The following is a 129,287-nucleotide window of genomic DNA, read 5'->3' as shown; positions in this document are numbered from 1 at the left end:
AAATTAAATCTGAATGTTGTTCTTCACCCCTTCTTCTTAAGCCGCATTTATGCACCTGCCGCGGCTATTACAAACCCCAACCTCCGTCAGCAGGTACCCATAGTGATCCCCCATGTCTGGACATCTCTAGGGGGGTGCCAGGAACAATTCCCGAAAATTCCCCAATTTTTTCCATACTTACCTTTCCGCCGACTTTTCGCATGCCGGACTTTTCACTCCACATCGGAGGTTTGGCTGGGGATAAAGTATCGGGCGCGTGCCCGCTTATCCCCATATTCAATTTCAGTAGCTGCGGAATCGGGACCCGGCGGAAAGGTAAGTATGTAAAAAATTGGGGACTTTTTGGTCTCCAATTGAATACTGCCCATAGTTTAGAGAGAGCACTACTTGTGAGATCTTACAATCTGGAGGGAGAGGATAATGCTCACTGTCACCATGAAAGAGGCAGGTGCAGTGAAACTGGACCTCCTGCTGGGTGGCTCTGACTAGGTGGCACAGATAATGTGCTCAGTGGAGAGTGACTGCACAAAGCAACAGCATTTTATTTTTCTGTCAGGTAAACACACTACACATGTAGCAACTACTTTTACCGAATCTGCCTACACATACTGTATTAGGAGATGGAGCACCATTGGATAATCTATAGTGAAGTGGTTGGTTTTTGGGAGAGTATGGTCAGTGAGGTACAGAATTCCATAAGAGGGGAGACACCCATGAGGTCCTGGAAGCAGTAGTGATAAAGCTAGGAGGCAAGGGTCAAGTCAATGGCAGATCTAAGAGTATGAGAGGGTGAATGCAACTCCTCCAGGAGTGGAGGTGGAGGAGGAGGTGTTGGTGAGGCTCTGGAGGTGAGAGTGAGTTGCTTGAAGTGGATTCTCAAGGTTATGGGGAGCCTGTGTAGGGATACTTAGAACGAAGCAGCAGATGTTAAACTGTTAGAGAGAAAGATCCATCACGGCACAGCATTCAGGATGGTTTTGAGCCAGGATAGTCAGGTAAGAGGAAGGGAAAATTCAACAAGTTTTTAGTTGTGAGAATGACTAAAGGATTTGGTAACATCCTGAGTAAGAAAAGGGTGAATTCAGACAATGTTTTAAAGAAGGAAGCAGCATGCAGGGGACTGGATGAATGGAGTTTAGAGCAGAGTTAAGGATGACACCATAGCATAGCAACTGCTTAAACGAAAGAGGACGAAGCTAAGGGAATGGGGGCTTGGGGGTTGTACATAGAAAATATCTATTAAAAGTATTTCCATACAAAAACAATTACAACATATATTAGAACAATAATATACTTTATAGTGCAAATTTTGTTAACATGTTATTTATTCCAGATGAATGTTCTTGTATCTGACTGCACATTTCCATGTATTAGAATCCCCAGCAATTAAGCAATCATCATTGCTTAGAGTAATTCCATTGCTCACCTAACTGAAACACCCAGTGACTTCCATCAAAAGAAACAGGTGGATTTATGTAGTGTTATGTGTAACTGCTCTTTATATATTGTTTCTGAAGTTTTCAAATATGTTTATATATTGTTTCTGAAAATGTAAAATGCATGTTTATGTTACATTTATGAAAAAAATACTAAATAGCATGTTGTTTCCTTACTACTGGATTGGTCATTGGAGAAAGTAAACTTGTGCAGGTAAACAGCAACCTGTTCTGATTTATTAAAATGTAAAGAAAAAAAAAAAAGTAAAATATGGTTTTATAAAAGCACACAAAATAGTCTGACCCTTTACTATAAATTCATCCTCTCAAAAATGTTGCAGCAAAGGGCTTTGTGTCAAGTTGAGCGTATGTCCGTCTGCTTAGTGCAGGGGTTCCCAACCACGGCCCTCAAGGCACACTAAAGCTGCATACACACACACAACGATTTTATTAATGATTTTCTGTCACATTTTTTAAAGTGTAATGAACTATTTTTTTGAACTGCAAACGATTTTTGCATATTCCCTTAATGAAAATCGTTCAGTTGGTCAGTCTGAATGAACTACAAATTACAAACTACAAACGTGAACACGCATGAACGATAATCGTTCAACGTTTTAACTCAGAAAGTGAACGATTTTTTTTCAACGATTGAATATCGTTATCGATAATCGTTCAAAAAATCATATTGTGTGTATGCACCTTAACAGTTCAGTTTTTAAGGTTAGCCATACTTGAACACAGGTGTCTTAATTAGTACCTTAGCTATTTTGATTTAACCATCTGTGCTCAAGCATGGATATCACTAAAACCTGGACTGTTAGTGTGCCTTGAGGACCGTGGTTGGGAAACACTGGCTTAGTGTAAAATATGTTAATTTGTATCGCTTACCCCCCTAAAAAGGGTACATCTTTGTCCTGATGCAGTTTAGCCTCTTTACACTTGGAGACTGGAGACGTAAAATGATAGAGCAATGAGATTTGCAAATATAGACAGAGTACTGTTAGGTTATGTTTGTGTAGTTATAAATGGGTCAAATCCACATAGAGTATCTATCACATGTGGGTGGCAAGTTGGGTATACGATCCTGACAATGCAGGCAGTGGAATCCCGAAGGTTGGAAATCCCAACACATGAAGGCAAGTTATCTCACCCATCCCCTAACCCACCTTTCCTGCAGTCTAACGCCCCCTCCTGCAGCCCAACTCTCCCCACTTGCAGCCTACCATCAGAGCCGGGAGCCTCACCACCTGGGAGAGAGTTAATATCAATTTTGACTTCTTCTAAGGTAAAAGGCAAATCTAAAAAAAGACCTCTCCTCTGGAGCCAAATGTGGGAGACCAATTGCCGCTACATAGGACATCAATTCAGCAAGTCAGTCTAGAGCTATAAATATTTTTATAAAAATTGAGAAAGGTGTCAGCAATGCCAGGGGTATCAGAAACTAGTAAACCTTCTGTAGTAAAAAATTCAGAAACAGCTGTGGAGGAACGGTCAGCGTGGACTAAGTGAGCCAAATAGCTACCAGTTTTATCGGCATACATATATTGGGAATGAGACTGGAACAACAGCCGACGGGTAGTCCTATCAGTAAGATGTGAAGTCCAAGCAGACTGAGTCTCTTCTAGCCTATTTTGTAAATAATCAGATTCCAGTGAACGGCATGCAGTTTCAAGCTCAACCTCCTTCTCCCTATAATATCTTTTAAGTTCAGCAACCCGTTTTATCAAAGACCCTCGCATAAAGGCTTTAAATGCGTCCCAAATAAACATTGATCGAAGCAGACTCAGCATTATCAGAAAATAAATTCTGCCAAGCAGCTTCTACTTCCGAACCATCTGTAGAAGCCAGGAGGGATGTAATTTCCATAAAGACTGCCCTCTTGGATCATTCAGACCCACACTCAGTATAAGGGGAGAATGATCTGATCTACCCCTCGTCTTATATTCAGCGCCAGATATTTTGGGAACCAAGCAAGGGGAGACTAGTGCTAAATCAATTCTGGAGAACAAGTAAAAAAGTGGGAGGAAAAACAGGTATATTGCTGTATCCCCAGATTCTTCACTCTCCAGGCCTGCATGACCAAATTTAATAGCCAAAGCTTAACTTAAATGTGGCTTGTCTAATATAAGAGCTACCGTTCCATCTAATGAAAATTAAGACTGATGAATCAACTGGCCCAGATGGCAACTTCCAGAAGGAACATGAAGGGACTAGCTCATAATCAGGTCATTGCCACAAGACTCGCAGGAAGCAGGTGTGATTCCAGGAAATTATACACCTACAGTATGTTCCTGATTTCTGTCATGGGTTTATTATCTGAAGGCATTATGAGGGATGCTATCTGTTATATACTGTAGAAACTGAATTGGTAACACAATATCTCAAATGTTTAATGAACAGTTATGCCTCACAAATCTGATTAACTTTTGTGATGTAAGTTTCAAACTGGATTTTGGTTATACAATTCCATCTACATCTCCACTTTGTTCTTCTCCCGTGACCTTCTCCACCCTCCAGTTCACCTTCCAACTGTTCACCACTTATGTTAGCCCTTACGAGCAGGGTCCTCCTTCCTCATATTGGACATCTAGCACTACATGTCACCAATGCTCTTTGTCAAAAAGTTCCATTCAGTGACTCTAAAACGGAATAAAGAATAAAAAAATTATAACCAGTGATAAAAAAAATCTGCCTTTTGCTTTTAAAAATGGTTATAATCAACCTACATGCATAGTTTATAATCACCAAGGAACACGGTTACAAATGGTGCAAATAGGTATTTGTGCTGCTCTTATATGATCACTGTAAGAAGCATACAGAGAATAATCGTACATCAATTCAGCTGAGATTTAGAGGGTGATCGGAATTAGCAATAATTCAAAGAAACAGCGGAGAAGCAAGCCTTTTATAATCCTCTGTCAATTTCTTGTTTGGCTACTTCTAATCAATCAGAGAGGCTTTTCCCACACTCTGACCAATCAAAATGAAGCCATTCTGGTTAGACCTACAGGCTTAAAGCCTGTTATTCGCTACATGGCCCATTGTTTCATGTGTTTTTTTGGGCTAAGTAGACTGGAAGCCTTGAAGAAAAAAAAAAAAAACAGGACCCCTCCTTAAGCTAGGTGACCAATAAAGTGACAGAGGGATTGTGACGGAGAGACATTATTTGATGTTTTTTTTTTCTCCATCATCTTCTCCTTGGTGCACTACGGGTTACTGTGGACCCTGTGGTTCCTCAAGGGATATTATACCATGACAGCCATGGATATGCTGGAGTTTGTAGTACCTTGTAGTATTACAAGTGCCAGCATGAAAAAAACATTTAAAGTCGGTCTAGGAGCTCTGGAATCTGTAATTTTCCAAGGACTAATTATATTTTTTCTATTTTTTTTTTTAGCATTATCCTAACATCCACTGCTCAGAGGTGTTTGGAATAGCCCTAGTGATATCACCACAGGGTTTTCCTAAGGTGGGTGATTTTCCTAAAGTCCCTTGCAAACTAGCCTACTGACGCCAACATTGACTGACATTGTACTGATAAGGTTGTGTTTGCAGGGTCTAGCTAATGCAAGAAGAATCATGAGCACATATTGCAAATACTACACCTCATTTGCGTCTGTTTGGTACTATAACTATGCCGCATCAACTCACCCCATCCCACATCCTTCATCTAAGACGTCATAACAGCCAAATACCACTCGGATTGACTGTGTACATGATTTGTTTTGTATGCACAAAGCAAAAGGTGCATTTTATAGTTAAAAAAGGGATAAAATACGTTTATGTCCAACTATGCATGAGTCCCTGTATGTTCTGCCTATCACTCTAAATTGTTGACATTTCTTAATTTTCTAACTGCTTTGTTGCTGACTTATTTGTCTCTCTAAACTCAAATAGGAATGTAACTATAACTTGATTTTGGATGGTTATGGGATGCCGGCGTTCAGCATCCTGACAGGGTTAGAACACCAACACTTTGTCAGACCGTATCCTAACCATCCCCCTATCCCTTACCCTAACTCTCCCTTCCTGGTGCCTAACCCTAACCTCCCCCCCTTTAGTGCCTAACCCCACTACTTACCTTCGGGATTCACGTGACAGGATTTTGACAGGCGTCGGGATTCTGGTGCCGGCATTCTGACCGCCAGAATCCTATTCATCTGTATTTTAACCACATCCCATTGATTTATATAGGTAGGTGCATAAACCTGACAGTTGCTGTTAACTATAAAAGTGTCCCAGTACTGTGTATAGAGCCATCGTATTTCCGTAAACCTATTTATAGATTATTATAATATACTCATGTCCTTATAATAGCACAGTTCTGCCCGATTTATTTATAAATGGTGATTGCCTAGAGATTGGAAGTGAAATGAATTCTAACCTTGCTGTGATAACTCTAGTGCAGCTCCCTCGATGGTTTGCTTATAACTCAGATGTTTGAAGATCTGCACTACTCATGTGCAGAAGCTCGCTCGCAGTGCCTGGACACCGCAGCTGCAGCCATTTAGGGTGGAGTGGGGTATGGCATCAAGCAGCATCCCAGAAAATATGTGCGTGTTGGCCCTGTTTTCTAGGCATTTTGAAGCCAGCTGCGTGAAAATACTGGTTACTCAACTAACTAATGTCCTGTAGAGCGATCCTATGCTGCTTCCGCGGTGGCACCAACGGATCACAGAGGCTGGCGGAGGCGTTTAGTTAAACAAGACGCCTCCTGCGGAATTAGCATATTTAGCATCACTGCTGCACTTCAAATACCTCAGCGCTTAGTATGTGTTGCCTCGGATTGTGGCCCTGATTCAGAGCCGGACGCTCTGACAGAGCGCTCGCTCTGAATCAGGGCCATCCCTCCTCCTTTTTGGAGCGGCCTCCTGGCCGCTCGCATAGCTGTGGGTGACCACCCACAGCTCTAGCGAACGGCCAAAATGGTCGCGATGGTCAAGACCATCGTGCTTGCGACAAGGTAGAGTCTCGCTGCCGCAAGCCCTGGAGTGCTTTTGGCTCGATCAGAGCCAAAAGCACTCCCACTGACATCACTAGTGATGTCAGTGGACATCACTAGTGATGTCAGTGGGGCCGGCCTCAGACGGTAGGTGCTCCCATGGGAACGCCTCCGTCTGGGCAGCCACGCCCCCGGCATGCCCAGCAAAGGGGGCGTGCTGTCAATCACCATCGACAGCACGCCCCCTTTGTTGCGAGACCCATAGCGACGGCTTGGCCGTCGTTATTTGGGTCTTGCGCATGCGCACGACAGAGCCGCCTCTGTCGTGCGCATGCGCACTTGGGCAACATCGACCCACTTGCGAGCGGGTCTGAATCAGGCCCAGTGTTCCACGGTAGAATGCACAATCTGCTCTGATTCTCACTGTGTAACAAGTGTTCTGATGGAGCGATGTATTGCGCAGACACCTGCATGCGATTCAAGTGGGAAGGTGTCCGGCTTCTCCAGCATCCCCAAAACACTGCTACTATTTTCTGCTACAGCGCTGAAAATACACGGTTTCATTACCCCTTTAGGAATTTTTCTATATGATTATTGCTTTTATTAGTACTTTTAAATTTAGCTTTGGTATTAATGTTAGCACTTCCTGGTGCAGTTTCTGATTCCTTGGAAGGTAATTTGATTAATTGAGGGGGGGGGAGGGAGGGTTTCAAACTTATTGATGTGGATATATATGGGTTAAGGTTACACTTTATTGTATCTTGACAACGGTCCATGTTAGGACCGAATTGTTGATGACCTGTATCATGGAATCTGTGGAATAAAAAACCTACTGAAATCTGGTGAGTGCACCCATTTTAATTTTTTGCATTTGTGATCATTTGGATAGCTGCCTGGGCAAACTCTCTAGAATGATGAACCTTAAATGAAACAATGTTAAAAATAGTTAAAAATGTATATTTTTTTAATTCTGATTATATTTGATTCATAAAATGTTATAAAAAGACACAGAATAATGACATACAGTACATAAGTATTAGGAAGCTATGAGAACCGTTTTTTGTGGGATTTTCTTTTGTATTCTTGTTGCTGTCAGTCCCTCTGCAAACTCCAACAGTAATCGGCCATCATGTGACGATCCCACCTTCCTTGATATCTTTCTTCCATTGCCTGAATATCCTGGTGGAACCATTCACCCTGTTCTTCGCTTAAATCTCGTAGATTGGACAGGAAGTGATCTAAATTGCTGTACAAAAAAATTTACTTTAAATACTCATGTTGGCACTTACTTTCTCGAAGCATTTTAGCATGTTGTGGACCAATTCATGATATTTGTCTGCCTTGTGATTGCCTAAAAATTTTTGAATGACAGACACATAACTCAGCCATGCTTCCGATTCGGTTTCAGTCATAGATGTGGTAAAAATTTGGATCCTTCACCACTTTCCGTATCTGTGGGCCGTCAAAAAATCCTGCCTTTAATTTTTCAATACTAAAGCTGCATACACATACACATACACACAATGATTTTGTTAACAACGATTTTCTGTCAGATTATCTGTCAGATTTTTTAAAGTGTAATGAACGATTTTTTTGAACTACATACAATTTTTGCATATTCCCTTAATGAAAATCGTTGAGTTGACAAGTCTGACTGCACTACAAACGTGAACGCGCATGAACAATAATCGTTCGTTCAACTCAGAAAGTGAACGATTTTTTCAAATGATATCGTTTAACGATAATCGTTCAAAAAATCTGTGCGTGTATGCAGCTTAAGAGATGGAAATGTTCGACAAATATACGTGAAACAATCGCCTGACTTGTCCTATGCTTTTACAAATTGTTTCATTAAACTCAGTTTGATAAGGTGGCGGCAGTATGAATTTTTTTTCTTGTCAATTAAGGGCTCATGAATGATGTTGGCTTCTCCTACAATTATAACTTCTCTTGGAGGCCATACAGTTTGCTGCCAGTGCTTTTGTTTTGCACGACTATCCCATAAGCATATGTGACAAGGATACTTGGTAAACTTTCTTGGGCAGCAAAGTGGATATACTATTTTTAAATCGACACAAACAGACCACTGATGCTTAGAATAACCAATTTTTTCTAAGACTAACTTGATATTTTCATACTGTGCTTTAAGTTTTGTTGAATGACCGATAGGAATCGACGCAAATTTATTCCCATTGTGCAGTAATACGCATTTTAAGCTTCTTTTAGAACTATCCAAAAAGAGCCACCAGTCTTCTGCTCAATATTCTGGTAAGCCCATCATCTGGAGAACTTCCGGAATATTGTTGCAATACACAAGATTGTTATCTTGGCTAAAGAATGTCAGTATGGCTTGCTCTCTATTTCGTTACGATGTTATAGTAACATCCGGCTAAAGGCAGTGCTTTTCTTGAAGTCTGGATGTTAAAAGCTCAGCTTCTTTTTTTGATAAATTCAAGTCACAAATTAAATAATTTAGTTCCTTTGAGAAAATTTGTTTGGAGTAGAGGACCTTTCTTCAAGCTCACTTGAACTGAATGATGGTAAAGGTAAATCTTTACTATGTGGTATTGGTTGTTTTGCAGAATTCAACTTGGGTATTCCCATTTGAGTTTCTTAAATCGATTTATACCCTTCACATTTACAGCACAAAAATAGCAGTCACTCAAATGATCACATCATAGGTATGCCGAAATTAAGTCCTTTTCAATAACCTTTAGTCGAATTGCGGAGTGATTCCACGCAGGTTTTACAAACTTTGGGCCTGATTCAGACCCACTCGCGAGCGGCTGTCCGCTCGCAAGTGGGTCGATGTTATGGACTGAGCATGCGCACGACAGAGGGAGCTCCGTCGTGCGCATGCGCCAGACGCGACGAGCGAAGGAAAGTCCTTCGCTCGTTGTGTCCGATCAAAGGGGGCGTGCTGTCAATGTTGATTGACAGCACGCCCCCTTTGGTGGGCGTGCCGGGGGCATGCCTCCCTGACGGGGGCGTTCCCACGGGAACGCCTCCCGTCAGAAGCCGGCCCACTGACATCACTAGTGATGTCAGTGGGAGTGATTTTGGCTCTGATAGAGCCAAAATCACTCCGGAGCTTGCGGTTGAAAACCTCAACCGCAGGCTCCGGCTCGCAAATTCGATGGTCGCGATGGTCTCGACCATCGCGACCATCACAATGCACGCTCGTATAGCCTGTGGGTGGTGACCCACAGCTATACGAGCGTCCAGGAGGACGCTCCATGAAAATGGAGCCCGGCCCTCATTCAGAGCGTGCGCTCTGCTCAGAGCGTACGGCTCTGAATGAGGGCCTTTGTGAGGCACCCAAATCTTGTCTTGCCGACTTATGTGACGTCCAAAATAAGCCTGATATGCTTGTTTTACAAATAGTTATATTTTGTATTTCTTTTGCAACACTATATTTGCCACAAATATAACAAAAAACACCAGGGTTATTAGTACACAGTCTCCGAGAAGAACTAATTTTTAGAGCGAAACGTTTTGTTTCATACATTCAGTGCTAACTCCCAACAATAGCAGAGGACGTACTGAACAAAACAAGCCCAAACGGCGGGAAATTGGTTATGGTGGGACTGAGAGAGGGCCGAACAAAGGAACAGGAGGTGTGCTAACTGCGTCACTGTCCTCTCCATTGCTCCTCGCTGTATACTGGGAGGAGACGTGGCTGTGATCTGAGGATGTCCCAGCAGGCTCAGCAGTGCACTGCCACGCCTCCTCCCAGCATTAGTGTGGAGATATGAATGTGTTATGTGTCTCAAATGTGATTACCACCTACGTTATCACAAATAAAACAAATTCTTGTTATTGTTGAAAGAGGGTAGTTGTTAAAAAAACTAGTCGATTTTGTTAAGTAAAGCAGGCCTAGACTAGTAAGATACTTCAAATGGAGAAAATAATAGAATTTTATAATTTTTCATTCATTTGAAAACTGGAGCCAATTCAGCTATTCAAAGATCTAATGCGAAAATAGGAACTGCAAGTACTCAAACCGATCTTAACTCCTTGGCAAGAAAAAAAAAAAAATATTTTTTTTTTTTTGTTCCTTTTTAAGTTTTTAATAATCAGTCTGACAGACAAAATATTCTTAATTAGTATATATTTAGTAGGTATAGCACACCTAATGTTTTTCTTTTCCATACTCCCTACTTTTTGTTTGTAAAATATTTTGCTGAATATATTAATTTGTTTTATATAGAATTACCATTACAAGAGAAAAACTGCCCTCCACTGTCCTTTTTATAAATTGGTTGATTTAAGCCTGGCATCTCCATTAACGTATACTATAAAATATATCAAATATTTATGATATTGAATTTTTTCTCTGGTGAGATTATGTGGATTAAATTACATTTTCTGGTGCGATTTCTACCTCTTCTTTTCTCTGCAAGCACTCCTAACAGATACGCCTACTGACATGTGTATCACTGCAGATATGCTTCTGACCACATTTGCATGAGCATGGCATTGATGTACTTGGGCTGCGTTTGCATGCTCCTTTCCTCCCGTCCTGCGTCTAAAGGCATAAGGAGGTGAGAGCGTCAGATGCAAACTGTTTTTGTTTCTAATCAGCTAAAATTGCTGATTTGTTTATACATTTTCATATTAATGTACATATACACCATAGTAAAATAGCCAGTCTTAATATTGGGACCTGATTCAGAGATGTACAAAGCTCACACAGCGAAAATATGTAAAAGCAGCAGGAGGAGTCTATAGTAGAAAGACACCCACTGCATGCTTTTGTGATCCACTGCTGCGTCCAATGATGCAGTATTGGACCATCTGTGTGAACATTGGTCATCTGGGTAACCCTCAGGTTATTCAGGATGGCTGGTATTACACTGTGCCATGGCCAGTGAAGCTGTGTGGGAAGACGCAGACCCTGGCCTCAGCATGCCTACAAAGCGGGGCTCACACCTTCCCCGTTTTGTAGAACGTTCCCCATCTCAACCCCCAAACGGCTGCAGACTTTCAGTCAATTGACGTCTGCAGCCGCACTACGTCTGACTAAGCAGGACCCAATCTACATATGTGCATAAAGGGGTCTGCACATGCGCAGTTAAACATGAACCATCAGGTTTGAGTACATCTCTGAACTAAGCCTATTAATTGGCCTGCCCCAAAACCTTTTTTTGTTGGTTGTAGCAGTTATTCAAGAAATGAACTGTAACAATAGGGAATGTTTAATTATAATTATTATCTTCACATTTTATTGTATTTATAGAAGAATAAAAATTTACAAGCTTGTCCAATTTCTCCATTAAGCAGTGGAACGATGCTATAGATACAGGACCAGCATGACAGTGGGATGATGAGCAGTGAAACTTCACATATAAAAAATGGATGTGGTATATTTTGATGTTCACAATGCCAAGATTCATGTCGACACTGATGAATTGTCAACAATGTGCTTTTACTCTAATTGTATGCCTAATACTAGCCCTCAAGGAAATGTCGACATTAGATGTTGATATTTTCGATGTTGACGTTGTCAGTGTTGACATTTTGCAAGTGTCAATGACTAATGATGTTGACATTTTAGTCATATTGACATAATCAATGTTGACCTTCTGCTTTCGACATTGTAACCGGAGACATTTATATATGTCAAGGCAGATCGTGAGAAATCCTTTTTAATATGACATTTTTCCCCATCCTACTGCTGCAAGAGCAGCTGCCTGCCAGCACGACATACCAGGCACTCAGCTGTCCGACAACACCACTCACCACCAAGTAGTGGTACCTGGCCTGGAACTTTTTTGAGACCATCTAGTGCCCATCTTTGCTGAGGAGGTTCTACACAACTACAACATCCCTTCAAGTACAGTAATTGAACCTGCACCTTCTAGATAGCATGAGAAGACCACTAGGAGGGTAGAAACAAGATCTACAGTAGCAATAGTGTCTGATAAGTACAGTTATTGTTGCTAGTGAAGAACAGCAGTTTTCTGTTACACTTACACCTTGCAGAACTCCAAAGGAAAATAAGCTTCATATTCCTCAATAGACAGAAAAGACCTAGGCTATGAAGAAAAACAAATGTAAATGGTTTCTGACGAAGCCACAAGACGAGTTATATATGAATTTTCTTTTTTATTCAAAGACCACTGCTAAGAAAAATAAATGTTTACAGTAGTGGCATACTAGTCCTGAATGATTACAACATCATCATCTTCCTCCCCCTCCTCCTCAAGACAAACCTCCACCTCAGCAGGTATATTAGATTTGTAACTAAACCAGTCCAGTACCTGCTGTTTGCTTAAGCCAGACTCTGTTACTAGCATTTGCAAGTCCCCCTTCTGCAAGTCATAATGAGTACACCAGTACTTTTCTAGTACGTCATACTTTTTTTGAACTACAGTGCATTGATTGGGGCTCTTGGGAGAAGTCTCAGGTTTTGAAGAGTTTATTAAGAGAGGTTTTGCATTTGAAATGTTAGTTGCAGTATTTGATGTTCCAGAAGCATTTGCATATTTATTATGCATTTCTGGGTTTTTTCCCATATTTTGTCCTGTATATGAGGCTGTCATTTTTATCGTTGGCCTTTGCACCACAAAAGAGTTCAGTGCTTCTGTTGCTGAAGTTGTTAGTGGTGTAACTGTAGTTCTGGACTCCGAATCTGTGGCTCCTAACTCTGGAGCCAATGCTCGGACTCCAGCATTTTCTCCAGATGATGGCTCACCTTGTTTTCCATTCTGCGTAACAAGATGTTGTGGTTCATCTAACCAGCTAGGGCGTTCTTGGGCATTATCGCGGAACCACTTAAGCTGGCCATGTTTAAGAGCATAGCGTGTATCTCCAAACCACTGGATAATCTCTGATCTTGGAAGTCCAGTGATATCTTCCAGCTTCTTGTAGTCTTCACGGCCTGCCCATTGGCACTGCAAAAAAAAAGATTTCAGAATGGACAACTGTTCTTTGGTTTTTCGCTGGCGTCTCATGACTGGCATGTAGAGGTCATCCATTTTGAGGTTATGATATACATCACTTTGATTGTTATACCCATCACCAAGAAATCCTTTGCAGTCATCTATATTCCAGGATGTAGGCCAGACTATTTTCTGGCGTTCCTCCTCAGAGGAAAAACATGACACAGCTGAGGTTCTTTCCATCCCATCAGCTCCCAACACCTGGCTTGCAACTGGATGCTTAGCGGAATTCCGAAGTAACTGTTCTGGCTCAGTGTTTAGGTTTAAAGCTGTTGAACAAGGTCTGTTAGTACCTGGCATTTCCCACCTGGGGATTTGCACTCTGTTTTCGTTGGTGAGCTTGGTAGCCATTTGTGGTTCTTTGTCTGACGACATACAGTCTATTCTTAACTTCTTGGGTTCTGGTTCAGCATCACCTGAGGGTGCACAAGGGGAATGAGGTAAAATTTCTTGCCCTGAACCACTCTTCGGGGAAGGTATGGGAGGTTTTTCCAAGTTCTTAAACGCATTAGACTTCTTAGCCAGAGCCACCAAAGGCTTAAAATGTAGCTGGTCCTGATTATAAAGGAGACGTGAGCGTGTCTCCTCTATTTCCTCTGAAGACCAGCTTATACCACAGCGAATGCGCTGTACCATGAACCAGGTTTTCACTTTTTCCATTTGAAGTCCATACCGTAGGCAGAGTAAGGCAATCTCTGGCATGCTGGGATATGGAAAGTAGCTGAATGTCTGGATGAGCTGAGGGTTATCATCTAACTCATAAGTCTGCTCTGCCTGAGTCCAAATCAGCTCAAGATCATCAGAAATAGGAGGCAGACATACAAATCCTGGAGTGACTTCTGTGTACGTACCAGGCGCCTTAGTTTCGGTGGTTGGAGACATTATTCAGCTAGTAGGGTAGTAGCATAAGATAGGTTGTGATTTTCCTCTGTGTCCACCAAAATTCTCTCTTGAGAAGTTTACGGAATATTCTGCAGAAACAAAGATGATTGTGTTAAGGTGTAAATAAAACAAATTTTATCAACTGGTTTTAATTAAACAAAGTATTCAAAGTTACTATAAGTGCATGTAGTAAACTTTGTGTATATGCCTTTAAGGATCATGGTTCTATAATAGTTATTTAATATAAATAACACCACAGATGCGATATGTTCATACTTGCCAACATACAGGGATCTGGATGTAAAGTATAGAAATGGGAAGAGCCTAAATCGGGGGACATGGTGAGTGAATTTACTGAAGTGAACCTTTTCATAGCCGCTGACTGTTAGCAGTTTACCCGCAAAAATTAAAACGGCAATAATATTAAATGCAAAACACGCCTGGTTATTTACTTATTACTGCCATTTTAAATCTTGTGTGAAAAACCACAGGCAATCGACAGCTTTAAAAAGCTACAGTTTAGTAAATATGCCTCCTAGTGTTAGAATATATTGTAATAGTGATACATTGGAGGTGATTCAATTCAACGCGGTGTGAATAGTTCCGGGAAGGTGTTCCTGGAGCTTCAATTGTTAAGTCTGACAAGTCGGATTTCTACTCGCACCTCAGGATCCTCTAAAGTGCCGGCCGCAATGCTGTTTTCTGGCTTAGCGCGGCACTAACAGCATCAAGGCCAGCACTTTCATTGTAAAAGGATGGTTACCGCGACTAAACAGATGAGGTAACCGGCATCTCCCGACTAAGAGCAGGGAGCAATGGGTAAAATTTAATAGATCCGGGAAGTTCCTCCCGGCGCTATTCACATCGTCCTGATTTGAATTTCTCCCTTAAATTTAGATGTAGTCAGAATGTCGACGACCATAATGGCGACATGGCCTGTCAACTAACATAATGTTGACATGTATCAATGTCGACAATATATTTGTATACAGAGAATGTCAAAAAGAAATAAGGGGTAGGCAGCAATTAGGGTTAGGCTAAAATAATTTTTGACATTCTAAAAAAAAGTCGACATGTGACATGTCAACAATCTGAACATGTTCAGATCACGTCGTCATTATGATGACATTTCATAACACACCCCTTAATTTTATTTACTGTAAACATTTGATTTCACATGAAATTCAGATCAAAGAAGAAAATACTTTGAGACATTTTAACATTCTAGGTGTAGAGCTGCTAAACTGCTTCAAACGTCCTGGGAAGACCAGATTCTGAAGATGTGTTTCTGGAAATTATTGACTTTTATTATAATTGTCATTTTTAATATTGTTCAACTGCATAGTAAAGTTCATATACATCAATGATGTCAATATATGTACAGGGTATATTACCCAGACATGGGGGGTTTGCATGATTTGGAAGCACATGTTCCCAACACTGCTTCTGGCATTACCGTCCTTCTCATTACACTGTTTAGCAGAGATCAGTTCATATCAATATGTAAAAACAAATAATAAAATATGTACTTTGCAGCTTTTGATATTTAGATATTTTTTCTCTTTTTAGGCATTCGATTTTTCAATAAGTGATCCCATAATTGTATAAATAGCTGTAATAAAAAATATGTCTGACATTTTGTCATAGATAATCGCACCCCTGCGGTAAAACAAGATTAATATATTACTTTTATTATACTTTAAATTACAAGATTAAACTATTCCTCATACTAAAAAAGTTTCAGTTTCAAACAAGGCAGGTTGCCTGTATGAGGTGATTATTATATCCAGGCGTTTTAGATTCTCTGACCCTTCAATCATATACAAATTATAAGGACATATTTGCATCATATCAGATGTCACAATGACCACAGAGGACCTGGGATCAGCCCTGCAACAAGCACGGTCCGCCATGTACAAGAGATGTGTCACAAAATGCTGACAACAAAGCTGTAAGGTGTTCATTATTCCATATATAATAATAATAACCCAGTGACATTAATAAATGTGTAAATAATATCTGTATAATGACATCACTTTGGGATTCATTAGGAAAACATGAATTAATGACATAACATGGGATGTAATCACAATCCTAGCACATGGGATGCTGAAGCTTAGAATACCGGCAGCAGAGTCCCGACAACTGTCAGAATCCAGAGGTGCTGGTGTCACGAAGGTAAGTAGTGGGAGGACAGGGAGGGTTAGGCACTAGGGGTGGGAGGTTAGGCACTATTGGGGAAGGTTAGGTTTAGGGTGCGGGGGGAGGGTTAGGATACCTACCGACAGGTGTCGGTATCCTAACCCTGTTGGGATGCCGGCGTTGGGATTTTGACCACCGGGATCCGATACCCAACCCCATAACACACCCCTACAGCATTTTAGTATGGAGAAATTACTTTTAAGACAAGTGACGTGTACGCTGTAAGACAAGGCTTAACAAATACCGGTCGCCATGGCGACTAAGATTTTAGAACCGTCGACAAAGTTTTTCAAGGGTCAGGTACTAATAAAGCTAGTTTATAAAGGGGGAAAAAATGGTCTTCTGGAGGGGATTACAGCCTTGAATGGGGGGGGGGCGTCCAACGTTGCATGTCTGTCAAATGAGGACAGAGGAGTGTGTGCCTGCCACATTCAGTGTGGCTGCACCTCCTCCGTTCTGCAAGAAAAATGCCATGAAGTGTGAGTGTCTGGGGTCCGGATCTTCTCGCTGCAGCACTGCCACCACAATGAAGGAGGAGCGTGATCCCCGGGGGAACTGGATGTTGCCATGCAAAAACAGCTTCTTGATCTAATTCCGCTGAGAAGGGTCATCATAACGTTGTGGTGCACAGTAATAATGTTTATCTGTTGAAATTGATATTGCAAGCTTCTCACATTGAGCTTGTTAGAGAACTCAACACGCACTGAGTCTTGCTGCCTTCACTGTTTTGTCTGCACCCAGCTGCTTCATTTTCTTCGTGTTGTGGGAAGCTGTACTGTGTGGCTAATATGTATTTGGTCCCTACTGTGTGGCATAGTATGTATTTGGTCCCTACTGTGTGGCATAGTATGTATTTGGTCACTACTGTGTGGCATAATGTGAATGTGGGCACTAGTGTGTAGTGTAATATGAATGTGTGCTCTATTGTGTGGCATATTATGAATTGGGGGCTGGTATGGGCATGTTGCAGAGTTTGATGACCATTAAAGAGGCACGTGAGGAGGCATGTGTAGTGGTCTATACAAACTTTCATATATTTTGGTAATGGACGATGGTCTGGCTCCTAAACTTTGTCATCAAGCCCTGCTGTAAGAGCATCCTGCCTGACGTCCTGGGGTTTTGTAAAATGCCACTAGTGCACAGAATGTATTTTGCAATTACTGTAGATTGAATATCCCAGAATATTCATTACTAAACTTATAATAAATGTGTCAGATGATAGCATGTATTCTTCACTTGAACCTTGGCGATGCTACAAACTACAAATTCAATCATATACTAAATGATGTTGGATGTATCTATAGGATAGAGTGTAACTCAAAGTAATGCCTCAGAAACATTTAGGAGTGTATGCAAAGCTCACAATTTTACATATAACTCAGCCTCTCGGAGTTCAGGGAACTCTCTATATAAGGGAACTTTAAGAGTGCACGTGGAAGGTGGTTACATAGAAAGCAGAAAATAGAAGAATAACCATGGCAAAATAAGAAAAAAATAAATTTGAGAGAGTTTTAAAATGAGGGGGGCGGGGGGTATCATTTATTGGGCATGGATCGGCATATTCTAAATGATCTAATCTGCTTTGAGGGATCCCATTTGTGAGTCACCCTAAAGTAATTGTAGCTAGTCAGTTTCTTATTTTCAATGGGCATAGGGTTTAGTTAGCCCATGTCGGTTTCTCAGACACCCAATAAAGGGAGCCTCCTGTATGGCTAGGACATTTTCACTGCTGGCACTTGTTACAAATAGTTAAGGGGTGCTATTATCTTCTGTTTAACTGTCTAAGAGCTTGCCATTGTGATTGAGGGACCCCATAACAAATGCAGATTAGCTTGCTCAAGGGATGCTGTGTAATGTACATGGGTTATTGTGGACATATTACAAAGGGCCACTTGTACATGGTTGCCCCCTCTGGGGTGTTCCACTTGCTTCCCTATCACCACAAAGATAAGGATGAGCACTCACACTTTGCAGTGCTAAGGTTCATAGTAATTTGCACAGGAACTAACCTCTTGTACTTGACCTTCATTAAAAGCATTTGATTTAGAACCGAATAAGCAACCGGCTGGCAAATGTGAAGGATGTAAACCAATGTTGTGGGTTGCCTTAAATACTTAAACAGCCCAGAATGGTTAGCAAATAAGCCACCAAGTATTGGTCTTGTGGACCTTTAGTCTGTGAAACATGGTTCCTGAAAAGGTGGATTAGTTGTCACTACCTAGAGTTGATCCATTTTGTTTTATTACCCAAAATATGGCTATAATAACAGTTTTCAGTGCTGAAGATCCCATACAGTTTTCGGTGTTGAAGCCTGCTGTCTTTAGAAGGAAAGTACAAAACAGAAAAATAATTTAGATAGATTCTGAGCAAAAACAGATGACTCCTGTTCACACCAGATATTTACCAAGAAAATATCAAGTGAAAAATATTACCAATCATACAAACGAGGAATAAACAAATAGTGCACTCTAAAGCTTGATACACGACTGTACAATCATTTGGTCGATCACCCAAATATCGGCTGATAAACCCAATAATTGTATAGGTGTGTATGCAGGAGTGTTAACCGCTAAATGGCTAAAAATGCTCCTGCAAACGTTTGGATCAGGAGGTCGCATCTTATGTGCAGTTTAATATTTAAAGATGCCTTACCTCCTGATCCACTGAAGAATGTACACACTGAGCTACAAATAGCTCAGTGTTTACGGGGGTCACACTGATCGGATAAATGATCACTATGGCCCTTAAATTCATATAATACTGATTAAGTGTATGTAGTATCTCCTGGTATTTCAAACACATGTAAATAAACATGAAAATGAAAACGTAACACTGCATTAACCAATTGACACTCTGGACCGGACTCCGCTGCAATTGCGATTTCTTGCAGAGCTGCTGCAGCTGTAATATACAAATGCTAGTTTCAGCCTTACCCTTGTGTACTAACGAGCGCCGGTCAGTGCAAACCCTGAGCCACCCATTTTCAATGCCAATGGACAGGGCAAATCTGCCGGTGGTTCCAAACACTCCACCATTAACACTTGAACAGCCTTGTGCTGGCACAGTGTCTCCATCTCAACTCTGGCTAAACAGGACATCTGTGGCTGACCCATCCGTGACACTCCATAACATGCCCATGAGACACTTTTTTCTGCCCACACTTCAGGCCACGTCCCAGACACCACCTAGGAACGTCCATGGTTAGTCCTGCCGGTTCTAACAACAGCGCCTCTGTACATAATAGAAACTCCGTGTGCATTCAAGGCAACGCATGCCCCCTTGGTTTTTTTGGGGACTATTCGCACATATGCAGTAACAGTAATCGCTCAACTGCGCAAACATCAGCATTGTGTCCACCTCTGAATTAGGCTCTTTGGGAGTGACTCTGACGTGGAGGCAGGTAAAGAATCTTTACCTCTGCACATGCATGCAACAGTTTTCCGCAGAGAGATGCAGATCGAAATTGCAATAGATATCCATTCACTTTCGATGTACATTTCTGGGTAGGGCCATGGTCATTCGGACATTCTGCGCCTCCTATAGGCAGGTACAATGCCCAACGATGCGGCCAATAGTGCATCTTTCTATGCACACGGGCGGATTTGCACCACACCTGGAGGGCGTCTCAATAGGACATCCATCGGCCACAGCATTAGCATAAAGACGCAGTGACAGCTGCAACCATTGCGTCTACTTCTGAATCACATCCTCTTTGTTAGTATGATCATCATGTAGACCACAAAATAGGTGATGGATAGGAAATGGTATAATCTTTTTTTTCAAGAACAAAGAGAAAGACTAGATGATCGGAGAACGTAAAATAAATAGAAAGTCCAATACACCTTACTACTGGGGAATCCAGTAAGATTGTCAACAGTCAGAATGTGGAGTTAGAATGCTGACATGGACTTTATGCTGACGCACCTATTTGCAACCTTGGATACAGATACCTACCCACCAAAGCTTTTGGAGATATGATAGCTCTTAATTAAATTCAGCCATAATTTAAATGCCTAACATTGTTTAATGAAGTACACTGGTCAGCCGCTGGACTTACTGCTGTCTTTTAGCTCCCGGGTTAAGTGCCTGGAGCTATACAATTATATCCTGGAGCTATACAATTATATCCTGCAGTAAGCCCCATATCCAACAGAAAGCCCTGCAGCTAACGCACGGGTTAAGAGCTATACAATCACCACGTGTACTAAGCATGTAACTAGCTCTGAGGGTGCACTTAACGCAAACCGTGGGTGATTGTCACTGGAGACATTCTGGGTGGAATTCAATGTCGACATTCACAATTTCAACAGAAGAATGTCGACATTGATGATAGTGACAGGATTAAAATGTTAACATCATTAATGTCGACACTTGGGAATATTTATAATGTCGACATTTCCATTAGGGTTAGCGGTAGGGATAGAATTAGACTAAATGCACATTGTTGACATTTCAACAATGTTAACATTACATCAGTGTCAACATGATGAATGCTGACATGGTTAAAGTCAACATTTTCAATGTCGACATTACAGCCATGTTGACATTAAGAACATCAACAAAATATACCACATCCAATCAGGAGTCTCTGTATTTTACAAAATAGTGTTAAAACATATGAAATTATGTTTGTTTCCCCACCTCTTCCATGTCACAAACACATAGAATAGAAACTATGATAAGCATTATAGTATTCAGTAATCTGTGTCGATCAGACCTATATAACTAACTAAGCCACTATAGCTTCAGCATTGGAGACAAATATGATTGTGACAACTGATCACCAAGTGGTGCGTTAGATGAGGAAAAAATGTGTCAGTATACCCATCATATATTAACAAAAAGACAGTTGACAGCATTTGTCCTTACTACTACAAATATGAATACATCTTGCAAAATGAAAGTATGAGGTATTCATATTTTGCTCAAAACATTAAGGCCCATAGTAACCATAGTAGCCTTGGATGAAGATAAAGTGAACAGAGATAAAGTACCAGCCAATCAGCTCCTAACTACAATGTCACGGGCTGTGTTTGAAAAATTACTGTACAGTTAGGAGCTGATTGGTTGGTACTTTATCTCCATCCAAGGCTTTTAAATAGTTGGACCCCTCAATCCCACGTCATTCGTCCTCATTTCCTACATACACCAAAATGAGCATTCAGTGAATAAAGCGTTCAAATAGTCAGGGTCATCCATACCTGGCAAATACCTTGTGTCAAAGCACAACCATTTATCCTCCACCTTCTGTCTCTGTATACAGTCCAAACTGAATTGAAGGTAAATCGTCTTGTCCGCTCATATTGTCCAATTCTGTTTTGAACTTACTGATCTAAACTACATTTCCCTGCATTGTCTCTTGTAAAGCGCTGTATAAATAGTGGCTCAATATTATATATGCGTGTGTGTCTGTGTGTGCACATTTATGTGTTAGTTCTTCTACTGATTACCAATGACCATTACTTAATACAGAGGCCAGGGCTGCTGTTCTCTGGTTACTCAGTGCTTAATGTACTCATAATCATCTTATTGGCCACAGTTTATGTTTGGTTAGCAGGGTACAGAGTTCAGTACTGCCAGACATGTGACTGCTATAGAACAACATTTATGTTTGATCACAGAACTTACCGGCACAAGTACAACTAGGTGTCTGGGTGCCCAAAACTGGAAGATTTTGCGATCTTACATAATTCATAAGCAAGGTAGAAAAAGAGACAAATGTCCATTGAGGTCAATATTTCATAAATTCTATTTGCATTGTTCTTAGATTCATGGGAGGGCAAGATAGAAAACCAAGTGTGGCAGCTGCCAAGTTAGTATCATACAGGGGTGGGGGTTGGGAGAGGGGGGGGGGGGGAGGTATTCTTTTTGACCTTAAGGACAGCAATCGGATGAATTCCTTGAATCAAGCATGATAGGTTTATATGTATGTATATAAGCTACTTACCTGCTCTTGATGATCCTACTGCCAGTAATGTAACTTCCCAAGGATGCACATATTCTGTGAGTGCATTAAATAGAGGTGTGTGTAATTGTGTATCGCTGTTGAGGGATAGGGAAGAACTACAGAAACAGTCAGCATTCATAAAAGAGATGCATGAAGCACACATCACATATGGGAGACTAGAGTATACGCTTCCACCCCCAGCCCTTTAATGGGAGAACAAAAGGTTAACTCCACCTCTGGTGTCCACCCAGTTAGTCTGTCAGGATCCTTTGTTTCCTGACCTCTTCCCTCAGATGAATGGGATTAACTGCTGTTATGTTCAAAAACCCCAACACCCACTCTGTCCATCTCCTTTCTTACTATGATTGTCTATTTGTAGTGTTCTACATTGTTAGCCATTGGTATAGGAAAAAGCTCAAGTTTTTGAAGTGATACCTTTTATTTGCTGATGCAAAGATAGAAACGGCAAGCTTTAATGACTACGTATGACTCTTTTAGCCAACATAGGGCATCACTTGAAATCCACTGTTACCTATAATTGTCCAAAATTTATCATGCGGTATGATAAACAAAAGGTAAAAGAAAGCATATACAGATGCAACTATGTACACCTTTGCCCTTAGGTGCAAAGTTCGTGGCGCACCAAACAGGGCCACAGACTTTGCTCCAGGAAATTTTCTTAAAATATGCATTTTATTTAAATTACTAATGCAACAAAAGTACAATGCCATGGTACACCGACTACTGGCACTTGCATTTCATGTACGTCTGTGTGTGAATAAGTCTCTAATCCGGGTTAAAAAAAAAAGGAAGCAAAAGACTGAGTTCCGATACCAATGGCCGTGCCATTCATCGCACCACGTGTCCTTATGGTTAATGCGAGACTTTATACCAATTCCTTTGCGACAAAAGAATTAATCTAGTGTGCCTGGTATACTGTGAATGCCGCTGTGTGCGGCTATGATGTGATAGAGACACACATTTAGGAAGAAGTACAAATCGCTACCTGAGGCAGAGCGTCCAAGTCACACAAGCATCTTACACCGTATGGCACAGCAATGCTAGGTGAATGAGGACACATCTGGAGGGGCTGATAAAGAGTTGGCTGCAAAATTAGACTAATTTACAACTGAAAAAGTCCCACACAAAAGTTGCATCTTTCCAACCATATGCAGAGCTCAAAATGTGTTCCTGTCTGCTAGTGTAACCAATACGACTGCTTTACACCAGGAACACATCACGAACACTTATCACCATTAAACCATTTTATGTAGAAAAACACCTATTAGGCATCAGCTACCTACAGAATACATCTCTAAAGCTGCATACACTCACACAACGATTTAGTTAATGAACGATTTTAGTAAACGATTTTCTCCCTTGAAAAAATGAACTAAAATCGTTTACTAAAGTTGTTCATTTACTATGTTCATTTAAATGTAATGAACGATTTTTTTTAACTACAAACGATTTTTGCATATTCCCTTGAGTTGACAAGTCTGACTGAACTACAAACTACAAACGTGAACGCGCATGATCGAAAATTGTTCATCGTTTGACTCAGAAAGTGAACGATTTTTACAAACGATTATCATTAAACGATATCGTTTAACGATAATCGTTCAAAAAATCGTTGTGTGTGTATGCACCTTAACACAGCAATTACATTTTGCCTAAACAGGCTCACAAAAGCACAACGACACGTTTCTTAACTCACCGCCACCCAAAGAGAACACATGGAGGAGAGAAAAAAAAAAAAAAAAAAAAAGGAAATAAAACCGTGATTACCAACAGGCAACACTGTATAGGACAAAGACAATCATAGGAGCTGGGCAGTCACATGTTACCCAATTGTGATTTATACAACACTTCTTAAGCTGTTCAGGCTTGGGCTTATTATAAGATTGTGGCCCTGATTCAGAACCGGACACTCTGAAAGAGCACTCGCTCTGAATCAGGGCGTTTTTTGTTTTGTTTTTGTGCGGCATCCTGGCCGCTCGCATAGCTGTGGGTGACCACCCACAGCTATAGCGAGTGGCCAGGTTGATGGTTGCGATGGTCAAGACCATCGCGACCATCGGGCTTGCAACGAGACCATTGTGGTAGGATCTTGTTGCCGCAAGCCCCAGAGAGATTTCGGCTCTAACAGAGCCGGAATCTTTCCACTGACCTCACTCGTGAGGTCAGTGGGGCCGCCCCCAAATGGCAGGCAGACATTCTCATGGGAACGCCTCCGTTTGGGCAGCCACCCCCCCAGCCCGCCCACCAAAGGGTCGAGCTGTCACTCAACATTGACAGCTCGCCTCCTTTGGTGCGAGACCCGGAGCGACGGATTGCCCGTCGCTAGCCGGGTCTCGTACATGCGCACGACAGAGCCGGCTCCGTCGTGCGCATGCGCTGTGGGCCACCATCGACCCGGTTGCAAGCGCTCAGCGCTTGAGACCGGGTCTGAATCAGGCCTTGTGTTCCCATCACCTGGGGAGCAATTCCCAATTTGGCCACATATATAATGGACACGATCAGACATAACTGTGGCCTGATCTATGGTAAAATCAGAGAACAAATTGACTGATCGCGGTGATCTGCTGTCATTTTCAGACCACATTTATCAACATGCCGGATAGTGATCTGATTATTCCCAATGAGGAGGAATAATGTTTTGGCCTGGTCCACTTAGTTTCACACCAAAAAGGATTATTCTTTACATTTAAAAACAATTCCAAGTTGACTGGACAGGATGAAAACTCAAATCAAATTATAGGTAATAGTGTATGTTAAGTCACCAACCACCCAGGAAGTACTGCTATAATGCAATCTGAGGGGTAGATTCACTAAAGCTTCTAAAACAGACAAGTGGTGATGTTGCCAATAGCAACCAATCATTCTATTATTTTCTAGGATGCAATAGAGAAATGATAGAGAGAATATGATTGGTTTCTATGGGCAACACCACCACATTTCATTTTTCGAAGCTGTAGTAAATCTACCCCCTGATCTTTCAACATTATAGAAATAGTCACAGACAAATCATTTGGTGATAAAGTCAAAATAAACAAATTAGCACGTGTGTAGTTGTTATAAACAAGTCAGTAAATTGAAAATTATAAAATCTACTTAGTTTATAATAAATTAGCAATAAATATATAGTAATGCAAAGCATGTGGGTTTATAAATGATAAGGGATTAAACATCCACATATAAAAGCTGCACATGGACGGACTTACAATGGCCTAACTAATACAGGGCCTGATTCATCACAGATCGCTAATGCGATTGCGGCTGTTTAATCGCACGCAGTTCTGCTGCGAAAATATGGTAATGTCTGCAACCATTCAGCCAGCATAGACGCCCACTACCGCTTTCTCACATCCGTAATACCTCGCAGTCCTTGGTATACATCAGTAATATCGGCCCCTCACGCAGAATTACAGCAGCTCTGACCTGTCTTAGAGTACTGAAGCTGCGTATGCCGTTGCAGTGGCTAATTTATGCACTCCCATGCAACAGCGTTCAAACGTACAGGCACGCTTGTGTTTTTCTGACCACTCCCAGTCACCACCTCCAAACGCTGATCTCCTGTCACTCACTCCGCAATGGCTATCTACTTGCATAATCACAATGCTGTCGCTGCGCATTCGCACTGCATGCACAGTTGCAATTGCGATCCATGCTGAATCAGGCCCACAGTTCACCAATAGCAGCCTATAATTTTTTTTTTATATTAAATAGTAATTAAGTAATTTTATTTTCCATTCGTTATCCGTTGGCAAGAACAGTGAAGATTTCAATTGTCTGGTCTACTCCCAACTACCCACCCCTGATCTGAAATAAATATAATTTCCTATTTACTGTAATAAGAGTCAACAGAGTGTTAATATATAAATAAATAGAATATTCGAACATTAAATAAACCGCCACAGACTGGAAATGCCGACCAAGGATTAACAGCCAGCTCTATACACAGGGGCGACGTGTGTACTCTGGGAACCTGCATCGCCAAGGACAGACTAATGTTTTTTGTTTTTTTCCCTGTAGTCTTCCAGGACTATCCCCCGATCCATGGTGGAAAGGTGCAGAAATGATAGGGGAGACATTAGGAGCGCCCCATTCAAAATGCACTGGCCATATTCTGCCTATTGCTGCATAGAGGCAGCACGCAGTCACTGTCACCATATTGGGTGCAGTTCTACACATGCTGCACCCCTATAACCTCTGCTCCTCCTCCTAGATGCTTACTTCCTGACCCCAGATCCTCCCCATTCCCTCAAGGTTTTCATTCCTAAAACCCCTTCCCCCTACTGCAGTGGTTCTCAAACTCAGGGGTCGATTCAGACCCGGACATTAAGCTGCACTCTCACGCAGCCAAAAGGGGGACGGGTATGTAAATGTCACGATCGCACTGTCTGGTGGAAGGATGCCCTCTATGCCTTAGAGAGCGACGGCAGAGCGAACGCACGCCAGTATAAAGACGCCCACCTTTCTTTCTTAGCACACGTCATCTCCAGGAAGTGTGATTACTCGGTTACAGAGAGAGCCATTGTAGCAGCACGCAGCGCTTGAGGTAGACCCTACCCCACCGCAAGCACTGCGATAAGTGCTGTCTTAAAATACAACCAAGTGACGTGTACAATGACGTTTCTTTGCCAATTATGCACACCCATAAAACACTGTTTAGATGCCCAGACACGCCTGCGTTCGCACATCCACTCCCCCATTCTCGAGCACCTTCCCGTTACCACCCACAAACGGCACTGTCACTCAAATTAGCGTCCAGTCTGTGTACTACGAGCGGACAATTCCGGAGCGCAGTGAGTGACTCATGCATGCGCATATTCCTGCAAAAAGCATACGCAAATGGGCGATTATCGGCCATAGCGTGTGTCCGTGGCTTAGCGTGATTCAGAGACGGACGCTACCGCAACTGCAACTGTGTTTCTGTAAGCAACGCAGTTGCAAAAATATGCTAATGCTATCAAAGAACACCCGAGCATAAAGACGGCCACTACTGCCTTCTCACCTGCGTGCGACTACGCATACCTACATAAACATCGGTACCATCGAAGTTCATTGGTGGCCATTTTACCCTTGCAGAAGGTCTGACCTGCCGCAGGCCAGGGAGCTCTTCTGCCACGCAGAGCTGCGTATGCAATTGTAGAGGTTAATTTATGCACGCCCACGTAACGGCGTTCAAACAGCCAGGAACGCCTGCGTTTCGCTAACCACCCTGTCAACACCCCCAAACGGTCAGTTCCTGTCAATCTGCAATGGGCCTCCGTGGTCTGTGTGAACGCAGGGCGATCGCAAGCGCACTGCATACGCAATGGCAAACAATCGCTCGATCTGCGTGCGATTTGCAGTTGCATTCATCTCTGAATCAGGCCCACCGTTTCCGATTTCCAAGTCACCCAGCAGGTGCACAGGTGTATTCATACTCACTGACACATTTTAAAAGATCCACAGGTGGAACTAATTATTTAACTTGCGATTCTGTGAGAAGACCTGGAAAACATACACTGTTTGGGGTCCTGAGGACAGAGCTTGAGAACCTGTGCCCTAGTGTGTATGTCTTTATCACCTCACCTCCCTGCGTTGCTCTGTCTCTTTAAGTGGGTCTGTCCATTACTATCTACCCCTTTGGTGTCTGTCTTCTTTTCCCCTCCTATTATATATATCCACCCCTCTTGTTCTATCATTTACTCCTACCAGCTACTTTTCCCCAATGCTCATTGTTCTTCTTGCCCCCTGGTACCTTCTCCCGTCAGCACTTCTGCCCTATTCACCCCCCCTTTTGTTGCTGAAATCAAGCTGGCTATCAATTAGAAGCTAAATTAGACAACCTGTGGATGGCAGGTAAGCGCTATATACTTACTTTAATATAACACACAGGTTCTCAAACTTGGTCCTCAGGACCCCAAACAGTGCATGTTTTCCAGGTCTCCTCACAGAATCACAAATTAAATAATTAGCTCCACCTGTGGATCTTTTAAAATGTGTCAGTGAGTAATGAGGACACCTGTGCACCTGCTGGGTGACCTGGACAACGTGACCTGTGTGGGGTCCTGAGGACAGAGTTTGAGAACCACTGATATAACCTATATCCCTAGTGGCAGTAAGATTCCTCAACTTTTGTAAGCAAAGGTTTTCTAAGTGACTTCCAGTAGTATTATGGTGGTGCTTGAACCCCTGCAACATCTACTCTGTTAACAAATGAAATTCTTTAAGCATTTTAGAAAGTCTTTATTCTTTTGATAAAACATTTTGACAAATTGAAAATCTTTTTTTAAACTTTTTTATTTTCCCCCCATTTAGTGGAAACAAAAGCCTGATTCCTGCAACCCATCTCAAAGACTAAAAGTGATCAATTAAGTCTTAAGGTGCATACACACACACAACGATTTAGTTAATGAACGATTTTAGTAAACGATTTTTTCCCTTGAAAAAATTAACTAAAATCGTTTACTAAAGTTGTTCATTTACTAAATGTAATGAACGATTTTTTAGAACTACAAACAATTTTTGCATATTAACTTACTGAAAATCGTTCAGTTGACAAGTCTGACTGAACTACAAATTACAAACTAAACTACAAACGTGAACACGCATGAACGATAATCATTCATCGTTTGACTCAGAAAGTGAACAATTTTTTTAAACGATATCATTTAACTATAATCGTTCAAAAAATCGTTGTGCGTGTATGCACCTTTACAGTTTTAGGGGTCCATTTGTCATCCTATAAATAACATTTTTATGTATTTAACATAAAAATGTAATTTTATAGGGACAGCCCCATTCATCAATTTCTGAAAAACATTTTTTTTTCAGAAATTGACTGTAGATCCCAAGAAGGAGTGCAGCCCCAATAGTATACACGGCAGCATGTGCAGCAGAAGGATCTTTTCAGATCTCTCCCCGCTGTGTTCTGGCTGCCTGCGACTGCCACCTCCCCCGTCCCTCCTCCCGGCTCCACCGCACTCACCGCTGCATGAATGGAGTTTTCATGGCGACGGTGGGTGTCAGTGCTCGGCCAATCCCGGTCACTTTTCTCCTGCTCCTCCGGTCTTCCGAGAATCTTTGCAGCCTACCTTCATGCTGTGCATGCGCAACTTGAAGGCAGGCTGTGAAAACTAAAGGAAGACCAGAGGAACAGGAGAAAAGTCTCTCACTTCCAAAAAACTGACTCCGCAGAAACAGCAGTTTTCTGGAAGCGATAGTTTATGGCACAAGGCATGATGAAAGCCTCCTAAACGTTGGGCCCCATTAAACAACGATGCATAACCCCTTTAGCACTCACTATAGGGGATATGTCATCCTTTCTGTATTTATCAAACAGCGGTAATCTAAGATTAGCGCTGTTTGTCACTGCATCACTCTTACCATCTTTAGATAGCGAGAGCGATGTGGTCCCCATTGCCGACAATAGGGACCTGGCCGCAGTCCTTCTGGGTTCAGTGAACCCTTCCAGGCACTTGTGGGTCCCCGTCGGGTCAATTAGTCATGCGCAGACTGACTGTCACGCATGCGTATGACAGAGTAGCCAGTCAGTGGCAGCGATAGGCTGCCAGCAGGTGAGCGGAGAGCCCTGCCGACAAGGACGTAGTCGCTGGACTTTGCCATAGGGGAAAGTAATGATGAATACCGGTGGCATATTCCTTTGTATAACGGCAATACAAAACAAAATGTCGCTGGTATTAAGGTTTGTAAATAAATGGGCCCTGTGTTTGAATTTGCAGTAAGTTTAAACCATAATCATCACTAGTGATAATTATGTTATGATGAATGGCATGAAATGTCAACATGTGAAAAATGTTGACATGGACAAAATGTAGACATATTGGAAATGTCAAAGGGGGGTGGTCCTGTCTGTAGCATGCACTTGCTCCGGGCACTATGGCTCCAGGATATGCATTGCACACACCACACTTGGCTCAGGCTGTGCTTGGCGACAGTAGGCAGCTCAGGATGTCGATCACGACAAAACCATTTTCTGTGCAAGAAATGTGACAGCACAATAAAGGATGGGAGCAGGAGGGCGCTGGGGATGACGCTGCTCATAGGGAACAGAACAGGACAGTGAAGTAAAATGAGCACAATAACTGGCTGTCAGACTGGTAACAGAACAGGCACACGTGGAATAGGAGGAAACAAAGTGTAATGTATGTACATATACAGTATATATGTTTATGTATAGACACAGCAGCAGCACAGCCTGATCTGCCGGGGCCGCGGCACAGCGCCAGGTCACCCCCCCTCCCCAGCACTGAGTCCTCCCTCCTCGCCCTCCTACACTGACTGCGCCGGCTGACTCGCTCCGTCTCGGAGAGAACATGACAGATACTTCAACTTACATCGCAACGTTACATCGGCTCCGGGTCTCCTGCTCAGCGCCGTGACATCGGGCTGGCCGCTGTACATATATGCGGTCCGGCTGTGGCCGTGCTGCTGCTCCGAGCCGGGGTGTTGTTGTGGTTCTTCTGCCCGATGATGATTAGACGCCCCCGGGTCGGGTCGTGACTCGTTGCCAGGTTTTCTCTACAGCGAAAGCTGATCGTAGATTGGAGCAGGCACAGGAAGGGAGGGAGCTGGTGGCTGGGAGCGATTGGCGCTGGGACGGGGCGGAGCCGGCTGCTGCTGTGACAGCGCTGTGCTGGTTGCGTAGGGCGGCGGTTGTTGATGTGTATATATAGTGTGGCAGCACTGAGTCAGATTCCCGGGGTACTACACTTTGGGCCCGGTGAGGGCTGTGTGTGCTGGTGGGAGGGGGCTGCTGTGTAGGGGACTCATATGTATTACTTGGTCTATTTACTAAGCAGTGTTAGGAGACTAAAGTGATAAGGTGCCATCCAATCAGCTCCTAACTGCCATCTCACAGGCTGTGTTTGAAAAATGACAGTTGGGAGCTGATTGGCTGGGACCTTATCCCTTTTAACTCTGTCTTCTAACACTGCTTAGTAAATAGACCCAGCCGGATCCATAGCTGTATCCTGACGTCATCAGTTACTGTTCAACGTCATTCCTTACATCCACATGGACATAGAGGGGGAATATAAACCTGTGGCGAGCGAAGCAAGGCATCGGTCCTGAAGCGTGACGAGTGAACAAATGTCTTCTTTTGGTGGACATTATGGGCATGGAACTGCACTTCCACCCTCACTCCACATCACTTCCAGGTACATCTATTGAAGGGTATCTATACACAACCGCAGCAGCCCTCTTGCTGCCCCCAGCACTGCCACCGAGCGGCTCACATGACAGGAATGCAGCGGAGATAGAGGTGGCTCAGAGACCAGGGCAGGTGATATATGTAGCCAAAATGTCAACATTTACTAGGTTGACACACACCAGTGACGTGCGGTGAGGTCAATGGCTGGGGAGGCACACATACAGTATATAAAAACACAGTTTTTATATCAGAACTCTGCAGCATGACAGAGAGTATATTAGGGTGGGGGAGTATGACTCTGCTTACCCTGACCACACGTCCTGAAACACACAATATCAACACCAGAATCTTGACATGGTTAAATGTTGATATCATAAATGTCAACATTTTGGACAATGTCAACATGGACAAATGTCAGCCTATGACATGTTGACACAAGGAAACCTCAAAATAGCATTGTAGACTTTATGACTATGTTGATATGATCTCTGTCGACCTAATACACGAACTGGGCAGGTTCTCCAATGGGGAAGAGGGAAAACCCCTACCCATGCAGCTCTATCATAGAGGTGGCACAGAACAAGCTCCCCAACATTAAGGCATATATCATGCAACTAAAGCAGCTTTTTCTTTACCACTTCACAAGGTGAAGCAGAAAGCAATAACACCAAGATGTAATCACATCGTGGCTGCTTGAGTGGGTGACAGGAAACATCCCCTTTGTGACGATCTCTGCAAGGCTTGTACCGCATGTTGTGTGCTATACGGCATGTATCGCATGCCTCATGGTCAGCCCCCAACTAGAACTAGCACATTTGATACTTAACTGATGATACATCTCCCCCCATGGGGTCTATTCATGTAGCAGTGAAAAGCCCTTTATCAGTGATAACTGCTTTTCACTGCTTCCTCTTATTCATAGAAGGGGTTACCTTGGAGAAATCTGAGATTTCTCCACCGGTGCCCCTGCTAAGTATACACTTTGCTTCCCCATACAGTAGTATGGGGAGAGTGATTCATAGAAGCACAGCTTTCCGTTTCACTTCTAAATATGTTTTCTCAGGATGGAGTAATGTGCCTCCTGAGGGGAGAAGAACAGGGAAAATAGCTGTCTCCCTGCTCTCTCCGCCCCTTCACCGGCAGCAGCCATTAAGAGGGTCCCAGGGCATATATGCATATGCCGGGTCACCTCCTACTGACTGCTGCTGTCTCGGTGCCCCCTTCCTCTGCCCTACTGCTGTCGCCTGCTGCTACCCATGCTACTGCGTTGGTGACCTCTTTCTGATTCTCCACTGCCCCAGCTCCGCCCCCCTTTCCCCCCGCTCTGTTCCTAGCCATGCTGCCGCTATGGCGACCCGGCGTATGCATAGGTCGGGTCATCTCCAGATTGCCCGCTGTACCAGTCAGTGCCCTTCTGCATGGGAAAGCAAGGGGCTCGCATGAGACAGAGGTGCTGCTGCCGGAGGAACATCAGTACAGGCTGGAGCTTCACTAGCGCAGCGCAATATTCGGGTCCTAGGTTTCAGATGCTTCGCTGAGGAGGCTGAACATCGTTGGACATCGCAAGATGGGTAAGTATTAGTGAAGGTAACTTCAAGATATATCGCATCAATATGATGCGATCTGTCTCGAAAGTTGCCGTGACCTATTGCTCCATCTTTATGAATAGACCCCCGTGTCTGTCACTTGCAATCTTGTGCACAGTTATATATTTTTTAATGTATATTTTATTGTTATTAAATGCTTTCCATTTTATATATGTCTTGATTGACTTTTTTTTTGGCCTCGGTAAGATCATTAGTTTTTCATTAGCACAACGCCATTTATTGGTGTTACTTTTTAGTGAGCGTCCACTAGCTTACATCATGCTGCTGCTTATTTAACATATTGATGGTATAATTATACTATTGGGTACTATGTTATATTTCTTATAGACATTCTACAAATTCATATTAACACCTAAACAAATATTTTTAATAAAACATTTTTTGGTAATGGGGGTAGCTAGCCAGATGCGGACGTGTTATGGTCAGCTCCTGTGTCTTAAGACTCAGTTGCACTGCCACAGGTGGCCATGTTGAGATGGATAATATGCGCCTCCATAGGATTGCTCCAGTATTCGATGGTGCCGTTGGAGTCACTAGGGGAGTGCGGGCCGCATCAGGTGACATCATTCGAGGGGATAACACCAAAGTAGCAGAGCAGCTCTGCTATTTTGATGTCACCCCGTCGTATGGTGTCACCGAACAGCAGCTGCCAGGGCGTAAGGTAAGGAAAGCCCACTGTGTGCCGAGAACGGGGGGTGTGACATCCGGACACGCCCCCAAGATTGGAACACAAGGGGGTGTGGCTTTGCCGAGCGAGGCCACGCCACTGGCTCGCAAGAAGATTCCAGCCGCACCAGGTGTCACCAAGGTAAGTGATGCTGCTGGATGGTGTGACAGCAATAGATTAGCGCCACAGCTGATTGGCTTCTCTGAATCCCATGGACTGTGGCATTAGTATAATGACAGGTTCACGGCTGTAATAGTGTGCACCTCTGAATCAGGCCCTGTGTGTCTTGCTTTTACTGTTGGAAAAAGGAGTACAGCTCTAGAAATCGGTAGATTGGTGCCACAAATGCATTTTTCCATCAAAAGCATGATGACTGGTTCATCTGACGGGATGCAGTTTATAGACCGGCGGACTACATGCTGCCGGTCTATATACCGACACAAGAAGGCAGGCGGTTGACTTCAGATAGGCGTCAAAATACCGACGCCTATCTGAATCCCAACGCCGAAGGACTGCAGCCCAAACGAGATAAGTCCGGGGCGTCCCTAGCGTTAGCCGCACGGGGGGTGGGTTAGGTTTAGGGAGTGTAGCGGGGTTAGATTTTGGGGGGGAGGGTTAGGCACTCCTGGGGGTAGGTTAGGGTTAGGCACACTCCGTGGGAGGTTTAGGGTGCGGAAAGGGGGGGTTAGGTTTAGGCACCCCCAAGGGGGACTTAGGGTTAGGCACCACCCCAGGAGTTTTAGGGTTAGGCACCCCTAAGGGGGGGAGAGAGGAGGGTTAGGGTACTTACCAGCCGGCGTCAGGAAATCCTGCTGTCTGGCTTCTCGTATCGGGATTTGAACCTAAACAGCCGCCGGTATTATATACTGATTCCCATCTGACCATATCACCTTCCTTTACTAATCAGCAGTCCAGCACCTGTGCTCTTTGCTCCACTGAACTTGCAAAGTGTATTGCCAGCTCCAAAGAGTGGTTAATGTACTACAATCCAACATTGTTGTCTATGAAGTTTTCCTTTTATTGTTTTTGATGAAAATGGCTGCTAGCTTCAGTTTAAAATTTGCGTTTACTTGATCTGTGGTGTAACAGTTTTGCCTCTTGCTCTTCAGCTCACGCCCTTTGCTGATATTTTTAATTACATGGACCTCGCGACCAATTTTGGATTACCGCAGGTATGCGCACTCCTGCTACGCGGTATCCAATTAAAAAAAAAATTGTTGCAGGTTTTTTTGCGGGCAAAAGTCCACGGAAGGGTAATTTAGTTTTTTTTTACGTAGCCTGCAGACGGCTGCTGTCTGCAGGGTTCATTGCTATTATACATGACCAAGAGCAACACTTGTTTGGAAGTCTTTGCTGTGAATATGTTTGGTGTCCCTGTTTTTTTTTTTTCAAAAATGTGTTTATTGAAGTTATCAGATAGACCATAGCATACATACAAATGCAACGCGAGAATGTATCCTGAATACAACGCAAGTACACGTCATTTGTACATTATAAAAATAATAACTTCACCATTTTCTCTTTTTACCATTCCATGAAAAAAGAATGTTTCAAGAAATTGTTATTGTAACTATCAACCACATTTAAATAATAATTAAAAATTAAAGAAGAGAGAAAAGAAAAACATCAAAAAAGGGATATAATTAGAAGGAAAAAAAAAAAAAAAAAGGGGGGAGGGGGGGGGGTTGTGTGAGCCATGCATTCCCGACTCCGGTATTGCCACACTCTACCTTCTTTGATCATTTTTCAAGCATCATTCACTGGACAGTCTTGTAAAAGCATTCTAGTTTCATACCATTGTGTTGATTTGAAGCATTGTTGTATTTGTCTTTTGATGTTAGGACTTAACGTATCAATAAAGCTTTCCCAAATTAAAAAGAATTGTTCAGTTTTTTTGTCTTTATCAAGGGAGGAATCAACCCAATCCATTTTGAAAATATAAAATAATTTTTCTTTGAACATATTTAATGAAGGAGGGATAGGAGCAATCCATTGCTGCAGGATGCATTTCTTAGCTACAGCCGAAATGATTAATAACAATTTTCTACATCCTTTAGAGATTCTAGTAATTGAAGGAATATATCCCAACACTGCCCACTCTGGCTTTAATGGCAAATAGTTAATCAAATCTGTGACTACATATTGTTTCACTGCAATCCAAAAATTTTTGATAGTCCTACAATCCCATAAGCAATGATATAAAGATGCTTCTACTTGAGTACATTTTGGACATGTAGAAGAGGTCGTAATACCAATCAGGTGACAATGTGTAGGAGAAAGTATCCCCTATAAAATAGTCTATAAAACATTTCTCTATAAGTCGTAGCTGTCAGTGTATGAAGAGAATATTGCAAGATACTCAAAATATTAGTTTCAGTAAGATTCGGAAAGCAGGTCTGCCATTTAGTGATACCCGTGGAAAATGTACCTGTAAAATAAGGAGCTCTTAATAGGCTATAAAAAAGTGATATTGATTTGTATGGCTCCCCAGTGGATAAGAAGGCAGCATCTAATTTATTGCCCCAATCCAAGGGAGACAAAAAAGATAAGATTTTACTAGTATAGTCTAGTGTTGTGCCTGTAAAAAGGCTAAGTTGTTAGATTGGAGGAAATCATATTGTGTGCGTGCTTGTTCATATGTTAAGTGAGGAATTAGTGAATTGTCTAACTGTTCGAAGACCTAGAGAGTCCCATCTTCGGAATGGTTGTGTTGCTGACCCATTCTGAAAATCTTTGTTTCCCAACAGGGGGAGATGCATAGAGTAAGAAACATGGAGTTTAGATTTATTACATATTGAATGCCATGTTGACCAGGTTGACATCAGGAGAGGATTATCGAGCAAAGATAATGGTATATCATGTTTGGGCATATGCAAAAAATATACTAAGTCCAAGCCAGACAGAAACTGTCTCTCTAGATGATAATGAGCAAAGTGGTTTCTGCGTAAACTCCAGTCTTGTATGTATCTACAAATTGCAGCTTGATTATAAAGAGAAATATGGGGAAAATTAATGCCACCTTCTTCCCTAGTGAAGTATTTTCAGACTGAGCTTTGTTTTTTTAATATGCCATATAAATTTCCGAAATTCGGCATTATCTTTTTACTGTCATTTAAGGTTAGAAGTAACGGGAGGACTTGTAGAGGGTACAGCAGCTTAGGAAAAATTATCATTTTAATTAAATTGGCTCTCCCTAAGTATGAAAGTTGAAAATGTTGCCAATCTCCCATTTCTGCAAAAATTTTGGTGATATTCATGGTGTATAATTCATGAATATTTTTGGATAATTGTATACCCAAATAAGGTATACTAGATGACGCCCATCTCAAGCCACCCATATTGTCTTTAGGTTTAAAAGGTTATTTTTGGTGTCCCTGTTTAACCCAAGTATTGCCATTTTTGATCATCACCAATGTAGAACGCCTACACTTTTCTGGAGACCACTGTACAATGCAGACCCAAATTCTCTTTTTGCTTTACATTGCACATCTCACAAATATCTGGTGCTTTCACTCTGGACACAAATAAATTAGTTACCAATTCTGCATTTGGACCATTCCATGTCACGTACGGGACATAAAGGAAACTTCTACTGGATAACTCAGCTCAACTCTTTGTACTAAGAGCCTTTTGTTATTTATTTCTATTTTTTTAAACCTATAAGAGAGAGCTATAATTTAACTTGTCAACCGATGTTGAAAAATAAAAAAAAACACAGCTACAGATTTTTTTTGTAAAGCTTCAAGTATGGGACATTTCATGGAATGGCCCATTTGTGTGCTTTATCCTATTGCACAAGAGTGGAAGTTTGACTGTGCAGGAAACCTGTTGTATTCTGTAGACAGATCCCAGCTCTCAGATTACTAGGTAATGTCAGACATTTACCATAGTGCTGGGAGCCGTGTATTGAGTATGACTAAAACTGTCACACCCAGTACCTGACTCACTCAAAATAATACTTTGCTGGGCCAGCCCAACCTGACAAGGAGAGACCAGCTTGGAGGAAAACTACTTTTGTCTTCTCAACTCTAGTCACATTTGTACATTTCAATGTTCTATTTATCATGGTGTGCTCATATAAATGAGTTTTCTTGTATAAAGAGTGCCTGGATGGCACAAAAGGCCAGCCTACGGATTGTATTGGCTGGTGCAAGTGTGCGCTGACAATGACGACAGCTATCTGAAAAAATGGATAGGTGGGGTCATATAGATACAACTCATATTGGAGGATACCCGCATTTAAGGCCTGATTCAGAGTTCTATGCTATGCCGTCGTTTTTGCAGTTGATCGATTATCGGCAATATGCACATGCGTGTAAGTAGCACTGGGCATGTGTCAAGGTACTTTACTGTAGTCACTCACAGTGACTATTTATTTGCAGTGTGATTGGAAGGCGGGGAGTGGCGAGAGCGAGTGCAGGCGTGTTGCGAGCACATGCAAATTTGTTTCCAGCTTCTCAGTTCCCACTACCATTCTGCGAGACCATAGCCTTACTCGGGACTGCAAAAATTGAATGATCTGCAACAGATGCTGCGTCTTTGTACACATATGCTTAAATTTGCAAAGCTGCAAGTAGGACTCTCAATACATTTCCTAGCGGCTGCAACATTTGCATATTATCGCATTGCAGCTGCGTACACATTCACAGCAGCAGCAGCATTGGTGTACAACTGAATCAGGCCCTTAGTTCATGTAGTGTGAGTGCAACTGCAATGACTTGCATGCAACTCTGAATCAGCTTCTATAACCTATGCTGGGTACACACTAGACGATGTGTACCCAGCCCGAAATCGGCAGCAACGGGACCTTGGGGGAGACGGCATTGGCAAGTGCGTACACATTTGTTGATGCTGGCAGCGACATCGGGGGCCATGCTGCATTTGGCAGCATGACCCTCGCTAACGACGGAGGATGTCACTGACGACCCACGGGAGCGCACATAGTCAGCGAGATAGTGGGTACACACTAGACGATGTGCCCGATATGTCAGTCCGATCCGCCGGATCGACATCGTCTAGTGTGTACCCACCATTACTCTGTAAGGTAGATAATGTCAATAAATGTTGCAATCACAATAATAATAATGAGGATGATTGCAATGAGGTGGGTAATAGTCCCAGCACTTACAGCGATTTAATAAGAAGGCAGTGATGAAGGTAGTAACACTGAACCTGTATAAACACAGAAGAGTGCAAAAAAAGGGCAGTAGTAGTCTCAGCAGTGTAAGGCAGTTCAAGGCTAACCTCTGGACCAAATCTGGAGTCTGTGTGCCCCTCTTTGACACTGGCAGAGTCCCCTCTGAAAATGGCAGCTATAGCTAATAAACTTGCAAATCTCTCTGTAAGACAGGAATGGCAGGTCTTTCTGAAGGATTGGCATCCCTAAACATTGCATTCAGCCTCTTTATACTGGAATTGCCTTTTCCTTCTCTGGTCGCACTTTTCTCTCTCTACAGACTCCCCGTCCAGCTTTTGGCAGGGTCTGACATTATTCCTGGTATAGCTGCTTCTTTGGCTTGTTGGTATATTTGGTTCTATGTGCACTGAAAAACACAAAACACTGGACTGCATTCATTGCCGACACAAGACATACGGTAGAGAGGACCTTGCTGATGAGGGCATATGGCGTCCACGAGTATCATCATTAACAATTAGAAAATATAATTTTAATGTCTACAAACACATGTTTGGGAAGGCAAGAACACAACTATTGGCCTGCGTGATTAATAGAGCAAACTGTTCAGTGCTGTGCTAGCATTCCGCAACCAATCATATTCTACCCTCTACAGCACTAATCACCACCTCACTTCTAAACCACTCATTCCATGTCACAACCAGTGATCACCGCAATTGATGTGTACACCATACTTACCAACTCTCTCTGATTGTCAGGGAGACTCCCTGAAATAATAGCAATCTCCCTGATTGCACCTTACCCCCATTATGAAGCTGTTGTATTAAAAATAAAAAAAACATATACCTTCAAATGGGATCATTAGTATTGTTTCCCTGCATTGGTATAAGGCACAATGATCCCTATGGCTACATGCATTTTCTGAAAAGTATAAGTGTGTTTTCATTAACAAATAGATCTTACTAACTGCTTTGGGGCTCATTTACATTTGTATTTAAGTCAGTATTATGACACACCTCTCAGATATAGCAGTACACGTCCATAGGTGTTGCTTTCACAATCTCCCTGAAAATGCTTTTTCAAAAGTAGGCAAGTATGGTGATCACCCCTTTAATTAACAAAACTACCAATTCTATCTGAATTAAATTTTTAATCTCCATTCTGTAAATGTCTTAATATATGTTTTAAATAGCTAAAACAAATTGTATAAATTGTTGTTTTTCCCTGTGTGATTTATATACTGCCATGTGTTACTGTATGTACCATAATGAATAAAATAAAACTATATAATAAAATAATAATTTTGCATGAATACACAGAAGTGACAATAAATTACCAGGCAACATAACAACGTTTTGAAGCCAAGACACTTTTTTGCTTCTAACACATCACTCAGATCATGAATTTTTGTTCTTTTTCTAAATATAAGTGCAACTATTCTGTGCAAATTCTATTATTGTGTGTAATGACTAGTGTTTCCAATACCTGTAGATTCTCGGTGTTAATGAATAAAGGCATATATTCAGTGTTGCTCCTCCCTCCCCCCTTCTCCCTCCTGTTTAATAACATCCTTCCTGTAACCTTTATTAAAACATAATCTTACACCCACACTATAATATCTTTAATATGTTTGTCTCCCTTGTCTTTTATTATAATAAAACATTACTCCATCGCCAAGTTAAAATATAAAAGCTTCTGCATCTTTCCTCTAGTTCCCCATTCCATAATAAGTACAGTACAGTACAATAAGATATGAGCGCCTCCTGCCTAAATATTGTCTCCACACGTAATATTTCCCGTACACATATATATTAAGTAACCTACCCTTATAGCTAATATTATAAACTTGCTCTCTTCCACTCTGTAATTAAAGAACGTAAATGCTGCTTTTGGTATGCAGTCAGGATGTCGACGTTCATAATGTCACCATCAGATTTCCGAATGTTATGATGTCAACATGGTTGAAATGTTGACATCTACAAAATGGTGACATGGACAAAATGTGGACATGCCAACAGTGAAAATGTCAACATTAGGGTTAGTGTTAGGGGTATTTGAAAAAATGGTTTGTCGATATTTCACTAGTGTTGACATGCTGAACATGTCTGTTGACATTTTCACCATGATGATGATATGGCGAAATTCTGAATGTCGATTTAATATGCCAAACCCCTCCTTTTTTCTATGCAGTGTTGCATCATTTTTCTTTTACTGACAGGTGATCTCCCAAATAGTCAATTTCCAATTGACCACATGGTAATGAATTCAGGAAGCTTGATGCTTGTTATCTAGGAGAACAAAGGCCATGTGGCTAGGGGGAAATAGGCAGATCAGAAGTACATCACATGGTGGTCATCATTATTTCATGTAGCCATCATACCATGCTCCCTACATCAATGGTCCTATAGCAGCTGCTGCTATGGCTATGAGCTTCTCTCAGTCTGAAATAACCGTGGCAACTGTTCAAGTACCTACAATGCCATGCCATGCCCAAAGTCTACTTCCAAACTTGCATAGTATCCTTCAAAGCAGTTGGATGTAACATTAGCATATCTGAAAATGGTGGGCACTTTGGTGTGGGACTCATTTTATTTTTCTTATTAACAGATCGTTCTATAACGCAAACATTTTACACAGTACGAATATTCAGTCAGTCATTCACATTAATGCCTGCCTCAGTGGAACTTACAATCTATGTCCCTACTACATGGGGATAATTATTGTCAGGAACCAGTTAACTTACCAGTATGTTTTTGGATTATGGGAGCAAAGTGGAGCACCCTGGAGGAAAGCCATGCAAGCACGGGGAGAACATACAAACTCCATGGATAGGTCCCGGGTTGGAATCAAACCCATGACCTCAGTGCTGTGAGGCAGCAAATCTAACCATTGTGGAATTCTTTGCCAAATACGTTGCTCATTAATATTGTAACCTGTAGAAGATTGTTGCTTACTCTATAACATTATCCCCTTCAGCTACAGTTGTTAGTAATTGCTCACACATAAAATCCTGCAGGCATTGGAATTTATAGACTTCCACTAAGACAGTAAATATGATGAATGAAAAGGCAATTTATAGTGTTATATTGATCCAAAATGGCCTTAAAATATATACAAAACCATCATACAAGTGTTTATTAGACATTGACATATAAAATTAACATTTGGTTAAATATGACTTTCAGCTGTTGTGGTTCGTAGTAAATCCACCTGTCCTCTATTTATATCAACAAATGTTTATTGACATTTTATATATGTAGATTAAGTGCATGACAGAATAAACAGTGTATCAGGAAGATATTAATACATAAGAGTTTACTGTACAATTTTATGAACACCAACGTGAAATAAGCGTGTACTTCTCTAAACAACAATATAAACAAGAGAGGAGTAAAGATTGGAAGTAGGAGTGACTGGCATTGCCCTAGTTCTATGGCACAAAATCTGGATGGTCACCAATGCAGATTGCAGGTGGGAACTATAGGGAACCAAGCTGTCCTGAACACTCCTTTCTTGTCCAGAAGAATTTCCAATCATTTTGTGGTGATCGCAAATTTGCAATCCATTGTATTGTTTGTTTAACTAGGGACATATTTACAGTTACGAATTAATCAATTAATTTAAACATTAGAAAAATAAATATATTTGCAAGTGCAGTGTTCCTGGAGTAGTCTTGTAAATCAATTGGATCAAAGGCTTAAATATTAGCATTCTGTATAAAAGCACTTTTCTTGTACACTATAATGACTTAAGGTATGTTGTAGCTATGTCTTCTTGGCCGTTTGACATGTGAGGTATGGCATTTACATAAGCATTTACATTGTATGGGGATGGGGTTAATATACTGCTCTACATTACAAAATGAATCCATGTGTTTGTGTGTAGTTAATAATTAGACTAGCTTAACTGAGGCAAGACCTGATGTAAATTAGTAAACAAGGGTTGAGTATTATATTGGCACTATATATTATACTACTACTAATGGTAATAACTAATAAAATGACCCGGCATATGTCGGGTCACCTCAGTTTGCTCCCCACTCAGCCATGCTCCCCCTTCTGTCCCACTCCGCCTCCCGTTCTGCTGCTCTGTACCCTGTTCTGTCCCGCCCCCCACTTCATCCCATCCCCATATATTAACACCTATAATACTGAAGGTAGCCATTGTACACAGAGTCCATCTTTTGAAAGAGGTCATGTAAGGTGTGATGAGGGTGGCAGTATAATTAAAGGCCATCTCTGCTTTTGCTGTGCTTATCCATTTTCTAACTGTCTCTGTCTTCTAACTATGGGGTAAATTTACTTAGCAGCAGTGTTTAATGTGGGGCTTACAAACCACTACACATTGGATACAGTTTTCAGCTCCAAACTGTTTTATATACTTTTCTGCAGTTTGGAGGCTGACAATTTAAACCACCTTCGATTGGTGGCGGCATTTAATGACCAAAGAGCGTGTAATTTAGAAAAGACTGTATTGTTGGGATGTTACACATAACCACAGATATCTCTCGCGGGATCAAGTGCTTGTGAGGCACAGGCCCTGGCCACGCTCACCCATAATACCATTGATTTTGAATATAGTGAGCGATGTTGTAAAGAGGTGTGATGGCCCGACAGGTGTTCTTACTCTGCCAACATGGCTTTCTTTGGTACCCACTAGGTCCCCCAGACATACCAGGCCTGAGTACTTAGTTCCTACCCCCCTTGGACCCCCTCATGTTACATATCCTGTTGATCACTACTGGTCAGCCAACACTGCTTACAGAACACATGAAGGCACCAGGTACTTTAATTTTTCTCATTAGAATTGTCTATCAATGATTTTGAACTGAGAAATTCTAACAATGTACATCAGTTCTGTCCTTGAGAACATCTATCCCCAGTGCACTATGTGGGTGACAATGCCAGTTCCTATCCTTAAAGACTATGAAGATAAAATAGGCCTTTGTAATCTACCTGTGATACCAAGAATCAGGGGCATTTTAAGAGAGGAGGGGGTGCGTGTGCAGCCTCCGTTTGCACCCCTTCCTCTCTGACGGCAGCTCAGCGGCACTGAGCGCTGTAGATTCTGGCTTCATGCCAGAATCTACAGCGCATGAGCGGGTCTCTGGGAAAATTGCGTCCGCGGCTACTTTCCCGGGGACATCTTTTCTGCGCATGCACAGATCACTGGGAAAATGGCCGCCGCCATTTTTCCAGTGAGTGCTTGCTGCTCTACAGCGCCGCTCCGGCACTGCGGAGCAGCACTTCGGGAATCGGCGGAGAGGTAAGTATAACTGACTATGGGTGCAGGGTGTGCGGTGTGGGCCTCCCTGGACCCCGCACCCATTATAGATACGCCCCTGCCAAGAATCCAGAGGGGTTGCCAACAGTTACTATGATTAACATGTATCTGAGCCCCTAGCTTTCTTTATTATTATTTATTATTTCAGTAGAGCAAATATGTTTCATTTACAGTTAAAGAACCAGTTTCTACTCCTCTATGCACTGAACTTTTTGGGGTATATTTACTACATTGAGAGCTTTTAGAAGTGGAGATATTGCCCATAGCAGCCAATCTGATTCTACTTAACATTTAACTGCACCTTCTAGAATATATATAAACTCTCACCTTAGTAAATATATCCCTTTGAGCAGTGAAAGTGTACCCTGACACCAGAAATGGAAGTTTTCGCAAATACCTGCTATGGAAAGTCTATAGCCACAGACTGAGTGCGCCTGAGAGATCTTAGCTTTGCACTAATATCTTAACTCAAGTAAGCATCAAATGTATTATTGTAATTATATCAGCTGTAGTATACAGAATAACTCTGGATAATACAGATCCTCAGAAGCAGAGACAGTTATTTTTATTCACATCATACTGCAATGGCATGCAATTTTTGGAATCTTGTCTGTCAGAGCCATATCTAAAATAACTGCTTTCTTTCTGGCTATTTTACAGCTTATTATGAGGGGTGTGCAATGAGTTTTCTGAATGTGCAGTGAATAGGTAGAGTAGACGCAATCTGACTGGTTATGAACTGTATCTCTGACTAAAGTTCCGTATATAAGCAGCACTGTACACTAAAGAATTCAGCTTAGAAAAATAAAAGTCTATTGAGCTTGTTTTTAGCAAGTCAAATAATGGGGGTCAATGATAAAAATGTTAGTATTGAGCGCTGTGATAAAAAGAATAGCAATAACATATAGGCATAATAATCACATATAGATAAATAATATTTATAGTCTTTTCAGACTAAATAGAGGAGTTGGTTGTATTAAGCAGCAATGTCAGGGTAGTGGAACATATACAGTATATAATATTAAAAGAGGCCTCACTACCCACAGCCTCTCAGCCCACTTCCTGAGCCATCATAACCAAAACCCAAGACGTCTCAAATTTCTTGGGATTCAAAAAGTTATTCCAAGTTGGAGGGGAGAAGATTTGATAAATCTGCTAAAAAAGAATAAAACTAAATGGATATTTTTATTACAAACATTAGAACCACATGGAGTAAACATTGAAATAGAGTTGAAAGCTTTTTTATAAAATCTTTTATATATTCAGTTTTTTCTATGTATGTTTTCATACATCCAATTTTATACTCCTTATATATAAAATCTTTTATATATTTATTCAGATTTATATATATATATATATATATATATATATATATATATATATTTTTTTCATACATCTAACTTCATTCTCCTTATACAATTTAGAAGGCATAATAATTACTTAAAATGGAATCCTTGAGAACATGTGCTTGACGCCAAAACCCCAATCCATTTCCGGAATAGGATATCCGGTTTTTAACTAATTTCTTAATAAAGTTTGATTATAAATAAGAGCAATTACTAGACCACTCCCATCCTGGAGAAAGGACCAACGGGTCTGAAACGCGTAAGAGATTGAAGGAGAGCAGAGTGAGATCAATCAGCAAGTCCACTGCCAAGTCCGAAGGAGCCGCCCGGCGTCTGACGTCACTATCCAGCATCGCGGCTTTCAAACACTGCCGGGACTCTGTCGAGAGGAGGAATACATCATCGGTAGGAAGGTAGGAACAGTTAGAGAAGGTGCTCGCACCGCAGCCTGTTACTAGGTGTGGGTAACCATCGGGACATTGCTGCTTAAAACCACCAACTCCTCTATTTAGTCTGAAAAGACTATAAACATTATTTATCTATATGTGATTATTATGCCTATATGTTATTGCTATTCTATTTATCGCAGCGCTCAATACTAAAATTTTTATTAAAGAATTCAGCTTGTTCACTTCCTTCACAAACTTGTAATGGAGCTCAACAGAGGTCACTGGAGAGCCATTATCTTCTACGACTACCCGAGTGGTCTGCAACAGCAGGAGAGTTTTGACTGACTTCCAGCTGCTTTTGGGGAGGAAGGCCCCGCCCAGAACCACAGTGTTTGAGTGGTTTCCAGAATTTCAGCATGGGAGATGGTCTCTGGAAGATGAGGAGCACTGCGGCTGACCTGTGCTGTGTCCCCGCCATCACCGAGGATAATGTTGCTGCCAAGCGGGCCATAGTTGAGGTGGACGCCAGGGTGACTCTGGGAAAGTTAGAGAAGGAGATAGGCATCTCGGGATCTATCCACTCGATACTTCACGAAAAGCTTGGTCTGAGCAATGTTTCTGCACACCGGGTGACCCATAAGCTGTCTCGCGAGCAGAAGGAGGCTCGGGTGACTTGGTGCCGCAACATGTTGGCCAGGTTTGATGGTGGTCGCTCAAACTGAGAGATGAGTGGTGATGAATTCTGGTTCTACAGTTCCGACCTCAAAACTAAACAACAGTTGGCCTAGTGGACCCCAGTTGGAGGTGCACCACCACAGAAGTTCTGTCATAAACACAGCGTGGCCCAGCAGATGGTGGATGGTTTTGTGGCCAAGACTAGTCATGTAGCTACCGTACCTCTCGCGCAGCAGCGCACTGGGGACTGGTGCGCCAACCAATGCCTGCCACAAGTGCTGGAAGAGATTTTCATGTGCCGTCCAAGAATTCACACTCGTGGTGCCCTTCTCCTTTAAAACAATGCACCTACCCACAAGTCAAGGAGAGTGGTGGATTTTCTGGCCCATGAACACATCCAAGAGCTTGGTCATCCGCCGTACAGTCAGTGGCGTCACAAGGGAGGTGCGGTCCGCACCCAGGTGTCACCCGCCATGTGGTGACACCAAGGTGCAGACTCCCCCTCACTGACAGGAGCCGGGTGCTGCACTGTAGCATTAAGTGCAGCACTCGGCTCCTGTCACTGAGGAAGCCGGCAGGCACCCCCTTCGACCCGAAGGAATAGCCACAGGGTTCGGGCCGTGTGGCCATGCCCCCATATCACAAGACCACGTCCCCTTTTGGCACGCACATCGTCCCCCCCCCCCCCCCCGCACCAGGTGACACAGCTGGGAGGGACGCCACTGTGTACATTTAAGACCTGGCCCCCTTCTACTTCTTCGTGTTCCCACAACTCAAGCGCTAGATGCGTGGGATTTGTTTTGAGTCACTGGAAGCTGCAGTGGAGACCTTCATACAGCAACATACCTGCTTCGGACTGGTCCAGCTGCTTCACCAAGTGGTTTGAGCGCAGGCAACTTTGCAGAGACTCTTCTGACGAATACTTGAAAAAATGTTATGTTCACTTTGTTTGTAAATATAACACTTTTTGGGCATCTGGAAACTTATTGCACACCACTTGTACAATGCCCAATTTGTATGTTTCCCATTTGTAAAAATCAGAATGTCGATTTGAAATAATGCTGTTCGGTTGCCAAGAACCGTGCAGTTTAATAAATCAGCCGTTATGTCTGCTTTTAACATTAGTGAGCACAGAGCAGAGATCACATTAATCCTTCCCTTACATGTAAGGTAATTTGCATACATATGGAAATCCTAGAGTGCATCACTTTCAGACACGATCGTAAGGCAGCGCAAAAATGACTGTGTGAGGGTATTGCATTTATGTAATGGAGGGAGGCAATTCTGTATATAGAAAGAGATGGAGGATTAATTAATAATATAAGTGTGTTAAGGTTGTTGTTAGCCTATCCTTTTCTTTTTAGTTCTCTGCCAAGGTGGATTTTAAGATAATCTGCATCCAGTATGACCTCTTAAAATGTTTGCATAAAATGTTTGCCCGCTATTCATTCATTCTGTATCCAAGTCAACTTATTTGGTCCTTATACTCCTCCATTCAATATGCTAAGAGGCTAATTGTGCAGATACATTGTAACACTATGCTAAACCCACTAGCTGTGTCTTGGAGATCGCCTCACTACTGGTGTTTCATTATTCCCTACAACATGCAATTACATGTTTAACAATTTAGGATTGACTCACAAAAGAGCAAGTACTGCCGACTTTATTTTGCACCTGGTTCTATACATTAGAGCACATGGACTTGCAGGACATGATAGCAAAGTTTGCAAGCTGCAAAAGTAGTATTAGGATCTTGAATGCACTCACTTTTACACCCATGTGAAAAACATAGATGTGACTAGTAGTAAAGACGTGACTAGTAGTAAAAACTGGATGATTAACTTAAGAAATAAAGGAGGATATTTATCAAACCTAGTAGACAAATGGAGAAGTTGCCCGTAGCAACCAATTAGCTTCAAGCTAGCATTATTAAGCATATTCTATAAAGTGATAGGTAAAACCTGATTGGTTGCTATGAACACCTTCTACACCTGCCCTCTTTTTCACTGGTTATAAGGGTTGATAAATTTCCCCCAAACAGCTAATCCAAGTAGTCTAGTAAGATAAGAAATATGTTTAAAATGAATAAAATGGTGATAAATTGTTGGTAAGTTGTACTTTGAAGTGACAGTTCACTTTTTCCACCATATGCGTTTTCAGGTGAATCCTCAAGCAGCTTGTTCCAGGCTGATGTTTTGGGGACAGTTCCAAACACTTTAAAGTGGGTCTGCACTTTATAATGCATGAAGCAACTAGGCTCACTTGTGCACATACTAAAGCAGTGTGGGATTGAATTTTTTGCGGGTCCACAAATGAGCCTTGCTATGTTCAAAGCTTGAAATTAAATTTGCTTGTGGAATAATGCACCTATAGCATAGCAATAGCTCACCTCATCTCACATTATCTGTTATCACGCACCCTGTTGTTGTCCTTTCCAGTACTAAGCTGCATCGGCTTCCCCAGCTGACAGCATCCCCTTAGGGTGGCATTGTTGGCATAGTTGATCCTTGCTGCCATATCCATAGCAGTCTGGTCCCACACACTGACAGCAGCCATTGTGGAACCAGCGATACCTAGAGGATCCAGTAACTTCACAGGTTTCATGACAGCGTCTCATGGGCATGCAAGACTTAAAATACATCACTGTGCAAAGACTGGACAAGTTCACTGAAGATGGAGCAGGGAGAGCTGAGATAGAGAAAAAGAAAAACATCTTGTAAATGATGCTAAATCCTGTACATATGTCACTTAATGTATGTAAACATGGATGGCCGACATCTTCAGCAACCGGCATCGACAAGTGCATACACACTTGCCGATGGCGGCAGCGACGGTGGGGGCCATGTATTCGGCAGCATGGTCCTCGCTTATGACATCCCCCGTCGGACCTGTATGTAATCATGTGTCAGAAATAGGTTCACACTGCACACTGACATGGAATTATGTGTCTGCAATAGGTTCTGGGTAACTGCCACAGTATAGTGATGGATCAACAGATGAATACCCATAGAAAGCCCTAATAAATGTGAGCATTAAAATGTGCATCGGCAGTTTATAATGAAATATGGTATAATGATATATAGTCAGGAAAGCAACCCTCAAACAAAACAAGACCTTATATTCAGACAAAACACATCCCAAGAAGGCATCTTCTGTCCTATCAAGGCAGGATTTCTGGCACAGTCATTACTGAGGCTGCCATCAAAAAATATAGGGCCTGATTCAGAAGTGGGCGCAAATAGTGTTGGTGCTGAGTCTTTGGTAGCAGTGGAACCGAGAAGGTATGCAAAAGCTAGAGGTGCCGTTTTTAGTAATGATACCCCCGCCACCAGCTTGTCAGATCCGTTGCATGCATGCAAAGACGCCATCAGATCACCATCGGCAACATCACGCGGACTATTGGACATCTGAATAACCCTAAGGTTACTCAGAATGTACACCGCTTACATAGCTGCCAAGCCCAGCGAATCTGCACTGGATCAGGGCGGGGTTCTAGACCAAGTGGAGCCCAGGGTTAAAATTTCCTTTGGCTACATACAAAAAATTAACATATCTCAGTTTAAGCATAACAATATGTGATGCAAGGCATTTCGTGGGTTGCTGGTATCGGACCCCTTGCCTTTTTTAACCAGGTTGCATAAATTATTATGCATTTTGCGGTTTAATTCAATAATAGAGTACTAAACAGTACTTGGAATTAGTATTTTACCGACCCATCTATACCCTACACTACATCACTGACCACTTTATACCATACACTACATCACTGATCCCTATATACCATACACTTCATCTCTGACCCCTATATACCCTTCACTACATTACTGACCCCTCCACACCCTACACTATATCACTGATCCCTCTATACCCTACATTACATCACTAACCTCTCCATACCCTACCCAACATTACTAATCCCTCTATACCCTACACAATAGATCACTGACCTCTCCATACCCTACACTACATCACTGACCCCTCTGTACCCTACAACACATTACTGACTTCTCTACACCTAACACTACATTACTGACCCCTCTATACCCTACAATACATCACTGACCCCTCTATACCCTACACTACATCACTGAACCCTCTATACCCTACAATACATTACTGACCCCTCTATACCCTACACTACATCACTGAACCCTCTATACCCTACAATACATCACTGACCCCTCTATACCCTACACTACATCACTGAACCCTCTATACCCTACAATACATTACTGACCCCTCTATACCCTACACTACATCACTGAACCCTCTATACCCTACACTACATCACTGAACCCTCTATACCCTACAATACATTACTGACCTCTCCATACCCTACACTACATTACTAATCCCTCTATACGCTACACTACATTACTGACCTCTCTACTCCTAACACTACATCACTGACCCCTCTATACCCTACACTACATTACTGACCCCTCTATACCCTACACTACATCACTGACCTCTCCATACCCTACACTACATCACTGACCCCTCTATACCCTACACTACATCACTGACCCCTCTATATCCTACACTACATCACTGACCCCTCTATACCCTACAATACATTACTGACCCCTCTATACCCTACAATACATTATTGACCCCTCTATAACCTACACTACATCACTGACCCCTCTATACCCTACAATGTATTACTGACCCCTCTACACCCTACACTACATCACTGACCCCTCTATACCCTATATTACATCACTGACCCCTCTATACCCTACACTACATCACTGACCCCTCTATACCCTACAGTACATTACTGACCTCTCTGCACCTAACACTACACCACTGGCCCCTCTATACCCTACAATATATTACTGACCCCTCTACACCTAACACTGCATCACTGACCCCTCTATACCCTACACTACATCACTGAACCCTTTATACCCTACAATACATTACTGACCTCTCCATACCCTACAGTACATTACTAATCCCTCTATAACCTACACTAGATCACTGACCTCTCCATACCCTATACTACATCACTGACCCCTATATACCGTACACTACATAACTGACCCCTCTATACCCTACACTACATCACTGACCCCTATATACCGTACACTACATAACTGACCCCTCTATACCCTACACTATTTCACTGACCCCTCTATACCCTTCACTACATCACTGACCCCTATATACTGTACACTACATCACTGACCCCTCTATACCCTACACTACATCACTGACCCCTCTATACCCTACAATACATTACTGACCCCTCTATACCCTACAATACATTATTGACCCCTCTATAACCTACACTACATCACTGACCCCTCTATACCCTACAATGTATTACTGACCCCTCTACACCCTACACTACATCACTGACCCCTCTATACCCTATATTACATCACTGACCCCTCTATACCCTACACTACATCACTGACCCCTCTATACCCTACAGTACATTATTGACCTCTCTACACCTAACACTACACCACTGGCCCCTCTATACCCTACAATATATTACTGACCCCTCTACACCTAACACTGCATCACTGACCCCTCTATACCCTACACTACATCACTGAACCCTTTATACCCTACAATACATTACTGACCTCTCCATACCCTACAGTACATTACTAATCCCTCTATACCCTACACTAGATCACTGACCTCTCCATACCCTATACTACATCACTGACCCCTATATACCGTACGCTACATAACTGACCCCTCTATACCCTACACTACATCACTGACCCCTATATACCGTACACTACATAACTGACCCCTCTATACCCTACACTATTTCACTGACCCCTCTATACCCTACACTACATCACTGACCCCTATATACCGTACACTACATAACTGACCCCTCTATACCCTACACTACTTCACTGACCCCTCTATACCCTACCCTACATCACTGACCCCTCTACACCTAACACTACTTCACTGACCCCTCTACACCTAACACTACTTCACTGACCCCTCTATACCCTACAATACATTACTGACCTCTCTACACCCTACACTACTTCACTGACCCCTCTATACCCTACACTACATCACTGACCCCTCTACAGCTAACACTACTTCACTGACCCCTCTATACCCTACAATACATTACTGACCTCTCTACACCCTACACTGCTTCACTGACCCCTCTATACCCTACACTACATCACTGACCCCTCTATACCTTACACTACATCACTGACCTCTCTATACCCTAACACTACATTACTGATCCCTATATACCGTACACTACATTACTGACCCTTCTATACTCTATACCCTACACTTTATCACGGACTGTTCTATACACTACACTACATTACTGACCCCTCTATAAGGTACACTACACTATAAAACATCACTATACTACCTCTCCGCACTACATCAGAAAGAAACCCTTGAAAAAAATAAGACAAAGGGTCTAAAATATCCACAGCATCTGCCCCCTCAGCAGTGTGTTTTCCACATGCCCACCTGTATGCCAAAAATGGCCCCAGCATCTTTGTGACCCCCAGAAACGTGTTCCTCCCATGCCACAAATACCCCCAGAATCTGTGACATGCGCCTCCACATCAGCATGTTCCTCGCATGCCCCTATGTGCTGCAAATGCCCCAGCATCTCCCTAATATGCCCCACTGTGTGCCCCAAATGCCCCCAGTGTCTGCCCCCTAGCACCTTGTTCCCCAAATGCCTCCAGCTACTCCATGACCTGACCCCTTCACATCAGTGTGTTCCCCTGCCCTGCAGGAGCCGGAAGCTCAGTGTGTGTATTGTAATTTGAGCAGTCATATGGTCTGATCAGTACAGTTACTGAAGGGGATCTATCTATCCACTGCCCTGCACCGACCTGAGTGGAGCGGAGCAGAGCCAAAGCAGCAGCTAAACGACCAAGAGGGGAAGAAAAAACGATGTGAAGACTGAGGGCCCGGGCTAACTGCGGCTGCCCCCTTCCAGACTACAGCGCTCAGGGTGACTGCCCTGTCATCCCGCCCCTTGAGCTGCCCCTGCATCGGACGATGACTCAATAACGTGGGGCTGTCAACATTTGCAGCTGCACTGCGTCCGACGTCATTGGACCAGATCTGCACATGCGCAGTGTGGTGCATGCGCAGATGTAAAAACATTGGTCAGTTGCGACTAAATATATTTAGCGTCCAGCTTTAAATATGCCCCTAAATATAGGGACTGATTTAGAGTTAGATCAACATTTTGCGGATTCTGCAGCCGAGCTAACCATGTTGCATCACAAGGGTCATACCTCCTAGCATAGGCCCAGAGTTATCAAGACTAATTTAGTGGCGTGTATGAAAAAGAAGCCAGGTCACCCTAGATAAGCTGCATTCCAATCTCTCCCGGGTGGATGCCGCCTTCATGAGCAAGGTCAAACCTGCCAACTTCCTGCAAGTTGGGACAAAAGTTCTTACTAGCAGGACACTAGCACAGTTCAGTGAAATAGGTATTGTCTCATCTAATGAAGGGGGGCATATATAAACATTGTTACATGAAGGGTTAAGTAGTGTTTGCACTTACAAGCAATACACACACAAACTGTTATTTTACACATACACACCCATCTCAGAATCCTAATCAGGTTGTGCATTTTACATACCCCATACCATACTAAATTTGTGTACCCATTAGCTGAATTTGCTCCAAAGTCTAAATCAGTCCCAAAATGCCCATTATGCCCAGTACGAGCATGCTGCAATGAAAATATATCTATGTAACTCTCTCTGTATTGTAGGCTCTCCATAATCCTAGGTTCACTTTGTCATATGATGAGAAGACCTTACTGTGCATAATAATGTTGCATATATGGGTTACATACTTATTTCCCCTAAATAGCAGAGAAAGGTAATTACTTAATTATTAATAAGAACACTGGTCAGCAACATTTTTGTCCCAAGGGCTTTGATGTGTGTGTATATGGTTTTTATGCTGAATCTAAATAAGCAATTAGATTTTCCTATCAGGCCTTGTTTTCGCCATGTTTATGTTCCTCATTTAGAATAATCACAGTATTAAAAATGAATATATTATTTTTTAAATATTAGGTAGAATTTGCAAACTTGATAAAACTTCTCCCAAGAAGATGTATTTGCATTTTGTAAACATTTTATTTAGTAAAGGGGGCTCTTGGACGTGTGGCACGAGACAAGAGTAATTGACTCCTCAAAAGTCAGCATAACAGTGATCCTCCATAACGGAAACCCATTTCCATCTCTACCTAATGCATATGCTGCTGTTAGAAAAGGCTCAGTATCAGAAATAGAAGTGAAATATCTGTGGAGATCTAAAGGTCATTGCACTTTTGCGCTAAGGTTTCAGCTATGTAACTTTTTGTGAGTGGGACAGTAGGGACGGGAAACAGTCGGGAAGCTGATGGACGGAATCCCGACCATCGGCATCCCGACTGTCTAATCCCGACAAGGGTTAAATGACAGGCTTCGAAACCCCGACGCCTGTCACTTTCCCTACACCGGGAGCCCGACACCCGGCTTACCGATCGACAGTAAGCCAGGCGACGGGCGTGGACAGCCGCACGGGGGGAGAGTTAGGTTTAGGGCTCCGGGGGGGCACTTAGGGAAGGGCACCCCCCAGGAGGTTAGTTTTAGGCTAGGGGAAGGGGGGGTTAGGGTTAGGCACCCCCGGGGGGGAGGTTAGTGTTAGGCACCCCCCCGTGGGACTTAGGTGTAGGCATCGGGGAAGGGGGGGTTAGGTTTAGGCACTTAGAGAGGGGATTAGGGTTAGGCACTTAGGGGGGAGGTTAGGGTTAGGCACCCCTAAGGGAGGGATAGGGGGGGGGGATTAGGTTAGTTTATACGTACCTGAGGACGATCTGGATTTCCTCCTCCTCCTCCTTTTTTTTTTTTATGGGGCGGCCTCCTGGCTGCCACCCACAGCTAATGCGAGCGGCCAGGATGATGGTCGCGATGGTCAAGACCATCGCGACCATCGGGCTTGCGACGAGACCCTTGTGGTAGGATCTCGTGGCCGCAAGCCCCAGAGAGCTTTCTGCTTTAACAGAGCCGGAAGCTCTCCATTGACATCACTTGTGATGTCAGTGGGGCCGCCCCCAAACGACAGGCATTCTCATGGGAACGCCTCCGTTTGGGCAGCCACCCCCCCGGCCCACCCACCAAGGGGGCGAGCTGTCACTCAACATCGACAGCCCGCCCCCTTTGCTGCGAGACCTGGAGCGACGGAGTGCCCGTCACTATCCAGGTCTTGTGCATGCGCGTGATGGAGCCGGCTCCACCGCGCGCATGCGCTCTGGGGCACCATCGACCCGGTTGCGAGCGCTCACCACTTGCGACCGGGTCTGAATCAGGCCCTGAATCCGTAGGGACAAGCAAAACCACTACATTCAGAAGGATTGGCCAAAACGTACCTCACTTGTTCCAGGCAAGAAAATTGTTGTGAACAGTTCATTTGTTGACTCTGATAAAGTGCACCTTCCTCCTTTGCACATCAGGCTTGAACGTATGAAAAACATTGTTAAAGCAAAGGATAAATGCAAACTGGATTCATATACTTGACAAATAAGTTTTTGTAGGCCCTCCAATCAGAGAATTGTTAAGAGATGGGAGATTTGAAGGAGAGTTGAATGAAGTTGAGAAAGCAGTGTGGCAATGTTTCAAAAGTGTCTGCACAAACATTTTGTGGAATCACAAGGCCAAAAACTATTCTGAAATAGTGAGTGACTTTCTTACGTCTTACAAAGCAATCGGGTGCAATATGACACTAAAGCAGGGGTGGGCAAAATACAATCCGTGGGCCAGATGCAGCCCGCCGGGCAATTGATGCTGCAGTCCAAGTGCTGGGACTGTTGCCAGCTAGCACTGCAGTGATCATAATAAAGGACAGTTTCCGACAGTCCTTGCTGCCAGGAGCCAAACACCTGAGCCAAGCCCGGGCAGTAAGTGCTGCGGAGAATAGATAGAGTGGGAGAATCAGAATGGTCAGGTGCCAGCTGTGGAAGCGGAGATCTGAGCCGGAGAGGGGATTCAGGGAAGGGCTGTGTAAAGTGGGAATGGGGGAAGTGAGACAACAGGTAGTCTGTGAGGGCTGTTAAGGCTATTCAGTATTTATAATTGAAATGTATTTTATATGTTGGAACATACATAAGGGGAAATGCAACCCTGCAGGTCCGGCCCACCACTTGCGGCCCTCAACAGTTCTACAAAACCTGCCAAGTGGCCCCCCCAGCTGAAATGACTGCCCATCCCTTCACTATAGGTTCAATTCTTGGGCTCTCGCTTGGACTTTTTTACAGAAAACATTGGTGCAGTGAGCGAAAAGCACAGTGAGTATTTTTATCAGGACAGTTCTAACATGAAAAATCATTAACAAAATCAGTGGCAGAACTTGTAAATGGTGAGCCCAGGCGCAAAAATATGCTTCCACCCCATGGGGAGAGGCAGTGGGTGGTGGGGAGAGGCAGTAGGTGATAGGGGAAGGCAGGAGGCGGCAATGGGAGACACCGAGTGGCCATGGGTGGAAGGGAAAGACAAGGGGAGGCAGTGGATGACAGGTGCAGAGGGTGACAGAAAGGCCGTGTGTGACAGTGGGAGAGGCAGGGGAAGGCCATGGATAAAAGTGGGAGGCAGGGAGTGACAGGGGGAGGCCGAGGGTGAAAGGGGGAGGCTGTGGGTGACGGGGAGGCTGTGGTGACTGGGGGAGGCAGAGGGTGATGAGGAGGCAGAGGGTGATGGGGGGAGGCAGTGGGTGACGGGCTGTATGTGACAGCCGGTGGACTCTGGTTTGCTGTTACACAACCAAACTCTATTTCAGTGGAAGTGGACCTGTGCACCTCCAAATCCACCATAAACATATAAAGCAAGGCCGTGTACCAAATGTTAGGGGTGCAGTTTCCACACACCTAAGATCGCATATGCAGTTTATATATTTTTGATTTTGTATAAATAAAATGTTACCCACTATATTGAGCTTTTTCTCCTTCCCTATATGGCCTATTCTTTGTAAAGTATTGAGTCACAATACTGATCCAGATATAACAAGAAAAGAAAAGTAACAGTAAACATAATTACATATATTGCATTGACAAATAATATATATGGCAATAGATTTTCATAGAAAAACTTAAATCACAATAGGATCAATTTCATATAAACGAGCACATTACCACACTAGAGTCATAAATAAAAAGTTCAGTGGAGGCCTGTTCCTACACAGTACCTTTGGTGTAGGGCTGGGGATGCCAGATGATATGAACAAATTAGAAGGACTGTCCATTAGGTAATAAGTACCAAATTTTACCACCGATAGAGGGATGTCACCTTTGAAAAAGCTGCAATTTGACGCAGTGAAACGCGTCAATGATACTTACCCACACCCACCCATTTGCCTACAACTGGACTCTTTTCGGATACACAGCTGATTGGCCTGAACCAGCCTCCGGGACTTAAAGGATATAGTAAGCTGGGTCTAAACCTCAAGTATGCCATTTCTTTAATTGGATTAGACCACAAATGGACACTGTAATTTGAGGACCCGATTTCAAGTTTGGAAAACAACACAACAATAAGAACATTCATCTATCGGTGGTAAACTTTAGTAATTATTATCTAGTGGACAGGCCTTCTAATTTGTTTATATCATCTGGCATTCCCAGCCCCTACTCTAAAGGCATTGTCTAGGAAAAGGTCTCCACTGAACTTTAATTTATGACTCTAGTGTGGATGAGGTAATGTGCTCATTTATATGAAATTTATCCTATTGTGATATTTTTTTTTTACATATTAAATTTAAAGTTTTTATATGAAAATCTATTGCCATATATATTATTTGTCAATGCAATATATGTAATTATTTTTTCTTTTTATATTTGGTTTGTATCACGGATTGACTATCCTTTTTTTAGTAGCTGCTTGGACTAACAGCTCATTCCAGCGCCTGTCTCTAGAACCAGTCTGGTGTCTATTTTTGCAATACTGAGCCAGCTAAGGACAAAGAGAAAAAGTGGATTTGGAAGGAATACTATTTAATTTGACTTTGGAGCAATCAACGTTTGTTATTGAAGATTTTATTGTTTGGTTCATGTGTGTTAGGTTCCTTTAATGTAACCATTTATAATGACCCATCAATATCCTATGAAGGAGCGCAATTATACACATTGTTCCGTTTATATAATTTGTTCTGGGGTGATTGAGACCACTCCATTATATTCTGCTGCACCTTATTTGTATGAAAGGTTGTTTTATTTTATTTTATTTCATTTTTATTTTTTTGTGTATAAAGTTACTTTTTAAACTACAAGTGTGTCTTTTTGATCACATTTTAAAATGTAAATATATGTATTTTAAAAAAAATAAACAGCACTCAAAAATCTTACCCAATAGAGAGATTTCACAAACATATTTTAACTCAGCACAAAATACTATGAGATTCAGGTATTTTCCAATCAGTATATACAAAAAATAGTCCTGCACTCCTTAAAAAAGATAACTTTACTACTGCAATATTTAATACTGGCTAAATACATAGGAGTATGACATTTTGAATTATAGTACTTTTCAGCTCATCTCAGCATTCTCTCAATAGCTAGCATTAAATTTTTTGAATTATTTAACAGTGTTCTCAAGCACTTATGATATCCGGAAATTAAAAGCTGGCAGTGAATGTATACTAACTTCAGTTCATTAGGAAAATATGAACATGTGCCAGTCCTACAATTACGTATTGGAACAAAAATGTCATTTATTTTATGTTTTATTCCTCTTCTAGGAGCCTATTCATCAAAACATAATTATCACTTGTGATAATTATGGTTTGAACTCGCTGCGAGTACAAACACAGTTTAGGAGGCATTCATCATGCCTCCTCCACTAAACTATCACTTTACAAAAACTGCTGTTTCTACAAAGCAGTTTTTTGGATGTGAGAGACTTTTCTCCTGCTCCCTTTCAGTTTTTACTGCCTGTCTTCAACCTGCGCATGCGCGGCTTGAAGACAGGCTGCAATGAGAGTCTAAACTGGAGCAGGAGAAGAGGACCTGCTTTTCTACCCTCACCTTTGTGCCCGTCCGCCCAGCCACCCACCCAAGCACACCTGCTCGAGCATACCTCGCCAGCCCCCCTCGCCCACCCGCAAAATTGCTGCTACAGCCGCCGCCATACGCCACCTCCCCCCTTCCCCCCAGCGAGTACTTTATCTCTCTCCACTTTCTTTCTCTTCAAGCTTTGATAAATCACCCCCATAATGAAATTTCATGCTTCTTACCAAAGTGAATCTGCACCAGCCTTATGAGATCAAGGACTGCTTGGGCAAAATATCATGTTGTCCACCACTGACAGCATGAGCATGTGGGAGGCAAGTTAAAGGAGAATCCTTACAATGATTTAGGCCAATCTGATCTTGAAGCCAGTGACAAACACTGTACATGCAATCAGTCATTGCTTTCTAGATTCCAAGTCACTCATTGTAAGGGAATTATATCTGAAAATAATTTTAATACATGGAGAAAAAAACCTTCAGGCAAAGCAGGGAGATGGAAAAACCGAGCAAAACAGACCAAAAAAGCTGAGAGACGCAGAGGAAAGGAGGCAGGCCAGGCAAAACCAGCCAAGAGAGAGGTGAGAATAAACAATGCATTTGTAGCAGGTGTACAGAGCAGCTGGGACAGGTTTACAGGATTTCTAAAAAAGAAAAGAGGTGAGGGATGCAGTCATTGGGCAGGCCAGACAAACCTTTAAAAAAAAAAGATGACCAAAAAGAAATCGGGCGAAGCAGCTATACAGGAACGCTGGGACAGGTTTGCTAGATTCGTTTAAAAAAAAAAAAAAAATCAATTCCAAACCGCTATTAGCAAAGGCCAACCAATCATCCCACCAGTTCACCAAACTGCAGAAAAGAGCTGCACTATGCCAACCAGCCACCAAAGCACAGAGATTAACAGTGGAAACATTTACTTTCCACTCACTACTTGGAAAGGGAGGTTACGCAAAGTGATGCTGGCAACAGATGCTATTTGTAGGGAAAGAGAGCAGTGAAAATCTTAAAGAAGAGAGCACTAATCAAAATCTTAAAGAAGAGAGCAATAATAGAACGTGAGAACAGTTTGGTTGAGCGTCGGGTCCTTGAAATGGCACATTAGAGCATTTTTATGATCCATGGTTATGCAACCTTCCACACAGACAGCTATTAATACTGCGTAATGCTACTGGCTGGCAGGGCGGATCTGTTTGATTTTGTGAAAGAGACCCCATTGGTGGACCCAAACACAATAAAATGTATAGCTGCTGAACTGGTTTGTGGATTACAGTTCATGCATTCAAGAGGAATGATTCACCGAGACCTAAAATTGGAGAACATTTTGCTAACAACAGAGGGTCATGTTAAGATCACAGAGTTTGGACTGGCCCTATTGAATGCATATGGAGAAACCAATGCCAAAGTAGTTGGTGGGACCAATGGCTATAATGCCCAGAAATTATAACTTGCCAGCCCTACAGTGCAGGTGTGGATTGGTTCGCATTTGGCGTTATTTTATATCTACTCACCCTATGAATGTACCCTTTTAATGGCGAGTCAGCTTCAGTGGTAAACATAATGATCCTTACTCAAGAACCAATGTATTCGGGGCTTACTGATCCTGTAACAAAGGACATTATAACAAAGCTCCTGTGTAAGGAACAGTCACTCTGGCTCGGGGTAAATGGCAATGTGCGAGAACACCCCTTCTTCTCTCTAATTAACTGGCAAGCGACAGAGACTGGAAAAACAGCATCCCCAGTTACACTGCAAAAGGACTCCATGGATCTAAATGAAAATCAGCAAATTCCTGTGTCCCATAGTGAAGTGTTCAAAGAACCAATTACTACCATGGCCCAGAGGCTTTTGATAACATTCAATTTGTGTGCCCTAAATGAGGTGAAACTTATCACAATGTGCCAATGGAAGCAGACACTATACCATCAGGTGAAGACCTGGACAAACAAAGAGTAGTAGTCCTAAAAACATCTTGTTCCTGCTCTGCCGGCTGCCTACCCCGACCTCAGCCCTGGAGATGCACTCTCTGCCACCTGCCCTGACCTTGGCTATGTCCCTGGAGATGCACTGTCTGTTACCTGCCCTGACTTCAGCTGAAAACCTGGAGATGCACTGTCTGCCACCTGCTCCAACCTCAGCTACATCCCAGAAGATGCACTGTCTGACGCCTGTCTCGACCTCAACCACGTCCATGGTGATGCACTGTCTGCCGCCTGCCTGACCTCGGCTATGTCCCAGGAGTTGCACTGTCTGCCGTCTACTTCTACTTTGGCTACATCCCAGGAGATGCACTGTCTGCTGCCCTCCCCAACCTCAGCTACATCCCAGAAGATGCACTGTCTGACGCCTGTCTCGACCTCAACCACGTCCATGGTGATGCACTGTCTGCCACCTGCCTGACCTTGCTATGTCCCTGGAGATGCACTGTCTGCAGCCTGCCCCTACATCAACTGCAACCCTAGAGATGCACTGTCTGCCACCTGCCTGACCATGGCTACATCCCAGGAGATGCAGTGATGCATGCCCCGACCTCAGCTACCTCCCTGGTGATGCACTGTCTGCCACCGGCCTGACCTCAGCTATGTCCCAGGAGATGCACTGTCTGCCCCAACCTCAGCTACATCCCTAGAGATGCACTGTCTGCCGCCTGCCCCGACCTCGGCTATGTTCCTGGAGATGCACTGTCAGCCGCCTGCCCTGATCTCCGCTATGTCCCTGGTGATGAACTGTCTGCCGCCTGCTTTGACCTTGGCTACGTCCCAGGAGATGCACTGTTTACCGCCTGCCCTGACCTCAGCTACGTCCCTGGAGATGCACTTCTGCCACCTGCCCTGACCTCAGCTACGTCCCTGGAGATGCACTGTCTGCCACCTGCCCCGACCTCGGCTGTGTCCCAGGAGATTCACTGCCTGCACCAACCTCGGATACGTACGTGGAGATGCACTGTCTGCCGCCTGCACCAATCTTGGCTATGTCCCAGGAGATGCACTGTCTACCACCTGCCCAACCTCGACTACATTCCTAGTGATGCACTGTCTGCCGCCAGCCCCGCCCTCGGCTACATCCCTGGAGATGTAATGTCTGCCGTCTGCCCTGACCTTGGCTATGTCCAGGGAGATGCGCTGTCTTCCACCTGCCTCGACCTCAGCTATGTCCCTGGAGATGCACTGTCTGCCGCCTGCTCTGACCTTTGCTACGTCCTTGGAGATGCATTGTCTGTCGCTAGCCGCTACCTCGGATTTGTCCCTGGTGATGCACTGTCTGCCACCTGCTATGACTTTGGCTATGTCCCAGGAGATGCACTGTCTGCTGCCTGCTTCAACTTTGGCCACGTCTCAGGAGATGCACTACTGCTAATTGATGGGATGTTCCTAGTGTAGCAATAAGCTACCTGTACAGGTGCCTTTTCTTTAACTGGTATGCGCACCCAGACCACAAACGTATAAAATGCCATGCAAGGGTAGGCCATGAATATATGAATGGGTATGTAATGTATACATTTACAGTATATGCACTATACAGTAAAATCATTCAGGGGAGACTGGATTCCTGGCTGTGGACAGAACTGGAGCCTGTCCAGTGGTAGATTAAGGTCCACATGGGCTTGAAGCTGAAATTTACAAAGGGCCTATTGTGTGCCACCACAGGGGGTGTCTCTAGTGATATGGTGGGGCATGACCAGTGCCATGGGGGTGTGGTCTGCATCATGGGCTGTGGCTAGCGCCTTTCTTTAATCACCTCAATTGCACTCCCTACTCCGCTTATATCAAAAGTGTAATGTGAAAGTCTACAAACAAAAGTAAATACCCCTTATTAACGTGACAAAAAAAGAAAAATGGCACTTAGTGATCGGAAAGGTATATTTTCACTTTAGTTTTAGTATCTGGAAGTGATGTGAAGTGAGGGAGGAAGTGCGGTTCCACGCCCATACTGTCCACCAAAAAAGAGAAACTTGTCCCCTTGCGGACTCGCTTTGCTCGCCACAGGTTTATATTTCCCCTCTATGTCCATGTGGATGGTAGGGAATGACGTTGGACAGTAATTGATATCGTCAGGGTACAAAAACTGGAGGGGATCTATCCACTTCGATTTGAACCCTCTGTACTAAAGAGCATGTGGGTCCATTAGTGATGTCATGACTGTGATATCTATCTATATAAAAAGGACCTAATCTTATTAATAGCTATTCCAAGAAGATATTAGATCTACACCCTATAGTGAGAATGAAAATAAAATGTCACTAAGTGGAGCTTATAAATGTATACACAGACAAACATTATGTATGTAAGTAAAAGTAGAGAGAGGCGGCACTCCAGGGACTGGCACAATGTAAAAAAAAAATGTGGTGACAAGTACTGTTTGGTTTTGGAAGGCACCAGGGCATCATATACTGAGTTGACCAAATTACTTAGGTGTTCGGTGCCAGCAGTATGAGGTGACAGAAAAAAGTTTTTCCTGTCAACGATGTCAGTCTCCAGTGGGCCTATTTTCAGTGGGGGCCTGGAGCTGCAGCTCCATCCGCCCCATTGTTAATCTGGCTCTGATCCCAGGCTATTGTCAGGATTATAAATAGAGACTAGGACTGAAACAGTGGAAGATTGAAGGTGCCCATACACGGTGCGATGCCCCGTGTAGGGCGACTGCTGATCCGTCAACAGATGTATCGTGATGTCACCACCGGCAATTGTGCGGTCCCCGCAGACCGCACGATATGCCGGCTTCCCCCTCCTTCACATGAATGGGATCATACATCGCATCCCAGATCAGATGGTTCTGCAGGAAGACCTGGGGATGCGATGTACAATCCCGTGGGAGCGCGCAGCACGATATCAGGTACGATATCGTGCCCATACACGGCACGATATAGCACCTATATCGTGCCTATCCGTTGGATCGGCACGTATATTGTGCCGTGTATGGGGGCCTTAAGGCTTTCTATGTTTCCCAGTCTGTTTATCTGTTTACACTGATTGTTGTGACATTGCTTAACTTCTCTGATACTCAAGCACTTACCAGTGCTGTGAGGGTTGATTGATCTGCTCCCGTATCTAGTCATTGCTGGTTAACAGATGCGCCCAGGTTCATTGTTGCCGATCACGGCACAAACGTGCCCGCAAATTGCGTTATGCTCCACGCTGTGCTATTGCGCGTCCCCGATCGTTGGAGTGCGTCTCTATAGGATTGAATGGAGACGCTATTGCGCATCCCCGATTGCGGGAGGCTGTCTCGCGATTCGCTGCCCTCTGAGCAACATTGAAGCTGGGCAGATCTGTATAAGGCTGTCTGCACTGTTCACTTATTCACAGTTATAGAGTTAGCTCACAGCTTTGTGCTCTGTATCAGTCTGTAGTCTGCCCAGTGCTCACCTTACTCTTTTTGACAATTTGTGGCTGCTGCCAGCACTGACCTGTGCTTGTTCTGTCTATTCTTGCCTGCCGCTGGCCCTAACCTCTGCTTGTTCTGACTACTCCTCGTCTGCTGTCTGTATTGATAAATCGGTTAGCTACCTGCCCTGCTTTTGCATTATATCTGCCAATTCTTGCTGTTCTATTACTTGTTTGCCTATTTGTTTTAGGGTATTATTTTCTTGTCATTACACAGGGATCTAGATTCAAGTATTCTATTTGTCTGCACTAGTCTGTATTATAAGCATATGCTATTGCATACAAGCATTGGCGTATTTATAATGGGTGCAGTGCACATGGGCTCCTGGGTCCAGTGGGGCCTACTCTGCACACCCTGGCACCATTGTATTATACTTACCTCTCCGGAATCCTGCCGGCACTGCAGACAGAAATCACAGGAAAAATGGAGCAGTGGCCATATTTACTGAGATTTGTGCATGTGCAGTAGAGAGGTCTCCTGGATCTAGGTACAGGCCCATGTCCCCGGAGACCTGCCTATGCTCAGTAAACTGTGGCACAAAGCCAGAGTCTACTGAACTGCTAGAGAGGAGGGTGCCTGCCCGGCGGCTACACAGAGGCCCCCACCTCTCTTATCCGGCTCTGCATACAAGACCATTGACAACAAGGGGGCAGCTAAGTACCATAACACATAGTCTATGGGAAATAGTGGCTGCTATAAGTGAGGAATGGAATCAGTCTGGGCAGCCGGAGGCATACATAACAGCAATGCACTGAACTCTCTCAGATGGTGTAATTACTCAAGTCTTTGTGATATTTTATTACTGTACCTGAATGTGCACCAAGTAGGATATGGTCCATGTGAGATTGCTGACTGATCTCTTTAGCTACAGGCAATGTGTGAACGCTCCAATCAACAGCTGCATCTCCTTGCAATTCACATAAGGATTGGAATAGAGATGGCAATGGAACAGGCAACACCTCCAGCGAACTTCTCCGGGCTGCATGTTTCCTGCCTTTATTTTCACTGCACAAACCTGAGACACGGAAAGACTGTTACAGGAGCCAGGACTTTACTTATTACAGCCACACCACAGCGTCACCATGGACCTGCCAGTGGAGCACACAGTGTGACTATCAGCTAGTGCTTTTATCTTGAACACTATCTAAATCCACATGCGTTTCCCTCAGATAAGCTTACATTGCTAAAACGGGACGGGATTCACCATCATCATTAATGCGGTCAAACACAGAAAATGCTGTTTTTGGGGGTTTTATCGCATTTCTGATATGAACCAAGTTTTGTAGAGCAAAGCCTTCCGCAGCTTGGGACCAGTAGTAGCAGCCTAGGGGCTTCTTTCCACAAAGTACATACATCCTATAAGCCAAATTCACAGTCATATTCCTGGAAACATTCTCCGACTTTCAATATCTTGTGACGTAGAGCAGCAGAGTTTCACCTGATTGGCCACAATTGTCACATGTTCTATGGCATTCAAACATTAATGTACATGTAAAGGGTCCTAAAACATAAAACCAGCACAGACTGTTGTACTGCCCCCATCAGCCTGCATTGTTCATACCAGGTTGGATACATGGATTAGTGACATTATTTTAACTTTGTATTTATTTAAGAAATGATTGCATACAAAATATTAATAAAGATTTCAGCAGCACAAACAACATCACTATTTCTTCATATTCTCCTACACATGGGCCTGGGAGGGGAGAGGGGGGAGCACAGGAATGCATGGAGTGGGCTATAGGAAGTGGCAGGTACAATCAAGAAGATGGAGAGTTCTGGGGGAAAATCTGGATTTCCCGGATTGGGGTGATGGGGGTGATTACAGTGGATAAATTATATTTAGGTTTTACTTGTGTCCCAAACAGAATATCAGAACAGAGGTGAAATTTACACGGGTTGGTGTCTGCTCCTTTTCACTAGCCCCCAGATAGACGCAAGAAAGTTTAAGCTAACATAATACATAAGATATAAGAGCAAGCCCTAGAAAACAATTCAGGCAAAGTCAGGATAAAGTACACAGCAGGAGGGTACACTTTGAACAAACCTGGGGAGTCTTGGGAGAGGGCAATAAGAAAGACCCTGATATGAGTTACATAGTGGAAATTAGAGATGTGTTGTTACCCTTGCTGAGAGTTGGCTTTCCTCTATATAGCAGAAAGAAACACATGATCTGGTGCAACCTGCTGCAAATAACACTCTGAACATATGACGCTGTCACTCAGTGGCGGCACTGGGGTCGGTGACACCCAGTGTGGCAAGTAAACCCCCCAGAGATGCTGGGCTGCCCCCGAGACTCTCTCTGCACTGCTGGCTCCTCCTCAGTGAACGGGAGCTGCACTGTGATGTTAGTGTGCAGTGCTCAGATCCTTGTCACTGAGGAGGAGCCGGCATACTGATGTAACCCCCTCGGAGGGTGACACCTGGTGCAGTCCACAGTAGTTTTCAGATTACGACTATGGCAGAAACATTTCACCATTGCCAGTGGTATAGCATGTCTTTAGGGAAATTGTAATAATGCATGGACTGTAGTGTACTCTTAATAAAGGCTGTCTATTGTCACAATTGTATTAAATAGCTTATAGTTGTATGACTGGAGTCACGAGCCTGCATTATTGTTCCAACCTCCACACCACCTCTCCATTCCCGGACTATAGGCAATATTGTGGTGTTTGTATAGGTGCATGCATACACACGTAACGATTTTTGGAACGATTTAACTATAACAACGTCGTTATCTTTCAATCGTTGAAAAAATCGTTCAATTCCTAAGTTATAATGAACCATTATCGTTCATGCGCGTTCCAATTTGTAGTTTGTAGTTCTGACTGACCAACTGAACGATTTTCATTAAGGGAAGTTACAAAAATCGTTTGTAGTTCAATAAATCGTCCATTACACTTTAAAAAATCTGACAGAAAATCGTTCATAAAATCGTTGGTAACAAAATCGTTGTGTGTGTATGCAGCTTAATTCTTAAGCTGCATACACACACAACGATTTAGTAAATTAATGATTTTAGTAAACGATTTTGTAAAATCGTTCATTACATTTAGTAAATTAACGATTTTAGTAAACTACAAACGATTTTGCATATTCCCTTACTGAAAATAGTTGTTGGTCAGTCTGACTGAACTACAAACGTGAACGCGTATTAATGATAATCGTTCATAGTTTTAACTCATAAAGTGAACGATTTTTTCATCGATTGAACGATAAACTATATCGTTAAGGATAATCGTTCAAAAAATCATTGTGTGTGTATGCACCTTTATCCACAACTCTCAGAACTCCTGAGTGTGTGAGCTTGTTCCCTGAGCTGTGTTTGTGCCCAGTCACTATGATGTCATGTTGGCATACAGTACTTACCCACGCAGCTGCAGCACTGCTCCCACAGACTGCCCATACACAACATGCATTCCTGACAGCAGGGACAATCCTCCCCTTTGATGTTGCACTGGCAGAGCTCCTGCAGAGAGAACATATAAAGGCTCAGTCAGCGTGACACACACAAGTCTTGAACTGTGCCAGGAAACTTGGCAAAGGACAGGCCAAATATGAGGAGATGTTTCATTTGGAAATTATTTTTTCCACAAGAAAAGCACATCTAAATGCATCTGAAGGTAAAATCTATAAGATCAAGCACAACACATTGGATTTGGCCTCCATACATATATATTGGTTCAGCTTTCTCTGTAGAAGGTACTATTTGTCATCTCTAGTGCAAAATCTATTTTTTCATATTACTTTCATTTATTGGCTTGCTTATGATCTACTGCAAGTTTTATTAAAGGCATAGGGAACCCCCAGCCACACTGCAATGGCACAGTAGTCAAGGCGTGTTCCTTATCAAAAGGTTGTCACAGGGTTAGATGTGAACCAATCAAGTTTGTGTTTTTTACCCAAAATAGTGAGACATTGGACCTCATTCAGAGTCGGTCGTTGCGGCCGCACGGTCGTAAGGTAAAAGGGGCCAGATATGCAAATGAAGCGCTCGCAAGTTGCGTCGTTAAGATGGGATCGTTAGCTGGACGAGTGAGGGGAGGATGCGGCCGTAAGACTAAAAATACGCCCCTTCTCATTCGCATTTCACGTCATCTCTGGGCATATAAGGATTATTCGAGACCATCGCGAATCATCGGAGCTGTTCGTAGACCTTAAGGTTGACCATACCCTCTCTTAAGCACTACGATCAAGTCAGTGTAAAATCCTCCCATGTCACATGTGCCATGACACTACTTAGTTAATTATGCACTCCCATAAAACGCTGTTTGCATAGTTAGGCACGCCTGCATTGGGATCTCCACTCCCCCGTTCACAAGCACCTTCCCCTGTTACCACACACAAATGCCTCATCCTGTCACTCAAACTAACGACCTGGCCAAGTTGAAGGAGAGAGCAATTTCTGAACGTAATAGCTAGTTTGCGCACGCGCATTGCGAATTTTACGCATGTGCAGTTTATCGAACATCGGTGGCGTACGCACGGTCGTACGCCACCGATGTTCGATAAACTGCGCATGCGTAAAATGTTCGATAAACCCATTTTGTGGGTAAATCTAGTAAAGGCAAAACACCAGGACAACAATTCTAAATAGCTTATGGAAACTTCCCATTGAAGCTGGGTATCCATCAGATGATGTGTACCCAGCCTGACGTCACGGACGACGGGACCCGACATGCGGCAAGTGCATACACACTTGTCGATGCCGGGTCTGATGGGGGGAGGGACGCACCATGCTGCATGGCATTATTAGTGACATCCTCCATCGGACCTGCAGTAGGGCCGATGGGGGATGTCGCTAACGACCCAAGGGAGCGCGCATATCATGGGTAACCACTAGACGATGTACCTGATATGTTGCTCCGATCCGCAGGATCAGACATATCATCTAGTGCACAGGTTCTCAAACTCAGGCCTCAGGATCCCAAACAGTGCAACCAAACATCCACCATCACACCAACCGTCGCAGTGCTGGGATCGCAAATGCAGCAGGGTGGTCATACACCTCCTGCTGCATTTGCATGATTGCAAGGATCACATTGCAAAGCTGCCTGCGTGCAGCTTTGCAATTGCGATCCTTGATTAATCAGGCCCAGAATCAAAAGTGAAATAATTAGAACCACCTGTGTGTCTTTAAAAATGTGTCAGCCAGTAATGGATACACCTGTGCTCCAGCAAGGACATAAGGAAAACATGCACTGTTAGTGTGTGCCGAGGACTGTATTTTCGAAGCACTGGTCTAGGATATATGGAACATCTGACCGAAGAAACTTATACAAACCATGTATAAACCCTTGCCAACCACTTACCTGCAGCAGACACTTGCTGACGTCACTTGCGCAGAGAGCTTTGTTGCATCCGCTTACAGATGAGATCACAGAGCAGCATGCTGCAACAAAGAGGAGCCCCACCGGATGCCATTGTCTCACCTGCAGTAATTGGAGACAACTAATGGTGATGATGGTATTACCCTGTGGCAGAATACTTACCTGTACATAATACAATGTCAGAAAGAACATACCTAATTTAGCACATGCGGCTGTCTAATGGATGCTCTTTGTCAGACATGAAAAAAAAATCATCCTTGTACTTACTGTTCGTGAAGGCTGGCATAAATACAGCAACAATATACAGTAATAGAAAAGCTTAATGTTACTTATACCTCTTTTACACTAATTTCCCAGGTCTGACTCAGTATTTAGAACAAGGTTCCAAACCGAGTCAGACCTGGGACAGATCCCCTTCAGACCGCAGGTGCAGTGGAACTGGTCTGCTGGCAGTTGGAGATGACATCATCTCTTAAGTTCTTAAAATTTAGAACTCTACAACCTATAAACGGGACCCGGGTCGGAGAACCCGGGTTACCAGTTTACACTGCGGGGTTACACGGGTCGTTCCCGTATTAAACCCTGCAAACTACCCTGGATGGATTGCAGGTCACTCAAGCCGGGAATCCAACCCTGGCCCCTTTTACACCTAGCAGCAACCCGGGTTTCAGCTGTGGTGTAAAAGGGGTATTACACTACTGCTCTAATACACAGTGGTTCCCAAACTCAGCCCCCATGGCACCTATGCTTAAGCATAGATGACTTAGTACCTCAGTTAGGGGTCTATTTACTAAGCTGTGTTAGGAGATAAAGTAAACAGTGATAAGGTACCAGCCAATCAGCTCCTAACTGCCTTGTCACAGGCTGTGTTTGAAAAATGGCAGGAGCTGATTGGCTCGTACCTTGTCACTATTCACTTTATCTCCTAACACAGCTTAATAAATAGACCCCTTAATTTGATAATACTATCTGTGCACAAGTGTTGACATCCTTAAAGCCTGGACAGTCAAGCTAGGTACACACCACACTATGCAATTTTATGATCAAACCAATAATTGAGAAAATTTTTCATCAAAATAAAGGTCCCGATATCTGTGCTACACACTATGGGCCTCATTTATTAACGAGTTTTATCATTCAAAACGAGTGATAAAACTCGCTGTGTATGATAACGGTGCTCCAGCCAGTCAGCTCCCAACTGTTATGTGTTTGAAAAATGACAGGAGATGATTGGCTGGAGCACCATTTATCATACACAGCGAGTTTCATCACTCGTTTTGAATGATTAATCTCGTTGATAAATGAGGCCCTATACAATTTAAATGAAATACCTAGTCAATTTCTCAGTGAATTTGCGCATGTATGCCCAAAAGGATGATGAGGTAATCAGGAAACAGTACCTTTGGGAAATCCTGCATTACAGTGTAACTTTGGCTGAAGACCCTTTTCATCATTTGCATGTTGAGGGGAAAGATCTCTGCAGCCTAAATGTGATCCAGAAGGATCAGAGGTATAGGGGTCCATTTATCAATGATCACATACCCAATGCAATCTGGCTGTGTTATTAGCGCCCATGTTCACATAGCACCGGTATGTATTACCTAGCACCCGCAGGGACAGGCGCTCCGTCCCTGTGATGTGCCCGGGGTGATGTGACCGTGTCAGGACTCCAGCGCAGACCACACATGCACAGCGGCCATTGCCGGGGAGGGCTCCCTTTCCTGTCATTTTTGCAATGTGTAGCCCATAGGCTACAGTAACACAATTCCATCTCTAGATGGCATTAGCTGTGGGGGCAAAGTTCGGTAAATTCGACAGCATTGCATCCCCCATAGAAACCATAGAGATCATGCGGCTGCTGTCGGAAATGGAGGGTCTGCAGCAGATATCAGAGAGATTTACAGTGATCCCTCCATAACACATCTGGGTGATACTAAATATTTGCAGATATTCCCCAAAAACTGGTGTTCTTTGGGGAATATGCTGCAAACATTTAATGATAGATTTTCGTCACGTTTGTGGCTACATTAAAGTTCACTTCTAATAAAAGAAACCAGCTCAGATTCTCAGCTGTGTATATGCCATACCAGGGGCGTATAAAGGAGGGGGCCCGTGTGCAGTCACCATCCAGGGTCCCCTCCTCTGTAACCTGTGGCCGGCAGTGCACGGAGCTCAGCAGTAGACGCTGGACACTAGACTGTGCCAGGGTGTACTGCACATGCCGTGCCATGTCCCCGGCTTACTTGCCTACTTAGAATTTCTCCTCCCCGGGAAAGAAGCAGGTGGCGGAGTGGGGAGCGGGACCGGATGAAATTGCATCATTAAACCCCGGCCCTCATGAGAATTTGCCGCAGCAGTGCTTATTCTAATTAGGGAGCGGGGCTAAATTACCCTATTCTCATAGAATCACATCATTATGTCCCTGCCCCTAACGTACGGACCTGCCGATCGCTGCTAATAGTCTCCCCATTCTTGCATACAAAAGGAAGAAAAGTGTTCCAACAAGGGGCGCTCATGGACTAATCATACTGTATATAAGATCATCCTATTAGGAAGTCCTAATTGCGGTGTCCCAAGACAATATGAAAACAAATACAATAAAAATTAACTTTTAATTCATCTAGTAAAATATTAGCCAGCGAAATATGAAGTGCAAAATAGTGTCAAAGTGCTATCATGTAAAACAATACTAACATACAGTATACTTATAATATTGCGTCCACTCTTCGTCCTATAGTGTTACTTTAAATGTCCAGTATACACTGTGACCGGATGCTAATGTTTATATTCACGTAATGTTATCACTCCTTTTCCAATGTCCAGGTGATAGTTATTCTGAATAGGTCCAGACTGGTGTTATTCCAGTCCTAATTATCCTCAGGATGTCACTGAAGTATTTACTGTTATTAATACACCCCTGGGCCATACACATAGACAGCAACCATCTAACAATAGCACGTCCATTAACATAATCAAAGTTAAATCACAGTTGAAAAAAGGAGTTTAGTGAATGTACAATTTACGCCTGTAAGATATACATATGCTTTGTGAGGGGAGGTCATTTTCCATTCCTTACTTAGCAGTGTCGTTGTGATTCTGTTTATGTAGAACATTCATGTTTTTAATTTTTACTAGCTGGATATATTGTCAGTAATGCAGCATTTGATAACCAGGGAATGTATAACATTAATCAGAGAAGTCCTTACAAAACAAACGATACCTTTTCCTGGGTAAAAATATATACTCATAGCAGGCAGACAAATGTTATTTTCAATGTGTAAGTTTCTGGCAGCTAAATGAAGTCAGGTTGTGATTTGTATACTATAATTTGTGTTTCCAACAACATTTTTTTCTACTGTCTGTGACTAAGCTTCAAGTATCACACTTCATGCACACTTGTCACGGACTATTTCACACTTCTCCTTAACCCTACAATTCCATATATCCTGCATGTGTAACCAGTGGGCCAGGTGGTGCTACAGCTTATGTATTTGTAACATATATATATGGTGACTATCTATATATATATATATATATATATATATATATATATATATATAATAAAAGTAAATAACAATGTTGTCCAAATTGTGATTTCTTATTAGTTGCTTTTGAAGTGATGTTTTTTTAAAGGTGAAATTGCTAGGGTTGGTGGTTCAGCTCGCTGGTGCAAATACTCATGATGTGATGATGGTAATATATATGTTTTACAGCTTAAGGTGCACTAGTTGTATTCTTCACAAATTAATTAAAAACATCTTTCCTGGTTTAAAAGAAATGAATAGTATATACATTTCTATATAATCTTATGGTTGAAAATATGGAATCACTTTAAAAAAAAAGAATTCAAGAATTTAATTTTAAAATACATTTTTTGTTCCAAATTCTACGTTTTTGCAATGCGACATTCTCATGCTCATCCAGGTGCTGGGAAACACTGAAGTGTTTGTCTTCTTTGAAGACATTTCATTCCCAACCTCAGGAAGCAGAAGGAAGGATGCATTTATGGAATTAGTGCAGTCAGTGTGTAAAGGCCCCCATACATCAGAGATTGATTGAGGCAATCGTGCAATTTGCAATCGATTGTGTATAAAAATCTTTCCCTTTTTCAATCAATTGTGGCAACTCTGCAATCTGCGATCGATTGAAAAAGGGAAAGATTTTTATACACAATCGATTGCAGCAATCTGCAATCAATTGCTGATGTATGGGGTTCTTAACCCATAGATTTAGATTGCTGCATCCTCAATGAGGCACACACATTACACACTATGCAAATCTGAATACAATTCTGTTGCATTGTAATATTTCCCTGCCATAATTTTGAGCTTATGTAGTAGGTTAGTAGTTGGGGATTGCATTCATAATATCGCCACGCTTCTTTGCAGTGCACCAATTAGCTAAAAGGAAAATCGCCAGGGTCATAATCTGCCCTGTGCATTTAGGAGCAGTGGGCAGGAAATGTACCAGTTAGGTCTCAGCGGAAAACTGTTCAAATTCCTATTTTGCAAGACTGGAAGTAATATTTTATTGTAATTTTCCAAAAGTTCTTTGATCTTGTTGTAGCTACAAAACAGTTAAATTCTTGTTTTTACCATCTATGGCCCAAAACCATGTTAACATGTTATGCTGCCATGAGCCAATGTGAATGCATGTACACCCATTTGCCGCATATGACTCCCTACCTGGCTCCATATACTCCATGCATTAAACAACATAAAAGAATAACGGATATAGGCCATTTAGCAGAAAGAAAGAAAAAAAACATAAATACATACAAAGAAGTAAGTAAAAAAAGCATAAAACTATATCTGTACATTAGTGATGCCAGAGATGTGCATCCCCCAGGCGTTTGTTCTGTAGACACAACCCAGAAAGCACCCTCATGGTAACCCAATTCCTATAATTACCTTTTTCCCCATAATCACTACCAAAGTCCAGTAGTTTGCTCTGTTCCGCTGTCTCTGCAAAGCGCTATGCCCTGTGTGTGGCAGAGGAGGGTGATGTATAAGAAAGAGGGACGGGTAAGGAAAGAGAGAGCCTGTGGGTGGAAGAAGGATAAGGGGGGTGTAGTAGGACAGAGGGGGAAGACTGTCGCAGAGAAACTCAATATCTATGGGGAGTATGCATAGAAAAACAAAGCACATGTGGAAAAGATTATAATTTGGATGGGAGCCAAGATAAAATGTAGAACTGGAGGTAGAAAGTCAGCAGCTACAGGGGGAGGGTAAATCAATGGGAAGCTCTCACTGTGCAGCCCAGCACAGCATTATTATACAGGAAGTTACTGCACCTTCAGAAGAATGGCAAGATGTAAATTCATAGGTAAAGACATATAGGCTCCTATTTATTAATGATCGTAATTGCAATGCGATCTGGGCCTGACATTACCGCCCATGACCGCATTGCAATATGCGATCATAGCGCCTGGATGTTTCATCCGGCACACGCAGGGACACGGGCCCCGAAAAAGAACCCATCCCTGTGATGTGCCCGGAGAGCTGCCGGTGACTGCACATGCATAGCAGACATTGCTGGGGTGAGTTCTGGAGGATCCCTCCGCCGTCCAATTATGCGCAGTATAGCCCATAGGCTACAGCGGCTAACGCCATCTTTACATAGTGTTGGCTGTGGGGGCCAATATCATCGATGCATTCCAGATGTTGGTAAATCTGGCAGCATCACATCCCGCATAGAAACCTATGGGGGATGCGACTGCCTGCGGGAATGGATAGATCACAGCAGGTATCGCCGGTACCTGCTACGGTCCCTCCTTCATACATCCGGGGGAAACTTAATATTTGCGGTTAACCCTCAAAAACTGGTGTTTTGGGGGATATTGCCGCAAATATAGAATGGGCCCCATAGGGGGAGATATAGCAAACCTTAGAGAGGAATCAAAGGGGAGAAGTTGTCCTTAGCAACAAATCAGCTTTTGGCGTTTTATAGACTGTGCTAGATAAATGATAGCTATAAGCTGACTGGTTACTAAAAACAACCTCTTCACTTTATCTCAATTGATGGCTTGTTATTACCAGCTAGAGAGGAGGGGGCCCGGACAGACACTGCATACGGGCCCCCTCCTTCCTTAATACGCCCCTGCTTATTATTATTATCATTTATTTACATGGCGCTACAAGGGTTCTGCAGCACCTAACAAAGTACACAAACAATTGAGCAGAAGAAGAGAACAGTGACTAAAGCTGAGTACACATTGGAGTGATGTCAGGCCGATTTGCCGTTTTGTAACGACAAATTGCCTACATCGCTAAGTCTGTATGGGCAATTGCAACGATCACTAGGTTTGATGAGCTGCACAGCAAACCTAGCAATATCGCTAGCGAACCTGTGGTATGTTAATGGAGAATGGAACAGTGATTGTTCCATCATTTATTAACTCGTCCAAGTGTGTACGGGCAATCCCTGTTCAAGGACATTTGTTTCAATGTCCGGATGTTCCAATTCGTTTCAGTGATTACCCAGCTTTACAGTACGAGTCAACACAGGACAAGTACATGGTATATAAACATTGCTGCAACAGCGGTCATAACACTCAAATAATTAGTATGGTGGCAGAAGTCAAAGGCTAGATTCTGTAAGTTAGTAAAAGTAAGGGAAGGAATAGCACAAGAGGGAAGAGGGCTCTGAACATGAGATCGTACATTAAAAAGGGTAGGGGCAGGCAGACAGGGGTGACACAGATGGGGTAGATTGTGAGCATGGGACAGAGTGTTAGGATGATAGATAGAAGACTTTGATGAAGAAGTGGGTGCTTCCTACATCTCCCCTATAGAATCCTAGCTACATCATTTATGATGTTGGTGCACATTATGCCTGATCCAAGTGCAAAGAAATTAGTTATGCAGACATGAAGGGTCATTTATTAAGATGCAAAACAACAGTGCAAACAGTCTTTTGTAATATCACATTAGGGATGGGAATCAAATCATGTTTCATATGAGACATCAGTGGCAGCAGGCCAATCAGAAGGGGGTCAGGCCTTCGCAGGTCATGTCGGGAGTCGGAGCTAGGCTCCATGTCCTGGAGCCAGGGATATAAAAAAAATAAAACTGACATACAGTATGTGTCCTTTTTGTTGTAGAAATGGAGAAGTTTGTAATAGGCACCAGCAGAAATGTGTATTGTGAAGCTTAAGCCTCACAGATATCAAGGGGCCTATTCATCATCACTTAATTTTCACAAAAGCAGGTGAAAATGCACTTTCCCTATGGGAAGAAGGTCCGGGTTGCGAAGATGGATCCTTTTGGATCCCTCCACCCCTGTCCAGCTCCTTCCGTCGAACATCGGGGTTCTTGTGCGCATGCGTGACCTGTAGGTCACACATGTGCACTCCCGTCACTGCTCCGACAGGAGCAGCAAAAGGATTCACTGCTCCAAAACGTAGTGAAGCCGCTTGCGGGGGCAGTCACCACACCGGAGCAATGATTAATTACACCTTGACAAAGGCTTTCTTTAAGCTGAAACGCGTTGGTGGATGTTTGAGGGGGAGCAGATCCAGACCAAGGCACAGTGGGTGGAATCCTGATCCCAGGAGGTACCCTGTTAGTTCTACAAATACATGCTCGATGGTGTTATTATACACCAAGATGTCTGGTACGCAGCCTCACAATTGTTTTTATATTTAAAATTGTCACTGGAATAAAAACTTTATCACACTATTGTGATTCTCTTGTGTCCCCTATTCTATTGTTTGAGGAACAAGAGGCATCTCAGTGTGTGTGAAGAGGCTATAAAGTGGCATTTGTGGTTTTGGGCAGACCAGTGTACCTTAGGAAGAAGACATATACCTATACCATCTATTGTGAAGGCACCAGTTTAACCGGATCTATGAACTTTTGATGGTGACATTGGAGTCAATTCGTTATTTACACTAATTTATTTTGAAGGAACTTATCCTTGAACATTGGATTGGTGGTGACCTTGGGTCAATTGAATAGACGGCGATATTGGAGAGTAATTCCCTGTAGAGTGTTTTGCGCAAGGTTTACCTTTTTATTTTTTGAGAAACCAATAGCATTTGCTTCACGCACCTTGACAGTAGCAGAGAAGAATTGTGCTCAAATTGATTGAGAGGCCTTAAGTTTAGTATGGGGAGTAAAGAAATGTCATCAATATTTGTATGGACAAAGGCTTACATTAATAACTGATCATCAGCCATTGGTATCCATTTTTTTTTACCCCCAAAAGGGAATCCCAGCCATGACTGCTTCTCGTCTTCAACGTTGATCATTATTCCTGGGTGCACACACATATGACATTGAGTTTAAGGAACAAAACTGCATGGCAACGCTGATGGTCTATCGCATTCCCCCTTGTCCTCTAAAGTGAGGAGGATAATGGTAGAGACCAACTGGAAGTGTATCACAATATATTAATATAACAGCTACCTATTACCAATGACATGATCAATCGGGAAACACGGAAAGACCCGGTTCTATCTAAAGTAATGGATCTAAAGGGATGGCATAAACCCATTTGCATGTTTATGCCAATCTAAAAGGTTGGCATAAACATGCAAATGCTCAATATTACCGATTTTCGGCCAGAAGAGATCAACTTTCTGTCTATCAAGGAACTCTATTGTGTGGGTCGAGAGTGGTAATACCACCTAAACTGTGAAACAGAGTTTGGGAAAATTTACATGAGGGTCACCTGGGCACGGTGAAAATGAAGAGTCTTGCTGGAAGCTACGTGTGGTGGCCAGGAATTGATAGTCAAATCAAAACATTGACAAAAGGATAAAATAAGATCCGTTGCAACCATCCACCAGAATACATATACAGCAATGTCAACGATATACACCACAAGAAGTTGGCGCTGCACATGCGCAGAAGCATACCCCATGCCATCTTGGTAAAGGATGCTCAGTGGCTTCACTAAGCATGAGTAACGGCATTGAGGAACTCAGACACGCCTGCATTCACACCTCCACTCCCCCTGTTTCTACTGGCCTGCCCTTGTTACCCCCCTACAAACGGCCTCTCCTGTCACTCATTCAGATGGGCTGTCTATGCTGGGTGAGCGAACGCTTCCTGATCTTTCACAGTGGTTCACGTACGCGTATTGCGATGCATGCGCATATTGCAAATATCGGCCAGCTACGAGCGTTCACATCTTAGCGAGAGGGTCTGAATGAGCTCCTATGTTCCCTACCACATGCACACACATACACACTAGGGTTCATTTTTTATTGGGGGCCAATTAACCTGCCAATACAGGTAAGGCTATGGTGGGAATCGAACCCATGACCTCAGTGCTGTGTAATATTAATCATTACACTGTCTGTGCTGCTCAGAGGGGGCTATACGATCCCCTCTATTGCAAATAATAAAATTAATATCTCATTTCTGTGTGTACTGGTAGTTGATGATTAATACTGCTTCCTTCAACTATACCATCAGGAGCAGTGTGCAGGAAAGTATGGCTTATGTTCGATACACACTAGATGATATGTCTTCCGATCCGACTGGCTCGGACGACATATCGGGCACACTGTTTAGTGAGTACCCTCAATATCACTGAAAACTGCGCTCCCATGCATCATCAGCAAAATCGCCTGTTGGCCCTGCATGCAGGTCTGATGGGCGACATCGTTAGCAAGGGCCATGCTGTCGAATGCAGCATGGCCGTTGTGCCATCTCTGCCGGCATCGACAAGTGTGTACCGGCCTTTAGAGCCGTGCAGTGTGCAGGCAGTGTGGTGGCCTGCACACTGCTCCCTCTACTCCAGTCCTCTTCTTCACTCGGGTCCTCCTGAGCCTGTCAGTTACAAGCTCCGCCCCCAGACGAAGAGCTGCTGCTGGATGGACCCTGGTAAGCTGTTTCTTTAATGGATGAGGAGAATCAATTAATGATTGGTGTATGTGTGAGTATGTTTTCTATGCATTCGGGATGCCGTCGGTCTAAATGCAGACCGTCGGCATCCCGACTGTCTAATCCCGGCAATGGTCGAATGACACGTGTTGAAATCCCGACGCCTGTCATTTTACCTACGCCAGGAGTCCGACGCCCGGCATCCCAATCGAAGGTAAGCCGGCGCCGACAGCTGCGCGGGGGGGGGAGGGGGGGGTTAGGTTAGGGGCTCCCAGGGGGGACTTAGGGTTAGCCACCCCCCGGGAGGTTAGGGTTAGGCTAGGTGGAGGGGGTTAGGCATCCCCGGGGGGGAGGTTAGGGTTAGGCACCCCCCGGGAGACTTAGGTTTAGGCTGCAGGGAAGGGGGGTTTAGGTTTAGGCACTGACAGGCGGGGTTAGGGTTTGGCACTTGGGGGGAGGTTAGGGTTAGGCACCACTAAGGGAGGGTTGGGGGGGAGGTTAGGTTAGTAAATAGTAAAGATACTTACCTGTCGGGATCTTCACTGACGGTCTTCCAGCGTCCGGCGGTATTTCATACCGATCCTGTGTGTGCGTGCGTGCGTGCGTGTGGCAGAGTTAATAGGTGCTAGATGAGTGTAATAATGGCTGCTGTGGGAGGAGAGCTATATGGGAGCTGATAGGGTGAATTAATGTGCTAATGGATGCTGGGAGGGTGGATTGATAATGAATCGGGAGAGATGGGTTAATGGATGCTCCTGGGGGGATTGGATTATGAGTTCTTGGACAAGAATAGGTTGATACTGAGCCTGATTCAGAGTTGAACGCTATGCCAATTTTCACGCAGTTGAGCGATTATTGGTGGTCTGCAGGTGCATAACAGCCGGTTCTGCACATGTGGTGATTGAATTGTGATCAAGTTCACTGTGATCAAAATATGATCAAGATTGGCAAATCTGTGAAATTTAACATGGTGGATTTCACCGATCCTGCGACGGATCGCGGAACATCAATGGCCACTGGTCGGCTTTTTTGATCCGATCATAGGATCACGCAATCCACTGGCAGGTGTATGGGGGCTTTTAGTTGTAGTTCTGCAGCAGCTGATTAGCTACAGATGCACACATCAGACAAGGAATACATTGTTGAAAAACTGAGGGATGCTGAGTACACACAAAGGATCAGTCATGCACCTAGTGACTCTGCGCTCATGCGTTATGTGTCACACGGAAAGCCACCTGATGTGGTGGCTTTGAGGACTGAGTTTAAGTGAAGATACTGTAAGATTGTCACTGAGGTGGGACTACAAATCACAAAATGCCCAGTCTACTGCCGACTGCATCACATGCCGGGAAGTTGCTCCACCAAAAATGTGCCCCCCCAGACTCAGTTGCTGGTGCCCCAGGCCCCCGCCGTCCCATGCCTCTTACCCGCAGCTCCAATTGATGCATCCTTGTTGACATCCAGCTCGTGGAAGATCTGCAGCCGCGATTATCCTCAGGCCAGCCACTCAGGACCCTGCTGCACGGGTCCGCATCTAGGTCTACCGACAGGGAGGAGTGGGACGGAGAGTTGTGGGTATGGGGGGCGCCGGGACTGCTGGACAGGTCCACGGCTAGGGCTGTCGCCAGGGAGGAGTGGGGCGGGGACTAGTTGGTGAGGGAATGCGCCAGGACTGCTGCACATGTCCTAGCAAGGCTAAGGATGAAGCCAGGGAGGAGCGAGACGGAGATTTATGCGTGAGGGGGGCACCAGACGGGTAACACTGACATAAGAGGCTGTGACAGGCTATTGCTAGACGCAGGCGGCAGCTGATGGTCTGACACGGAGCTCTCCACTAGTGTATGGTGGCTTCTCAGGTGCCGGGAAGAGGTGCCATGTAGTGGGCGGCCGTGACGGTACACTCCAGGTACATAGTTACAGCCCTAAGTGGGGCGAATATATTGTGGACATTAAAGGAGGTGACCCTTCAATGCTGGAGCCCGGCGGCAGGCGCCTCCATCGTTTCCCATAGTTCGGACCTTGCCCCTGACAACCAACTACCCGTGGAAAGAAGGTCGCAGTGTAGAACCTTCATAAAACTAACAAATCCTATCCATAGTGATAAGTTTCTGCTTTCTCTTTATTCCAATTGCAATAATGTAACCAAAAGCAACTTTAGATCAATTTCTAATGCAGCCAAGTTTGTTAATAGTAATAGTAATGAATTAGTTTAGCCCATGTTAAATAGTAAAGTAGTTACTATATTACTGCTATAAAACTGTCCATATTTTGGAAATATTGATTTTCAGGAAGCAATGTGATATCTCGGAGGAGACAGATTATAGGCAGTGATAAAGGAGAGGACCACAGGGGAGAGATCAGATGGAGAGAGGTAAATTTGGATATCGTTGGCACAAACGTGGTAATAGAGGTCAAAGGAACCAATGAGTTCACTAAGGAAAAGGTGTAGTGGAAGATGAGAAGGTATAGAGCATATGAAGGAGCTGTGGGAGTACAATAGTGGTGAATGCTTCTGTGAGGTTGAGGAATAGGAGAATAGAGAAGATACCATTTACTTTGGCTGTGAGCAGATCATTAGTGACATTGGTGAGGGGCAGAGGTTAGCATTGCAGCTCCAACTCTCTTTAACTCGCTTCCTCGCACAGCTTGAGAGGCCTCCATTCTAGAAACCATTAAAAACAGATTGAAGGCTTCCCTGTTCACTGAAATATTTCATCAATGCTGCTTTAGTTTCTAAAAAAAATAAACTACAACTCAAGCGCTTAGTTCTCTTTTCTGTACGTTATTAATATAATAATAAAAAATATATTGTATATCTTGAGTTTAGTAAAATGCAAATATAAAGCACTTTGAGTCATATTGGGAGTGCTATAAAATTATTATTATTGTTATTTTTGCTTACAATAGATACCTTACTATGTTTTTATCTAGAGACCTGTGCTCATCAGAATAGTATGTATTAAAAGGATTTTATGAATATCAATATATAAGTACTGAAAAAAATTGTGATATTTTATGGTACTCTACCTTTATTAATAGATTGTGTTTACATACAGCCATGGACACATTTACCAAATATTGTTTATTTATTTTAAATTTAGTAACTTGATTATAGCTCTATTTATTCAAGTACCAGTGGCCAGGGCGGTCATCTCAGATGCTATGGACTGGGCACAAAGGCAACTGCTGGGTATACAGGAGGCAGCTACTGAACCCTCAGGACAGAAAGCAGCTACTGAACCCTCAGGACAGGGGGTAACCACTGCACCCTCAGGACAGGAGGCAACCACTAAACCCTCCGGCCAGGATACAGCAACAGAACCCACAGGACAGGAGGTGGCCACAGAAGCCTAAGCAGCCACTGGCTCATCGGGTGTCAGTACCAGCAATCATGGACACCACTACCCTGTCTCCAACACTCGGCAGACCACGTTGGCCTTCCCAATTAGAATTCTTAACGGAACACAACTGGGCTCAACCTCAGGCTAGAGATGACATAATCCCTCTCTTAGGTGTTACCCCTAATCTCCAGCACCAATATATCTCACACACACACATTGTATTGTTGATATGTTTGATGCACTATCCTATGAATCTCTGCTATTGTTACTCTCCCCCCAAATGCCTTGAAAAAGATCCACTTAGAAGTAGGGATGGATGATGGGAGGATCCACATCAATAGTTATGAATAATATGGGATTAAACTTGTGTATTGAAATGGAGCTATTATAGTCAGTTTTTTTGTGAAATCACTAATTCCTGCATGCACACAGGAGACCCTCTTAGTTCACAGAACTAAGGGGAACACTTCTCTAATGGTGCAAGCAGTACAAATATCAATGCCTGTATAGAATGAAAATCAGACAAAGTTCAAGTCCGAAATATCAATATGCCAGCTATATTGATATTTAATGAATGTAAAACACATTGGCGGCTTAATCTGGGATTTCAGCTCCTACCTCACAAGCTTTCCAGTCTTCTATCATCTGGCTCAGCAGACCATTCAACACGGTTTCCATCTCCTCACTCGCAGCTACTGGATGATATACGCGATTGTTCATTTGAGTCTTGTTACAAAGTTTGATTGCATTTGGATGCTCTTTGAGGTCGATTCAGTTAGAGGCGAGTCAGCTTGCCCTGCGAGTGCAGTAGCCACAGGCTGGCTGATTTTTGTCTGCAGCTCCACAGAACAACGTACAAAAATCTGCTAGTCCGGTGGGAGATGAGTTCATGTGCTCGCACCTAATTGAATTGACCCCTTTATGTAATTTCAATCTTTGTTTTATGCTACTACATGTTCGTAATTTCTAGAAGAGTCTTTTATGAGTTCCATTAATTATTATAAACTATTTCATGCCAGATTTCATTTTATTACATGTGACTACATATTTTAAGAAAGAAAAAGGAGGCACAACCAACACCGTATTCCTACATGCTGATTTTCAAGATTGCATAATGCCACACACTATTATTTTGAATAAACTAGAAAGGAGTAAAACATTAACATGTTATATCATTGGCTGATGTCATAGCCACACATTCTAATATTATGAGGAGCAGTGTCAGATATTATCTGGATTTCATTAAAGCCAGATATGGATGTTATTAAAGCCAGATATTTTCTTTTTTTCAGGAAACAATACCTACTTAGCATTTTGGGATAATGCGGGAAAGAAGATTCCCATTTGATTTATAAAGGAGAAATCCATAGATGTTTGAATTTAATTAGTATTTGTATGTAGTTCATTTTATATGGAACTTATAGCACTTACATTATTAATAACACTGTAAAGACAATGGGGCTGATTCGGAGATGATCGCTAATGGCAATCACAGCTTCGAAAATATGCTAAAAGTTCCAAAGCTTACCAGAGCATAAGGACGCCCCACCACGGCTTTCTCATATGAGTACGATGTCGCTTACCGACGTAAATATCGGTAACTTCGACGCACATCAAGCGGCCATCTTGCCCTTGCGGAAGACTGGACAGCTCTCCTGACACGCAGAGGGCGCTTATGCTGCGTAGGAGATCGCAAGGGCTAATTTATGCATGCCCATGTAAGTGTGTTTAAACGGTCAGATACGCCTGCGTTTTATTGACCACCCCCCTTTACCTCCCCCAAACGCTGACGACTTGTCACTTATTTTGTGAATGGATCCACTGTGCTGGCAGAATCGCAAGACAATCGCAGCGTGCGTGCAGTGTGGCTTATACGCATACGCAAAGTCAAAATCGTTCTATCTTCGTAAAAATCACAGTAGCGTCTATCTCTGAATCAGGCCCAATATTCTCTCATGTTTGTGACATTTCATTATATTACTATACTGGGTCACTCATGTCCTCTGTCTGGTGCACATATAGATATATGGAAAACCGCACTGAAAAGTATATATATGCGTCCACCTGTAAATAAGCCCCAACATGTATATCCATGGATGAAAGACCTTATCCTCATGCCAAGCTGGGAGAAGTACTATTTGTCTTGATAGATAACATAAAAAGAAACGTATAAGTATTAACTTGCTATATCATACATAGCAATACATATCAAGAGGACTGGTTAGAACAAATTGAACGAAGTTGAAGGGAGGAAGAATAAACGTGACAGGAAGGAAGTGCCCTCACCATAAAGAATGATAAACAAAGTGCTGATAAGAGAAATAGGGGGAGATGACCTCTTTAGAAGGTTTGGTACAAGTGGAAAAGTTTCCCATAGCAACCTATCAGCTCTTAACTATCTATTAGCACGTACATTCTATAGAATGATAGCCAAACGCTCATTGGTTGCTATAGGTAATTTCACTACCTGTCCTCTTTAGAAAGCTTGATACATCTCCCCCATGGAGAGGGGGAATGATAGCTAGACGCTCATTGGTTGCTATGGGCAATTTCACTACCTGTCCTCTTTAGAAGGCTTGATACATCTCCCCCATGGAGTAAGAGGGTGAGAAAGAGAAGAAAAAGAGTGGGGATAGCGCTGAAGTGGGAGAGAAAGAGAACATAAAACCCCAGGCAGCGCTGGGGACATCATCTAGTTTATCATAATTAATACAGATGACTCAAATGAAATATCAGAGAAAATAATTGAGTTCAATCATTAATTTGTTCTTTAACACTTTTAATTGAGGATTGATAATTGATTATAAAGTATAAAAATGGCTTTACATGTAGATCAATACAATTATGTAATGAATCTAGGAGAATTGGCTTCAGTGAAATATTGTTTAATAACATTTTTCTGGCAATGTGTTATAGAAAAAATACTTTTCTCATACTTTTCTTCTCACTTTGGCTTGGAAGCCAGCACCAAAACATTTTTTAACCACACCTCAATTTCGGTTTCATTAGAAGACACTCCCATAACGTCCAAAAACCTGAAATGAGATGAAGGTACTAGATATAACCATACCGCCATATAATGTAATGCTTTTAGTAGCCATAGCTCCTTGTAAATAATTTATATTAACAAATATAAATAACATTACCCTCCAAATATTTAGCAAATGCACTCAAAGTATATAGTCCCCAACTGTGGTATTGGTGACACGCAATCAGACACATCTAACTGCACATGTTACGGATATTAGGTGTGTAATGCACATTCACTTATGCAAATGGTGACCCTTTTTTTCCCATTGGAGTGCAGTATTCATAGTCCATATGTATATGAGTCAAGTAAGTGCTCTCTAAACAATCAAATGAGCAAGATGAAAAAATACACACTTCATTGTGTAAGTTGGAGTAAGCATCACCACTTAACGTATTGTGTCTTTTAAGTATGGACAGATTACCAAATAAGGTATGCAGTAAGTATATAGTAAGACTAGGACAGGATCTACATTCAGAGAAATGGTCACTTCATCCAGATATTTTCCAACAGATAGTGGACAAATTGGGTCAATTAGACAATAACATAATGGTATCCAGGTTGAACGTCGAAGTTAGACATTAGTGTGTCAGTATAGAGATCCAGAGGCAATGTTAATCAATACAATGATGGTGTATTGGTATCATCCCCTCATTTACCTATTTTCTCTGCTAGCCATGCTGCCGAGTGTCCTGAAAAAGGTAAAAAGTAAAAAAGCACATTTTGTTCTTGTGGCTCCAAATTGGCCAAAAAGGGCCTGGAAATCAGATCTGTTGAGTATGTTGCAGGCTCATCTGTCCCATTACAGCCAGATCTGTTGGGTCATTCCTGCATTCAGCGTTAATGTGTTTAGCTATAACAGCTTGGTTACTGAAGCATAAATTTTGAAATACAAAAGTTTTTCAGACAAGGTGATAAAAACCAGAGCCGTAACTAGACTTTTTGGTGCCCTGTGCCAGAAAGAGCATTGGCGCCCCCCTCATTTTTCAAAGGGACATAGGGCCTGATTCAGAGCCGAACGCTCTGACCAGAGCGCTCGCTCTGAATCAGGGCCCTCCTCCGTGAAAATGGAGCGGCCCCCTGGCCGCTTGCATAACTGTGGGTGACCACTCACAGCATATGCGAGCGTCCATGATGATGGTCGCGATGGTCTTGACCATCGTGACCATCGGGCTTGCGACGGAGACCCTGCGGTAGGGTCTCGCTGCCGCAAGCCCTGGAGTGATTTTGGCTCTATCAGAGCCAAAATCACTCCCACTGACATCACTAGTGATGTCAGTGGGGCCGGCTTCAGACGGTAGGCGTTCCCGTGGGAACGCCTCCATCTGGCAGGCACGCCCCCGGCATGCCCACCAAAGGGGGCGTGCTGTCAATCAACATCGACAGCACGCCCCCTTTGGTGCGAGACCCGGAGCGATGGAGAGCCCGTCGTTCGCCGGGTCTCGCGCATGCGCACGACGGAGCTCCCTCCGTCGTGCGCATGCGCAGTGGGGGAACATCGACCCACTTGCAAGCGTCCTGCGCTCGCGAGCGGGTGTGAATGACCGCCATAATGCACCCAAAAGAGGGCCATGGCTTCATGGGGAAGGGCCAGGGAAGAGATAGGGGAGGCCAGGAGATGCTGTGGATGAAATAAGAGGAAGCTACAAGTGAGAGTGATAATAAACAGAAATTTGACAGGCCCAAACAGCGCCCCCTGCCCTGTGCGATGGCACCGGCCGCACTACCCTAGCTACGGCCCTGATAAAAACCATGATGAATACTAGGAAGCCTGCATCAGCCAGATGTTATCATAGACTGTGAAACTCCTATATGGCTCAGTGTGAAAGGACAAACTTTCCCACGTCTTCTTTTAAGTTTGAATGACTTATTTTGTTTTTATAGGAGGATCTGATGCAGGGTTAAGACTGTGGTCTATGTAAGTTCACATGTCAGCCTTGTTAGTTTTTTTTCCCCGAGAAACAAACTATGTTAATTCCAGAGGTCCAGACTTTTTTCAGGAAGTTCTCCGTTTGTAATCGCCTTTTGTTCCTCCTGTGGTACCAAAGAATTTGAATCTGGTTCTTCAAGCCCTACAAAATACATCTTTTGAGCCTTTATCAATAGGTTTAAAGTTTTTAACCTGGAAGGTTGTGTTTCTTCTGGCCATATCTTTGGCAAGGAGGGTGCTGTTCACCTTTTCTCATTTTTCAAGAGGATAGAGCAGTTTTGAGAACTAAACCTTCATTCCAACCAAAGATAGTCTCCAGCATTCTGGTCAGGATGGAGAGGACTTTACAGTCCTTGGATGTAGTTAGAGTTCTTAAGAATTGTGTTTGAAGGTGGAGCTTTCCAGCCTCTAAGCAAACTATTGCTAGAGGGATTTTGGCTGTAACTGGTCAGGCTTACATTGGAGCAGAGAGGCGCCTGTTACAGAAATAGCCAAGGCTCATTTCAGGAGATCAGTGGGGTCCTGGTCGTGTGTACATACATTTAAAAAGTCTTACAGATTTGTTACGGGTTGGGTACGGGATGCCAGCGCTCAGGATCCCGACGGTCAGAATCACGACTGGGTTCGGATACCGACACCTGTCAGTAACTATCCTACCCCTAAACCTAACCTCTCCCCTGCAGCCTAACCCTAACCCTTCCCCCGCAGCCTAACGCTAACCCGTAACCCTCCCCCTAACCCCAATATTTACAGTCGGGATGCCGGCAGTCGGGATTAAATAAACTACATCCCAATTGCTACTATTGAAGTATTGGGTGGAAAATGCTACATATTGCTCTTGAGCGTCCCTGCCCTTGGGAACCCCCATTGTTTCCAATGTCCTCCAGGGATGAAAGAAAAATTTAGAATTTTGCATTTACAAATATTATCCTTTCCCTTGATTTTTTACGAGACACAGGACACACTCCCTTACACTCATTGTTTACGTTCATGTATTATTTTGCTTTATTTCAGGACAAACACGTCGAGCGATTATTGGAAAAAGTCTTTTAGCAGGTTGCAGATCCTGCTGGTGGAGCTGCAATTTGGATTAAGGCTTTATATGGAGTGGTTGAAAAGCGCCCCTAATTCTACAGTGCTTATTTCAGGACAGTAGTCATTTTCCTCTCCAGTGTACCCTATCGACTAGTAGAAAATGATCTTACTGGTAAGTACAAAAATCCACATTTTTGGGGTTATATTTGGATACAGTCAACAGCTCACTGAACATTCCCAGAACATGCGCTTTACTTCCAGGCCCCGTAATTCCTTAATGCATGCCAGTGGATCAGTTACCCAGATATAACACTAATTTTTCCTGCATTTTACACACAAAATGTACAAAGACACACTTTGTCCTGCCATGGTGGTATACAGCAGTTTTCTCTTTTTGTTTATTACTGAAATAGTTAACTAGAGCGCAATAAGCTCTTCTCTTCAGTCTGACACAATAAATCACTGTGGCCAATAACTGCAAAATGTCTGGTATCTTTCTGACATTTTAATTTCACTTGGAAGTGTTTGTGCTTTCATTCATTCCACATTCTGTACATTTTTACTGGTTCCTTAAAAAGTGTAAAATGGGGGTTTGACTGTATAGAGCAAATAATGGGAAATTGGGAGGCATAACTGGAAGCATTCTGTGATGGAGGTATGTAGCTAGGGCTCATTTCTTACCTTTGTTCTGTTGTCTTAAGGAATTCCTGTGCTTTCTCAGGTTCCTGGCTACGAAATGTCTGAAACATGGAGAAGGTCTGAATAAGACCAATCAAATCTGCCAAAGTCATTGTGATCTTCGTATCCATGTCAACTATCCTGCAATAAATAGATAAATAAATAGAAGCAGATAGTTTCTACGGAAAGTCTGGGTTCTTATCTCTGACCCCAAATACTCCTTATACAAATCAAACGCCTACTTCATCATTTCTAGCAGGGTGTATCAAACAGAACTTCTCATGCAGAGTCTCCATTGTCAGGGGGATGGGTATATTTAAGCCTGGCCTCATCATGCCCGAGATTGGGCAAAGGATGAAGCAGTGAGGGCTGCATACACCCCTATCTTTGAAGATGGAGATAAATCTATTACATATACTCTCTAGCAGAGTATCTAACCAGTTACTAACTATATGGTGAAGCCTTTGGGTTTATTCTTTCAAATCTGGGGGGGAAAAAACAGTTCACAAACGCTGGCTATATCCTTTAGTGATATAATAAACTGGATAAACGTGGCACCATGTTCTAATGGTGCATACAGACAGTCAGATCAGACAATGATAAAGATATCGTTGTCTGATCATCCTGCATGTGCTGGTTGATTGTTATAGAACATCCAGCACAGCATCCACCCCCAAACGACTAAACGACCCGCGATCGTCCCTATAGTAACCTGGTCATTATTGACCAGGTCGGACTGCATGCACGAGCGATGGTCGTTATCGATCATCCGTGCCCGCGCATCGTCCGTTGTTTGGGGATCGGAAGGTGCTAAAAAATGGACGCTATCAACGATCTAACGATATCGTTATTGTTTATATCATCCTGCTAAATCTGACCATGTGAATGCACCATAAGAATGATAAAAAATAAGAAACATTTAGAAACCTTTTTTTGTCTGTATAGGGAATAGCCTCAAATATCTCCTTGTAACCTGATTTGACATGATGAACTTTTTCATGCTGATATTGCTCCAGGAAATCTTGAACCTGGAAAAGTAATAAGTTTTTACAGAAATGTATGAACACAAGGTTTTTAAAAATACTGAATAGAAAGTTATTAATTTGCTTTTGATAATACATTTTGTGTACAGTACAAATTTACATTGGACTTTTACAGTCCAAACACATGGTTTTGGAAAACTTGACAAACATAAGCACTACAAAATTAATCATTTTCCCAATTGAAATAAATGGAAATAATATTTGTTGAACTAAATTGCAATTACATTACATATTAAAGAGTACTGGAAAAAAACATCTAGCATCCCCATCCACTGAAACACATACAAGGTCTCTAGAGCACAGGTTCTCAAACTCGGTCCTCAGGATCCCAAACAGTGCATGTTTTCCAGGTCTCCTAGCGGAATCACAAGTTAAATAATTAGCTCCACCTGTTGATCTTTTAAAATGTGTTAGTGAGTAACGAGTACACTTGCTGAGTGACCAGGACAATGTGAACTGTGTGGGGTCCTGAGGACCGAGTTTGAGAACCACTGCTCTAGACTATCTACCACCATTAACATTCTAAGGCTATGCACCAATTGCCAATCTCCTAAATTAAATAGATATAGACTCAGAGTCTGTAGAAGCTACTAAGGAGTTGAGTGGGAATTACTTTAATCTGTCACATTGAAAATGGACTTTGGTCCCAATTTTTGGAAAAACTACAAATCCTATACACTTTAGCGACAGCTACAGTTAAAACCCCGTTTTCTGGAACAGAACCCGTCCCCGCTCCCAAATGGGTGCAGCCTGTCAATCAGGCTACGGATTTGAAGAACTCCAAGAGATCTCACAGTAGAAAACCGGCGCATACACAGTACAGATCCTGGGTATGCGCCGATCTTATAACATCGGAGTTGTATGCAAACCATCGGGTTTGCGTACTACTCTGAATCAGGCCATGTATCTTTAGATTGTAAGCTCTCACGAGCAGGGCCCTCATCTCTTATGTGCTTTTCATATCCTGTCTTATACCATCACCTCCTGCCCATTGCCTACAATGACAACAAACCTTTGGGTTGAGCTAGAACTGCTTTGAATCACAGCAGGGGGTGCATTTTAGTATGCCACTAGGTAGACTGAGGATCACGTGTGCACAGATTATTAGCCCACTGTACATAACCAGAGTCTCCGTATACAAAAGCAAAACAAATAAACTAATCTTTGTCTTCTGATGAAACCTCTCTCTACTCAAGGAGAAACGCGTAAAGGATTCCTGATTGGCACTGCCTCATCCACGCCAGCTATTTGTATTGCTTTTGTATATGGAGGCAAAAATCTACCAAAAATTCACAAAGTGGTTAACAAAGGCATTTTGGGGAGGGCTTTATTGCAATAAAACAATTTTAACCCTTTATTTAAGAATCATGTTCCTCAAACAATAATTTTATATAAAACTCATGTTCCTTGAACAACCATCGGATATAACGAATAATGCTCCTCAAACAATCATCTAATATAAAAATCAAAACCAATATAAGGATCACGCTCCACGAACAATCATCAACAAGTCAGTTCAATTTCTGCCCTGCGGGAGCTGCCGTAATCAACTGTGTTGTTATTGTGCAAAGGATATGCTTACAAGCAACAACAGCTCAGTTGCGAGCCAATAGGTCACACAAGCTCATAGAACAGGACTGCCGTGCACGGACGTGCAGAAAATTCTCTGTCCTTCATTGCAACATTCCCTATCGAATTCTAAAAGCTGCTTTAGCTTCGTTAGGGAGCTTCCTGAGCTATTCAACTCACTGCGCTGTTTGCTTAGTCGGGAAGAGGTTAAGTCGGAGAATGTCGGTTCTGTCGACTTAACCAGGGTGTTTAGTTGCGATAACCGGCATTCTCTGACTAAAGTGCCCGCCACAGGGCTGTCATCGTTGCAGCCACAAGGCCGACACTGTAGTCGGATTTCTTCTCGCACCCCCCTGAGGTTGGACATGCATATGCACACAAGTCTTAGGGCCTGATTCAGAGCCGTTCGCTATTTGTGGTCGTTCGTTCAAAAACAAGGGGTGGCTATTCAAATGATCCGTTCGCAAATTGCAGTCTGTTCCCACCTCTAAGTCTGAACGAGCGAGCAAAACATACGCTCGTTTATTTGATAAAAACGCCCCCTGGCCGCACGCACCATACGTCATGTCCGCTATTTATTAGATTAATCGAGTACATCGTACAGCGTATGAACTGCTCGCTATTCTTGTGGTTGGTGTTTTCAACCGCTATTTTGCGAGCAGTTCTGAGTTAAAAAAAACCAAGTGACGTGGTCAATGACGCTGCTGTATTAATTATGCACTCCCTTAAAACGCCCGTTTTGACCTTTAAGCACGCCTGCGTTCGGATCTCCACTCCCCGTTTTCAAGCACCTTCCCCTGTTACCACCCACATACGCCTCATTCTGTCACTCAAAATAGCAGGCCCTCGCTATATTGCGTACCAACGATTTTCGGCCGCACTGACTGGTTCGCGCATGCGTACTAAAAACCGTACGCATGCGCAGATGTGCGAACATCGCTCGGAACGAGCGTACTGCCGCTAGCGAGTGGCTCTGAATGAGGGCCTTAGGCCCTCATTCAGAGCCGTTCGCTATTTGCGGTCGTTCGTTTAAAAACAAGGGGTGGCTATTCAAATGATCCGTACGCACATTGTAGTCTGTTCACACCTCTAAGTCTGAACGAGCGAGCAAAACATACGCTCGTTTATTTGTTAAAAACGCCCCCTGGCCGCTCGCATCCTACGTCATGTCCGCTATTTATTAGATTAATCGAGTACATCGACCAGCGTATGAACTGCTCGCTATTCTTGTGGTTGGTGTTTGCTACCACAAATTTGCGAGCAGATCTGGCTATAAAATAACCCAGTGACGTGAACAATGACGCTGCTGTTTTAAATATACACACCCATAAAACGCCCGTTTTGACCTTTAAGCACGCCTGCGTTCGGATCTCCACTCCCCATTTTCAAGCACCTTCCCCTGTTACCACCCACATACGCCTCATTCTGTCATTCAAAATAGCAGGCACTCGCTATATTGCGTACCAACGATTTTTGGCCGCACTGACTGGTTCGCGCATGCGTACTAAAAACCGTACGCATTCGCAGATGTGCAAACATCGCTCGGAACGAGCGTACTGCCGCTAACGAGCGGCTCTGAATGAGGGCCTTAGATCACTATGAGCAATACCAAACCTCGGCCGGAGTGTTGTAAAGCACACCGCCATTGGACTTTTGAGTAACAACTTATTCTGTAGTACCTGGTAGTCTGGTGGAAGAATATGGGTTTGGTGGATGCCAGGGTGGCGCTTCTAGTCTGTTTGTAATGGCCACAGAAATAAGAGTATTATATAACTCCTTTAAATCAGAGTGGACTCCAGTTGCAGAGGCACACAAATTTATGGCAGTGGGAGGGGAGCAATCACAATAATGTAAAAATATAGAAGTGTTGCAAACCTGTCTAGGGTGCTGAGGGAGAAGTAACTTGTGGTCAGGCAGTCGGTGCACAGCAGGGATGAACAGGGCAATAACAGGGCGACAGTGCACCCTGTGCCAGCCCTGCCCTTTAAACCTGTGGCATCATGACATAACACCTAGGGGTGGGCCACTGGACACTGAGGGCAACTCTATGACCAGGCACATTGGAAGCCACATGCAGGTGCCATGGGGCAGCGACGGTGTCACACTCCGGATGCCTGGGCCTTGTGCGACAGTACAGGTCGCACACCCCTAGAGACAGCCCTGGGGAGGCACAAACATACTTCAAATGTCAATTGTAAAGTCCAGTGTATAGCAAATGCAAACAATGATACATAGCAATAAAGCATAAGTGTAGTCCAAATCCTAAGGTCCGGTACACAGAAATCCAGTTAATAGAGTTGATGCACAAACACACTCCACTGAATCAAAAGCGGGTCATACTAATTATCAAGGAAGTAGGCAAAAGAGAAGCCAAACAACAAGCCATTGTCATATCAAAAAACACTGTCCAAATTCACTGGGTGCTGAAAGCAATCAACTAGCAATGACTGCTAGGTGAGTTTCTCCTTTAAAGCACCCGGGGGCAGGGACCCCCTGGAGTAAGCTCCCCTGAAGATTGCGCGCACACAGTTGTATTCCAGCAATGCTCGATCTTAGCCTGTGGACAAGACCTGAAAAAACCTGGTAACAATAATGTCAGCCCAGATTACTGAAATACATTGCACACTGCGCCGCATGGCATATTGAGGCTAGGTGTAGGAGGACACATCTGTACCTCCGTTACCAGCAGTGAACATGATATTAAAGATAGACACCAGTCTACACACAGCTATTCGAAGGTGGCAATTATTCACATGAATGCCTCTGCAGCATGCAAAGCAAAGAGCCTTCACCAGAATGAGTATGGAGCCTCAGTTATAATAAATGGTACATTACTACCAGCGCTGAAAGGGCAAATAGTAAAAAAAAGTGGAATAAGTGCAGGTTAGAACTTTATCACTCTCCAAGGCTTAGTACATAAGACCCCATGGCATTTATTTATAAAACACAATAAACTGTCATAAAAGACTGTATTAGTAAAAAACACATTATTTTAGTTTTAAAATAAACAGTCCTGGTACAGATTATGACTAGTAAGGAGTTTCTCTTAATGTACGGAAAGGCTCCTAATTGCCCAGTGTCTGCAGCTGTTATTGGATATAACAGCAATAGAGATACAACAGTCTTTTGTTGAGTGTATCACATTTTTATAGGGACCCTAATAGTTTTTTCTCGGTTGTAGCAGGCAAGATTCAGAGCTCCTTGGGGATCCGATATGGTCGCAGGGCTCTTTCTGTTTCCTTATTAATGGGAGACGGTCTGTGGCTTTTTCTTGTCTGTGTGGCTAAAGCTGGGTACACAGCCCGACCATCTCCGGCTACGGGACACGGTGGAGGAGCCTGCATCGGAAAGTGCATACACACTTGCCGATGTGGACAGCATGGCCCTCGCTAACGACATCCCTCGTCGGCCCTGCATGTAGGGCCGATGGAGGATGTCGTAGAGCGCACATCGTCATCGAGGGTACACACTAGATAATCTGTCGCTCCTATCCGCCGAATCGGAAGACATCGTCTAGTTTGTACCCAGCATTAGACTCTGGGGGAGATGTACATACTAAGCCTTGGAGAGAGATGAAGTGGAGAGAGATAAAGTACCAACCAATCAGCTCCTGTCATGTTACAGATTGTTTTTGAAAAATGGCAGGAGCTGAATGGTTGGTATTTTATCTCACCACTTTCTCTCTCTACAAGGATTAGTACATCTCCCCCTTTGCACCTTAAGTTTTGCGGCTTATGCACTGTGGCATTGACGCCTTGCTTCGTGGGTATGTATGTACAGCTAGGAATAGCTGTACTTCATAAATCTGTACACAGTCCTTTTCACACAGGCTCCCAATAGTGGAGCTCAGCAGACAGCAGCTGGTGGAATTATCTACCTCTTGCTGCACTCAGAAGTCCTGTGAGCGGCTAGGAACACGCTGAGTGTAGTGGGTCTGTGTGTGGCCTGATGTTTCTTGTTCGACTATCCTCTCCAACAGGTTTCTCCTGTATAACCTGGCTTCCTTAGAGATTGTGGATCCACAATTTATTGTGTTTTATAAATACCATACTGTTAATTTCTACCTAATTGGGGTGATATTTCTGTTCTAACCTGTACTTATTCCACCTTCTTTTTACTTTTACCCTTTCAGCGCTGATAGTAATATACCATTACAGTTACACTTACCGGTAATAAGAGTTTGGGAGATCCCTATCCACTAAATAGCTGCTTCTTTTCTATTTTCAACTTCACCGTTTTTTTACTCGGATTTGCGCTTTTTTGTCTTGTATTATTATTGGCGTCTGATAAAGTTCCTGCCTTGTAAAATGACAACACACATTTTCCAGCCCAGCTGTTGCAATTGTTATTCCACCTCCTTATGTATCAAATGTATCACTGTGTAATATGTTGGGCTCTCTATAAATAAACAATAATAACAACAACATTATAATAATGACAATAACATGCAATCAGGCCAGTGGCGTAACTATAAATTTTGCTCCCCCCTGCCAAAACATTTTCTGACGCCCCCTCCCATGCAGGGCCCCAGGTAGTGGTCCCCCTATGCCAGTGTTGGCTAACCTTGACACTCCAGCTGTATGGAACTACATAACCCAGCATGCACTGCTACAGTTTTGCTATTAGGGCATGCTAAAACTGTGGCAGGGCATGCTGGGATATATAGTTCCACAACAGCTGTAGTGTCAAGGTTAGCAAACACTGCCCTATGCAGTGCCCCTTACATAATGCCCCCAGTAGTAGACCCACTTATATAGTTCCCCCAGTCCTAACCCCCCAGCAGTGCCCCCAGTAGTAGTCCCTCCCAGCAGAGCCTCCAGTAGTAGTCCTCCCCCACCAATGCCCCCAGTAGTAGTCCCCCACCAGTAATCCTCACCTATGCAGTGCCCCCAGCAGTAATCCCCACCTATGCAGTGCCCTCAGTTGTGGTCCCACCAGTGCAATGCCCCCAGTAGTGGTCCCACCAGTGCAGTGCCCCCAGTAGTAGCGCACCCCAGCAATGCCTCCAGTAGTCCCCCCCCCAGAAATGCCTCCAGTAGTAGTCCCCCCACAGTAACGCCCCCAGTAATAGCCCCCCCAGCAGTGCCCCCAGTAGCAGTGCCCCCAGTAGTAGTCCCACCCCAGCAGTCCCACCCAGAAGTGCCCCCAGTATTAGTCCCCACAGCACTGCCCCTAGTAGTATTCCCCCTCTATGCAGTGTCCCCCAGTAGTGGTCCCACCAGTGTGCAGGGCTCCTAGTAGTATTCCCAGCAGTGCCCTTAGTAGTAGTCCCCCCCCAGCAGTCCCCTTAGTGGTAGTCCTCCCCCCCAGCACTGCCCTTAGTAGTAGTCCCCCCCCAGCAGTGCCCTTAGTGGTAGTCCTCCCCCCCAGCACTGCCCTTAGTAGTAGTAGTCCCCCCCAGCAGTACCCTTAGTAGTAGTCCTCCCCCCCCAGCACTGCCCTTAGTAGTAATAGTAGTCCCCCTAGTGCCCTTAGTGGTAGTAGTCCGTCCTCCCCCCCAGCAGTGCCCTTAGTGGTAGTCCCCCCAGCAGTGCCCCCCGCCCGGCCAGAAACACACACAAAGAAAATAAACCTCCGCTTACCTTGAACCCCGCTCCGGCATGCTCCTCCGTGCAGCGTCCTCCCGGGCCGGCCCGCTCTGCATGATGGGAGAGACGTCATGACGTCTGTCCCATCACACATTGCAGGACCCGGAAGCCCGGCTCCCGCAGTGGGCGCAGCAGCCGATGAGAGTCTGACAGACTCTCATCGGCTGCTAAAACAAACACACAGCTGCCGACGCCGGCGGCTGTGTTTTTGTTGCTAGTAATGTAGTGCGGACGACACTTATCTGCCGTCCACACTACCGCCCTGCCTGGGTCACTAACAGATGCTAGAGGTCCAGTAGGACCTCTAGCATATGTCTCCTCCTAGGCGGCGGCCATTTTGGGAGGGCTGTTTTCTGCAGATTTCATGCGGACGGACAGTCCGCATGGAATCTGCAGGCAGCCACCTCGCCCCACAAGCCTCCGCGCCCCCAAGCCGCTGCGGGGGCTGTAGTTACGCCACTGAATCAGGCAATGAGCAGGGAGTGAGACCAAAAATACAAATATTATTTCTGATGTGATATGTATATGGTTTTCCTAGTTTTTTATTTAATTTTTTTTTTTTTTTCTACATTTTAACAGTCTCATTTTTAATTGTCAAAACCATGCTTAATTTAAATGGATCATTTCCTTTACCATGGTTCAATGCAATCTAGATCTAATGGTGCTGCACCGGTCACAGTGATCTTATGCAGCAATGAATACCACACTGACTACTTTCAAACGTAAGGATATCAGAAGTCTCCTTGAATTTCTATGACCAACAGAAAATGTGAAACCAAGTGGAATCACTGCAGCAGGGACAATTCTTTACGTGGCGGGCAGGATAAATGGCATGAAGCGCAACACAGTATTCACATGTGATGACGGAACACTTACTAAGTATTTAGCCCTTGCCACTCAGAGCAGCCTAATTTCTTCCACTACAGCACTAAGAAAAGCAGTGACATTTATCTACTTATCTAAACACTTCTGAGCTTACTCCCACTGCTGCACAATAACAAAAATACATCTATTAGATAACCTGTGGGCCCTCACCTCCATATAGATTGATTTTACATGTCACTTGAATCAACTGGGCTCACACAGCTAAGGTAAGGGAGAAGCCCATTAGGTGGGACAATAGGCTTATGGACAGCTCTTACAGATAAATGTTTAAACTCAAAGAGGGCTAGGTCAGCATTGATTTATATATATATCGCATGTAGCTAATCATTACAAAACCTTGTGATGTATTTATAGTTTTGAATCCTGACCTCTTTGAAGATCTTTAAAATCTGTTCACTTTGAGTCTTGTAATGAGCTTCCATTGCAGGAAGGTAGGAAAAGAAAGCAAGACATCCATGAGGCTTAAGGATCCGATCAACCTGCAATTTTGGAATTCCAATTACTATATGGATTAAAGCAGCATGATAATAGAGAAACAAAGGTTAAGCAAAAATATGTTTTTTTTACATATATAAATAGCAAATTGTCTTTTGGTAATAAGCAGGGTTCTAGCTCTTTTCCAATTCACCAACATCCAGCTATCACTTCCAAGATCTGTGTCTCTCAGCCACAAGCATTATCTGCTCCCATGCAGGATTACAGAACTTTTTTCGGGATGCACCCACTCTGTGGAATCCCCTCCCATGCACAATAAGACTTTCCTCTAGTCTCCAAACCTTCAACCGTTTCCTGAAAACTCATCTTTTCAGACATGCTTAGAAATTCCAGGACCACTCACATAACCTTCATATGCTATCCTACTCAATTACATCTCCACTATATAATCTACGCATAACTCTTACCTATAATTTTCTCATCCTGCTGAACTCAGGCCAAAACTGCTGTGGGACTGGATCTTACAGCCCACCAAGAACCTCTGCAATCTGGCTAGGCCAATATACTATATGTAGCACTTATGCTTGTGTATCAATGCCTATTAAACTATAGATTGTAAGCATGCAAGCAGGGCTCTCTTACCATTTTCTCTGTCTGTTATTACCCAGTCTTGTTAAATTACTGTTTTGTTCCCAATTGTAAAGCGTAACAGAATATGCTGCGCTATATAAGCAACTGTGAATAAATAAATTATAGTCCAGATCCATTGTGCGGTATCTAGAAACCATCAATATTACTACAAGTGATAACAGAGCAGAATGTAATATCTTGCTGCTACTGGGTGAGTGCTCTCCCTTCCTTGTATGTACTCCTTCCTGACTTGGATAGAATCGTGAGAACAGCTTGTGCAGTGTGAATGTAATATCCACAAGAAATCCCTGTTGTAGCCCTTCATAGGTTGGTGACTACTGCCTAATGCAAGAACATCTACATACCTTGGTGGTGATTTAGAGTTGAGCGTAAGGGATGACTGCCTGTATATAAGGAAACACACACTTGGGGGCTTGTGTACAGACATGGCGAAAAGTTGTAAGAATGACACGTATTGGTTTTCACAAAGTCTGCTGCTTCAGTTTGCATTTACTCCAGAATGCCATGAAGAGTGATCAAATGAATTGCACAGTCCCTCTTTGTCATGAAAATGAACTTAGGGCCTGAGTCAGACCCGCTCGCGAGCACACAGCGCTCACAAGCAGGTCGATGGTCCCCCACTGCGCATGCCGGTGCCGGCGTGCGCATGACCCGGCCAGCGACGGGCGCTCCATCGCTACGGGTCTCGCACCAAAACAGGGCGGCTGTCGATTATGATTGACAGCTCGCCTTTTTTTTTTCAGGCGGGCAGGGGTGGTGGCTACACAAATGGAGGCCGGAAGCTCACTGGGGCTAGCGGGAATGAGACCCTATCACAAGGGTCTCCTCTCAAGCCCGATGGTCTTGACCATCATCATGGCCGCTCACTATAGCTGTGGGTCGCGACCATCACCTGGTGGTCACCCACAGCTATGTGAGCGGCCAGGAGGCCGAAACAAACAAAAAAAAAAAACACGCCCCAATTCAGAATTCTGAAAAGAGCGTCCGGCTCTGAATCAGGGCCTTAATCCCAAAAACAACATTTCCACTGCATTTCAGCCCTGCCACAAAAGGACCAGCTGACATCATGTCAGTGATTCTCTCGTTAACACAGGTGAGAGTGTTGACGAGGACAAGGCTGGAGATCACTGTTATGATTGAGTTAGAACAACAGACTGGAATCTTTAAAAGGAGGGTGGAGCTTGAAATCATTGTTCTTCCTCTGTTAACCATGGTTCCCTGCAAGGAAACACATGCAATTATCATTGCTTTGCACAAAAAAGACTTCACAGGCAAGGATATTGCCGCTAGTAAGTTTGCACTTAAATCAACCATTTATTGGATCTTCAAGAACTTCAAGGAGAGAGGTTCAATAGTTGTGAGCTTCAGGGGGCCCAAGAACATCCAGCAAGCGCCAGGATCGTCTCCTAAAGTTGATTCAGCTGCAGGATCGGGGCACCACCAGTGCAGAGCTTGCTCAGGAATGGCAGCAGGCAGGTGTGAGTGCATCTTCACGCACAGTGAGGCGAAGACTTTTGGAGGATGACCTGGTGTCAAGAAGGGCAGCAAAGAAGCCACTTCTCTCCAAGAAAAACATCAGGGACAGACTGATATTCTGCAAGAGGTACAGGGATTGGACTGCTGAGGACTGGAGGAAAGTTATTTTCTCTAATGAATCCCCTTTCAGATTGTTTGGGGCAACTGGAAAAATGCATTTCTGGAGAAGGAAAGGTGAGAGCTATCATCAGTCCTGTGTCATGCCAACAGTAAAGTATTCTGAGACCATTCATGTATGGGGTTGCTTCTCAGCCAAGGGAGTTGGCTCACTCACAATTTTGCCTAAGAACACAGCCATGAATAAAGAATGGTACCAAAACATCCTCCAACAGCACCTTCTCCCAACTATCCAAGAAAAGTTTGGTGACGAACAATGCCTTTTCCAGCATGATGGAGCACCTTGCCATAATGCCAAAATGATAACTAAGTGGCTCGGGGAACAAAACATCGAAATTTTGGGTCCATGGCCAGGAAATGCCCCAGACCTTAATCCCATTGAGAACTTGTAGTCAATCCTCAAAAGGTGGGTGGACAAACAAAAACCCACAAATTCTGTCAAACTCCAAGCATTGATTAGGCAAGAATGAGTGGCCATCACTCAGTATGTGGCCCAGAAGTTGACTGACAGCATGCCAGGGCGAATTGCAGAGATCTTGAAAAAGGAGGGTCAACGCTGCAAATTTTGACTCTTTGCATAAACTTAATGCAATTGTCAATAAAAGCCTTTGACACCTATGAAATGCTTGTAATTTTGTGAAAATCAATACTTGTGTCATTCTCAAAACTTTTGGCCATGGCTGTACACAAGCACACATATGCACCTTTGGCACATACAGGAAAAGTTGCAACAAGACATGGATGAACAGGTCACGTTGTTTACCTGTCTCTTTGTATGACAGAATAACCTCAGTGTAAAACATACAAATATATAAACAATCATTTTCTGAAATAAAACAAGCTTTGAATTTTGTTGTCACATACAAACGTGTTACCTCCTTTAGAAACTTCTCAATGTTGAACCAATGGACAGCAGTACACGCAGTTAATAGATCCACAGAACCATCAGTCACTGCTACTTCCTCGGCTGGAGCGGCACTGTAATTATAGTTCCTTTAATTTACTTTGTTAAACTTAATGGCAGACATACGTTATCGGATGTGCTCAAGCAATATATGAAAGGAGGACGGTAATGCTGCCCATACACTAGGCGACTAAACCTAGCAATTGAGCGATAACGACCGTCGTAACCGCTCAATCGCTTGGTAATCGCCTGCAAATCAGACAGTAAAAATGGGATTTTGGTACCTAACGGTAAATCCTTTTCTCTGATTCCACAGGGGACACTGAAGGTGCTTACGCTGGGGTATAGAGGCGTGGATAACTGGAGCCGGCACTTTAAATAATTTAGAAGTGTGAAGCTCCTCCCCCTCTATGCCCCACCAGCCCCCAGTTTAGAAAATGGAGACCGAGAGGAGATGGAGAACAAGCGGAGTAAAAGGGAGAGAACACACAATCAAAACATACAACATATGTAACAAACCAAACAGGCAGGCAGAGAGCACTGAAGTGGGCGTCCAGTGTCCCCTGTGGAATCAGAGAAAAGGATTTACCGGTAGGTACCAAAATCCCATTTTCTCTTTCATCCACTAGGGGACACTGGAGGTGCTTACGCTGGGGACGTCCCAAAGTTTTCCCCACGGGCGGGAGCGCTCTGCGGCACCTGCAGAACAAGACGGCCAAAACGGGATGCCGAAGTAGCAAACGTATCAAATTTGTAAAACTTGACAAACGTGTGAACTGAAGACCAAGTGGCCGCACGGCACAATTGTGACGTGGAGGCTCCTCTACCGGCCGCCCATGACGCACCCACTGAACGTGTGGAATGAGCCGAAATGGACGAAGGAGGCCGGCGGTCGGCACCAACATAAGCCTGATGAATAGTCAGCCGAATCCAACGTGCCAGAGTCTGCTTAGATGCTGGCCAACCCCTCCGAACCGCATCATAGAGGACAAAAAGTGACTCAGACTTACGGAGGGAAGCAGTCCTGTCAACATAGATGCGGAGAGCTCTAACCACATCCAAGGTAGAAGAACCACCAGAGTCCTCCACCAAAGACGGTACTACAATAGGCTGATTAATATGAAAAGCCGACACTACCTTGGGAAGGAAGGTGGCTACCGTCCGGAGTTCCCCCCTATCAGCATGAAACACAAGGTGAGGTGGCTTATAGGACAGAGCACTCAATTCTGAAACTCTACGAGCCGAAGCTAGAGCCAGGAGGAGGGCCGTTTTCCAAGACAAATACTTAATCTCAACCTCTTCCAAAAGGTTCAAACATGGACGACTGAAGAAACAAAAGCACTAAGTTCAAGTCCCAGGGAGCTATCGGAGGTACAAAAGGAGGCTGCACACGCAAGACCCCCTGAAGAAACGTCTGCACCTCAGGAATGAGAGCCAATTTCCGTTGAAAGAAAATGGAAAGGGCAGAAACCTGCACCTTTAAAGTCCCAAGACGAAGGCCAGAATCCAGACCAGTCTGAAGAAAAAGCAGAAAATGGGACAACCGAAAAGTCCTAGATGGAAGATCCCGACTGGAACACCACGAGATATAAGAACGCCAGATACAATGATAATGCGCAGCCGAAACTGGTTTCCTGGCGCGTAGCATGGTGGGAATGACAGAGTCTGGGATTCCTCTGCGTCTTAGGATATCAGTTTCAAGAGCCACCCCGTTAAACGCAGCTGCGCTAGGTTGGGGTGTACGAAAGGACCCTGCTGTAGCAGATCCGGGCACAGAGGAAGGGGCCACGGATCGTCTGCCAATAGGGACCGAAGGTCCACGAACCAACTTCTCTGAGGCCAGTTCGGAGCCACGAGAATGACAGAGGCTGACTCGTGTTTTATTCTTTTTAGTAGTCGAGGAAGAAGTGGAATCGGAGGAAAGAGGTAAACTAAGTCAAAGTTCCACGGAACTGTCAGAGCGTCAACTGCCACCGCCTGCGGATCTCGAGTTCTTGACACGTATACCGGGAGCTGACGATTCAATCGTGACGCCATGAGGTCCACCTGAGGACATCCCCATCGAAGTATCAGAGCGCTGAACACGTCTGGATGAAGCTTCCATTCCCCGGGATGGATATCCTGGCGGCTTAGGTAATCTGCTTCCCAGTTGTCCACACCTGGGATGAATACCGCCGACAGGATTACTGACTGGCTCTCGGCCCACCTGAGGACCTGAGTTACTTCTCGCATGGCCATACGACTCCGAGTCCCACCTTGGCGGTTGATGTACGCGACGGCTGTCGCATTGTCGGACTGAACTCTTACCTGACGATTCCTTAGAAACTCTGTTGCTTCTATCAGAGCATTGTAAATTGCTCTGAGTTCCAACACATTTATGGGCCACTTTTGTTCTAGAGGGGACCATCGACCCTGAAAGTGATAATCGAGGACCACTGCTCCCCATCCTCGAAGGCTGGCATCCGTTGTTACGATGATCCAGTCCCACACCCCGAATCTCCGGCCCGCTAAAAGATTGTTGGATTGTGTCCTCCAGAGAAGGGCCACTCTGGTAGTTGGGCTCAGACGGATCTGTCGATGTAGAAGCAGATGAGACCCTGACCCGTGTCAATAGGTCCAGCTGAAACACCCTGGAGTGGAACCGGCCGAACTGTAGTGCCTCGAAAGCAGCTACCATCTTCCCCAGGAGACGCAAAGAAGGAGGGACACCTTCTTTGGCGTGAGGACCAGCTGAACTAACAACCGGATATCCCGGGCTTTGTCTAGTGGAAGAAAGATCCTCTGTGATGCCGTATCTAAGATCATGCCCAGAAAACAGGAGCCTCTGGGACGGATTGAGATTTGATTTCTTGAAGTTGATTATCCAACCATGTTGGGTTAGAGTCTGAGATGTCAGTAGGGCATGACTTGTAAGAAGAGATACCGATTGCGCCTTGAGTAACAGGTCGTCCAAATAAGGGATTATGTTCACTCCCGATGACCGAATTTGAGCAATCATGACTGACATGAGTTTGGTGAAGACGTGGGGAGCCGAGGATAACCCGAGCGGCAATGCCCGAAACTGATAATGATCCTTCAATATGGCGAAACGCAGAAAGGCTTGGTGTGGTTCCCAGATGGGAACGTGGAGATAGGCATCCTTGATATCCAGGGATAATAGGAACTCTCCTGGTTCCAAGCTCGCAATAACGGACTGCAGAGACTCCATTTTGAATTGATACATCTTCAAATACAGGTTCAATGATTTGAGGTTCAAGATGGGCCTGACCGATCCATCCGGTTTGGGTACTACAAACAGGTTTGAGTAGAACCCCATACCTCATTGATGTTCTGGAACCGGAACGAACACAGATGATACTACTAGAGACTGGATAGCCCCCTGTAGAACTCTTGCCTTGTCTGCAGGTATTGGCAGACTTGTAGTGAAGAACCGAGGCGGAGGGGGGGCCTCGAAGTCTATTCGGTACCCCAGGGAAATTAGTCTGCGGATCCACGGTTCCGGAGACGTCTGGTTCCAAACATGTTGAAATCCTTGCAGCCGGGCACCCACTGTAGATAGTCCCAGGTGGGACGGAAGACCGTCATGCCATCTGTTTTTCAGATGGCTTAGGCTCCTGTCTGTGTGCAACCGTGTGTGGGCGGCCTTTACCTCTGCCGCCTCTTGCTTGAGAGGGAGCCCCTCTGGCTCTAACACGAAAGGAATGTGGCGCACGAAAGGAATGAAACGAAGGTCCTGTGTAAGCTTTTCTGGGAGCCGGTGTAGTTGACGAAAGGAAGGAAGACTTACCCCCCGTGGCCTGGGATATCCATTTGTCTAATTCTGGGCCAAAGAGCATATCGCCATTAAATGGTAAACCCTCCACAGCACGCTTGGATTCTGCGTCCGCTTGCCAAGCGCGCAGCCAGAGGGCTCTGCGGCCTGAAATCGCCGAAGCAGATATGCGAGCACTAATCTGACTGATATCTTTAGAAGCTTCTCCCATGTAAACTGCAGACTCACGTATGTGTTCTGCTAGTAGAGGTAACTCTGCTCTGGAAGTACCAGAGTCCAAACCTTTAACCAACTGGTCAGCCCAGCAAACCACCGCTTTGTTAACCCAAGCATTAACCAGGGTGGGCCTAAGTTGAGCACCCGCTGCAGTATAAATAGATCTTAGCGTTGTCTCCAACTTACGATCCGACAGATCTTTTAGTACTATAGCTCCTGGTAATGGGGGTGCTGTTTTCTTTGAGAGACGGGAGACAGACGCATCTACTGGAGGAGGTGTTTCCCACCTCTCCATCATGGATGATGGAAAAGGGTAGCTAGACAAAAACCATCGCGGAATCTGGAACCGCTTATCCGGCTGTTTCCAGGCCACCGAGAGCTGTTGCTGAAGTTGCTGTGAGAACAAAAAAAACGCAGAGCTCTTAGGTTGTTCTTGAAATAATTCAAGCTCCTGTGGTGCAGGAATTATATCCTCAGGTAAATTCAGGGTCCTTCTGACCGCCAAAATTAGAGATTCAACCCCGGGAGAGGTGGACTCTAACTCCTGAGGGGTATCGTCCTGTAAAGCTTCCTCCAATTCCCCTTCTTCGGTATCCTCCATAGCGAAAAATTCTTTGTCCGACTCCTCTGACTGGAGAACAGTCGTCAGAGTACGCTTTTGTGTCGGTCTCTGGCAGGAAGTGTAGGGTGCAGATGCCGCTGTACCCATAACCTGTACCAAGGTGTCTAGAGACTTGGTTAGCCCCGCCACCAGGGAGGTTGAGACTTACGTGCCTCAGCTAACTCTGATGCTAAGTCTGACATAACTCCTACCATGTCAGCGGCCCATGGAGGAGCAGGTGAGGCAGTAATAGCCATAGATGGATCCATTGCTATACAAGCATCACATAACGTGGACCCAGCGGCATGCGGCTTGGTTAGTTTGTTGTTACACTTTGAACAGACAAACATTTTTTGAGAAGCTTTAGTTCTGTTTGACATGGATACACACAGTCACTCCACACAGAAGGACAGAGTATAGACAGAAGAACAGAATAAACAGAAGGCTGGTTTGGGACACAGAGGAGGAGTACACCCCACTCCCTTCCCACAGATCAGAATCCCTGCTTACACCCCAGTGATACTCACAGCCTCTGTACCAGGGATGCAGTCAGGTCAGCCTTCTGTGTAATCCTTTGCCAAGGATCCTGTTAAAAAACTGCACACTTCCTGTTTGAAGCAGAGATGCAGCATTAGAAATAACAAACGGCAGCCACGCTGTTTTACACAGCCGCTTGCAGGAGAGCCTGCGCTGCCTAAGCTCCGCCCCCTTTTCTGCCTCGAGGGCTTCAAAGATGGCTGCTCGTAATATCCTCCCCCCTCCGCGCGTGTATGTCAGTGGGGAGAGGGAGAAGCAGGAAGCCGCGCTGTAGCGCTACTCTTCCTAACCCAGCGCAGGCACTTCTAACTAAGTGCAGAGATAGCGCTGGGTAGCGGGGCGGGAGCCGGGGGATATGCAGCGCTGATACTCACTACGTGTCCCCGCTGAGGTCTCTCTATGCATCGCTTCAGCACTCTTCCTGTGCTGTGGCAATAAGGAGCTGTCAGTGCTTTTTAATATAAGCACTGTGCACTCCTTCCTGCTTCTAATAAGACAGGGTGCCAGGTACCCGGACCCCACCTTTGAAGAGGTTACGAAGGGTACCTACAGTATGTAAAAGATGTATAAAATAAAAAAAAGCTATAAAAAATAATAAATGTATTGCTGGAGCACAGCAGATTGTGACCAGCTCCAAAGGGCACATTTTCTAAACTGGAGGCTGATGGGGCATAGAGGGGGAGGAGCTTCACACTTCTAAATTATTTAAAGTGCCGGCTCCAGTTATCCACGCCTCTATACCCCAGCGTAAGCACCTCCAGTGTCCCCTAGGGGATGAAAGAGAAATGTTAAAAACGACCAGCGATGCACGTGCCCGCCGGTCGTTTTTAACATCTATCATCGCCCAAACACGACAGTCAACCTGACGACCGCCGTCACGTTGCCATGTTCGGGGATGGTTGATCTGCATACACTGAACGTCTGAACGCACTTCACCCCTAGGGGGACGACGGCACGATTATAATGTCATAATCATGCCGTCGTCCCCGCATCTAGTAGTGGATGGGCAGCTTTAAGCATAATCAACAGTAAGTGCAAAGAATATGCAAAAAAAAAAAAATATATATATATATATATATATATAATTTTTTTCTTTAAACTGCTTGAAGGATTTTTCACAACCAGCAGATAATGGGGCCGACTCAGCAGTGCATGCAAGTGCAATGCTGAACGCAGATTCCCGATCAACGGGAATCTGCGCGTGCGCAGGACCCATTCTGCGAGTGTGCACCTCCTGCTGCAGCCTAAGTGAAGTTTTGCTATGCCATCCGAAGCTGAATCACCCCCAATGACTGATAAAGCAACAAAGAGATTACTATCACTTTGCTTTGTATACTTGACTGCTGAGGCCTGAGCTCTCATGCTTAGGTTGCCATGGGATAGAAGTATGTAAAGGTAATGCTAGGTGGAGCCCCTGTACTGTGACGACTTGGAAATGCCCAGACGTGCATCAGTTAAAATCTGACATCTCGTGAGTCAGTCTGAACACCAGCTAGGCTGCTCATAGCAAGGAGACGTGAATTATCAGAGTTCAAAAGGGGCATGATAGTGGGTGCCCTATGGATGGGACATTCCATTTCCTCAGTTGTGTGGACATTCAACATTTCTCGATCTACAGTGACACGTGTGTACCGGAAATACCTCATGGAAGGCTCAGTGGTCCTTAGTTTTGGTTGCAATGAAGTTAAAAGGTGAAGAATAAAATTATATTAAGCTAAAAATGTGTTTGGTAATTTACACATAGTAGAGGCAGCCATTTTGTGCAATGAGGAAGAAAAAAAACGATCAGACAAGAACACTTCTATTCAAAAATACTAATAATTCTTTATTCTTTAGAAGCATGAAAAGGCAAAGCAGAAAGGTGTCTGGCACGTTTTAGACTATACAGACATATCACAAACTGAATCAATATTCAAGAGGGTGAGGTCTATTTATTAATCGACTCATGAATATTGATTCAGTGACTAGTCAACAAAATTGTTGCCGCACCCTTTTTAGGTGGCAGGTCTCCTTTTGCACTTAATACACCTTTCCTCAATTATCTGAAACATACACAACAATGAACCAGTTTTCTAAAATAATTTAGAATTATTGCAAGCTGATCTCACCTAAATGTTATGTTTGAATACCCAGGTATTTTTTTGGCCTCATCTATTTGGGCTTCACTAATGTCTGTTCCCAGCACGGTTTTAAAATAAGGAGCCAGAACTCTTGTGCTCTGTCCTGTTCCACAGCCAACATCCACAGCAAGTCCATAAGGTTTTGGTAACTAGGAAGAGAAAAGACCTTTACCTTAATATATAGCTCACACTACACCTAACAATATTTCCAACTTTAACACATTTGCTTTTATATTTGTTTTAAGAAATAAAAAAACAAACAAACATAAACTGAAACCATTAAATTGCCCTAATATAGTAATATGTGCAGCAAAATATTATAGTCACCAAACCTCTTATACAGGATATATTAATAAAAAAGTGTATACCTTAGAAGTCAATGTACAATTACAATTTTGCCTGTAGGCCCAGATTTGAACATTGGGTTGATGCTTGTAGAATACTAAGTTACGGTACACAAAAGGTCTACAAAGAGATATTTAAATCTTGGGGGCATTTAGCGGGAACTGTTGAACCTGACAAATGTGTGCCCAGGATTTTGAAATATGTGTAGGTATGTGTTGGAATAGGTTACAATGCATACAATAAATTCAAAATTAAGGTAATTCATGTCAGAGTAGTAAAATTGTGTAATTTATTTAAGAAAAAAAGAACTAACACTATTCTGTGGGATGGACACTTTTTCCTAAGAACATGATTGAAAGAGAAAATTGTCAGGAAATCATGTAATCTACTTATTTCACCAACATGTATTGCAAAGCAATAATATAAACGCCAGCGACAGATGAGAAACAGTGTTTCCATTGGTAGGTTTTGTCAATCAGTGGTGGCTTTTGCTACAGCACTATTTAGATCAGGGGTACCCACCTCAGTCCTCGAGAGCTACCAACAGCTCACGTTTTCCAGGTCACCCAGCAGGTGCACAGGTGTATTCATTACTCACTGACACATTTGAAAAGATCCAAAGGTGGAGCTAATTATTTCACTTGTGATTCTGTGAGGAGACCTGGAAAACACGCACTGTTGGTAGCTCTCGAGGAACAGGGTTGGCTACCCCTAATTTAGATCAAACCTAATTACTCCAAAATAGACTTGCAGACTAACTGAACAAACTATTCTACAAGAAACTGCCTACATTTTAAGTACTGTGTGTGGAAGTCCATTAATGTAGACAAAATGTCCCTGGGGGTCTAGTGGTGGATATTTTCTCATGATAACATTTATTGTTATAAGTTGTTATACTAGATATTATTGATGTCTAATAAATAGATTATATACATCAGCTTTCTAAGTTGTTTAAATATATATGCAGTGCTGCTGTCATCTTTTGTATCTAATAAGCAGCTATTTAAGAACACATGGCCTGATTCAGTAAAGATCGCTAATGCAACTGGCACGCAGGTAGAGCGATTGTTAGCCATTGCGCATGCGACGCACTGTGCATGCACTGCCATCGTACTGAGATTACGGAGGCACAGAGGAATCCATCGCAGAGTGAGTGACAGGCTGTGAGTGTTTGTGGGTGGTGACTGGGAGTGGTTAGAACAACACATGTGTGCCTGTCCATTTCAACACCGTTGCATGGGAGTGCATAAAATTAGCCACTGTGATTGCATACGCAGCCTGAGTACAACGAGACATGCCATTTCTGTGGCAGGCCAGACCTGCTGTAAATGTGCGTGACTGGCCGATATGCCTCGACGGTACCAATGTTTATGCAGGTAGGCAGCAAGGGGCGGATGTCCTTTGACAGGCATTAGCATATTTTTGCTGATACATTCCGTTCAAAACCGCAGCTGAGATCGCATTAGCAATCGTTACTGAATTAACCCCACAGTGTACTGAACTATTGTACTACTGTTACTACTCATCTGTCTCTGGAACTGAATCAGACTCAGTCGCAAGCTCCGAGCACTCGCAACCGGGTCGATGGTGGCCCAGAGCGCACGCGCACGACGGAGCCGGCTCCGTCGTGCACATGCGCGAGACCCGGCTAGCGACGGGCACTCCGTCGCTCAGAGTCTCGCACCAAAGGGGGCGAGCTGTCGATGTTGAGTGACAGCTCACTCCGTTTGGTGGGCGGGCCGGGGGGTAGCTGCCCAAACGGAGGCGTTCCCATGAGGACGCCTGCCGTTTGGGGCTCTGTTAGAGCCGAAAGCTCTCTGGGGCTTTCGATGAACGAGACCCTACCACAAGGGTCTTGTCGCAAGCCCGATGGTCGCGATGGTCTTGACCATCGCGACCATCAACATGGCCGCTCACTATAGCTGTGGGTGGTGACCGACAGCTATGCGAGCAGCCAAGAGGCTGCTCCAAAAAAAAAAAAGCCCACGGGAGGTTTCTGTCCTCCCTGAGCTCGCCTTAGGACACCTGCGTTACGGTTTCACAGGTGTACCGCCCCAGTCAAACTCCCCACAAGCGAGCGGCTCTGAATCAGGCCCATAGTTCCTGCACAGAGAGGGCACACAGTTATTAGCATTGTATCCTCACTGCACTAGGGCCATGGGTTCTATTCTGACCAGGGCCTATATATGTGGAGTTTGTATGTACTCAGTCTGTTTGCAAACTCATGTCCTAAATGTTACAATTGGATTGTATTTATGTCACAATAAACCAACTAATTAATATCTGACCCTCAGAGTTTACAATAAAGTGGACTGTAATTCCGACTGAGACTTTTCCTTACCTTTTCCCCCAGATAGCTCAAGATCATGTCTTTGATGTCTTGTGGTAGTGGAAACCTGTATTTCTGATAGCAGGATGCATGTTCTTTCGTCTCAAATAGTTGTGTAGCCATTTTAGATTCAGTTAAACTACAACCTACAATAATAATATTAAAAAAAGTCAGCAGTTGATCCAACGGTTTTACAGCTTGTGCTGAAAGTGCACATTTTGTACATGTCCTCACAGTATTTTGAATGGATGGATTGCGCTATATTAAACCCAACCAGCCCAAGTGCTGAAAAGCCGCACATGCTGCCGGGGGCTTAGCTAATTAGAATCCCAAAGCTCTAGCAATGGCCCTGCACTACAGTCCTAGTGGAATAAGTACTGCACACAGAACAAACACTTTTATCTATGGAATGTAGCACAATGGAATATAAAGACATGTTTCCCCTTGTCCTAGCTTGTCTAGAGCTTGCCATACACTGTGACCTGTTTAGAGATTCAAAACAGTAAACGACACCACAGGCAGTGAAAGATGAAGCAGTATCTGGGTGTGGGCACACTGTGCCGCTATGTTAGGCATCGTCTCTCCTGTGGCACTGAGACTTACAGGTTACACAGTATGGGCCTGAAGACTGAGAGTAACACAAACCGTGGCCAGGCACAGTACAAAACAGGATGGGCAGCACAGGGGGGAAAATAGGAGTTATGGTACAGTTAATCCAAGCTCTCAGCTCCCAGGATGCACTAGGTCCTCCCCCATATACCCCGTCCCAATGTCACAAAGCCCACCAAGTGAAGGCAAAAAAAGAGGTAAGAAGGAAGGACATATGTTCTCTAGACATTCTCTCACAATGAGGGAAACACTTAAGAGATACAACAAAACTACCCATTAACACTAGGTGCGTTAGGGTGGGTGTCCTGTGGACCCCATGGACCTCGAAGAAAAGGAGTTAACAAAGGTATGTCATACCATAACTCCTATTTTCTTCTTCAGGGTCCATGGGGTCCACAGCCATCACATTGGGGATAAACCCAAGCAGTACCCCTAAGGGTGGGAACGCTCCTGTGTCTCGGAAGAAAGGAGGATCCTGTGCCCAAAAGAGGCATCCTGAGAGGCAAAGGTGTCAAATGCATAATATTTTATAAAGGTGTGGACAGACGACCACGTGGCTGCCTTATACAATTGTTCCGCAGACGTGCCCCAGCGGGCTGCCCATGAAGGACCCACAGACCGCGTAGAGTGTGCCATGATCGAGTCTGGCACCCTACGACCCACCTGAGTATAAGCCTGTGATATGGTCATACGAAGCCATCTTGCTAAAGTCTGCTTATTGGCCGGCCATCCCCGCTTATGGCAGCCATAAAGAACAAAAAGAGAATCAGACTTCCTCAATTTGCTGGTGCGCTCCACGTAAATACGTAAAGCCCGCACAACATCCAGGGAAGCCTCACCTAAGGACAGCCCTGACACATGAAAAGCTGGGACCACAATTTCTTCGTTTATATGAAATCGTGATACCACCTTAGGGAGATATCCTGCTCGGGTCCGCAGCACCGCTCTATCCTGAAGGAAAACTAGAAAAGGAGAGCGAACTGACAAGGCTGCCAGGTCAGACACCCTACGAGCAGAAGCGATGGCCAAAAGAAAAATTGTTTTTGCTGTTAACCATTTGAGATCTACCGACTCCAATGGCTCAAAGGGGGAAGCCTGTAAAGCTTTAAGAACTAAAGACAAGTCCCATGGTGCTACTGGAGGAACAAATGGAGGCTGCAGCTTCAAAACTCCCATCAGGCAATGAAGCAACCCTACGCTGGAACCAAACTCCAAGCGCAGAAGCCTGAACTCTTAGGGAGGCCAGACGAAGACCTTGCTCTAACCGTGACTGGAAAAAGCGAGTACTCGGGAGATCCTAAACACACTAGGATATTTTCTCAGTTTACACCACTGAAAAAAAGAACGCCAAACCCTATAGTAAACCTGGGCCGAAGAAGGCTTTCGTGCCCTCATCATGGCCTTTATTACTGGCTCTGACAACCCTTTGGCTCTTAAACGGAGGCTTCAAGAGCCACGCCGTCAAAGCTAACCAAGGAAGATCCGGATACCAGCAGGGACTCTGTAGCAGCAGATCTCGCCTGAGAGGAAGTGGCCAAGGCGTGTCCACTGAGAAGTTTTGTAGATCGGTAAACCAATGGCGTCTGGGCCAAGCAGGAGCTATCAATATCACAATGGTGTCTTCTTGCTTGAGTTTTCTGACCACCCTGGGAAGAAGAGCTAGAGGCGGAAAAAGATACGCCAGCCCGAACTTCCACCTTACTGACAACGCATCCGTGAAGTCTGCCCGTGGGTCCCTGGTCCTGGATCCGTACCTGGGGACCTTGTGGTTGCGATTTGAGGCCATAAGGTCTATCTCTGGAAGACCCCATCTGTCCACCAAGACCTGGAATACCTGCGGGTGGAGAGCCCACTTCCCCGCGTCTATGTCCTGCCGACTTAGACAGTCTGCCTCCACATTTTGTAACCCTGGTACAAAAACTGCCTTTATCGCAGGAAGATGATGTTCTGCCCATACTAGGATCCTTGACACATCTGCCATGGCTCCCCGACTTTGGGTGCCCCCCTGCCGATTTAGGTAAGCTATGTGGTAACATTGTCGGACTGTACTTGCACCGGCTTGCCGTGCACAACATCCTGGGCTTGTACCAATGCCATGAAAACTGCCATCAGTTCCAGTACATTTATGGGCAGACAACTTTCTGCCCTTGTCCATCTTCCCTGGAAGACATGCGGGCCTGACACTGCTCCCCAACCCCGAAGACTGGCATCGGTGGAGAGGAGAGTCCAATCCGATATCCAAAACGGCCGACCCTAGTTGAGGTGGTCCGTCCGTAACCCACCAAGACAGGGACACTTGACCTCTGGGGAGAGGTAGATCTTCTGAGATTTTATCGACCGATAATCCCTGTTCCAGCGTGAGAGAACACACCGTTGCAATGGCCGGGAGTGGAACTGTGCATATTGCACCATGCTGAAGGTGGATACCATTGACCCCAGCACTCGCATGGCCGCATGCACTGATACTCGTCTGTTGTGTAAAAGATTGCGTAAAAAGCTGCTGAAAAGCCAAAGATGACGAAGGGCCTGCTTGCCCCTGCGCGTACATATCCATCCAAGATGGCAACATAGGAGGTATAAATACAGCTGGCTGCAATGGCTGCTGAACTCTCAACCCCGGAGCAGCTGGAACTGCCAATCTTTCGGCCACCTGGGCCACGATCTGGGAAATAGCAGCCCAAGGGGGTTCCTGACCCGATGGCGGCAAATTTGATTGCTGTTGAGAGTCTCTAAAACAACGAACACATAAGCCATTTTGCACAAAGTCCTGAGAGGACAAGCCTACCTTACAGGCTACACATGATATCAAAAGAGGGGCCTCAGCCACCTGCCTTTCAGAATCTTTTGACATATTTTAAAGTCTAAATCTATATATACATAGACCCCACACACCGGCTGCAGGGAGAGAAACAGATACATTCACACAGTTTCAAAAGGTCACAAAACAATGCATGTATGCTTAGCAGAGTCTACGCAATTTGTTTAGGCTCCCATGCACTATAATTAGCAAAGCCTAGTAGCATATATGGAGCTTCAGTATAAATTATTCCAAAGGAGAAGTATACAGGGAGACTGGGTGGAGCAACCCAAAAGCGGGACCTCAGGAGGGCCGTAGTTCGGGTTGGGGGAGAGGCCGCCGGGGAAGCGTGCCTCCCCTATGCTGTATGGACAACTCGGCAACCGACATGGCCGCCGCCACCCCCCCCCCCCCCCGGCTGTCGGATATCATATCCCTGTGGTCTGTGATTGGCTGCCCCCACAGCAATCCTCCGGCCAGTCTCTAAGCCGGAGGACGGACCGCTTATGAACACGGCGTCGGCGGCCGCCCACGGTCCCACTTACCTGCACCCCGTACCGGTCGCGGTCCAGAGCAGAGCCCCTGCCGAAATCACGGCGTCGGCGGGGTTTGATGAAGCAGGGACCCGTACGTCGTCTGCTTGACGCATGGTTACCTATACGGGAACACGTGCCCCTGCCTTCCTGTGGAACTTGAACATCGGGACTGCCCTGCAGTCCCACTGCTAGTACGGTGCCTTCTCGCACCAAACAGTACACTGCTGCCCTGTGACCAGGGGAGGGGTATATGGGGGAGGACCTAGTGCATCCTGGGAGCTGAGAGCTTGGATTAACTGTTTGGTGCCTGGATGAATCCATAAACCCCAATATGATGGCTGTGGACCCCGAAGAAGAAATGTAGCTTCTACACAGGCGTTCGAGATGTCAGTGCTTGGAATCCCGGCGCCGGAATCCCAATAGCAGCCGGAATCCTGGCACTGGAATCCCGACAGTAAGTATTCAGGTTACGAGGAGGGTCAGATTTAAAGTTAGGCACTAGGGGAGGGTTAGGGTTAGGTTGCATGGGGAAATGGTTAGAGTTAGGCTGCAGTGAAGGTGGGTGAGGGGTTAGGACCCTTACCTAATTGGGTCGGGATTCTGACTGTTGGGGATGCTGATGTCGGTATTGTGACTGCCTGCATCCCGACCACCAGGATCCCGTAGCCAACCCACACAGGGGCTACTTCAGAAGGGATGTAGTTGACATCCCGGCATGCGTGATGCCGGTGCTCAGAATACCAGCCCTGGAATCTCGATAGCAGCCAGACTCCCGACTCCAGGATCCCTGTATTAGCTAAGTATTAGGGTTAGGTTTAGGGGTTAAGCACTAGGAGGAGGGTTAGGGTTAGGCTGCGGGAGGGGAGGGTTAGGGTTAGGGGTTAGTGTTAGTAAACTTACGTGGTTGTGTTGTAACTCTGACTGTTGGGATGCCGCTGTCTGTAGTCTGACAGTCGGTATCCTGTACCCAACCCCTTCAGAAAACATGCTGAAATATAGGGTCAGTAAAGGTGCAAGCCAGATACTAGCAGATAGTATATACAAATGGCTTGGTGCATACAAAACAAGAGGAATACCTATTTATCAGACACCATAGTGTGCAGTGAGCTGTCCTTCATTAAAAAGGATCTATGTTTTTTTTATATCAAACTCTTGTCAATGATAAATAGTGGTCTGGGAATGTTTTGTTAACTGGGAAGCAAATGATCACCAAAAGGTTTGAGGAGGGCAGCATGAAAGATGAATGTGTAGAGGTAGCTTCAAGCAGAACAAAACATTTAACATATGCCAATGCTTAATGGACCAAATAACTAGTATGAGAGAGAGCACTAGGACCTTGTTATTTGCTGCTTCTATTTGCTTACATTACATGGGGGAGCAGACAGAGCTCTGAGAATATCTTGGTTGATTTAATCTTGTCCTGCACTTTGTAATAAGTAGAAAAAATACTAAAAGGTTTTATGTCTTTATAAATATTCCTTTTAGTCACTCATTTTCGAAAAATAATTTGGATACAAAAACAGTTCATTCAACTATGGTTCACTCAGCTATAGTAAATATACAGAAAAGCGTCAGCACTTACTGGAGACACAAAGGGACATCAGTCCAAACCTTGCAATAGCACTAATTCACTATATTACTCTCCCCAGTATTTAAGGCCTGATTCAGAGATGTACACAAACCCAATGGTTTGCATACATCTCCGATGGTTACTGATCGGCACATGCACAGGGTCTGTACTGAGCAGATTAGTGCCTGTGAGATCGCTCATACTGACCCCAAGCCGCAGCCCGGTTTTGGGGTGGGGCAGCGACGTGGTCTGTTTTATAAATGGGGGCTGTGTCGCCCCCATTTTGTAGGTAGGTGTACCGAGGTCAGGGACGGTGTTTATGCAGATTTCCATATTAGCTGTACGGTATTGCACAGTCGCTGCACACAAAGAAACAGCGGCTGTGCAATACCGTACAACTGTCAATCAACCCATAGTGTGCACTATTATTGTTTTCAATTTTCTCTTGGGGCACCTAAGATCTACAAACGTTCTACTTATTGAAGCCATAATAGGCAGAGTAGCAATAAGGGCCTATATCACACTCAGCTTTGTTGTGTAACATCCACTCCTGGACATTGGTGTAATATTGTCCAAATCTGTGAGAGTGCTTTTGCACTATTAATAATTAATTTCTATATATCCCACAATGAATACTATTGTGTGTTTTACTTTTTTGGCTCTACATTGAAATTCACCAATTAAAAGTACAAATGAGTATCCACATGCGACAAAATACCTTCCAAAATGACACTTCCTATAGGAGTTAAGCAGAATGCTCCTTCTCTGGGCCTGATTCAGACCCGCTCGCGAGCGCTAAGCGCTCGCAAGCGGGTCGATGTTGCCCAAGTGCGCATGCGCACGACGGAGGCAGCTCCTTCGTGCGCATGCGCGAGACCCGAATAATGACGGCCAAGCCGTTGTTATTGGTCTCGCACCAAAGGGGACGTGCTATCGATGGAGATTGACAGCACGCCCCCTTTGGTGGGCGTGCTGGGGGCGTGGCTGCTCAGACGGAGGCGTTTTCATGAGAACGCCTACCGTCTGGGGCCGGCCCCACTGACATCACTAGTGATGTCAGTGGGAGTGCTTTTGGCTCTGATAGAGCCAAAAGCACTCCAGGGCTTGCGGCAGACGAGACCCTACCACAAGGGTCTCGTCGCAAGCCCGATGGTCACGATGGTCTTGACCATCGCAACCATCATTTTGGCCGCTCGCTATAGCTGTGGGTGGTCACCCACAGCTATGCGAGCAGCCCGGAGGCCGCTCCAAAAAGTAAGAGGGTCGGCCCTGATTCAGAGCGAGCGCTCTGTCAGAGCGTCCGGCTCTGAATCAGGGCCTCTGTTCATAGGTACAGGTTACGAGCTGCCTTTCCATTACAAGCTAGAAGCCTACTGGTTCCTTCACCTTCAGCAAAGAAACCTAATGGACTGAACTCACAATGGGATCAATTCAATTTACTGAAACTACTCTTTGTATTACATTTCTAATTTTTAATTTTCTAAAGTTTCTATATAAATATCACAACTATGTAAATTGAATCAGATTAATAGAATACTTGTTGTTGAGTCTAGAACAACTCCACTGACATTGGCGGGTTGGTTTATGAACCTAGATCTGCGAGATCTAGTTCATTATTTTTTTTGGTGCAATCTATTTCTATTGAGAGTAATAAAAAAAGGGGTACATAGGCATAATTAGGTACACGTATCAAATATAACCCATAGTAAATAGTGGCATAAGAACAATGGCATGAATACACCGACAGTGACACTAGGCCAAAAACATACACTAAAAATAACAAACAAACAATTTAGTAAATCCATTGTACAGTGCTGAGTGGAAAGAAAGGAAAAAAAATAAAAAGACAAAGTAAAACAATAGAGAAGAGAAATAGAGAGGAAAGAATGAGGGGGGGGATGGGGTGTCAAATGTATCTGCTAAGGCACAAAAGCAGAAGGTGCGATATAGGCGGCATATGCATATGAGGTCCTCCCATGGCCATGTAGTGATCCACCGCCTGGAACCACCGTAAGATAGGGGACACAACAGGGGATCTCCAAAACACGGTATAGTTGCCCAGAGCCATAACTAAAACTTTTTGGTGCCCTGTTCCAGAGAGAGCATTGGTGCCCCCCCCCCATCGTTTTTTTAAATAGGGACATAAGATCGTGCACCTGCAAAAGGGCCATGGCTTCATGGGGACGGCCAGGGAAGAGATAGGGGAGGCCAGGAGATGCTGGGGATAAAAGAGGAAGCTACAAGTGAGAATGATAATGAACAGGAAAATTGACAGGCCCAAACAGTGCCCCCTGCCCTGCTGTGCCCTGTGCCATGGCACTGGTCGCACCACCCTAGTTACGGCCCTATAGTCGCCTTCACAGCATTCAAGAGATGCCGATGTAGTGACTTTTTAAATTGGCAGAGCAGCATGTTCATAAGATTCAGAAGCCAAAACTCAGGGGTATTCAAGAGTGGAAGTCCTGTAATCGCTTCAGACAGTGTCTGAACTGTCCGCAAAAAGGCATTCAGAACCGGACACTGCCACCAAATGCGGAATGTGTTACCCGGTGCTTGGCCTCACCACCAGCAGAGGGCCAAAACACTTGGGAATAACAGGTTAATTTGTATAGGGCATCGATACCACCGGGATAGTATTTTGTACTGTGTTTCCACTACCTGGAGTAGTTCATGATTTTCTATTTACAGCTGGTCACCGTTCCCAGAAACGGTGGTGTTTCGCAACTCGTTTTTCTGGAGGGATGAGGCCAAGGTCTGCGTTATTGGACGCAGAAACCTGGCCTCTCAAGTAACCAGGAATCGGCCAGGCTGCGGAAAGCTTCAGCTCCCGCATTCTGACCAAAGGACCTATGGGTTGCGAAGTTGATGCCAGGCTGCGACATTGGTCGCAGCACTGGGATCACAAATGCAGCAAAGAGGTGTCTGACACCTCCTGCTGCATTTGCATCTTAGAGGGACAGGATTACAAAGTTGCTTATGTGCGGCTCTGCAACTCCATCCATCTCTGAATCAGGCCCTGTGTCATGACAGTTTTATCTTATTGCTCTGGGGAGTACACACAAGTAATTTCCTCTGAAATTTCCTCTGAAAAATCAATGCAAGTTTGGACTTGAATTGCAAATGTAATTCACGGTGCGAGTTCGCAGTGAGAATAACTTGCATAATCAAACTCACACCTAACTGAATGGATCCCTTCTTGTATTCTGCAGGTAGCATCACATTTAACCTGTGTTTTCTAACCAGACATGATGCATATAACTAATATATCACTGGTCTTATTTGGTTGAGCAATGTACTGTAGCATCTAGTGCGGGTCACAAAAATAAAGCAAATACATGTACCTATAGTACCAGATATGCTATTAATGAAAACAACTTACAAATTAGAAATGTATAGCAGATAGCACACAGCAGTCCGGTCTGTGTGGATGTTTTATGTAGTTATGGTGAAAGCTCTTACTTTCATGACAGAAGGATTACATCACCTTGGGGGGATACATGACGCATGGCATTATAAATGTGATGCATCCCGCCACTCATTGCAAGCATTACAGCGTTTACGAACACCATAAGCTTGAAGAAAATCACAGACAGCTCTCTTGGTAAAAGCTTACCTTTAAGTTTAGGTCCTGGTAATCCTTCTGCGCATGCGTCGAGTGACGCCAGTATTTACCCAATAAGTGATGTACAATGCGATGCTTAGTACATACTGCTCTATAGCATGTCATCATTACCTACATGTCACGTGAAAACATAACAGACAAGGCTAAGTGAATGTTCCAGCCATGGGCCAAATGTAATAGGGTGAGAGTTTAGCAGTAAAACTCTAATACATTGATGAAGTTGTATTTTCAAAACAGGAAACACCTGGATGAGAGTTTAAATCTTGAAAGTTTTTTGAGTCTGAAAAACACGTAAGTTTACATGTTCTGTGACTTTATTACATTGGCTGAGGGTACTTGTGTACTTTACGGACTCATTGCAGAGACAACCCAAGTGTCCTACACTCATTATTATTATCCATCATGGTAATGTCTAAATCCCCTTCACAGAGAGGACCCTGATGTCATCAGCCAGGGTCCAGCGTCATTCCCTACCATCCAAGTGGGCATAGAGGAGGCATATAACCTTGTGGCGAGCGTAGCGAGCAAGGGGATAATTTTCTTCTTTAGGTGGGGACAACTTTCGGTACTTGTGTACGTAAAGTACACAAGTACCATTTAAAACATTAATTGGGATCTCTCTGCAATGAGTCCGTAAAGTACACAAGTACTTTTCTCTCACCCTATTACATTTGCCTACCCTCCTACAGGACCCCTTCCATCAGGGGCAAAATGCTCTGCTCCTGGACTTCCCACCTATGTATTATTGCAGCCACCTGTGTTGAACTAAGTAAGTGCTTCAACACAGGTGGCTGCAATCATAAATTAAGAAGGAAATCCAGGAGCAGAGCATATTGTACCTAATGGAATGGGTCATGTTGGAGGGTCTGCATTTGGCCCCATGAGTGACAGTGTGGCAACAAATGCCACCTATCAGGGATTGCACACTGCAAGTCCCAGCCATGATAAACCCCCACCCCGAAGCATAAATAAATGAGTAAAAACATAAACAAAGGCTATCAGGCAGCCCCAATCATGATAAATGTCTATGTCACACCTTTGTACATGACAGTGATGACACAAGACTGACAAGCTCACCTGTACAGCTACTAGCGGTGAATGAGGCTGCTGTATGCCAGAGAGGACGGCTATAGGAAGGTGATGTTGGACTTTGATCCCGTCATTATACTCTAACCCACTCCACATAGCAACAGGAGAGGCTCTCCGGGTATAGTCAGTGTATGCACAGTTGCACACATCTCACACATGGGGGAGATACTAGACTACACACACACTCAGAGTATTGTACTTACTGTTTAGCTCTGAACATAAGCCTCATACAGATCATACACACATAACACATCCTGAATACATGCAGCCCGGGGATCTGGAACTAGCGGCGCCGTCCAATTCAGTCTGTGTGAATGTGGCGTTGGGTACATAGGGGAGAATGAGCAGACTCAGAGTCTGTCACGCAATTTAATTTTATTATGTTAAGATCCATAGTTATAAATGTATTTGCGCTTCGTCAAAACCTGTGTCTAGGAGTCGGCGCATCCCTGATGTCTGGGTGTGGATGGTATGGTCTGTGACGTCACGCGGTGGGAGGGCCAATGTCCTGAAATGACCCTGTGTCATGATTAGGTTCCTCCCTTCCTATAACACCAGGGGGGGCCCTCCAGTGTCACGTGGGCGTGGCCTGTGGTCTATCACTTCACACGGAAACTTATCCTGAGGAAATATTAATTAAGTGTCCCTGTCGCCTATGTGTAATATTACCAGAAGCTAGTTGCTCATGTACACTACTAAGTTTTGGACGGGTCCAGGTGCTCCCACTCCCATGGAATGCTGTTACTTACCCTATCGCCTGACACTGTAATAGGGAATCTGGCCATCGACCATCGATGTTTATGGCTGATGTAGAATGCTTTTGATATCGATGGGGAGAACCAGAAAAAACAATCAAAATTGAAAAAATTGATTGTTTTTTTCACATAATGTGACCCATCCTGATGAAAAGGTCCACGGACCTTGAAACGTCGATGATACTATGTGTCACTGAATTTATTTAATACACGTTTTTTTGCATTACGACTTTCTGGGAGTGCCGCCTCGTTCTTGGAGTGGGACGTGAGATGACTATATGTGTTTAGGAAGGCACCCCTCCGTTGGTCCAATCATCCAGAGTGCCAGGCTTCCATGGGAAGTATATATATATATATATATATATATATATATATATTTATATGAAAATGGCCCTTGGCAGAAAAAAGGTTCCCTACCCCTGGTCTAATCAGTACATTTACTGAAGTGGATCTATCTATCTACTACAGTGGTTGAGCCTAGATCCAATTCAAATAATGGACCCGGACAGGATGTTGAGTGAAGGCTGCAGTGTGGTCCATGCCCTGAAAGCTCTGTTATTTTGTCTCAAATGTATCAGGCCACCAATATTAGAAACTTGTACCCTCACGGGCTTGCTTCGCTCGCCAAAGGTTACTATTCACAATAGATGTCCACATGGATAGTAAATGATGATGTCAAGGTCCTTTAACTGAAGGGGATCTAGCTGCAACCCTGCCCCCCCCTCCAGTTTGTTTGGATAAGGGGGGGGGGGGGGGGCGCCAATGCTCTCTCTGACACAGGGCACCAAAATGTCTAATTACGGCTCTGTATATATGTATATATAATAAAATTTATACTAGGTAAATTATCACTACTGCTCCCAGTATATGCTATTATATTGATTGCCTCAGCACAGTTTTGGAAAATTTATACTAGGTAAATTATCACTACTACTAAATTAAGAGCAATTTCTAAAAAGGAAGTTAGGAATGTATTGTGAATCTGTGATGGTCCACTCCCTTCTCATAAATTGTTTATCTTAGACTTTATTGCATCCCAATTTAGTGTGTGTTGAGCTCTGGGGGTGGGGTCCCAATCAGTGTGCACACAGAGGGGGTCATTCAGACCCACTCGCAAGCGGCAGTACGCTCGCAAGTGGGTCGATGTTCCCCACTGCGCATGCGCACGACGGAGGGAGCTCCGTCGTGCGCATGCGCGAGACCCGGGGAGCGACGGGCTTTCCATCGCTCCGGGTCTCGCACCAAAGGGGGCGTGCTGTCAATGTTGATTGACAGCACGCCCCCTTTGGTGGGCGTGCCAGGGGCGTGGCGACCAGACGGAGGCGTTCCCATGGGAACGCCTACCGTCTGAAGCCGGCCCCACTGACATCACTAGTGATGTCAGTGGGAGTGATTTTGGCTCTGATAGAGACAAAATCACTCCAGGGCTTGTGGCAGGGAGACCCTACCACAGGGTCTCCGTCGCAAGACCATCGCGACCATCTGTTTGGCCGCTCGCATATGCTGTGGGTGGTCACCCACACTTATACGAGCGTCCAGGAGGCCGCTCCATTTTCATGGAGGAGGGCCCTGATTCAGAGCGAGCGCTCTGGTCAGAGCGTTCGGCTCTGAATCAGGCCCAGAGACATGTTTGTAACTTTAGTTATTAGTGTTCACTAAGGCTGCATAGACTTAGGCTGTGTTAGATTAGAAGTGTAATTACAATTTGATAACTAAGACGGAGTTACGCTGGAGTTAAACTGGAGGAAAACTGAAGGTAAACAAACTGAAAACCAGAATACTTTCTGAACAACAACAAGCGACATATTTATGTGAATTACCAAATTCACCATCTTCTGCTTTATGAATATCCAGGAAACTCCTTACTGCAATCACTGCTTGGACATTGCAAGTACTCCCCTATCTGTGTGCTGCTCTTGTTGATTGATCTTTGTTGATCATCATAACACTTCAGACTGGATCAGCTCTGTACATTGTAATTTTTGCCCTCATACTACATAAATTCTTGTTTGTATTGCCTTTTCCCATTGCGTCACATCTATCCACTTTAATCATTCCTTTAATAACTAATTCCTGCACCCACTACTCACAAACCTCTCTTTATATATCACTTTTGGAGCTGCGCTCATACATTAGCAACACTGTTCTTTTATTTGTATTTTTGAACATTTGACAACTTTTATCCACACTGTCTCCATATCACACAGCCTCCAGTCCAGTTTTTATCTCACTTATTACCTTGTCCACAGCATGAACACCCTTACTTCAAACACCCCTCTTATTCAGTGCCCACATAATCCTCTACTTTATCCATCCCTATCCTCCCCGTCTTGTCTCCTCCACTTGCTGTTCCCCTTTTTCTCTCATCAGTCTGCTTTCCAACCCTCTGCTTCTTTCCCCCACCTTTCCTGTCCCTCTACTCTCAACCACCTCTCTCCCTCCATGGCCTTGCTACCCCACCACTATGCCCCATTCCTTCCTGGTACTGCCTGTCACCTCCAGGGCTGCCAAGAGAAATTCTGGGCCCGGGTACAGCAACATCCTGTGGGACCACAGCATGTTGGGCATGACTGCACCCATTTGTGGGTAGGTCTAGCATGTAAGATGCACCCACTCACAGGAGCATGGCATAGCACCCAGTAGCTGGGATTAAAGTAGTCACTACTGTATTAGGATGGCACAACAGTCCCATAATATATGTATTTTTTATCAGGATGTATTTAGATGCTAAAATGTAACACACAATAATTAAAGTGCTACAACTTTATTTTGTACATCTCTCATATAAATAACACATAATCAAAATCTATTTTCTGTCATAGAGATAGATGAATGAAGGACTTAATTTTGACATAACATCAGGTCATCTTATACACACACATTCCGCAGCATATATCCTAACCCACTGCTCCATGCTCCTTCCTCACTATCTGCCCCATCTGTGTCGGTCCTGTCTGTCTGCTCCTCGCCTTTAGAATGTAAGCTCTCACGAGCAGGGCCCTCATCCCTACTTATAGTATAATTTACTCCTAACTCCCCACAACGGCACCTAACACCTGGTTGCTCATGTCCTGCTACTTGTGTTCTGCAGCTATGTTTATAAACCATGTCCTTGTCCTACATTGTTTTGTATCACTATTAACTGTTTTCCTTGTGTGCTCATTTATGTACTGTGTAAGGCGCTGCAGAACCTTTGTGGTGCCATATAAATAAAGGATAATAAATATATATATATATATATATATATATATATATATGAAAGGGGATGATCTGCACACCCTCATTTCCATAAAAATTTGAAGATGCTACACTGTTATGGTTCAAAATATAGTACAAACACGTTCTAAGTTGCAGGTGCACATTTCTGATACTACGATAATATAACTGTTGTACTTTGTAAAATGAATGATTTTATAAACTGACTTTTAGAATAAGCACTAGTTTCAGAGCCGGCTCTAGGCATAGGCGAACTAACAAGTTCACTTGACTATGTAAGGACTTTTTTTCTTTATATTGACATAAGTGGTTTGCGCCATTGGGAGGATATATTTTGTTATATAGTGCTCTCTTATGGGTATTGTGAAGAATCCTTTGTGTTCTCCTGAGGCTGCAACACTTTGGTAGCGCAATCATTGTTATTGAGCGCAATCATTGTTATTGTTTTATGCAGAGGAAAACTAAGCAAATGCCTAGGGCATTTGGAATGCGCATCCAAGCCCACCTAGGATTGGGGTAGGCACTGAGGCACAGGGTAGCTGCTACTGCTGCTGCGTAACGTCCACTGTTTGCTACTGCCAGGCCCGATCGGAGCTGTCAACTGAGCTCTGATTGAACCCGTCAGCAGCAAACAGTGAGCGGGCAGGCAGCAGCGGCAGGGCTATGCAAGTAGTTAGGCGGCTGCGATCTGAGCTATCAGCTCCAATCGTGCAGCAGCTGCAACTCATAGCCAGAAACTGCGGGCTGCCACTGCGGAAGCAAACAGGTCCAGGGAGGCTGGAGCAGAGTAGCAGACTCTACACAGTGGGGACAGTGGGCACTGGACATTAACAAAAATGGCCTCTGGTCCCTGGAGGAGGGCTGCTGCACATGCCCCCCAGCGGAAGTCCAACGTCATGCCCTACCATCCAAGTGGGCATAGAGGGGGAATATAATCATGTGGCGAGCCACCGAGCCCGAAGCGTGGTGAGCGAAGCGAGCCCGCGAGGTGCCAACTTTCTTTTTCCATTGGACTGTGTGGGCAGGAAACTGCACTTACGCCCTCAGTTCACGTCACTTCCAGGTACAGTATTTGAAGGGGAACTATACCTTTCCATGCCCAGCCACAGCAGCTCCTCCTCCCATGGGCCTTTGCGGAGTCCAGCAGGCTAGCTTGCTCTGACTTCCTGCAGCGTGCCAGAGCCAACCCTACAAAGCCAGCCCCTCAAAGGACAGTGAGGAGGATTCAGCAGGAGCTGCAAAACAGGGCAGATGCACAGATGCAGATGCACAGGCAACCATCCAGTTTTAAAAAGTGACTGTGTTATAAAAAATGTGTTTATAAAAAATGTTTGATTAACAGCACCTCAGCATATAGTGTGGGGTGCTGAGCCGACTGCTGTGTGCTGGCCGGGTGAGGGGTGATTGGTGATGGGTGTTGGGTGTGGCTCAGGCTTGCCTACCCTCCCCATTTGGCCAGGAGCCTACCGATTTTCGGTTGCCGCTCCCGGCCCCCCGGAAGTCATCATCCCTCCTGACCTTCCCCCAGAATAAACTATCCGCATCATCGTGACCCTGCCCCCTCCTTCACAATGCCGAAAATAGGGGGCGGGGTCACGATGATGCAATCGTGCGGCTCTGCCCCAGCTCCGCCCCCAATGTGACACAAATGTCTGGACACGCCAGTGGGAGCATTTTCCATCTTCAAATGGCGTTTGCTCCCATACCCCCACTCTTCCCTAGGGGAAGCAGTCCTTGATTGCGAAGAGAGATCCTTTCGGGTACTTCGGATCTTTTTTGGATCAGCTGTCTTCCTATGGGAGGAAGCCAGATATCATGTGGCCATACACTGTGAAATATCTCACAATGGGACCTATTCATCATCATTAAATGGCCCGTTACATATGCGGAAGTGCTAGCTTCTGCATATTTTATGTAACTGGGCATTCATTATGATTCTGATAAGGCCGCATAATATTTAACTTTTTGGAGTTTGCTTGCGACAACAAACGCCATCTTCAGATGGAGCTGGTTGTCGAAGCCCCATTCCTTCCTATGGGAAGGAGGTCAAGGGTTGTGAAGAGGGATCCCTCCGCCACCTCCACACTGCATCCCCAGTGGCTTTGCGCATGTGTGACCTCCGGTCAGGCAAGTAATACTGTTACTGAAGTAGCAGTGTTACTAATCATGGGGACAGTTACTTTTCGGAGTAGATGTCCCCGCACTGGAACAATGCTGAATTTCTCCGGTGATAAGTACCCCCTGCGG

General features: G+C 44.2%; 3 protein-coding genes across 6 annotated transcripts; all 3 read right to left on the bottom strand.

Annotated features, from left to right (window-relative positions):
- Positions 1-11,773: 11,773 nt before the first annotated feature.
- Positions 11,774-30,930, bottom strand: HOMEZ (homeobox and leucine zipper encoding). Its single transcript, XM_088470248.1, has 2 exons — positions 30,705-30,930; positions 11,774-14,296 (listed from the first exon to the last, which is right to left on the bottom strand). Exon 2 carries the CDS (start codon positions 14,205-14,207, stop codon positions 12,540-12,542), a length of 1,668 nt encoding a protein of 555 aa, XP_088326374.1. The 5' UTR covers positions 14,208-14,296; positions 30,705-30,930; the 3' UTR covers positions 11,774-12,539.
- A 17,335-nt stretch (positions 30,931-48,265) lies between these two features.
- LOC148526626 (twisted gastrulation protein homolog 1-A-like) lies at positions 48,266-75,514 on the bottom strand. Its single transcript, XM_088470003.1, has 5 exons — positions 75,264-75,514; positions 70,336-70,455; positions 68,393-68,492; positions 65,832-66,038; positions 48,266-49,308 (listed from the first exon to the last, which is right to left on the bottom strand). The coding sequence occupies exons 1-5, from the start codon at positions 75,498-75,500 to the stop codon at positions 49,061-49,063; spliced, it is 912 nt and encodes a 303-aa protein (XP_088326129.1). The 5' UTR covers positions 75,501-75,514; the 3' UTR covers positions 48,266-49,060.
- Positions 75,515-86,301: 10,787 nt separating this feature from the next.
- Positions 86,302-123,577, bottom strand: LOC148526625 (putative methyltransferase DDB_G0268948). 4 transcript variants are annotated; one of them, XM_088470243.1, is made up of 8 exons: positions 123,495-123,577; positions 112,859-112,992; positions 110,161-110,321; positions 102,898-103,000; positions 99,652-99,762; positions 91,126-91,226; positions 90,202-90,339; positions 86,302-86,562 (listed from the first exon to the last, which is right to left on the bottom strand). In XM_088470243.1, the coding sequence occupies exons 1-8, from the start codon at positions 123,514-123,516 to the stop codon at positions 86,472-86,474; spliced, it is 861 nt and encodes a 286-aa protein (XP_088326369.1). In that variant the 5' UTR covers positions 123,517-123,577; the 3' UTR covers positions 86,302-86,471. The 4 variants fall into 4 exon arrangements, with proteins under 4 accessions (XP_088326369.1, XP_088326370.1, XP_088326372.1 ...); XM_088470244.1 differs by lacking the exon at positions 123,495-123,577 and adding an exon at positions 123,273-123,455; XM_088470246.1 differs by lacking the exon at positions 123,495-123,577 and adding an exon at positions 123,058-123,219.
- Positions 123,578-129,287: the final 5,710 nt, after the last annotated feature.

The sequence above is a fragment of the Taudactylus pleione genome, unplaced genomic scaffold (assembly GCF_031769625.1).
Source record: "Taudactylus pleione unplaced genomic scaffold, aTauple2 ptg000095l, whole genome shotgun sequence".
Taxonomy (NCBI): domain Eukaryota; kingdom Metazoa; phylum Chordata; class Amphibia; order Anura; family Myobatrachidae; genus Taudactylus; species Taudactylus pleione.
This window is presented reverse-complemented; position numbering and strand designations above follow the sequence as displayed.

What these genes read in the sequence shown, in the direction of transcription:
- HOMEZ (XM_088470248.1), bottom strand. Translation starts at nt 14,207, where the DNA reads ATGTCTCCAACCACCGAAACTAAGGCGCCTGGTACGTACACAGAAGTC.
- LOC148526626 (XM_088470003.1), bottom strand. Translation starts at nt 75,500, where the DNA reads ATGTGCTTTGTTTTTCTATGCATACTCCCCATAGATATTGAGTTTCTC. An exon ending in TAGTGATTATGGGGAAAAAG is followed by an intron (nt 70,456 to 75,263) that starts GTAATTATAGGA and finishes CAATTACTGCAG; the next exon opens with GTGAGACAATGGCATCCGGT. An exon ending in TCAGCAAGTGTCTGCTGCAG is followed by an intron (nt 68,493 to 70,335) that starts GTAAGTGGTTGG and finishes TTCTCTCTGCAG; the next exon opens with GAGCTCTGCCAGTGCAACAT.
- LOC148526625 (XM_088470243.1), bottom strand. Translation starts at nt 123,516, where the DNA reads ATGCGCCGACTCCTAGACACAG. An exon ending in GCGCCGACTCCTAGACACAG is followed by an intron (nt 112,993 to 123,494) that starts GTTTTGACGAAG and finishes TTATTATTGTAG; the next exon opens with GTTGTAGTTTAACTGAATCT. An exon ending in TGAGCTATCTGGGGGAAAAG is followed by an intron (nt 110,322 to 112,858) that starts GTAAGGAAAAGT and finishes TTCTCTTCCTAG; the next exon opens with TTACCAAAACCTTATGGACT.